Consider the following 127569-nt stretch of genomic DNA (forward strand, 5'->3'; position numbering starts at 1 on the left):
GGCTCCTTTTACTAGCACCCAAAAAATCACCTGGTTAAAATACAGTGTTTTATTTTCCTATATTCAAACACAGTGTTACTGTCAAACTGTGCGTAATGTTACAGTGGCCAAAAATATTAAATACTGTAGTTATTGTTTTAATGACTACTTAGGCTACTCTGTTTTAATTTAGGTCATTGTGGTGGTATTTGGAGAGCCAAGTGTTTTCTGAGGTGGTTCTTAAAAAGTTAAACGTTTGAGACCCACTGACCTAGATGTCTTTGATTTTAGATTGTCTAAAAATGCCGATTTTGAGGACAAACTTGTCAAAGGTGATGACGCTGCATCATTACCGCATCACTGCTTTGTGTCTGTATCAGTGTTAAGGCTGACAAAATAATAGCTTACTCATCCTGGGAAAACAGAATCCACTGAAGGATGCAGCACTAGTGTGAATGATTTTCTCAAAACATTCACGTAAATATTTAGCATGAATGATCAGAGAGCCTAAATATAGCCTGAAATCGAATCAAAAATTATTTGTCCACAAAAATGGTACCAATGTCCTTGCCTGATCATAGTAGTAAGCAGGTGAAATCACACCAGGCTGACCATCAAGGACGAGATAACAGCAAAGAGACAGCTCTGAAGACAGCTTTGTCAGTCACTTAAGTGAATCGCCTCCTCACAGACGACAGCCATTCTCTTATCACACTAATCTGGATAACTTCGGCACTAAGTCAGTGACGGAAGCATGGATAAATGAGTTTACTCCTACACTGATTGGATTATGAAGCAAGGGGGGGTTTGACCTGATGGCCCCCAACCACAACAACCCCTGGCTCGCTTTAATGAACACAGAGGGCTTCAATATAGAAAATAGCATATGATCTAGTGAATGGAAAAAGGCACACTAAAATAGTATTTGTAAGTTTACATTGACTTTGTACATCAAATGTGCAGTATATGATTATGTTGACTCCATACAAGTTTATATTATTAAAATCTAACCAGTGATCTATAAGAATTTTTACAAGGACAGTTTACTCACAATGATTCAACTCCCCTGCTACACTAGAGAAGAGCTGCATTTTATATGACAGCTGACTCAATAGTAATCTGGTCGAGGTTAAACGTGAGCCTCTGGAGTCCAGAAGCTGCGTTTGCATCCATAAGAAGATGGAGGCTGCATACACACTAAACATGCACCACTTAAAGGAATAAAAAACACCATATGCATAATGGTGACTCTTAAGTAGGCATCCCATTGCAGCTTTATAGACAGAAGTCTGGAGTTGTCATGCTGCAAACACAGACAGGCTTGCAGGCAATGAAATATATGCAAATGAAGACATACTTCAACTTTCACTGACAAAATCAGTGCCCCTTAAGAGTTCCATTCATGCCCTGCAACAGTGTTAGTATAAGGGAGGAGTCGGGATGGAACAAATCCGTATAGGCAGAAAAAGGGCTGGGCGACATGGACGAAACACTATATATATATCAATATATATATCAATATATTTTTTCTCAAACTCGATATATATATATATATATATATTTTTTTTTTTTTTTTTTTCCTGTGAAAATATAAATATAAAAGAGATTTATTTTTGAGCGAGATTCAGGGAAATTGAAGTGAGTGAAGTGTACTGTGAACAGTCAGTGGCACTTTTATTTACCCAGTTAGTCAAGATGGGTATTAACAGCACAGAAAAAAAAAACTGTTTAAGTAGCCCTGAATTACATAACATAAATAAAATGGAAAAATATTATTTCTATGTAAAATAAATAACATAGCGGTGCAAATAATACAAAATGTAACAAACTCAGATAAAAAAATACATTTGCAGGCATGCACTTTTTAATTCCCAGTCGACGATGTAATGGACTGTCACACATGTACAGTTTTGGTCAGCGACAAGTAAGTGACTTGAATCAATTGTGCGGCAATGATTTTCCTCACTTCGGCATACATTTTTGGCAGCATTTCTTGTGCGAAATATGGCAACTCAAGAACACTTTTGATTTGGGCTTACAGGCATAACAACTCAAATGAATGTTTTATCCAGACGCATAAATTTGTCCAAATGTGGCCAAGTAGACTCGTGGGTTTCCTGGATGTCGTCAACATCGCTAAAAGAAAAATCTAAAGAACAAAATCCCTCTGCCGAGTTCCATTAGTTTTTTTAATATATACGTAAATCGCCCGTTTAAAAATTCCTTCTTCACTTCTGCGACTCTCTCGTCGTCATTTGGGATGTCTGTTGTGATTTCCCTTCCTGGTTCCATGACCTATCTTGCTTCTGATTGGCCAGTCCCTAATATTTTGCCCTAATTTCAACCAATCGTGACTCATTTTAGTAAACAACCAACCTCTTATAAGTGCAAGCACTTCTTGGAAGGAGGAAGGGGAGGGGTTTTGTAGCAAGCGAGAAGCGAGGAACAAATAAGCAGTGTTTGGTCATTTTAACGTCCATCCATCCAGCCATCCATCTTCTACCGCTTATTCCCTTTGGGGTCGCAGGGGCGCTGGTGCCTATATCATTTACATTCGGGCGGAAGGCCGTGTACACCCTGGACAAGTCGTCACCTCATCGCAGGGCCAACACAGATGGACAGACAACAATCACACTCACGTTCACACACTAGGGCCAATTTTAGTGTTGCCAATCAACTTATCCCCAGATGCATGTCTTTGGAAGTGGGAGGAAGCTGGAGTACCCGGAGGGAACATGCAAACTCCACACAGAAAGATCCCGAGCCAGGGATTGAACCCAGGACTACACCGGACCTTCGTATTGTGAGACAGACACACTAACCCCTGTACCACTCTGCTGCCCGTCATTTTAACGTTAAAGAAGTTAAATCGATAATACGATATTTTCTTAAATCATATCTTGTTTGAAAATATATCGATATACCTTACGAACTCGATATGTCGCCCAGCCCTAGGCAGAAATGTAAGTGAAACAGATGCAAAGAGTAAGGCAGTGGTTCTCAAATGGGGGTACACGTACCCCTGGGGGTACTTGAAGGTATGCCAAGGGGTACATGAGATGCATAAATATATTTATTGAATAATACTTCAACAAAATATGAATGTAAGTTCATAAACTGTGGAAAAAAATACAACAATGCAATATTCAGTGTTGACAGCTAGATTTTTTGTGGACAATATTGATGTTAAAAAATTATTTTTTTGTGAAGAAATGTTTAGAATTAAGTTCATGAATCCAGATGGATGTCTATTACAATCCCCTAAGAGGGCACTTTAAGTTGATGATTACTTCTATGTGTAGAAATCTTAATTCATAATTGACTCACTTGTTTATTTTTCAACAAGTTTTTTGTTATTTTTATATCTTTTTTTCCAAATAGTTTAAGAAAGACCACTACAAATGAGCAATATTTTGCTCTGTTATAGAATCTAAAGGCCTACTGAAACCCACTACTACCCACCACGCAGTCTGATAGTTTATATATCAATGATGAAATATTAACATTGCAACACATGCCAATACGGCCTTTTTAGTTTACTAAATTACAATTTTAAATTTCCCGGGAATTTCGTCTTGAAAACGTTGTGTAATGATGACGTGTACGCAAGACGTCACGGGTTTTAAAGGAAATATGAGCGCTGCACACACACACAGCTAAAAGTTGTCTGCTTTAATGGCATAATTACACAGTATTTTGGAGATCTGTGTTGCTGAATCTTTTGCAATTTGTTCAATTAATAATGGAGAAGTCACAGTAGAAAGATGGAGTTGGGAAGCTTTAGCCTTCAGCCACACAAACACACGGTGATTCCTTATTTAAAATTCCTGGAGGTGAAACTTTACTATGGATCAGAGCGCGGTCAAGCAAACATGAATCACGACGGAATGTCAACCAGCAGGTTTTGGTGAGAAAATTGTGGTAAAAAGTCGCTTCTTACCGGAGAAAAGTGTGCCGTCGACTCCCCTGAGACATTGGCGTCAAGACACCGGTGGACGTACACCTCCGACTATCAGGTACTATTTAACTCACTAAAACACTACCAACACAATAGAAAGATAAGGGATTTCCCAGAATTATCCTAGTAAGTGTGTCTAAAAACATCGGAATCTGTCCCAATGCAATCGCGTTTTTTTTTTTACTTATTTTTTTTTTTATAATTTTTTTTTGTGGTCCGTCGCTATTAATAACCTCAAACACGATTCTTTCATCCTCCCTCAAATTAATGGGGAAATTGTCGTTTTCCCGGTCCGAATAGCACTTTTTGTTGGAGGCTCCCATTAAAAACAATGTGAATATGTGAGGAGCCATCAAACATGTGACGTCATCGTCTGTGACTTCCGGTAGAGGCAGGGCATTTCTCTTAACACCGAAAGTTGCGAACTTTATCGTGGATGTTCTCTACTAAATCCTTTCAGCAAAAATATGGCAATATCGCAAAATGATCAAGTATGACACATAGAATGGACCTGCTATCTCCGTTTACATGAGAAAATCTCATTTCAGTAGGCCTTTAATAAATCAGAAACTGACGACATAGTGCTGTATTTTACTTCTTATCGCTTTTTTTCAACCAAAAATGCTTTGCTCTGATTAGGGGGTACTTGAATTAAAAAAATGTTCACAGGGGGTACATCACTGAAAAAAGGTTGAGAACCACTGGAGAAAGGGACTGCATGGACTTCCTCATTCCAGGCTGCACTTCTGCTCCCTCACAGGGTCACTGCATGTTGTAAAAAATGAAAAAAAAAACCTCCTAGCAGGAACAGGATGAGCAACTACTGCATTGTAGCCTCACAAAAAAAGAAATCTGCACCAGCCTGCAGGTAAATACATGGATCTCCCTGATGAATGGGGAAACACCCGCAGGGAGGGGAGAGCCAGGAAGCAGGCTGGCTGACTTCACCTATATGTGGACTTCAACGTTTGGGTGAAGTATCATGGTAATTATGTTTAATACCTCAACCCAAGGCCCCACTACTACTGGGGGGGTCATGGTTTCCAAGCCGTGATGATAGTGTAGTTTCTGCTGCAGTACCATCCCACTCACGCACACGCTGCAGTTTCACAGAAGGAAAGAGATGGAGGTTGCCCCCTTCAGAACATCAGCCACATATATTAAAATACCTCATCCCGCTTTGAAACACATGTGTAGGCTGTGGAATAAGTTGAAGGGCAAATAAGGAAAAAAGAGGGGCTAGTTAGTAGTGAGCGGCGGGGCAGCACCAGTGGGGCTGATGATGGGCTCCAAACAACTGCATTGCCTGTACAAATCTGCGTGGAAACACACACACCGGGACGACATATCCTGACTCACAACGGACACTGACGTTGACGCAACCAAGACGAGAGCGGTGCAGGAAACCCTTGAAGCTAGTTAGCTCTACTTCCTTAGCCGCCGCCGAAAAAAACAACCGACGTTCCTCCAGGTCCCGACCAGCCCGCTCCTCTACCGCCCTCCTTCCGCGTAACGTCCTGGGACTCACCGGTCTGACGTGCTGCTGGTGCCGCTGGGAAGGGGCGACGAGTGCGGGGAGGCTGCCGGCCGACGCTCCGCCGCTCCGGGACAAGAGCAGGACTGATCTGCACACTTTCGCAGCCATCTCTGAAGTGAAAGCTCGCCGGGGAAGGAGGACTGGCTGCGGGCGGGCTCACTGAGACTCTCCGAAGGGGGAAGAGGGAGGAGGGTGGGCGGGTTTGCGGGGCTGGACTATACGCTCTCGTAGACATGCCCAGTGTGGTGTCTGTACCTTTCAAGCACAAAGTCTATTATTTTAAGATGGACAAGGATCTTATAAAGTTTATTTCGTCTCTACTGATACTATCCAACGTCTTGTAACAATAGTTAACAATAGTTGTGCCATTAAAATGACTCAATGCAAGTGTAAAGCAAATACAGTGGGGCAAAAAGTATTTAGTCAGCCACCGATTGTGCAAGTTCTCCCACTTAAAACAGGGGTCTCAAACTCAATTTACCTGGGGGCCACTGGATGCAGAAACTGGGTGAGGCTGGGTCGCAAGAAAAGATTTCTTTAAAAAATCCAACATGCACTTTTTAATGAATTCCCCTTCTTTAAATGGCTTTCCGGCTCTAGCAACATACTTGTCAACTCTCGCGATCTTTCCGGGAAACACCCGAATGTCAGCCGAGGTCAATTAATTTCCCGGTTTTCACTCGGAATACAATTTTAAGGGCGTGCCGTGATAGCACTGCCTTTAGCGTCCTCTACAAACTGCAGACTCGTCCGCTTTTCCACCATACAAACAGTGTGCCGGCCCAATCACCTATTGTATGATGCTTCTGCAAATCCACGGAAGTGACTGCAAGACATACTTGATCAACAGCCTACAATAGGGGGCCGGGGTGTGTATTGTAGCCCGGAAGAGTTAGGGCTGCATGGGATTCTGGGTATTTGTTCTGTTGTGTTTATGTTGTGTTACAGTGCGGATGTTCTCCCAAAATGTGTTTGTCATTCTTGTTTGGTGTGGGTTCACAGTGTGGCGTATACTTGTAACAGTGTTAAAGTTGTTCATACTGCCACCCTCAGTGTGACCTGTATGGCTGTTGATCAACTATGTCTTGCAGTCGCTTACTGCGTCTACAGAAGCCAAATACAACATTTGGCTGGGCTGGCACGCTGTTTGTACAGGTTGTAGAGGACATTAAAGGCAGTGCCTCCACGGTGCCCCCTTAATATTGTTGTTTGGGTGAAATTCAGGGGAATGATTACCCCTGGAGGGCCATTGAAATTTGGAAGTCTCCCGGAAAAATCGAGAGTATACAAGTATGACGCTGTAAAGGGCCATTCATGTAAAACTTGCGGGCTGCACCAACATTAAATTTTCACATCAAGGTGCGGGCCGCAAAATAACGTCTCGCGGGCCGCGTGTTTGAGACCCCTGCCTTAAAATGATGACAGAGGTCTGTAATTTTCATCATAGGTACACTTCAACTGTGAGAGACAGATTGTGAAAAAAAATCCAGGAATTCACATTGTAGGAATTTTAAAGAATTTATTTGTAAATTATGGTGGAAAATAAGTATTTGGTCAACCATTCAAAGCTCTCGTTGATGGAAGGAGGTTTTGGCTCAAAAACTCACAATACATGGCCCCATTCATTCTTTCCCCAACACAGATCAATCGTTCTGTTCCCTTAGCAGAAAAACAGCCCCAAAGCATGATGTTTCCACCCCCATGCTTCACAGTAGGTGTGGTGTTCTTGGGATGCAACTCAGTATTCTTCCTCCAAACACGACGAGTTGAGTTTATACCAAAATGGATACATGGATGATACAGCAGAGGATTGGGAGAATATCATGTGGTCAGATGAAACCAAAATAGAACTTTTTGGTATGAACTCCTTGCGGCTCTTTAGCGCCGCCCTAGTGGCTCCTTGGACCTCTTTCGTTGTGTTAAAATTGAAAACATAACACAAACCTTTCTAATTGTTACAAGTCCCACTGGTTATGTAATACATACTTCACTGATGAGAGCATTTGGCAAGCACTGTTTTGTCCTACTAATTTCAGCGATCCTTGAACACATCATAGTGTGTTTACATGTACGACTTTCTCCGAAGCTGCCACGGAAAGACGTGTTTTATGCCACTCCTTCTTTGTCTGATTTTGTCCACCAAACTTGCTATGCTGTGTTTGAATCCACAGAGGTGAGCTTTGTTGATGTTATTGATTTGCTGGAGTGCTTAACAGACATATTTAATCAAACCATAGCTGCAAGCTAATTGATGCTAACATGCTATTTAGGCTAACTGCATGTACATACTGCATCATTATTCCTCATTTATAGGTATATTTGAGATCATTTAATTTCCTTTACTTATGTCCTCTGTTTATTTAATTTATATTTGCATGACTCATGACACATTATCTGTATGTAATATTGGCTGAATTTCTCATCGTTGTTTGAGTGCCATGTTTTTCCCAGACCACAACAAACGTTACCGAGCTTGCAAATATTGTAATGAATCCATTAGAATAAGACAGCTTGCCGTTTCCTTAAACTTAGAGACACACATCAATACCTTTGGCCATTCAGAGCCAGTAATTTCCAGAAATTATCTCACCCTGTGAGGAGCCTCCATTTTACTAATGATTTAAAATGTTGCAAAAATGTGTAGAATAAAAATGTATATACAAAATTTATTTCGACGGCAATTTGCGTCAGCCTTTGATAGTAGGCTAATATAGCTAATATAGTCACTTACATCATGTGTTGTCTTCGTTATAACACTTATATAAGGCTTTTAATTTTTTGCGGCTCCAGACAGATTATTTTTTTGTATTTTTGGTCCAATATGGCTCTTTCAACATTTTGGTTTGCCGACTGCTGCTCTAGTCAAAGAAATTAAAGTTTGTAGATTCCATGTGCACAATTGATAGTTGCTGACAGCAATGGGTTTAAAAAGTTTAGTTTGGAGTATGTTGTTTCTTAATGGGGAAAGACAGTAATGTCTTGTATTTATATTAGTGTAACCTGTGTGGTTTAGACCCTGCTCATCTATTCGACCCAGGACTTGAACCTGGGTTTCTGGCATGAGAGACAACTGTGCTAACTATCGAGCTAAAAGCCCGGGTCATCAACCCAATAGCCAACACTACTCTTGAGGTTGTCAGGTAGTGAGATTTTCTTTTATTTTTATTTTATTTTTTTTGTCCTGTCTAGCTACTCAGGCAAATCTTATTTTTGATGTAGATGCCCATATCGCCTGTACGAATTTACTTTACAAAACAGAAGTGTGGGATACTTCTGTTATTGCCTTATTTGTATTTGACTTCATCAAAAGGATTTATATTATTATTTGTTGCAGCCGGAGGGGATAGAAAGAGAAAAAAAGGAAGACAGAGGGGGGGAAAATTGCGGGGATAAGGGAGGGATAAGACAACAACAAGAACAAACACAACAATAACAACAACAACAAAAGAACAGCATCAGTAAATCGGATACGTACAAATGCAATGGTAAAAGTGATAGCAAAGAAGCAGTTAGTGAAAAACAAAAAAATAACACAGAAATGATGATGAGCATTATAACACTACAACTGGAGCAATACAAATACCAACAGTTTTAGCACTATTGATAATGAATAATAACAATAATAACCTCTATTATCAAAAATAAAATAGTTTCAAATGCAACAATACATATATGTAATGGTAACTTGAAATACAAAATAAAACTCATAAAAGGAGTGGAAGAAAGAGAAGCAAACTGTATTAACCTTGTAGATTGTTATAGTAATTGTAGGTTAAGCTTTGTCAGTGTGCCATGTGTTACCCAGTTTCCCCTAGGGCAGGGGTCGGGAACCTTTTTTGCTGAGAGAGCCATACAGGCCAAATATTTTTTAAAGTATTTCCGTGAGAGCGATAACATGTATTTATTTTTTAACACTGAATACAACTATGTGCGTGCATTTTTAAGAAGGACCAAAATGTTGTATTTATTGTTTTTAATAAAATTGTTATTCTGAGGCTGACCAAAAATAAATAAAGTACTTCTTACCATTAATGTGACTTCTTGAACAGGTGCGGTAGAAACCGGATGGATGGATGAAAATGCATTAGAATGTTTTATATTTTGAACGTTATTTTTGACACTGTGATTACCAGCGGAATTATTCATTACTTATCGTGTTAAGCAATGTCAGCTAAGATTTATCTGAGAGCCAGGTGTAGTCATCAAAAGAGCCACATCTGGCTCTAGAGCCATAGGTTCTCTACCCCTGCCTTAGGGCAACAATTTAATATATGTTTGATGAAACTTGAGGTTTTCTAACGCAAACCTGACACAGACGTACAGGGTGACCTCCGTCACACTCACCAACCTAAACCTCACTCTTATTCCGATCACAGCACACCTATTACCTGTTTGGCTTAGTCCCTGCTCTTCTGTTCAGCCCAGGATTCGAACAAAGTTTGCCTGCATGAGAGACAAACAATTTAACCAATGTGCTAAAAACCCGGGCTATCAACCCAGTAGCGAGCACTGCTCTTAAGGTTATCAGGGAGTGAGGTGTGCTATTTTACACATGGCCCAGCCACATCGGCTGGCCTCCGTCACCTTTGCATTTAGGCTAGAGAGCTAGCGCCAGTACATCCGTGATTTTATCAAATAGTGGCCAATAATCACTGTTTTTCTATCATTTTAATTCAAAACGGTCATATTACCTGTTGAGTGTTGTACCGTGGTTTTACCGTGGTTAATGTTGTCGCAATGGGGCGGTATAGCTCGGTTGCAGGTTCGATCCCCGTTTCCGCCATCCGAGTCACTGCCTTTGTGTCCTTGGGCAAGACACTTTACCCACCTGCTCCCAGTGCCACCCACACTGGTTTAAGTGTAACTTAGATATTGGGTTTCACCATGTAAAGCGCTTTGAGTCACTTGAGGAAAAAGCGCTATATAAATATAATTCACTTCACTTCACATCCCTAGGTGTCCAGGGACATGGATGCTCCACTTTTCAGTTGTTGTCCTCTGAACTTTTTAACATCCAAAAATAATGTGATACTTTTGCACTGTGGAATTTTTGCAGGCAAAAGTTTTTGATTACGTCGCTAAGTCGCACGAGAGCAAGTAACAAACCAATACAAATTTAACCGTACAAAGAAAAAAAAAAAGCAGCCGACCATACCGAGATGAAAATCTGTGAAATCGATTCGAATGAGAACATCCACAGGACAAAATATTTAAATGACCTATTGCCATTGTCCGTGTGTATTTTTTTTCTGCTACGTCACCCATTTGAGTCCGATTAAATGGAGGTAAGTCAAACACCATCGCCGGGTGATTAAAGGCAGCTTAGGCCGAAGCTTGTCCCTTTGAACCGCCCACAAACATATTAATTGGCTTTCAGAGGCTGCTTTCTTGCCAGCGTGACAATGATTGACAGCACGTAGCAGTTGACTTATCAACAGTCAGATGCAAAACAAGAGTGAGTTGGCCTTCATATGAATCACGAACAACAAAGACAAATAAAAAATGGAAACAAGAGGAGTGTAATGCTCCATTAAAGTACCACTGACCATGACCCATCACTTTGTTCCACCCCCTTTGAGGTCAACTCACAACCTACCAATCTCAGGGCAGACACTCTAACCACAAGGCTACTGGGCTGTTTAAAACATGATTATGTTGTTGACAAAGTCTTGCACTAAAAGAATAAGAACAGAATTTACTGCTGAATTGCCTGATAGTGCTGTGGCTTAAAAAATAGTGAAGTGGCTTAAAGATCAGTCTTTTGATTTAGCAGATATAGTTCGATTCCCTGCCAGGACATACAAGTTAAATATCAGCTTCTTTCCGTTATCGTTATTTTGTACAGAAAGACATTTTCGAACAATTTGTTTTCCATTCCTTTTCATTTATTCCCATTCATACTCCAAAACATGTATCTAATTCCTTCTAACCACGCCCTCTGTACACAACTCAGTTGCTCCTTCCCCCACACTTCTGAAATCTAAAATGTTTTCCCTGTCTGTGTTCAGAGAAATGATAGTGTACATTACATGAACTAGATTGCTGTTTACTTTGCGGAACACGTGTCCGTTCATTAAATATCAAATGTTCCTGGAATATTTGGTACCTTGAAAGATCATAGCATTTCCAATATATAGTCTTATGGCCACAGTAGGACCATTCACAACATTCCTTATAGGGGAATCCAAAAATTCCACATCCTTTCTCACGGCCAGAACAGGACTCTGAACACAGATGCAGGATTTTAAGAAAATATATTTAAATCCAGGCTCGGGATCTTTCTGTGTGGAGTTTGCATGTTCTCCCCGTGAATGCGTGGGTTCCCTCCGGGTACTCCGGCTTCCTTCCACTTCTAAAGACATGCACCTGGGGATAGGTTGATTGGCAACACTAAATTGGCCCTAGTGTGTGAATGTGAGTGTGAATGTTGTCTGTTTATCTGTGTTGGCCCTGCGATGAGGTGGCGACTTGTCCAGGATGTACCCCGCCTTCCGCCCGATTGTAGCTGAGATAGGCGCCAGCGCCCCCCGCAACCCCAAAAGGGAATAAGTGGTAGAAAATGGATGGATGGATATTTATTTGGATAAGGGAAAGGGTCCAAAAGGGGAGAAACTAAACAGGCTATCAAAACAGAGCTTACCTAGCCTCTACACTAACAAAAATCTCAATAAACTCAAAACGCTCCAGCAGCGGAGGGAAAAAAGGTGCTAAGAATACCAAATGCAAAATACAACAAAAAGCGCTCCAACGGAGGCAATGCTAAGAAGCTAATCTTACCTGACAAAAAGGTTTATAAACAAATAAATAAAGTCCCGTGGATCAAAAGGGTACAAAAACGTGGCAATGACTGTGGACATGGAACGCTGGAGGTACGCACAAAAGATACAAATCACTCTGGCACAGGACATGAGGAGGGCGAGACATTTATACACATGAGGGAGGGTGACACAGGTGGGCACAATCAGGCAATCAGGAAGGACGTCAGACCAGTGAAACAGGAGGAAGAGCAAGTGATCTGAAACGAGAGGCAGAGTCAGCATTTCAAAATAAAACAGGAAATGAAAAAACATGAAACCAGACGAAACCCAGACAAGACTTCACCCAGGTGTGACATCCCTAATGATTGTATAATTTGTTAACCAGAGGTATATGCCTCAAAAGTAACTCAATGTCAGTGACTCTTGTAAGACTACATCTATTGTGAAAGATTCACTCCAATGGTGTGAATTGCTTTTTCTTTGGATTGTATGAATCGTCACGAAAGGGTACCAATGCTGACATAAGAATCAAAGTTGGATGAGGACCATAGCATCATAAATATAAGTTATTGCAAAGAAGCTATTACATAGCAACAAAAGAGGTACGTGAGTGCCCAGGCTGCTCAGTACAATATGGCTAACATCAACATCTGGCATGACCCTCCAAGACAGTTTTTGGACTGGTGTGGTTTTTTTCTGGATGTGATGTTATTTCTGTTCCAGGGCTCTTGTTTTCTTGTCTCCACCTCTTGTTTGTCTTTCATTTCATGTCACTTCTCCCATGGCGTGCTGCCTCTCCCGCCTTTCTCAGACTGTCTTTCAGGACACACATGTTCCTGGTTGCCAATCACGATGCTTTCTATGAATGGGGCTAACTCGTTGTTCTGAAAATGTGCACTTTGAGGCTGCACAAGCTCTCATAGTTTTTCTCTGTTTAGCTTGTTGCTTCCTAGACAGTTGTGAGCATCCTGTGCACTCACTAGCTGCACTGGCTTTTCATTAGATATACCTTTTACATGCATCTCTGTATCTTGGGGGTGTTGCTGCAAGCAACTCAGTTAACGCGCGACACAGTCTCTGCTTACGTTGAATTACTAAAGTAATCATACAATGAGCCATACAATATTTTAAATTAGATATACACTATATTGCTAAAATATTTGGCCACTTGCCTTGACTCACATATGAACTTGAAGTGCCATCCCATTCCTAACCCATAGGGTTCAATATGATGTCGGTCCACCTTTTGGAGCTATTACAGCTTGTGTTTATAGGAATTTTCGACCATTCTTCCAAAAGCGCATTGGTGAGGTCGCACACTGATGTTGTTCGAGAAGGCCTGACTCTCAGTCTCCGTTCTAATTAAGCTCAAAGGTGTTCCATCGGGTTCAGGTCAGGACTCTGTGCAGGCCAGTCAAGTTCATCCACACCAGACTCTGTCATCCATGTCTTTATGGTCCTTGCTGTGTGCACTGGTGCACAGTCATGTTGGAAGAGAAAGGGGCACGCTTTAAACTGTTCCCACAAGGTTGGGAGCAAGGAATTGTCCAAAATGTTTTGGTATCCTGGAGCATTCAAAGTTCCTTTCACTGGAACTAAGGGGCCAAGCCCAAGTCCTCAAAAACAACCCCACACCATAATTCCTCCTCCACCAACTTTCAAACTTGGTATAATGCAGTCCGAAATGTATCGTTCTCCTAGAACCTCCAAACCCAGACTCGTCCATCAGATTGCCAGATGGAAAAGCGTGATTCATCACTCCAGAGAAGGCGTCTCCAGTGCTCTAAAGTCCAGTGACGACGTGCTTTACACCACTGCATCCGACGCTTTGCATTGGACTTGGTGATGTATGGCTTAGACACAGCTGCATGGCCATGGAAACCCATTCCTTGAAGCTCTACGCGTACTGTACGTGGGCTAATTGGAAGGTCACATGAAGTTTGGAGCTCTGTAGCAACTGACTGTGCAGAAAGTCGGCGACCTCTTTGCACTCTGCGCTTCAGCATCCGCTGGCTCCTCTCTGTCAGTTTACGTGGAACTACTACGTTGTGGCTGAGTTGCTGTTGCACCAAAACTCTTCCATTTTCTAATAATAAAGCTGACAGTTGACTTTGGAATATTTAGGAGCGAGGAAATTTCACGACTGGATTTGTTGCACAGGTGGCATACTATGGCAGTTCCACGCTGGAAATCACTGAGCTCCTTTTTTTCATAAATGTTTGTAGAAAAAGTCTCCAGTGCTTGATTTTATATACCTGTGGCCAGGCAAAGTGATTAAGACACCTGATTCTGATAGTATGGATGGGTGGCGGGGTAGCACGGTGGAAGAGGGGTTAGTGCATCTGCCTCACAATACGAAGGTCCTTAGCAGTCCTGGGTTCAATCCCGGGCTCGGATCTTTCTGTGTGGAGTTTGCATGTTCTCCCCGTGACTGCGTGGGTTCCCTCCGGGTACTCCGGCTTCCTTCCACCTCATAGGACATGCACCTGGGGATATCAATCCATCAATCAATCAATGTTTATTTATATAGCCCTAAATCACAAATGTCTCAAAGAATTGTACAAACCACTACGACTACGACATCCTCGGAAGAACCCACATAAGGGCAAGTAAAACTCACACCCAGTGGGCAAGGAGAACTCACACCCAGTGGGACGCCAGTGACACTGATGACTATGAGAACCCCCCCGAAAAGCAATGGATGTCGAGCGGGTCTAACATGATACTGTGAAAGTTCAATCCATAGTGGCTCCAACACAGCCGCGAGAGTTCAGTTCAAAGCGTATCCAAGACAGCAGCGAGAGTCCCGTCCACAGGAAACCATCCCAAGTGGAGTCGGATCAGCAGCGTAGAAATGTCCCCAATCGATACACAGGCGAGCGGTGCATCCTGGGTCCCGACTCTGGACAGCCAGTACTTCATCCATGGCCATCGGACCGGACCCCCTCCACAAGGGAGGGGGGGACAGAGGAGAAAACGAAAAGAAGCGGCAGATCTACTGGTCTAAAAAGGAGGTCTATTTAAAGGCTAGAGTATACAAATGAGTTTTAAGGTGAGACTTAACTGTTTCTACTGAGGTAGCATCTCGAACTGTTACCGGGAGGGCATTCCAGAGTACTGGAGCCCGAACGGAAAACGTTCTATAGCCCGCAGACTTTTTTTGGACTTTGGGAATCACTAATAAGCCGGAGTCCTTTGAAGGCAGATTTCTTGCCGGGACATTTTGGCAAGATAGGATGGAGCTAGACCGTGTAGTATCTTATACGTAAGTAGTAAAACCTTAAAGTCACATCTTAAGTGCACAGGAAGCCAGTGCAGGTGAGCCAGTATAGGCGTAATATGATCAAACTTTCTTGTTCTTGTCTAAAGTCTAGCAGCCGCATTTTGTACCAACTGTAATCGTTTAATGCTAGACTTGGGGAGACCCGAAAATAATACGTTACAGTAGTCGAGACGAGACGTAACAAACGCATGGATAATGATCTCCGCGTCATTAGTGGACAGAATGGAGCGAATTTTAGCGATATTACGGAGATGAAAGAAGGCGGTTTTAGTACGCTTTTAATGTGTGACTCAAAGGAGAGAGTTGGGTCGAAGATAATACCCAGATTCTTTACAGAGTCGCCTTGTTTAATTATTTGGTTGTCAAATGTTACAGTTGTATTATTAAATAGAGGTCGGTGTCTAGCAGGACCGATAATCAGCATTTCCGTTTTTTTGGCGTTGAGTTGCAAAAAGTTAGCGGACATCCATTGTTTAATTTCATTAAGACACGCCTCTAGCTGACTACAGTTGATTAGCAACACTAAATTGGCCTTAGTGTGTGAATGTAAGTGTGAATGTTGTCTATCTGTGTTGGCCCTGCAATGAGGTGGCGACTTGTCCATGGTGTACGACCCCCTACATCCCAAATGCAGCTGATATAGGCGTCAGTGACCCCAGAAGGGACAAGCGGTAGAAAATGGATGGATGTGTAGCCAAATACTTTTGGCAATATAGTGTATCTGAAGCCGCATTATACATCCAGTGTGTATGTGCTGCTATATCTGAAGCCGCATTATCAATTTGTACATAAGCCTATTCCACTATGTTCTAAAAAAGTATCATGCCAATCTAATTTCTTGTCTAATTAACCCAAGCTATTGCAACTTAATAAACAATGTTGTTCTTCTAATTAAGCTGGTATTCGATCACTTTTAATAAAACAATGTCCTTGTGACGCTGCATGCACAAGGAAGCATTTTTAGAGCATCATTCTGAAGATGGCTGAACAAAAGAGAAACATGTCAACTTAGGTGTTTCCTGTCGCCAGGATCACTTAAGCCCTGTAAACACAAGTAATAGACCAGGTAATGGCCGCCTTTGGGTAATGAGTGTCTAGCAGACGCTCCTTGATGCAATGTAACCTGATCTGTTGCTCAATCTGTGACCAAGAGAGATTTCAGCGGCCCCACCTGTATCGGTCAAAGTCAGAAAGCAGATAACATACCTTACGTAAAGCGTTTATGTTATTGATATACACAAGAAATCCTATGATATACTATGTTAGTCCATCACTGCTTCTGCTTCTGCCGTGTATACTTTTTCAGTGAAGAGAATCACAATCAGGCTGTATGGGCGAAACAACAATTTAAATGGCCAATCTGTTTTTGTGGAAGAACACACTCCATCACATGAAGCTTTACTGTGCTGCTCTAAGTGGACAATGTTAGTATGCATTCGAACATGCTGTGTCAGCAGTCTGCACAAAGGAAAGCACAGTTACAAATCTAGACCGTGTCCAGTGATTGACGGTGTAAGATTTATGGGACATAAATGGTATTGAATTCTTGATGTACCATCAATATGTCATCTTTAAGCAGGAAATGGCACAAGAATAAGGCAAAAAAAAAAGCTTTTTTCATTATTTTTACAATTTTGACAACAGGTTTTCTGCTCAAAATGGTTCATGCATATGTCAAGTTCCAACTACTTCATTAGAATTTTCTATAAAAAAATATTGTGTTCCTCAATATTGTCCAATATTAATAAAATATGCATGTAAAATAAATGCTATTTTTTACAAGATACACTATATTGCCAAAAGAATGTGGCCACCCACCACCAATTCAGTGGTGTAAAGCATGTCGGCACTGGACTCTAGAGCAGTGGAGACGCCTTCTCTGGAGTGATGAATAACGCTTTTCCATCTGGCAATCTGATGGACGAGTCTGGGTTTGGAGGTTGCCAGGAGAACGATACATTTCGGACCGCATTGCGCCGAGTGTGAAAGTTGGTGGAAGAGGAAATATGGTGTGGGGTTTTTTTTTATGAATTGGGCTTGGCCTCTTAGTTCCAGTGAAAGGAACTTTGAATGCTGCGGAATAGCAACACATTTTGAACAATTCCATGCTCCCAACCTTGTGGGAACAGTTTGAAGCGGGCCCCTACCTCTTCCAACATGACTGTGCACCAGTGCACAAAGCAAGGTCCATAAAGACATGGATAACAGACTCTGGTGTGGTTGAACTTGACTGGCCTGCACAGAGTCCTGACCTGAACCCGACACAACACCTTTGGGATGAATTAGAACGTAGACTGAGAGCCAGGCCTTCTCGACCAACATCAGTGTTTGACTTCACCAATGCGCTTTTGGAAGAAAGGTCAAAAATCTGAGAAACACACTCTGCAACCTTGTGGACAGCCTTCCCAGAAGAGTTGAAGCTGTAATAGCTGCAAAAGGTGGACCGACATCATATTGAACCCTATGGGTTAGGAATGGGATGGCACTTCAAGTTCATATGTGAGTCAAGGCAGGTGGCCAAATATATTTGGCAATATAGTGTATCTTCTCAGAGTCTTTTGCAGCCCAAATACATATAAAACTTTATAAGAAACATCTCCAGCTTTATGTAAAATGCAGCCACTATTATTAATACTGTAATTATAGGCTTTGTTGTATGCATGAATGTATGTACAAAAGTATGTATGTATATTTTTTTCCTGTTAAATCAATTCAATGTATTCTAAAGGTATTATAATAGGCTACCACAATAGTTCACTGGAAGCGCATTGTAAGACATCTAGCCTTAATGCTGGAATTTAGAGAGCGTGGATCCATTGAGGAGCTTCACGGCGGAAGAGGGGTTAGTGCGTCTGCCTCACAATACAAAAGTCCTGCAGTCCTGGGTTCAATCCCAGGCTCGGGATCTTTCTGGTTGGAGTTTGCATGTTCTCCCCGTGAATGCGTGGGTTCCCTCCGCGTACTCCGGCTTCCTCCCACCTCCAAAGACATGCACCTGGGGATAGGTTGATTGGCAACACTAAATTAGCCCTAGTGTGTGAATGTGTGTGAATGTTGTCTGTCTATCTGCGATGAGGTGGCGACTTGTCCAGGGTGAACCCTGCCTTCTGCCCGATTGTAGCTGAGATTGGCGCCAGCACCCCCAGCGACCCCAAAAGGGAATAAGGGGTAGAAAACGGATGGACGGATGGATCCATTAAGTGCTCTTCAGCACTTCACCTGCTTTTTATATCAGCAGCAGAACTCTGCCGTTGTCCAATATATGTCATATATCACATACCATTATGGATGTAGTAGCGCCAATATTAATCACACTGAAAAAAGAAGTAGCTACCATTAAATTATTTTGGTGCCAAATAAATAAGCGGTAGAAAACGGATGGATGGATGGATCCATTAAGTGCTCTTCAGCACTTCTCCTGCTTTTTATATCAGCAGCAGAACTCTGCCGTTGTCCAATATATGTCATATATCACATACCACTATCGATGTAGTAGCACCAATATTAATCACACTGAAAAAAGAAGTAGCTACCATTACATTATTTTGGTGCCAAATAAATGCAGGCTCCACCACAAGTACTCTTACAAGTAAATTCTTGTAAGAGATGTATCTTCCAGAAGCACACTGTCATGACTTGTAACTCAGTTCATGTCATATTTTGAGTTTGTTGGTGTTTTCTCATGTTTGGTATTTTAGTTCCCGACGAGTGCTCTTATTTTGGTAGTACACACTGTGTTGTGTGTCATGATCTGGCAGCTCTGCTGCCGACAATAGTCTTTTTGCTGCAGTGCCTGGTTTCTGGGTCACGGTGCATAGCCACCCTCGTGCACACTTGATGCTCATCTCCTTTTGATTATTTAAAGGTCCATCCATCTTCTTCTTCCGCTTATTCGAGGACGGGTCGTGGGGGCAGCAGCCTATGCAGGGAAGCCACTTTGTCCAGCTCTTCCCGGGGATTCCGAGGCGTTCCCAGGCCAGCCGGGAGACATAGTCTTCCCAACGTGTCCTGGGTCTTCCTCGTGGCCTCTTACCGGTTGGACGTGCCCTAAACACCTCCCTAGGGAGGCGTTCGGGTGGCATCCTGACCAGATGCCTGAACCACCTCATCTGGTTCCTCTCGATGTAGAGGAGCAGCGGCTTTACTTTGAGCTCCTCCCGGATGACAGAGCTTCTCACCCTATCTTTAAGGGAGAGCCCTGCCACCCGGCGGAGGAAACTCATTTCGGCCGCTTGTACCCGTGATCTTGTCCTTTCGGTCATGACCCAAAGCTCACGACCATAGGTGAGGATGGGAACGTAGATCGACCAGTAAATTGAGAGCTTTGCTTTCCGGCTCAGCTCCTTCTTCACCTCAACGGATCGATACAACGGCCGCATTACTGAAGACGCCACACCAATCCGCCTGTCGATCTCACGATCCACTCTTCCCTCACTCGTGAACAAGACTCCCAGGTACTTGAACTCCTCCACTTGGGGCAGGGTCTCCTCCCCAACCCAGAGGTGGCACTCCACCCTTTTCCGGGCAAGAACCATGGACTTGGACTTGGAGGTGCTGATTCTCATTTCGGTCGCTTCACACTCGGCTGCAAACCGATCCAGTGAGAGCTGAAGATCCCGGCCAGATGAAGCCATCAGGACCACATCATCTGCAAAAAGCAGAGACCTGATCCCGCAGCCACCAAACCGGAACGCCTTGACTGCGCCTAGAAATTCTGTCCATTAAAGTTATAAACAGAATCAGTGACAGAGGGCAGCCTTGGCGGAGTCCAACCTTCACTGGAAACGTGTCCGACTTACTGCCGGCAATGTGGACCAAGCTCTGACACTGATCGTACAGGGAGTGAACTTATTCAAAGGTGCCATATGTAATAATTTCATATCAAGTTATCATTAAATGGCCCTGATATGTCAAAAGGCATTAATAAAACATGTTCTTTTCGAATACCTCTGTAACTGATAACGGTAGTTCAGCAGGGATATGCTCATTTCAAAATTGGATTTACAGCCCCAAAATCTTTTTATTTTTTTCATTTCGATGCCCCGCCCTGTGCCGTTTGACCAATTAGAAAGTCTGTGAATGTGTCACATTCAGATTGCGAGTTACGCACCGCCACCTTTATCTTCTAGTTACTGCCACTGGTAAAGTTACTAAACATGTCAGACCTTCGTAAATCTAAAAGGCGTTGTTACGATTCTCAACTTTTAATGACAAAGCCAGGAACAAAACGAGGATTTGTATCAGGGATGTCATTAAAAGATGGAGACGATTGAAGGCGGAGAAGACTTTTTCATCCGATGCCAAACTTGCTAATTTCCTCCTCGATAGGTAAGTAAGGCATTTTTCTTATTACTTGTATTAACTGGAAATGGACATTCCGTATGTAAATTATATTGTCTATTACAGTCAATGATGTTGTCAAAACAATCTGTCCTGACTCCCGACAAAAATATTGCTGCGTAACTTTACAAACACATTGGGCTAATCGACATCAGTAAAATGTGGCACAATTGCTTAGTAAACCCTCTTACAAGAAGCATAAACAAGAAAAACTTACAGCGTAGGACTCGTTGATTGACATTTGAAGTTCCTTGGACTAGGATTCCGAGTCGGCTGCGTATCTGCCAACCTCAGTCAGGGAGAGTGGGAGGGGACTACAAAATTTTGACCATGATTGCTGCACCATTTCGGGCTACATTATACCTAGTACCAACCTCGTCACTTCCGTTGTGTCCTGAGCAAGACAGTTCACCCTTGCTCCTGATGGGTGCTGGTTAGCGCCTTGCATGGCAGCTCCCTCCATCAGTGTGTGAATGTGTGTGTGAATCGGTGAATGTGGAAGTAGTGTCAAAGCGCTTTGAGTACCATGAAGGTAGAAAAGCATTATACAAGTACAACACATATGGCACTTTTAAACTCTCCATTTCCTTCCCTCTCCTCCAGTAGATTTCCTGATGATTCACCCTTCCAGTCGTGTACATTGCCTCTGCTTTGGCTCTGCTCATGCTCCGCATTCTCTGTTACTCAACGTTGCAGTGTAGACTAAACTGCTATCACTCACACTTTAAGTGTGCTATATCTTTACCTCACACCTTTAGTGGGCTTCCTTAGTTATTTTAAAATGCTCTTTTTGTTGTTATTTTTGTATATATATTTTTTCTCTGCATTGGGTTTACTTGCAGTGATCTTAAGCCTGCCTTAGAGCACTGGCTTCACGCACTTGTTTTCTATGAGCATTTATGTCGATTTGAGTTGAGCCCCTGCCGCTCAAGTTTGTCGGAACATTAATCCTTATGGACGCCTTTCCTGCTGCACGTATACATGCTTGCTGTCATCCATCATCCAGTCACGGTTACTTTGTAGCCAGTTTTTGATTAATTTTGTATATCTGCATAGCCTTCCTTCTGCTCCCGTGCTTTTCCATTTCCTCTGTTGCCTTCTGCATATTGGGATCACGACTACCAACGTTGTCATGCGATGCAGGCATCACACACACAACGTCTGACACTCTTTTTATACTTAATTATTTACCACCAATGACAGTTACAGTGAGTGAAGTGCATTCACAAACCACCATAACTATATACTGTATCTACATTACAACACAAATTAGTCATGTTCGGTCCCGTGCCCTACAAAGTTGGGCACATTCTCTCTTGGTGCCCAACCTTTTTGAAAATCTGCCAATGGGCCACGGGCTGAACATAGTGATTTTCAGTGTATGGCATCACCATGGGTGAGGAGTTTATTTAACCTCATTCGACAACTAGTTAGTCTTGTGGACATACCATCAATGATTGTGTGAGCTTGATAGAGGTCAGTATGAATATGTACTACATATCAGAAGCCACCCTTCGGCGGGCCAAAAGAAACAACTGATTGGGTCAAATTTGGCCCACGGGTCTCACTTTGGGCACCCCTTCTAGAGATGGTCCCTCTCCCCAGATGCTTTTGTCCACCTTGCTGCCACTCCCTGGCAGAGTTGTTTGGGCATTGTCCAAACACACTCACGCTTGCTTTGTCCCTCTCCTGCCGTGTGTATTTGCAAAGATAAAAACACAGGGTGTACTCATTGTCATTTTGTCCGTGAACAGAACAAAGTGAACCACTTTGCTATTAGGTTGAAAATACTCGCCTGACATTAGTCACAATAGACAAATAAACCAGTGTCACAAGGAAGGTGAGACTGACTGATTAATGATCAGAAGAAGGTGAGTCCCCAGATCACTAATCAAGAGCAGGTGTGGAGAATTGAGCTCGGAAACACTGGTGCAAACATAACAAAAACCAAAAGTGGAACAAAAATAGGTCTCTGCTTTTTGCAGATGATGTGGTCCTGATGGCTTCATCTGGCCAGGATCTTCAGTTATCACTAGATCGATTCGCAGCCGAGTGTGAAGTGACTGGGATGGGAATCAGCACCTCCAAGTCCGAGTCCATGGTTCTCGCCCGGAAAAAAGGTGAAGTGCCATCTCCGGGTTGGGGAGGAGATATTGCCCTAAGTGGAGGAGTTCAAGTACTTCGCAGTCCTGTTCCAAGGGAAACACTGGTGAAGTCCCTGCAAACCTAACAAAAACCAAAAGTGGAATGATAATACAGTAGGTCTCTGCTCTTTGCAGATGATGTGGTCCTGATGGCTTCATCTGGCCAGGATCTTCAGCTATCACTGGATCGATTTGCAGCCGAGTGTGAAGTGACTGGGATGGGAATCAGCACCCCCAAGTCCGAGTCCATGGTTCTCTCCCGGAAAAAGGGTGAAGTGCCTTCTCCGGGTTGGGGAGGAGACCCTGCCCCAAGTGGAGGAGTAAAAGTACCTCGCAGTCTTTTTCACGAGTGAGGGAAGAGTGGACCGTGAGATCGACAGGCGGATCGGTGCGGCATATTCAGTAATGCGGCCGCTGTATCGATCCGTTGTGGTGAAGAAGGAGCTGAGCCGGAAGGCAAAGCGCTCAATTTTTTCGGTTGATCTATGTCCCCATCCTGTTTATTGTGTATGTCATAGTTAGCTCACCATCATACATATAGTACAAAAGATACAAACCCAGTTTCCATATGAGTTGGGAAATTATGTTAGATGTAAATATAAACGGAATACAATTTTGCAAATCCTTTTAAACCCATATTCAACTGAATGCACTTCAAAGACAAGATATTTGATGTTCAAACTCATAAATTTTTTTTTTTTTTTGCAAGTAATAATTAACATAGAATTTCATGGCTGCAACACGTGCCAAAGTAGTTGGGAAAGGGCATGTTCACCACTGTGTTACATCACATTTTCTTTTAACAACACTCAAACGTTTGGGAACTGAGGAAACTAATTGTTGAAGCTTTGAAAGTGGAATTATTTACCATTATTGCTTAATTTACAGCTTAAGTTGTTCAACAGTCTTGTTGTCCTATTTTACGCTTCATAATGCGGGGCTCTCCCTTAGAGATAGGGTGAGAAGCTCTGCCACCCGGGAGGAGCTCAAAGTAAAGCCGCTGCTCCTCCACATTGAGAGGAGCCAGATGAGGTGGTTCAGGCATCTGGTCAGGATGCCACCCGAACGCTTCCCTAGGGGGGTGTTTAGTGCACGTCCGACCGGTAGGAGGCCGTGGGGAAAACCCAGGACACGTTGGGAAGACTACGTCTCCCGGCTGGCCTGGGAACGCCTCGGAATCCCCCGGGAGGAGCTGGAGGAAGTGGCTGGAGAGAGGGAAGTCTGGGCTTCCCTGCCTAGACTGCTGAATGTGTCACATTCAGATTGCGAGTTACACACCGCCACCTTTATCTTCTAGCTACTGCCACTGGTAAAGTTACTAAACATGTCAGACCTTCGTAAATCTAAAAGGCGTTGTTACGATTCTCAACTTTTTCATGACAAAGCCAGGAACAAAACGAGGATTTGTATCAGGGATGTCATTAAAAGATGAAGAGTTTTTTCATCCGACGCCGAACTTGCTAATTTCCTCCTCGATAGGTAAGTAAGGCATTTACGTTTTCATATTACTTTTATTAAATGGAAATGGACATTTCGTATGAAAATTATATTGTCCATTACAGTCTATGATATTGTCAAAACAATCTGTCCCGATTCCCGACAAAAATATTGCTGCGTAACTTTACAAACACATTCGGTTAATCGACATCAGTAAAATGTGGCACAATTGCTTAGTAAACCATCTTGCAAGAAGCATAAACAAGAAAAACTTACAGCGTAGGACGCTTCGATTGCCATTTGAAGTTCCTTGGAGTACGATTCCGAGTTGGCTGCGTATCTGCCAACCTCAGTCATGGAGAGTGGGAGGGAGCTACATAATTTTGACCATGAATGCAGTACTATTTGGGGCTACATTACCACATATGGCACCTTTAAGCTCGCCAGTTCCATCCCTCGCCACCAGTAGATTTCCTGATGATTCACCCTTCCAGTCGTGTACATTGCCTCTGCTTTGGCTCTGTTCACGCTCTGCATTCTCTGTTACTTAAGCCCCGCGACCCGACCCAGATAAGTGGAAGAAGATGGATGGAAGAAAACACAAATATAATTTTTAATCAAGTGTAAAATGATTGATATTGTAATACAATTATGAATCATTCGATGGATAAAAATCAGCTAAGAATGAAAGCGCTACATGGCACCTGATGCGACATATTAATCCCTAATAGTTTGTATGCTGCATGTTACTACTGTGTGTATTAAAACTAAACCAAAGTAGAAAGTCAATGAAACTGACTAATCGGTGTGAGAAATGTCAGTACATAATTTCTTCCTTGCAAGTTGTCGCCTACATTTTGCACATGTTATTATTTTTAAGAGCAAACTCCATACAAGGTGTGTTTGTTTTATTTTTACTAACACCACACAAGAGCATGCGCCATGAAAACTGAGCATACTTCTGAGTGTACTTCCATATAAACAAGCCATCGCTCAACAGTATACACAGACACAACACAAGTGTCACCTTTCATTGCCTTTATACCGTACATGGATTAAGTTGCACGGTTGGGCTGCATTCATGCATTGCTGTTGTTAAGTGAACACTCCCACATGGATCAAGTGTGCTGCTGATGTAGTTGTCAAGGTAGGAGGAAGACCTTGTTATGCCACCTAAAAGTCCCAACACTCTTAGTAGCCCCTGAATATTGACACTCTTATGATATTGCTGTCATCTTAAGTCTCATCTTTGCACTGCTACAGTTGACATACATTAGGCCTTGGCTTCTGGAGGGGTGTTTAGAATATATAACACAACATCAGGTGCAGCCACAGTATAGTATATAATCATAATAAAAAGCACTTTGCGAATGAGATGGATGACGATGCAGACCTTTGCCATTGTGAAGCACATCAAATGTCAGGTTTGGGAGCTGCTACTTTGTGATTGATTGCCAACCGTATTACGACAGCACCCGGGGAAATGCAGCCATGGGAAAAGAAAAAAAAAATCTTCAGCTCAAATAAGAGCTAAAGATATTGTATATCGAGAAGAATAAATTAGATATTTTCTGCAATAGGCAAGCAGAGATTCACTCAGAAAGTGGATACGTAATATAATTTAAAAAAAACTAGTGCTGTCAAATCATGAGCAATCACAGGTTATTACTTGCTTTAATTATTTAAAGTAATTTAACAAAAGCCCAAATGTCATGATCTCGCATGACAGTTTGGACCTAATTACTAGTTTCCTTAGTTATTTGTTAATTATTCATTTCCTGCCCAGTGCTTTAATTTTTGTTTTCCACTTCCTGTTTGGCTCCACCGCTTCTCTTTTCTGAGCGTTGGCTCCCCTTACTTGTCCCTGGTTGCTAATCAGGATGCTTTTTATGGCTGGTCCTTTTGCTTTGTTTATTTCCATGCTGCATAACTTTCCTTATGCTTCCTGCGCACTTCCCTGCTGCACTATTTATAGTTGTTACTACATTTCGCCTGGCTCTCGTCTGCCTTCTCTGCAACCTGGGGTCCAGACTATCAACCCACAAGCCATATTTGGACACAAATGCAATTTTTATTGTCAGAATGTCACACAGTTACATTTTTTTATTTGTCAAGTTATAATTTTTAATCATAATTATTTGCTTGCATAAATAAAATGTGCGGCTTCACGGTGGAAGAAGGGTTAGTGCGTCTGCCTCACAATACGAAGGTCCTGAGTAGTCCGGTGGCCAATCCCGGGCACGGGATCTTTCTGTGTGGAGTTTGCATGTCCTCCCTGTGAATGCGTGGGTTCCCTGCGGGTACTCCGGCTTCCTCTCACCTCCAAAGACATGCACCTGGGGATAGGTTGATTGGCAACACTAAAGTGGCCCTAGTGTGTGAATGTGAGTGTGAATGTTGTCTGTCTATCTGTGTTGGCCCTGCGATGAGGTGGCGACTTGTCCAGGGTGTACCCCGCCATCCGCCCGACTGTAGCTGAGATAGGCACCAGAACTCCCCGCGACCCCAAAGGGAATAAGCTGTAGGAAATGGATGGATGGAAATAAAATTTGCTTAAGAAAATTTGCCAATATTTAGATACAAATGCAATTTGGTGGTCGTGCCATACAGGAATGTTTTGAAATGTTTTACAGAACTGCAAGTCATTTATTTGCTCTAAGCCTGGCGACAGTAAGTATAGTAAGAAATAATTGCACATTGTAATAGATAATGTAATAAAGACACCCATTAACAACTTTACATAGTGCACCATTTACTCTTCTTTAGTTCAACCTATCCATCCATTTCCTACCGCTCATTCCCTTTGTGGTCGCTGGTGCCTATCTCAGCTACAATCCGGCGGAAGGCGGGGTACACCGTGGACAAGTCGCTACCTCATGGCAGGGCCAACACAGATAGACAGACAACATTCACACTCACTTTCACACACTAGGGACCATTTAGTGTTGCCAATCAACGTATCCCCGGGTGCATGTCTTTGGAGGTGGGAGGAAGCCGGAGTACCCGGAGGGAACCCACACAGTAACGGGGAGGACATGCAAACTCCACACAGAAAGATCCCGAGCCCGGGATTGTACCCAGGAGTACTCAGGACATTCGTATTGTGAGGCAGACACACTAACCCCTCTTCCACCGTGAAGCTTAGTTTAACCTAGTCCTTGTCAAATAGTGGGGCGGGTGCCCCTGGGGGGCGCACTGCGATGCCAGGGGACCTTGTTTGAGGAACATGCTTTTGTTTGCTTCACTGTTACCACAGAGGGAGATGAGTAAAGACCGGTGTGTTTCCTTTAATGTTAATACGCTTATAATGTTATGCAGAGGTATAGTTAAAACACTTTTTAAATTATACTATCTATAGTCATGGTGGGGTATGGGGCGCAACATTTTTTCTTCTTACTGGGGAGGACACAACAGAAAATATGTGAGAAACAGTGGTTAAACCAGATGTTTAAAGAAACAAGCGCGTATCAGGTGAACGGCATCTTGCAGCCCTGGGTCTTCACAGATGTTAAGTGGCCTACATTCAGTGGTTGTCCATTTAGAAAATGCTTGTTTCATTTATAGGTGGTAAAGTCTCACCTTAAAACTCATTTGTATACTCTAGCCTTTAAATAGACCTCCTTTTTAGACCAGTTGATCTGCCGCTTCTTCTTTTTTTCTCCTCTGTCCCCCCCTCGGTCCGATGACCATGGATGAAGTACTGGCTGTCCAGAGTCGGGACCCAGGATGGACCGCTCGTCGGGACCCAGGATCGACCGCTCGCCTGTGTATTGGTTGGGGACATCTCTACGATGCTGATCTGACTCCGCTTGGGATGGTTTCCTGTGGACGGGACTCTCGCTGCTGTCTTGGATCCGCTTTGAACTGAACTCTCGCGGCTGTGTTGGAGCCACTATGGTTTGAACTTTCACAGTATCATGTTAGACCCGCTCGACATCCATTGCATTCGGTCCCCTATAGGGGGGGGGGGGGGTTCTGATAGTCATAATTGTCACTGGCGTCCCACTGGCGTCCCACTGGGTGTGAGTTATGTGGGTTCTTCCGAGGATGTCGTAGTCGTAGTGGTTTGTACAGTCCTTTGAGACATTTGTGATTTAGGGCTATATAAATAAACATTGATTGATTGATTGATTGATTGATTGATTGAAACTCAGCCAGCATTGTTTGTTTATCTGTTTACGGAGACACCATCCTCACGATGGCCTAGCTCAGTTGGTGGAGCGTCTGTGCCGGCAATTTGAGGGTTCTGTGTTCGATCCCCGCTTCTGCCATCTGAGTCACAGGGATCCAAAAACGGGAGAAACAAAACAGGCTTCATCAAACAAATCTAACCTGACCACAAATTTTACAAAATTATCAACAAACTCAAAATGCTACAGCTACGGAAGGAAAAATGTTTTAAGAAATAAAACTACCAAATACAACAATATTCGTTTGTTTTATGATGTTTTAGTGTCTTGTTTTGTTTTTAATGTTTTGTATTGTGTTTCTTATATGTTTAATGGATCTTAAGGTCTGCAATAAAGATTGATGATGATGATGAAAAAGCACTCCAATGGAGGCGATACTATGAACTTCATAGTATGAAGCTAACCTTACCTGAAAAAAATATCAACCAAAACTCTCCCAAGGATTCAAAACTTAGCACAAAAATGTGACTATGGCTGTGGACAAGACTGTGGCAAAGATATGCTGGCGGTATGCACAAGAAGATATGAAACACTCAGGCACAGGACAGAAAGAGGACGAGACATTTTAAGAATGAAGGGAACAGGTGAAATTAATCAGGAAAAACGATGATACACTGGGAAGGGCAAAAACGGAGAGGTAGCTTTTCAAAATAAAACAGGAAGTGACAATACAACCTGAAACCGGACGAAACCCAGACAAGGCTTTACCCATTTGTGTTAACTTATTTTTTTTTGACAGACAGCTTTAAACAAATATAAAAAAAAACATAAAAACAAAACATTTCTTCTTTTTTTGTGGGTAAATCCAACCTCTCTCACTTCTTTGTAAAACAACAGACGCAAAAAATTGCTGACCCGCCCAGTGCAAAGGTCTATTTGTAACGGTATTAGTTGTATTGATTAAGTGCTATAGTGACAGAATTGCTCAAGCTGAGACACCTCTTGTAAGTGCAGTGGTGCAGTTAGAAATGCATATAATCCAATAAATCCACAAACTACAGAGGAGAGTAAATCCCTGTTCCATTTTTACAAATATACTGCATATCTTATCAACATACTTGCCTACCTTGAGACCTCCGATTTCGGGAAATGGGGGTAGGGAGTTTAGTGGGGGAGTTTGTTAAGAGGGGAGGACTATATTTACAGCCAACTCACCAACTCGAATATTTCATATATATATATATATATATATATATATATATATATATATATATATATATATATATATATATATATATATATATATACTGTTGTGATCAAATTATTCAACCCCCACACAATTTTGGTGTTTTAGCAAGTTGGACATTTATTCCGTATTTTGTTTATAGTCATATCAAATAAAGATGCATTAAATAGATAAATGCAACTTGAATTACATTATATTTTGTAACATACCAAACAGTGTCATTTCTCTTAATATCTCATTGACAAAATTATTCAACCCCTTGAAGATCATAACTCTTAAGAACAGAATTTGAGTAAGGTCTTTTCAATCAGGTGTTGAAAACACCTGTAGATGTGATTAGAACCATAACGAGCAACAATTAAACTGATTGAAAAAGACTGTGACGCTCAGCTTCTTGTAGATGGTCAATGGTGTATCTGCAACATGATGAAGTCCAGGGAGTGGTCAAAGAAGTCAAAAGAGGAGGTAATTTCTCTTCATAAGAAAGGATATGGATATAAGAAAATAGCAAAGACATTACACATTCCAAGAGACACAGTTAGGAGCATAATTCGCAAGTTTAAATCTAAAGGCACAGTGGAAACACTACCTGGGCGTGGTAGAAAGAGGATGCTGTGCACAACTGCTGTCCGGTATTTGAAGCGTACCATGGTGAAAAACCCCCGGGTAACAGCTGAGGAACTACAACAGGACATTGCAGAGGGGGGAAACGCAGGTTTCGTCCCAGACAATAAGGCGCGTACTACGAGATGAAGGCCTCCATGCCAGAACTCCCAGGCGCACCCCACTTCTGACTACCAGGCACAAGAAAAATTGGCTCCCATATGCCAAAAATCATCTGGACAAACCCCAAAGGTTTTGGGAGCCTATTCTAATGAGTGATGAGACAAAACTGGAACTCTTTGGGCCTATGAATCAACATTATGTCTGGAGGAGAAAAAATGAAGCTTACAAAGTGAAGAACACCTTTCCTACTGTTAAGCATGGTGGGGGTTCAATCATGCTCTGGGGCTGTTTCTCTGCCTCAGGTACCGGGAATCTCCAGCGCGTTCAAGGCATTATGAATTCTATTTCCTACCAGGATATATTAGCTGCAAATTTCATGAAGTCAGTGAAGAAGCTGAGGTTTGGGAGATGTTGGACCTTCCAACAGGACAAGGATCCCAAGCATACCTCCAAATCAACATCAGAGTGGTTGCAGAAGAAGGGCTGGAAGACTCTGGAGTGTCCTTCACAGTCGCCAGACCTAAATCCTATAGAAAACCTGTGGTGGGACTTGAAGAAGGCAGTTGCAGCACGCAAGCCCAAGAATATGAATGAACTGGAGGCCTTTGCCCAAGAGGAATGGGCTAAAATACCTGTAGATGGTTGCAAGAGGCTTGTGTCCGGTTATGTATCACGTTTGAAGGATGTAATTACTGCCAAAGGGTGTTCTACTAAGTACTAAAGATGCATGTAACTAGGGGATTGAATCATTTTGTCAATGAGATATTGAGAAAAATGTCCTTTTTTGGTATTTGGTATATATACATACATTTATATATATATATGTATATATATATATATATATATATATATATATATATATATATTTATTTGTATATATATATATATTTGTATGAAATATTTGACTTCCATTGAAATCTAGCTATATATATTTATTTTATTATATGTATAAATAAAAGAAATAGTTGAATTTCAGACGGCACCTTTCAAATACGCAGTAATAAAAACACAGTTGTCTTACTAACTGTACTATGCTTGTTGGTTACAAAAAAAAAAAAAACAACACTTACCTTTCACTATTTGAGTAACGTCTCTTCCGAGTTTCCAGAAGATGGCGCCAGTATGTGCTTTGGCCTGGCGTCTCTCGCTGTCAGCTCTGTTCGTTTGTGTGTTGTTTGCGTCTATTTTCGTCCCTGTCGTCCTCTCCCCCTCCACCAGCGGGCTGTGTGTCGGGCCCCACCTGGATTAGCTGCGCCCTTGGACGTGCTAGCCCCCGCCAGGTTCGGTCTTGTGAACACAAGATCTTTGACAAACAAAACGTTTCTACTGAAGGATTTCTTCACTTCCCGCGGACTTCCTCTGTGTTACGGAAACATGGCTGAGAGCCGGTGAGTCCGCCCCTCTTAATGAACTTCTACCTCCGGAGTGTTCCTACTTTAATTCTCCGCGGTCGTCCCGTCGAAAAGGAGGAGGATTAGCAGTCGTTTTTAAAAATGACTTTAAGTGCCGTCAGATCCGCCTGCAATCCTCCTTTTCAAGCTTCGAACAGTGCATGTTTGAGCTGGAGGGGGCGTGGCTTCCAGCTCGGGCTGAATTTCGGGAGGTTTTCAGGAGAGGCGCTGAATTTCGGGAGTCTCCCGGAAAATCCGGGAGGGTTGACAAGTATGCTTATCAATGAACCTAATGGCGGTATAGCTCGGTTGGTAGAGCGACCGTGTCAGCAACTTGAGGGTTGCAGGTTCGATCCCCGCTTCCGCCATCCTTGTCACTGCCGTTGTGTCCTTGGGCAAGACGTTTAGCCACCTGCTCCCAGTGCCACCCACACTGGTTTATATGTAAAAATTTGATATTGGGTTTTACTATGTAAAGCGCTTTGAGTCACTAGAGAAAAAGTCCTATATAAATATAGTTCACTTCACTTCGCTTCAAATGAACAAGGACACACTGTAGAAGCAACTGATTGTTGCTTCTATGATGGATGAAAGGACATACAAATGTTCTGTTCTAAGCAGCATGCTGTGAATATTGCAGTTGGTTAGACAACCAATCAGGCACGCTGCGAACAAGAAAAATGTGTCCAACATGTCACCTCCTGCCTTTTGGACTGCAAACACGTACAAGCTGGTCTAACATGTTGACTCAGTGGGTGGAATATATCTGTGTCCAGTAATGCTTCGACAAAGAACCAAGTTGAATTGACGGATCCTGTTGGTCATCCGTCACTGTGGTACTGTACTGCCAACTGTCTGTTCTATCCAAGACATTGATACGTGGTCATATTTCACAGAAATATGGCCTGCACGCTCAGTAAAGTCCCTTCACCCTAAGGTCATCTTTGACAGCAGCTCGCCAGTTCCTAGGGATCTTTACTTCATTATGCATTCTGCTCAGCAAGTACACGCTCAAGGCAACACGTCCTGCGAAATAGAGGGAAACTACTCCGGCTTCCTCCCACTTCCAAAGACATGCACCTGGGGATAGGTTGATTGGCAACACCAAATTGGCCCTAGTGTGTGAATGTGAGTGTGAATGTTGTCTGTCTATCTGTGTGGGCCCTGCGATGAGGTGGCGACTTGTCCAGGGTGTACCCTGCCTTCCGCCCGACTGTAGCTGAGATAGGCGCCAGCGCCCCCCGCGACCCCGAAAGGGAATAAGCCGTAGAAAATGGATGGATGGATACTCATTCAAGCTACTATAAATGTGTATGCTAAGTGTCTGCTTAATAACAGTAATAGTCCAGTAATAGTTTCAGATACTGCACATTAATCACCTTTTTGTACATAGGAACCTGAAACATTCAGTGCAAAACCAACAGGCAAAGTGAATAAGCAGATATGTGTAAAATCCCGATTGTCACACACACACTGGGTGTGGTGAAATTACCCTCTGCATTTGACCCATCCCTCTTGTTCCACCCCCTGGGAGGTGAGGGGAGCAGTGAGGGAAACATTTTGTGATTCAACCTCCAATTCCAACCCTTGATGCTGAGTGCCAAGCAGGGAGGAAATGGGTCCCATTTTTATAGTCTTTGGTATGACTAAGCTGGGGTTTGAACTCACCACCGTCCAGTCTCAGGACGGATACTCTAACCACAAGGCCACTGAGCAGGGTTACATTTATTTTGTAAAAGCTACCCCGTTAGATAACAGATTAGGTGCCTTCCAAAGGGGAATTTCAGCAGGCCTCGGGAAGAAAATTGGTATGCCTTTAACAATTTTTCAACAGTCATTTAGTTCAACCTCCATCCATCTTTTCTTTTTGTACAGCTTGTCCTTTTCGGGGTTGCGGGGGGTGCTGGAGCCTATGTCAGCTGCATTCGGGCGGAAGGCGGGGTACAAGTTTAAAGGTAAACGTTGCCACACCTAATAAGCAAAATTTACTTTTTAATGATGAACATTAAACAAGAGAAAGAAAATTAAGCCAAAATTGGTTATGATGAACTTTTGAAAGAAGAAGCTTTCAAAATGGTCGGTTTTGAAGTTCTGGGTTATGATGTCATAAACACAATTACTGATGGACATGATACAGCCTTTGACCTGATAGCTGGATGAATTGCCACGTGTATACGCCTACTACTTTACGAAGGACAACTTTGTAAAAAATGTAGGCTTCACTACACATCTTTAAAATTAAGCCCAGAGCTCTGCCAACTGTCCGTCAGTTTGTTACAGACTCTGGAGATGTAAGTTTGATCATTTTGTTTTTCAGCATTGAAGAACTTAGCATGATGTTGCTGTTGAAGGAGAACTGCACTTTCGAATCGTTCACTACACTACGAAAAACATGAAAGATGAGATTTTTAATGCATTATAAATATTAAATAGACGTAAATAAAAGTCCGCTTACAGCGCAGCCAATCGGAGCTCCTCTATTTCGCCCGTAAAATTCAATAAATAACCATTAAAAAAACGCCAATACTCAATTCACATTTTGTGACTTGAACATTGACCAAATATTAGAGATATTGTTATTACAAAGCACTAACAGAGACAAAATATTTATGGCAGCTCCATGATCAGATCCTTGCTCCTTGTAAGTTTGTTCGAGATCATAAAACATGCATCTCACCTGGAAAGAAGAAGTCTGAGTAGGTATTCTGACAAGTTGGCACACTTTGACAGCCATTTAGGGCCCGAAATAAGCCAGAACGACACAAAAAGACATTTGGTACCCCCTGTCCCCCTACCTCGTTTCTTCGTGAGGAATAATAATACTAATAATGAATTAGTGAATTAGTGAAGTGAATTATATTTATATAGCGCTTTTTCTCTAGTAACCTAAAGTGCTTTACATAGTGAAACCCAATATCTAAGTTACATTCAAACCAGTGTGGGTGGCACTGGAAGCAGGTGGGTAAAGGGTCTTGCCCAAGGACACAACGGCAGTGACTAGGATGGCGGAAGCGGGAATCAAACCTGCAGCCCTCAAGTTGCTGGCACGGCCACTCTACCAACCAAGCTAAACCGCTATATAGATTTATATAGCGCTTTTCTAGACACTCAAAGAACTTCACAGAGAAGTGGGAACCCATCATTCATTCACTCCACATTCACCAATGTGGTGGCAAGCTACATTTGTAGCCACAGCTGGCCTGGGGTAGACTGACAGAAGCGTGGCTGCCAGTTTGGGCCTAAGGCCTCTTCGACCATCACCCATCATTCATTCACTGAGCGGCACTGGGGGCAAGGGTGAAGTGTCCTGCCCAAGGACACAACGGCAGTGATTTGGATGGCCAGAGGCGGGGAGCGAACCTGCAAGCCTCAAGCTTCTGGAAATCCTGCTCTACCCACCACGCCATGCTGCCCCCAATACTAGGCATTCCTCACCAAAATGGAAAAATGTGAACAACCCAGCAGTTGGCATCCTAATGACAGCAGACCTTGCAAGGTAAGTGATGTTTTATTATGTTTGTTGTCTCTCATAAGATCAGCAGTGAGTAATAATCAGTAATGGAGAAGGGAAAAAAAGAAAACGTTGTAATGCGTTTTTGAAATTAATGTGCCGCTTATGCTTAAAATGATCAAAATATGAAAATGTTATTATAAATGTGTCAGTTAATATATTACATATATACTCACATCATGTATATAAAATCTCATACGGGGTCTTTGGATGTTTTTAAGGGGGTTGTAGGCGGAATTACGTGGCTGCCATAAGCTCCATTGTAAGCAGACTTTTGATCGCATGTATTTAATATTCAGAATGCAAACATTTTTTTAAAATAACATCTGTCATCATGTTCTTCATTTTGATTGTAAATAATTCCAAAGAAAGTGCAATTTCCCTTCAAAGGTGACCTATGATGATTTTAAGCTACATTTGAAACACTTTCTTGCAGTCTAGATAATATATTATTATATAATTTTGCACAGATGTTTAATATATTATATTAAGCATTTCCAAAATACTACATGTATTGGATATGCTTTTGTTTAAATTTTACATATATTTTGCTCCACGGTCACACTTATAACCTACTTTCTGAGTATGTCTGCGTTTCCAGATTGCAAATATAACCATGGCCCAATCTCTCCATATGTATTTTGAAAATGTACATTGTTTAAATATATATCTGAAAGGTGTCACCGCTTTTTTTTCCAGAAAATGTCAGAAATAAACTTCCATCCATTCATCCCATCCATTTCCTACCGCTTATTCCCTTTCGGGGTCGCGGGGGGCGCTGGCGCCTATCTCAGCTACAATCGGGCGGAAGGCGGGGTACACCCTGGACAAGTCGCCACCTCATCGCAGGGCCAACACAGATAGACAGACAACATTCACACTCACATTCACACACTAGGGCCAATTTAGTGTTGCCAATCAACCTATCCCCAGGTGCATGTCTTTGGAAGTGGGAGGAAGCCGGAGTACCCGGAGGGAACCCACGCATTCACGGGGAGAACATGCAAACTCCACACAGAAAGATCCAGAGCCTGGATTTGAACCCAGGACTGCAGGACCTTCGTATTGTGAGGCAGACGCACTAACCCCTCTGCCACCGTGAAGCCAGAAATAAACTTCATAAACATTAAATAGATTCACCAGGTCACAACATTAGGTACAGCTACACAATGAGAGTGCAAAAAAAAAGCTGCTTTTAATCTGTCTCTGCATTTGGCATGTCCTTGTTATTTATTCTTTTATCCTACCTTTTTTGTAGTGAATTGACGAAATGTGCCGAGGCTTCGAGGCATGTGTCGAGTGATGGAGGGAGCGTATCAAGGCTTAATTCATATAGGGGAGGAGCCAGAAATGATGACCTGTGAAGCCTCGCTGCCGGTCCCTACCACAAGACTGCTTTGGGACGTGGTGCGGGCTTTTTGGGAGCTGCAGTCACTTGGGAATCTATATAGAGAATAAAAAGTTTTTCAAAATGCCAATGGAATCAAAGAATAACAGCACATGATAAAAACACTTGACAGCAAAACTTAATCCAAGTCCTTTAACGCTTTGTCAACATTATATACTTCTGCCCAGCTCTAAACTTTACTCTGGTTACATAATGGTCCACACCAATATCATGTATGCCAAATAACATGGGTTCGATTCCCCGCAACGTCAGACATCATATTTGTTACCTTATTAAGGGCCTACTGAAACCCACTACTACCCACCACGGAGTCTGATAGTTTATATATCAATGATAAAATCTTAACATTGCAACACATGCGAATACGGCCGGTTTAGTTTACTAAATTGCAATTTTAAATTTCGCGTGGAAATATCATGCTAAAACGTCGCGGTATGATGACGCGTGCGCGTGACGTCACGCATTGTAGAGGACATTTTGGTCCAGCACCATTCACAGCTATGAGTAATCTCTTTTCATTGCATAATTCCACAGTATTCTGGACATCTGTGTTGCTGAATCTTTTGGAATTTGTTCAATTAATAATGGAGACGTCAAAGAAGAAAAATGTAGGTGGGAAGCGGTATATTGCGGCCGGCTTTAGCAACACAAACACAGCCGGTGTTTCCTTGTTTCCTTGTTTGCATTCCCAAAAGATGACGGTGAACCTTTACTATGGAACAGAGCGGTCAAGCGAACAAGGTTACCTACCACATGTCAACCGGCAGGTTTCGGTGAGAAAATGGTGGAAATAAGTCGGCTCTTACCATAGACATTAGCGGAGAGCTTGCGTCGTTCCTCCTGCACTTGTCGAAGAGGCAGCTGCGGACTCTCTTGACTCCTCCCACCGGCCGCCCCCGAACGTCGGATGCTTCCAACGTGAAAGAAGCATCGGCTGCCTTCGCCTCGTCGAGAAACGTGTCTTCCCTCGGAGACACTGGCGGTCACCACACCCGTGGCCACACCCCTCCGACCTTCAGGCTGTACAGGTACGACCATATAATCTAAGTAAACCACTAGTAACACAATAAGCAGATGAGGGATTTTTCAGAATTATCCTAGTAAATTTGTCTGATAACATCTGAATCGCTCTGCCGTCTATTTTCTTATTTCTTTTCTTTTCTTATTTTTTCTAGTCCTGCACTCTCATTTTCCTCATCCACGCATCCTTCATCCTTGCTCAAATTAATGGGGAAATCGTTGCTTTCTCGGTCCGATTTCGCTCTCGCTGCTGGTGGCCATGATTGTAAACAATGTTTAGATGTGAGGAGCTCCACAACTCGTGACGTCACTCGCACATCGTCTGCTACTTCCGGTACAGGCAAGGCTTTTTTATTAGCGACCAAAAGTTGCAAACTTTATCGTCGATGTTCTCTACTAAATCCTTTCAGCAAAAAAATGGCAATATCGCGAAATGATCAAGTATGAGACAAAGAATGGACCTGCTATCCCCGTTTGAATAGGAAAATCTCATTTCAGTAGGCCTTTAAACATTATGTTTAATAAGGTAACACATGCTCTTTCAAACACCCACCAAAAGTCAATAGCTGGATAATGAAGAGGTTTTGTCAAATAAAAAAGAATTGCTTTAAACTTGTCATGATCTGGCAGGTCTGCTGCCGCCTGTCTGCTCTTTTTTGCAGTGCCTGGTCTCTGGGTGACGAGGCGGAGCCACCTGCTCGCACATTTGATACTCATTTCCTACTATGTACTTAAACTCTCCAGGCCATTCACTTGGCGCAAGTAGATTCCTGATGGTTCACCCTTCCAGTCGTGTTCATCAACTCTGCTTTGGTTGCACTCACTTGTTGCCTTGTGTTTCTGCCGTTGTCGTGTAGTGTATAGTGTTTCCTCTCCGCACACCTTCTGTGTGCATCCTTGGTTATTTACCTCACTCCTTTGGGGTCCTACTCTGGCTAAGCCGATTGTGACAAAACTAAAAATGTAAGTTAACTAAATCTCCACTATTGTGTACTGTATTGTCCAAATCACATTAAATTGTCATGTTCCTCTTTAAGCTTGACGGCGTGCATGGCGCGGTGGCAGAGTGGCCGTGCGCAACCCGAGGGTCCCTGGTTCAATCACCACCTAGTACCAACCTCGTCACGTCCGTTGTGTCCTGAGCAAGACACTTCACCCTTGCTCCTGATGGGTGCTGGTTAGCGCCTTGCATGGCAGCTCCCTCCCTTCACTCAGTGTGTGAATGTGTGTGTGAAGGGGTAAATGTGGAAGTAGTGTCAAAGCGCTTTGAGTACCTTGAAGGTAGAAAAGAGCTATACAAGTACAAGCCATTTATCATTATATGCAATTTTCCCAAGATGACAGAAAAATATTATACACCCTGCCTAGGGATGTACGGTATACCGGTACTAATAGGGTCTTGCGGTACTAATGAATTAAAAACGGAGCTTTACTGCTTCTGAAAAACAGTGGTGCTATTTTTACTTTCTTTTATGGACATCATGACGCGCTGTCTTCACGACGTGCTGGAGCAGAGGCGAATGTTTGGCAATGCACAAGTACAGAGTATTTACGAAACCCATAATCAGTGAAGTTAGCACGTTGTGTAAATCGTAAGTAAAAACAGAATGATTTGCAAATCCTTTTCAACCTTAATTCAATGGAATAGACTGCAAAGACAAGATACTTAACATTTAAACTGGTAAACGTTGTTATTTTTTGCAAATATTAGCTTATTTGGAACTTGATGCTTGCAACATGTTTCAAAAAATCTGGCACAAGTGGCAAAAAAGACTGAAAGTTGAGGAATGCTCATCAAACACTTATTTAGAACATCCCAAAGTTGAACAGGCTAATTGGGAATAGGTGGGTGCCATGATTGGATATAGATGCAGCTTCCATGAAATGCTCAGTCATTCACAAACAAGGTTGAGAGGAGGGTCACCACTTTGTGAACAAATACGTGAGCAAATTGTCCAACAGTTTAAGAACAACATTTGTCAACAAGCTATTAGAAGGGATTTAGGGATTTCACCATCTATGACCCGACCGCAGATAAGCGGAAGAAGACGGATGGATGGATGGACGGTACGTATTATCATCAAAAGGTTCAGAGAATCTGGTGAAATCACTGCACGAAAACAGCAAGGCCTGTGACCTTCAATCCCTCAGACGGTACTGCATCAAAAACTGACATCAGTGTGTAAATAATATCACCACATGGGCTCAGGAACACTTCAGAAAATCGCTGTCAGTAACTACAGTTCGTCGCTACATCTGTAAGTGCACGTTAAAACTCTACTAGGTAAAGCCAAAGCCATTTTTCAACAACACCCAGAAACGCTGTCAGTTTCGCTGGGCCCGACTGATCTAATCTAAGATGGACTGGTGCAAAGGGGAAAAGTGTTCTGTGGTCTCACGAGTCCACATTTCAATTTTTTTTATGTAAACTGTGGACGTGGAAAAGAACAATCCGGACGGTTTAGGTGCAAAGTTAAAAAAACAGCATCTGTGATGGTATGGGGGTGTATTAGTGCCCAAGGCATGGGTAACTTACCCATCTGTGAAGGCACCATTAATACTGAAAGGTACATACAGGTTTTGGAGGAACATACGTTGCCATCCAAGCAACATCTTTTTCATGGACGCCCCTGCTTATTTCAGCAAGACAATGCCAAGTCACATTCTGAACGTGTTACAACAGTGTGGCTTCGTAGTAAAAGAGTACAGGTACTAGACTGGCCTGCCTGTAGTCCAGACCTGTCTCCCATTGAAAATGTGTGGCACATTAAGAAGCAAAAAATATGTCAACTGCGACCCTGGACTTTTGAACAACTTAAGCTGTACATCAAGCAAAAATGGGAAATAATTTCACCTGAAAAGTTTAAAAAAATTGCTCTCCTCAGTTCCCGTTTACTGAGTGTTGTTACAAGGAAAGGCCATGTAATACAGTGGTAAAAATGCCCCTGTGCCATCATTTTTGCATTGTGTTGCTGCCATTCAATTGTAAGTTAATGATCATTTGCAACAAAAAATAGGTTTCTTAGTTTGAACATTACATTTCGGAAGCAGATATTATTCAATAAAAACATAGCAACAATTGTAATGAAAAGGAGACTTTTTATTTGCTTCACAGATTGAAAGAACATCATGTTTTGGAGTGCATCTATGCTACAAAAAAGAAACAGATATTTATTTAAGAAGGTAGCTAAGAAAATGTAAAATGCAGGCTTAATTCAGACTCCTGAACAAAATACGAATGAGATGAAAGATAATGAAGCAGATATATTAAAGGCGAATAATAAAGCGTAGACACAAACCTCTTCACGCTGCATTTGTGCACTCCAAACAGATTGACTTTCCGCACAACTGGCAAGATAGTCTAGAACAGGGGCGCTCACACTTTTTTCTGCAGGCGAGCTACTTTTCAATTGACCAAGTCGAGGAGATCTACCTCATTCCTATTTATAATTTATATTTATTTATTTATGAAAGAGACATTTTTGTTAACAAGTTAATGGTGTTTAATGATAATACAAGCATGTTTAACACACATAGATTCCTTTCTTTCATGAAGACAAGAATATAAGTGGGTGTATTTGATTCTGATGACTTGCATTCATTGGAATTAGACAGTGGTGCTGATAACGTCCACATTTTCAAATGGAGGAAAAAAAAGTCCTCCTTTCTGTCCAATACCTCATGAAAGTGGTTGGATTTGGCATCTCATTTGTCCAACTTGCATACTCGTTTTTAAACACTTTGTTATGAGAGTAGCATATGTGTGTGGCCCTTTAATGTCTGGCAGCAGGTGAGTGACGTCAGTGACTGTGCGGGTGGGCAAGCAAGTGAGAAAGCGGTTGCTGAGGGCGGGGGAGAAATACATTGGCATCAAACTCCGTAGCTTGCTAGCTTGTGCACGCTAGCTTTCTGAGACTCTTATTTTGTTAGCACAGGCAGGATGAAACAGGTCTTTTATGGTGAAGACAGTAACTGTGCTGTCGGTCTTTAGAGTTTTGACAGTAGGTACGGAGTCTCTAGAAATAAAATGTGTTTCTCTGCGTCCGCCCTGTTAGTGATTTTTTTCTTAAATATGAGCTCGCAGCAGCCAGCGTCATCTCACAAGATCCTCGGGTGCCGAGAATGTCAAACAACTGAAGAAAGTGAAGTCTTGGTATGATTGATGATTGCTCATTTTTATGTCTATTTTTTAATGCCTGGCTTGAGATCGACTGACACACCCTCCGAGATCGACCAGTCGATCGGGATCGACGTAATGGACACCCCTGGTCTAGAACAATAGCAAACTTCATCTGGAACAGTATCGGTCGTGGCACAAACAGTCTTTTCCTTCAGATTTAAAAAGCATTTCAATTAATCCACATAGCCTTTTGAATAAAATCGGAGACATTCAAAAGTTTTATTTCCATGATTCTGTGTCCAAAAATTCCTTCCACTTCTCCTTCTTTGCCATGGACCTGCAGCCGCTCTGATATATTTTTGGTATATATCATGTTTGTAGCGCAATCCCAGATAATTTCTTGATGTTGTCTGCTGTTTAACATCAGAATAGCCATTACAGACGTAATATTTATCATCTGTGCCAATATTGCAGCGGACATCACTTAAAACAAGTTGTAAGGATCCGCAATGCCAAGTGTGATGACATAGGTCAACCGGAAAAGCAATAGTTTTTTTTCCCACGCTAAAATTAAATAAGGGTGCGGAATCAACTAATCTCCTTGCAAGGTGTCCAAGGGCTGCAGGGGGGAGAAGGAGGCGGACGCTGAACGCGAGAGGAAAAGGGCGAGAGGTAGACAACGACGCGGCGAAGTGAAAACGGAAGCTGAAAGGTTTTATTGAAAGAATAAAACAAAAAGTCAAACTGCTCAAGCCATGTCCTTTCTTGGTGGTCCTGGGAAGCCGCACAACTGTGAGAGTCGGTCACAGCGTCTTTCAGTGTACAGTAGGTGTATTACCATTAGTCGCATTAAAGAATGTGCATGGGCACTTGGATCTCACATGGGTGTGGAAATACAAAAAATAAACTCAATTGAGAAATCAGACTAATTTAGTGCATGGAAATGTAGTGAATGTTGTATTTGATAGATGGCGTCTATTACATTGGACAAGTACAAAGTTAAAGTGGATCATAGGTGGGCGACTAATTTTCAAGTATGGTACTAGATACAGTATTCAAAAGATGTTTACAATAGCACCTAAAATTACGCTCTTAATTTCTTCAATGGCCGAGCTCTTCGAGGGGAACTACACTTTTTGGGCAATTTTGCCCATTGTTTACAATCTTTATGAAAGCTGTGACGACGAATGTACAGTATTTTTATTTTTATTCAATGCATCCTAACTTATAAATAAACCTGAATAACAGTCCACTTACAATACAGCCAATGGTAGGTCCTCTATTCCGCCAATAAAACCCAATGAAAAACAGCACTAACAGTCCTCCATTTACATTTTGTGACTTGATAATTAACAAGGTATTAATGATATTGTTATTATAAACGCTAACGCAGACAAACTATTTATAGTGGCGCAGTGATCACGAGCTTGCGTGCCAATGCTGACATGATCGACTGAGCAGCTACTTCCACGCTTCCTTACTTGTCAGACTTTATTATAGACCACAAATCATGCCTCTTACCTGGATAGTAGAAGGATGAGGACATGTTCCGACAAATCGGTACACTTTGACAGCCAATTTAGACCTGGAAATGGTGAGAAAGACATAAAAAGCAATTGATTCCATTCCATCCTCCTTTTTCTTTGCGAGGATTGTGAGTCATTCTTTATCTAAATTGAAATATATGAACATCCTAGCAGTCGACATTCTAATGACAGCGGACCGTGTACAGTAAGTAATGTTTTATCATGTCTCTCATGAAGTCTGCAGTGAGTAATCATCAGTCCAGTTTTCAAAGAAAAAAGTGAACATTGTGATGCATTTTTTAAATCAATGTTCCGCGTATCTTAAAATGATAAAAATACATACAAATTAAGTAATGTATAAATGTGCCCATTACTACAATACAATTATACATGCATCATGTATACAAACCATAATGGAAGTTTTTGGATGTTTTATGAGCGCTTGGCAGAATAAAGGGGGCTCCCATAGGCCCCATTGTAAGGGGACTTTTGATCGCAATTATTTAATATTTAGAATGCATAAAAAAATACATCCGTCGTCATGTCTTTCATAATGATTGTGAACGATAGACAAAATTCTAAAGAAAGTGCAGTTCCAATTTAAAGGGGTCCTATTATGCAAAACCAACAACTTATTATCTGTTGGTACCTGTATTTGTCGATTTGGGATCACCATAAATCCCCCATATAAAAAAACAAACAATGAAAGCATGGTGGAGATATTTATAAAACAATCTTGCATTCTTTCAGAATTGCTCTAAACGAGCCGTTCGGAATTTGAGACATTAGTGACATATTTTGCCTTAGTTATGTCAGCGGATATCTCCATGAAGGTTTACTCGCAGAGCTTTCTGCGAGTCTAGCAGTTTCATCTAGTTGTAGTCCAAAGATTTTGTCAATAAGTTCCTTAATTTGTATCCACTTGTTGTGGGGCAGATTGGGTCGTACATGCACATGCATGCTAAAATCTTCTGCTGTTGCCATTTCTCATTACAAGCAGTGTATGATTCTAACTTACATCTGTCTAAACGCAATAAGAAAGCACTAAAAACTACAACATGGCTGACAGTGTGGAAACACTGCCCACAAAACAACACTTTTTGAAGATACATTTATATGGCAATTTGAATATGGTCTTTAATTTAGAGACTGTAAAACAACATCTATGCAAAATTTGGACCAAAGTGTCACCATAAACATTCTATGTGGACCACGGGTGTCAAACGTACGACCTGCGGGCCGGATCAGGCCCGCAAACAAGTTTTATCCAGCCCACGGGATGAGTTTGCTAAGTATAAAAATGAGACAAAATGTTTTAATGAAAGAAACTGCTATTCAAAGGCAATTATTCATATCTTTTTAGATTATGTTACACATGTATCAAAAAATAAACCACATGATGTTAGTGCACCAGTTGAGGAAAATGAGCAAACTGAAATACTAACATCCTGTAATTTGATTTTGGTATTATTGTTTTATCTCGATGGATTGAAAATTAACACCAATGAGTTGACTGATGAAAATTATCACATAATTTATTCAGAAAATATAAATAAGGACAAAAAAAGGTAGAATACTATTAACGGCAACATATAAGTGTAAGAAAACAACAACAACATTATGGTTTGTACACTTTCAAGAATGTTCTTGTTCAATTTTTAAACAAAGAAAACAATCTGAGGTTGTCTTTATTTTTAAGTTACCGTGCCGGGATTTTACCAGTCCGGCCCACTTGGGAGTAAATGGTAAATAATGGGTTATACTTATATAGCGCTTTTCTACCTTCTAAGGTACTCAAAGCACTTTGACACTATTTCCACATTCACCCATTCACACACATTCATACACTGATGGCAGGAGCAACCACACAAGGCCCTAACCCCAACCCATCAGGAGCAAGGGTGAAGTGTCGTGCTCAAGGACACAATGGACGTAACAAGGTTGGTAAAAGGTGGGGATCAAACCCAGAACCCTCAGGTTGCTGACATGGCCACTCTACCAACCGCGCCACGCCGTCCCCGAATGCAGCTGAGGTAGGCTCCAGCACCCCCCGTGACCCCAAAAGGAACAAGCGGTAGGAAATGGATGGATGGATGGTGGCCGCCGATCTAAAATCCACCTACTCAGTGGCCTAGAGGTTAGAGTGTCCGCCCTGAGATCGGTAGATTGTGAGTTTAAACCCCGGCCGAGTCATACCAAAGACTATTATAAAAAATGGGACCCATTGCCTCCCTGCTTGGCACTCAGCATCAAGGGTTGGAATTGGGGGTTAAATCACCATAAATGATTCCCGGGCGCGGCACCGCTGCTGCTCACTGCTCCTCTCACTTCCCAGGAAGTGATCAAGTAGATGGGTCAAATGCAGAGGACAAATTTCACCACACCAAGTGTGTGTGACAATCATTGGTACTTTATCTTAACTTTAACTTTAACTTTAACTTAAAATGAGTTTGGCACCCATTACGTAGAACAGTGGTTCTCAACCTTTTTTCAGTGATGTACACCCTGTGAAAATGTTTTTAATTGAAGTACCCCCTAATCAGAGCAAAGCATTTTTAGTTGAAAACAAGAGATAAAGAAGTAAAATACAGCACTATATCATCAGTTTCTGATTGATTATATTGTCTAACAGTGCAAAATATTGTTCATTTGTATTGTTCTTTCTTGAACTATTTGGAAAAAAAAGATATAAAAATAACTAAAAACTTGTTGAAAAATGAACACGTGATTCAATTATAAATAAGGAGTTCTACACATAGAAGTAATCATCAACTTAAAGTGCCCTCTTTGTGGTTTGCTATAGAAATCCATCTGGATTCATGAACTTAATTCTAAACATTTCTTCACAAAAAATAAATCTTTAACATCAATATTTATGGAACATGTCCACAAAAAATCTAGCTGTCAACACTGAATATTGCATTGTTGCATTGCTTTTCACAGTTTATGAACTTACATTCATATTTTGTTGAAGTGTTATTCAATAAATATATTTATAAAGGAATTTTGAATTGTTGCTATTTTTAGAATTAAAAAAAAAAAAATCTCACGTACCCCTTGGCATGCCTTCAAGTACCCCCAGGGGTACGCGTACCCCCATTTGAAAACCACTGACGTAGACCACAAGGAAATGTTTTGAATATAGAAAAAAATCAATATATGACCTCTATAACTTATATTTCCAATTAATGTCGCCCATTGAAATTAATCGAAATCCATTTAATTAATGTTGACACCCAAAACAGCACAATTTCAACATATGGCATGCATTTTTAAAAGAAAGAGAATAAATAAGAAATATTACATGAATACCGATACAATAATTGTATTATAAAAAAACAAAAAAATAATAATCATTTGACAGCCCTAAAAAAAAAAAAAAAATCATCCTTACTTGTCAATAAGTGCGTCCCAGGATACATACATGGGGCGTGGCTGGGAGAATGAAGCCCCGCCCCCTGGTTGGCAGGTCGCTGTCAACACGGAACTGAGCTGTGCACCGTTCCATCGCTGTTGCATACGTTCATGTGATATAGACTCACTCCGAGCACATTTTATTTCTTCCTGACTGGTGTTTGTGTTGTCCTTCACGTAAGTAACTTTGTATTTTCTGAACCAGATATGTTTTAGAATCGGGTACAGTGAAACGGCACCCATGGGCTACCTAACGTTAGCAGTTAGCACTCAGCTATCTAGCCTTAAGCTGAACATCGCATCAAATCTAAATAGGGTAATATTGGTAATATTATATTCGAGCCACACGTCTCAAGCCCTTTTTTGCAGTAAACCAAGCTAAATAAGATACTAATGTTAAAGAACATGCATCACTTCGCTCCCCTTTCGTCATGGAAATGGGAGGAAAGTATGAGGAGCTGAAAGACATTTTGGACATGAAGCCTGCTTGTTTTCAACTGTTTTCCTCAATGTCTGTTACTGTGGTTACTATGTTTCTTCATTACATCCATTCATATTTTTATAGTTAATCTTTTGTTAACAGGTCTCAACCATTGACTCACGCGTTTCCATGATACTTTTCAAAAATAGCCATTGCAAAGCACATGCATGCTTTGTGTATTTAGATGCATGCAATCTGTATTTACCATTTACTACACTTAAAGGCCTACTGAGATGAGATTGTCTTATTTAAACGGGGATAGCAGGTCCATTTTATGTGTCATACTTGATCATTTCGCGATATTGCCATATTTTTGCTGAAATGATTTAGTAGAGAACATCGACGATAAAGTCCGCAACTTTTGGTCGCTGATAAAAAAAAGCCTTGCCTGTACCGGAAGTAGCAGACGATGTGCGCGTGACGTCACCGGTAGTGGAGCTCCTCACATCCTCACATTGTTTACAATCATGGCCACCAGCAGCAAGAGCGATTCGGACCGAGAAATCGACGATTTCCCCATTAATTTGAGGGAGGATGAAAGATTTGTCGATGAGGATAGTGAGAGTGAACGACTACGGAAAAAAAAAAAGGCGAGGGCAGTGGGAGCGATTCAGATGTTATTAGACACATTTACTAGGATAATTCTGGAAAATCCCTTATCTGTTTATTGTGTTACTAGTGTTTTAGTGAGATTATATGGTACCTGAAAGTCAGAGGGGTGTGACCACGGGTGTGGTGACCGCCAGTGTCTCCGGTAGGAGGAGGTAATAGTCCGCAGCTGCAGGAGGACGCAAGCTCTGCTCATGTCTACAGTAAGAGCCGATTTATTAGCACAGTTTTCTCACCGAAACCTGCCGGTTGACATGTGGTGGGGAACAATGTTCGCTTGACCGCTTTGTTCCATAGTAAAGCTTCACCTTCGGGAATGTAACCAAGGAAACACCGGTGTTTTTGTGTTGCTAAAGGCAGCTGCAATACACCGCTTCCCACCTACATCTTCTCTTCTTTGACTTCTCTGTTATTAACTGAACAAATTGCAAAAGATCCAGCAACACAGATGTCCAGAATACTGTGTAATTATGCGATTAAAGCAGACTACGTATAGCTTGGATCGGGCTGAACTGATCAGGCGTCATCATTCCGCAATGTTTTCAACAGGATACTTCGAGGGAAATTTCAAATTGCAATTTAGTAAACTAAACCGGCCGTATTGGCATGTGTTGCAATGTTAAGATTTCATCATTGATATATAAACTATCAGACTGCGTGGTCGGTAGTAGTGGGTTTCAGTAGGCCTTTAACGACATGTCACAAACACCTTCACGGTCAGTGTCTGACTCGGCATCATTTTAAGTGCTGTAGCGAAGCCTGCTTTCTTTAGATAAAGCTATTCACTGTGAAGTGGTGGACGTATACACGGGGCTGGCTCATTTAGGCCCCGTTTACACTAAGCCGTATAAGGTTATCCAAAGTAAATCCCACCTAACCTTATCCGTGTCCACACACAACAATGCCACCGTTTAAGATTTGCTCCCCCCCTCCGTCTGCAGGCTCAACGCTACCTAATATGCATGCACGGAAAATGCTCATGTCGTAGTCACCTCCAGTTAGGGCTGGGCGATATTGGCTTCTGTTAATATTGCAATATTTTTATGCCATATTGCGATATACGATATATATTACGATATTTTGCTTTGGCCTTGAATGAACACTTGATGCATATAATCACAGCAGTATGATGATTCTGTGTGTCTACATTAAAACATTCTTCTTCATACTGCATTAATATATGCTACTTTTAAACTTTCATGCAGAGAGCGAAATCACAACTGAGTCAATTGACGAAAAGTGTATTTATTAAATACTCTTCATTCTCTCACGGGTGACTTTGTGAATGAAAGAACAAATTAATTGTGTTGCTACCTTTTTGTAGTAACACTTCTGCTGCATACTTTGCATATTGCTGTTGTCTGATGAATATCTTCCCACTTGAAGCCAAACCACCAGAATGGATCCCCTGCTCTTTATTTTGGGAATTTATTGTTCTTCCTCCATTTGTGATCCGTCTCGCACCGTCTCTTTCTTGTATTGTCACAAACTCCGCTCCGCTCGACCTGCCTCAGCTAACGTTAGCCATGCTGCTACCTCTCTGGCCGGCGGGAGCCTATGACGCTAGACGCGCAAGAGTATGTGACGTATGTAAGAAGGTGGGCTTGTTTTCTGTTTTGTGAGAAGGAGAAACAAGAAAGAGTGAGAAACGCCTGTTGTATAAAGCCCGCAGCTAAAAGCAACTGCGTCAGAACATATAATTGAATATTACGATATAGTCATTTTCTATATCGCACAGAGACAAACTTGCAATAAATCGTTATATCGATATATCGCCCAGCCCTACCTCCAGTGTTGCAAGTTCTTAAATTTAAGTTATCTGAACAATATCCAGTGTTGTGGTATTTCAATTCACCGGAATCCAGTGTGCTGTGGGGCCATATTGTAGGGAATCACACCTGAGCCATCATAAATTAATCAAATATTTAATAAACACGTGAATGTAAACAATGTGAAAAAGAACGAGGGATGGGCGATATGGCCTTTTTTTTAATCGCGATATTTTTTGGCCATATCGCGATACACAAAATATATCTCAATATTTTTCCTTAGCCTTGAATGAACACTTGATGCATATAATCACAGCAGTATGATGATTCTATGTGTCTACATTAAAACATTCTTGGTCATACTGCATTAAAGGCCTACTGAACCCCACTAATACCAACCACGCAGTCTGATAGTTTATATATCAACGATGAAATCTTAACATTGCAACACATGCCAATACGGCCGGTTTAGTTTACTAAATTACAATTTTAAATTTCCCACGGAGTTTCCTGTTGAAAACGTCGCGGAATGATGATGCGTATGATGACGCATGTTTGTGACGTTATTAGTTGGAGGGGACATATTAGCCCAGCGCCACTTACGGCTAAAAGTCGTCTCTTTTCATCGCGCAATTACACTGTATTTTGGACATCTGTGTTGCTGAATCTTTTGGAATTTTTTCAATTAATAATGGAGACGTAAATTAAGAATGCTGTTGGTGGAATGCTGTGGATTGAAGCTGCATTTAGCACTGAAACACAGCAGGCGTTTCTTTTTTTGTTTTGATTGATTGATGGATACTTTTATTAATAGATTGCACAGTTCAGTACATATTCCGTACAATTGACCACTAAATGGTAACACCCGAATAAGTTTTTCAACTTGTTTAAGTCGGGGTCCACGTTAATCAATTCATGGTAGAAGTTGTTGTGAAGCTTTCACACAGAGCGGTCAAGCAAACTCCTTTCTGTAGGTCGACCAGCAAGTTTTTGGATGGGAAAATTGTGATATTAAGTCGGCTCTTACCGGAGGCTTGAGTGGATTACGTGACCTCATCTTGCAGCTCATCCTAGTAAATGTGTCTAATTACATCTGAAACTCTCCCACTGCCGCCGCCTGCAGCTGTCGCCTTTTCTTTTTTTCTTTTTTCTTTTATTAGTGCTTCACTGTAACTTTCCTCATCCACAAATCTTTCATCCTCGCTCAAATTAATGGGGAAATCGTCGCTTGCTCAGTCCGAATTGCTCTCACTGCTGGTGGCTCACATTATAAACAGTGTTCAGATGTGAGGAACCCTCACACCGGTGACGTCACGCGCACATCGTCTGCTACTTCCGGTACAGGCAAGGATTTTTTATTAGCGACCAAAAGTTGCGAACTTTATCGTTGATGTTCTCTACTAAATCTTTTCATCAAAAATATGGCAATATTGCGAAATGATCAAGTACGACACATAGAATGGACCTGCTATCCCCGTTTAAATAAAAAAATCTCATTCAGTAAACCTGTAATATATGCTCAATTTAAACTTTCATGCAGAGAAGAAAATCACAACTGAAAAAATCAAACATTTTTTGATACGGTGTTGATCAGGAAAGGTTTGCCTCGACACTTTGATAATGTGGGCGTGTGGCACCGAACGGAGATGTTGACATGCGGAGTAAGCACTCTTCATTTTCTAGCAGTTGACTTTTCAAATGATGCTACATATTAGCAGTAATGCTACTTTTTGTAGCAACGCTTGTGCCCCACACTTGACAAATTAAAGTTCTCTTTTCGACGTATTCCCACTTGAAGCCAAACCACCGCCAGACGATGGACCCCCTGCTGTTTTTCTTGGGAATTAATTCTTCCTTCATTTCTTACCAGATTCGCACCTTCTTTCTCTCTTATTACCACTCGCACGACTGCGCTAGCATCACAGCTAACATTACCCGCGCTGCTACCTATATGCATGTGACGTATGACGTGATAGTATATGATGTATGTAAGAAGGTGCTCCTGCTCTCTGTGAGAAGGAAAGACAAGAAAGAGCAAGGAGAGCCTGTAGTGTAATGCCCGCAGATAAAAGCAACTGCGTGAGAACGTATACTCGTATATCACGATATAGCCATTTTCTATATCACACAGAGACAAACCTGCAATATATCGTTTATATCGATATATCACCCAGACCTGCAAAGAACATTATACAACAATCAATCATGGGATCTAGATATCTGGTCTGGACAATTCTCACTCTTTTGCCTTTTTGGTGGCTTAATGTACCCTGGACCTAGACGTTGAGTCCGCAACAAACATTGCGAAACAATAACTGATACAGTTGGCTTTGCCAGTCCAAAACCATTCATCGTTTTCTGTAGTTTTCCCTCGACGGCCAGGTAATACAAAGCACGCGGCACCTTTTTTTTATTACATCCACGGGAACTCGCATTCTCTTTGACTCTCCTTCGACAAATGGAAAAAGTTTTTCAGTAAGTAGAATCACAGCTGACCTGGACATTCGAAACTTCTCTTGTCGTCTGAGAAGTGCTGTATCCAAAATAGCTGCAAACGCTTTCTCTTAAGGTATTCATGTGTGAGTTCCACAAACGTCTGTACAGACGGAAGGAGAATCACGGCATGTCTGGATGACTCGCCTTCATATTTCCAGTGGTTAGCTCCAAGTTACGAAACCACTTTATCACAAAGCTGGCTGAGGCCCGTTCTTTCTGACGTCAATTCCTGTGTGGGTGCAGTCTTTCTGGCGTCACTTCCTCTCCAAACTCCGTTTGTAAATGATTAATGCGTCCATACAAAGCTAATAGCTGGAAATTCAAGAAATACACTGCGCACTTACCTGTGTAAAAAAAATATCCAAGGAGGGGGACCTTAAACGATAGTTTAGTGTGGGTGAAACGGGGCTTAGGCTAAATAATTATTCGTTTAAGGGGTTATCCGGCTTAGTGTAGACATAGCCTAAGTTAGAGGTGGTACCATTTTTATAACAAAGGACAAGACAACATTACTGTTATAACATCATTAAAAAGTCCTTTTTTTACCTTTAAGAAATTGAGGAGTAAAGGAACAGTAAATGGCAACATTTCACAAGACGAATGCCCCCAAATGATGTATTAACTGCATTATACATAAACCAAAAAGAAACATGATACATTGCAGTGATGTTGCTCGGTGCACGTCTTGTGTCCCTGACGCATTAAAATCTGAAAGGACGCACTCAATTTACTATTAATGCGTTCTGGGGACGCAACTCATTTTTGCCATGCAAAATGATACATTGTGAACATTAAACAACTCATGTTTAATCACAGTAAAGCAGACTGGACAAGTGCTGTATCAACCCTCTGCGCAACTACTGGGCACAGACATTATCCCTTGTACAACATGATAATTTAGCCGCTACAAACTAGCTCATCACGATCCATCCATCCATCCGTTTTCTACCGCTTGTCCCTTCTGGGGCCGCGGGGGTGCTGGAGCCTATCTCAGCTGCATTAAGGTGGTATTTGTTAAAAGCAGAACTTTTATTAAAATTGTATTTTGGTACTACAGACCCTAGAGCAGGGGTCGGGAACCTTTTTGGCTGAGTGAGCCATGAAAGCCAAATATTTTGAGATGTATTTTTGTGAGAGCCATATAATATTTTTTAACACTGAAGACAACTATATGCGTGCATTTTTATATAAGACCAACATTTTTTGAGTAGAATAAGTCTCCCTTTCTTTTTAATAGCATTGTTTTTCTGAAGCTAAACAATAATAAATAATATACTTTTTACCATCAATGCGACTTCTTGAACAGGCCCGGTAGAAACCGATGGATGGATTAAATGCATGAGAATGTTTTATATTTTTAAAGTTATTTTTCACACTGTGATTACCAGCGGATTTATTAATTACTTATCGGGTTAAGCAATGCCAGCTAAGATTTATCTGAGAGCCAGATGCAGTCATCAAAAGAGCCACATCTGGCTTGAGAGCTATAGGTCCCCTACCCCTGCCCTAGAGATGCCATTTTGTTATGATTTGAATTTTATAAATATAAATATTTATCAAATCAGAGAGCAAAAATGCTGTTTGATTTGATTGATTTGGGGAGAGAGTGTGGCGTGAATGGGAGAGTGGCCGTGCCAGCAACCTGAGGGTTCCTAATTCGATTCCCACCTCCTACCAACCTAGTCACGGCCGTTGTGTCCTTGAGCAAGATACTTCACCTTTGCTCCTGATGGTTAGGGCCTTGCATGGCAGCTCCCGCCATCAGTGTGTGAATGTGTGTGTGAATGGGTGAATTTGGAAAGAGTGTCAAAGCGCTTTGAGTACCTTCAGAAAAGCGTTATACAAGTATAACCCATGTATTTGTCATATGTCATGCCACTGTGTGATTTGGAATTGTATTTGTTTAATTTCAGATACATTTTGAACATAGATGAATTTATTTGTTTAGTATAACTATATCATACCACATCAAAAAAGTTTAATACTAAATAAAATTTAAGAAATAGAATAATATAAAAAAGAAGTACATGTTTTTAAATGGGGATTCAGGACCCATTGAGTTTCCCAGGGACCCTCTCAACTCACCACCTGTGGGTGCTGGGGATTCACTACATTTAAAACCTATGAACATCACTGCAGTGCAGTGACCTTTGCACTCAGAAGATATTAACCCAAATCATCTCCACTGTAGACCCTCTAAATTTTAAATTCATTAAAGTGGTTCTATTCCAAAATCTTCTGTAAGTCAATTAAAGTAGCAAAAACACTTTATAGTTTAAGCCCTCATTTTACATGATGTCATACAATCTGATTAACTATATTTTCATTTAATAGCTTAACTTGACAAGAATAATCTAAAGGGACAAGCGGTAGAAAATGGATGGATGGATACATGATTCGTGAAACAGACTTGTGTTCAAAGCAGGTTCCGTTCAGGGATTTGTCAGGCCTCCTGTGTCTCTGGAATTATTTTCTCAATTTGTAAACAACAACAAAAATATTTTTAAAACATACAAATATCGATCATATACTGATATTACCCTTGGTGTCAACACCACCATTTTATGAATCAATCTATCCCCGTACCTGTCTTGTACTGACTGACATTGCTGACACACAAAGAGTTGTTGTTAAATGATCCTCTCTCTCGACCAGGGGTTGTGGAAAATTCATGTATAAAGACTCTTGATGTTGTTTTAAGCTAATTTAATTGTTAGGATTCCTGCTCCTGGCTTGCTCTCGGTATGTAACATGTCCGGCAGTCATAATAATTTTTGATAATGGTACTAACAAATACAGTTTTTTTCCCACAATGGATGTTACTATTATTACCTTAGAGGAGCAGTGCCACACTGTGTACGGAGATTCAATATTAGCTGCTAGCTTGTCAGCCAAAAGACTAAAAATTAACACAGTGTTACCCAGAAGGAATATGTGTTTGTGATCATTATTAAAAGGTAACCAGCAATGGCCATAACATACATTTTCATGAAAATCGGCTGATACTGAACAGTGGCCAATCCATCGCAACATCCCTAGTTTAGAGTAAACGTTCGCAAGGCCTCCGCGCAAAATTTTCCCACTGCTTGGACTCTGCTCTGCACACTGTCACACAAAACACTGCTTGGCTTGTATTTTTTACATCAACCTTCATTAAATATGACGCCAAACTATATTTCACCACTACAGCATATCATAAAGTCAAAATCAGACCAATGTATGAATTAAATGTTTTCCACGTCCCACCTCACAGACAATTTCAGACACAGTCAATGTGCCAAAACACTTTGCTCCAAGCTGCCAGTAGCGAGTACTTTGACAGACAGCCGACCTCTTGTAGAATTTTAATGGCTGCACAAATGGTCATACATACAGTACACCGTCTTTTTATTTTACTGCTTTACAAAACCAGCAGGAAAAGCAGCCCTACTTACTTTTAAAACATTGAAACAACATATAAGGATTGTGGGTAATGTAGTGTTCCACAGAAACTACAAGGAAGCAGTGTGTGCGATTATGGAAGCTCTTACGTTGGACTTAGTGAGTACTTTAAAGTTGACCAGAGTGACAGGGGTGATGGACATTGGAGTAGACAAATTTGTGACAAACGGCAGAGATTAATGAGTATATTTTGAAATTAAGTTATTCTGTGCATACCAACTAGAGAAGATGCAATGTTGAGCAAGGTTTCAACCATTGATAGCTAGAGCAGACCAAACAGCTGCTAATCATTCTCATACAGAAGGCAACCACGGACTGAGGAGAAGGCAAAGTTGACTGCTATCACAAGATATGGCGCTATACATGTTAGGTGAAGGTGGTGTGTTTCATTCTTTTTGCATTGATAGGGTATCTTTTTACACTTAAGTGATTGTCTATTGTAATTGTATACCTCAGCAATGCAGGTCATGTTAGATACCTTTACTATAATAATATAAAATGAGGTGGATATTCAGAATCAGAATAGTTTTTATTGCCATTGTTTGAGAACGGGTTCACAAACTAGGAATTTTTCTTGGTGCAATCGTGCAATATAGAAGACATATAAGACAGAATAGGTAATATGATGAGCTGTAAGTGTGCATAAACAGAGCAATTGAGAGGAGATACAAACATGACACAGAACAAACCAAAAGTAGTGAAACAAAAAGGATTATCAACAACAGTATCAATATTAGTTATAATTTCAGCAAAGCAGTGATTAAAAATCCCTCATTGACAATATCATTAGACATTTATAAAAAAAAAGAAAAAGTACAATAGTGTCACAGTGGCTTACACTTGCATCGCATTTCATAAGCTTGACAACAGACTGTGTCCAATATTTTCACAAAGCTAAAATAAGTCATATTTTTGGTTCGTTTAATATATTTTTGGTTCGTTTAATAGTTAAAACAAATGTACATTATTGTTGATAAAACATTGTCCTTTACAATTATAAAAGCTTTAAAAAAAAATCTACTATTCTGCTAGCATGTCAGCAGACTAGGGTAGATCCTGCTGAAATCCTATGTATTGAATGAATACAGAATCGTTTTGAATCGGAAAAATTTAGTTTTTTATTTCGAAAATCGCGTTGAATCGAAAAAATCGATTTCTAATCGAATCGCGCTCCCTAGAATCGATATTGAATCGAATCGTGGGACACCTAAAGATTCGCAACCCTAATAGTTTACATACGTAATGTCCATTTCCATTTATTACATGTATCGGTAATAAGAAAACATAAATGCCTTACTTACCTATCAAGGAGGAAATTATCAAGTTTGGTGTCAGATGTGTCAGATTTTAAATTTCATTGGATTAGAAGCCAAAGATGTTGATCGAGACATTCCTAATACAAAGTATTACACAGTTTAATCTTCTCTCCTTTTAATTTCAAACAAATCAAGGGATCAAATCAAATTGGCTGCAAAGTGTCTTTACCTTTTAACGTTTTGCTTCCACGCAGAATGTTCCGCTTGCGGGCATTGTCCGCTCTATGGGTTGGCGTGGCACACTTCTCCAGGCGATACCACCAAAATGGAACAGTTAGAGGATCTGGCCAAAAGAGGATAATGGTGGCAGCTTTAGCCGGGGTAACTGGTGTTTCTGCAAGTGCTGGACTGCTCTGGAAAAGGTAGGTTTTTTTCAGAAAACTATAAATATGTTTGAGCGTTTTCTTTTTGCATCTTTTTGTTTCCAAACCACAAAATTAGGCTTACAGGGCAATACATTTTATATTTTATGTAAATATAGTAATGTAATAATGGCAATGAGGAGTTTATTAAAAAAGAGTGTGTTGTGATGCATGGTTTGTTGAATAATTTAATGACAGCAATGTTATTTCATTTTAACTTGTTATTCTGAGCCTTTGAAGTTCTAGAAAATCACCACAGAAATGTAATGTATTGTTATTATTTGTATTAAGTTGGTGTCAACAGCTGCCGCCTACAAGGTGTTGCACTGTTTTTGCGTTTTCCATTGCTCAGGAAGCCGGTTTGCTTAAGGCAAAGTGAAGTTGTGGAGCAGTTGTTGAACTGCTGACATGAGAGCTCAATAGCGATACAATGACCATGCTGCAAGAGCCAGCATGATGGATGATGCCACGGAGTGTTTTAGACTGTTTCCAGGCCTTTACCCCAGCCATTGTTTGTATCTCATTAAACCAACTTATTATTCACCGTACCCCAGACTGTCTTGGTTATGCATTAGCATTTCTATTTGTCAGTCATGACAGAAACATGGCATAGTCGGAGTTGGCTGTGTTATACTGCTTAGCGTAGCAAAGACACAACAATTTTAGCGCCTACTAAATCATCAGTACATTGTAATTTACATAAGATGGTCAAGCATACCTCACAAGTTCTGCTGTACTTACAGTGTAAAGAGACATTGCTATATTTAACCACCAGATAACATAATGAGTTCCCACAGTTTTTTCATCTGCTTTTAATGTTTCTTTTCTTGAAAACTAGAGCGTATGCTGATGCAGGGCCGTCAGTGCAACACTCCGAGATGCAAGATGGAGAGGCGGATTTTGTAAAAGATTCAGAGTCTGAGTCAGAGAAATCAGTCAAGGCCAGCAGTGGTGATGACGAGGCTAAGAATGAAAATGGCGAAGGGAAAAAAAAGAAGCCACGCATTGGATTCCGTGACCGCAAGGTAATCAATAACTAACACGGATTGCGCTATTCAGCCACTCTTTTCCGTTTAATTCATATGTAGTATGATTTATCCAAACCTCCTAAATTAATGTTCAATATGCCATATTAGGGATGTTTTAAGCAAATATTTTACAGAGTTTGTTTTTAGCTGTTATAAACAACCGTGTGGTTAATAAGGCATTGTAGGAGAAGAAGAATTTGTCTGCACTGTTTAGTTTACGGTTTGTTGATTGTCTGGAAATAAGTGTGAGCGGATTTATGGTAAGAATAAAAAATGGTGCAAAAAGATTCTGCTGAAATGTCTGGATCCAAGTGTTTTTAGGAGTAACCACATCATTGTATTCACCAGGATGCACTTGGGTTTAAAATCTCGCTCATGTTGTCTAATGAAGCATTTAGTCACTATTAAAGCTCAGTTTGATGTTTCCTTCAAAGTTTTGCTGCACATATACAACAACCTGTTGATTTGCCCTTTTAAACGTGTTGAAAAGTATTCAAAATACTTAATGTGGTTGTGATGGGATTTTGGGCCTAATCTGGATAATTTTTACTCTGTTACCTTACATTCACACGTGTGCAAGTGTGTGTGTTTGTGCCAGCTGCCCCGCAGAGCCAAAGACAGTGGTTGAATGACAAGACGCTTCACTCCATTTATTTCATTTTATTATACTGTAGATAGTTCAAAAAGTTATGGACAGGTTTTGATTGAACTTTTAGGAAATATCAGAAATGGATTAAGGAACAAGTGATTAGGTTTTGGGTTTGATCAGGATCACTATCTGGATTCAGGACTTTTTTCCTGTTGGGGTTAAGGCCTGGCGGATGTCTCGGCTCTCCGAGTGCCTATTTTCTTCTATTATAGTTCAGGTGTTCACTAAATGCAAACGCAGATTTCGGATATAGACATGAAAATATGTGAAAAAAATTATGGATGGCAGTAGTATTACATTGAATTTCGGCACATAAAACCTTTTAATGTAAAAACCTACCTCAGTTTTTGACTTGGCAGCACAAGTTTATCAATCCAAACCAACACATAGCTACTCAAGCTTTTCTCTCAGTTTCTGTCATATCTGTCCTATAACTCCTCATTCACAGTGATACTTCTATGGACCCTCTGCCAGAGATCTCCCCAAAGCGAAGCAATGCAAGCTTAACAAGCTAAAACAACACTGACCCATGTATTCATTGTTTTTTTTACTCAACATCTGTTCATGCCTCAAATCAAATCAGTGTGGCTAACAACCTGAGAAAGTCTAATCTTACATTGTGTTGTCCACAGAGTGTTTAAATAGTCCACTCAGTCAGTTAGTCACATAGAATACATGCCTTTGTCCAAAACAGCTGCTGCTTTGTCGAAAGTGTTCTGCCGTGTTACTGCAGTTGGAAGCAGGAAGGTGGCTGTCTCAGAACAAATATTGATGCAACTAATGGCTTTAACTGAGTAATGTATTGTATCCCATCATGTGTGGGGGTTGAATTGGATTTATAGTTTTTTTTTTTTTCTGTACAGATCGTTTGCCATGGTTGTACTTTGGAAACTGCTTATAAGGATACTTAAAATGAGCCAAACTGGTTGCCAACTGACAATACATAAGGCATTGAAAAATGCATAACCCTAATCAGGTGTGGTGGAGCGCTGTACAAAACGATAATCATTGTATTGTGTTCTGCAGGTGATGGAGTACGAAAACAGAATACGGGCTTACTCAACGCCAGACAAGATTTTTCGCTACTTTGCCACACTGAAGATCATCGGTGAGCACGGAGATACTGAGGTCTACATGACACCACAGGACTTCATACGCTCTATCACGCCAAATGAGAAGCAGCCAGAGAGTAAGTCACTATCCACCCCCATCACAACGGAATTTTTTCACTGAATTAGAATTACAACGTCTGTAATTGCCCAGATTGTATGTTTTCCTACTCCACTTTGGCCGTGTAAACAGACCAAGTTAACCAGGTTGTGCTTTGGAGGATTGGGTCAAAATGATAACGCCGCATCTGAGGATCTTTGGCCATCTTCTCTTCCTTCCACTATTTTAATGTCTCAAACATGAAATTATTGTCATGATTGTTTAGCTGCCGTTTCCTTGAACTTTTTAAGCATTTGGTTAAAACATTAGAACTCTCAGTCGGTTATAATTGTATTTAAGTGTGCTAGGGTTGCGCAATATAGACAGTATACAATATAAATGAGATAAATTAAGCAGATAATGCTTTTAATTGTATCATTAGATAGTGGTAATGCATGTTGATGGGACATTTACAATGAGTCCTGCAAATCTGACAGCGACAAGTGACCGAACGCTTCCTCAACTCAACTTACTATTCTCGTTTGCGGCTCACGTCCATCCACAGTGCAAATCCACATCCAAGTCAGCTGTCCTCACCTTCATGGTGGCGAATAAATTATGTTTTTTACAAGTATTATCACTTTCTACCTCTTTGCTCTACTACCAGTTAGTAATGACACAAGGTCACACTCTCCTGACATTGATGATAAAGACTCTAAAGCTGATGTGTAATTATCTTACAAGATTCATTCCTGGAAGACGAGGAATAGCAAAACATGCCACACTATACACCAAGGATGATATGCTAACCGCAAGCTAGAGCTCTTGAATGTAAACAATGGAGGGCAGATTAATACAAATAATGACAATAACAATACCCAGTAAATGATAATTATATGGTCCATAATACCGTGGCTTTTTTGTTTGTTTTTTTTAAATCCAATAATCCTTTGTCGTTTCTGTTATTGTTTACAAACTTAGGAAATAAGTCCCTGGAAACCAGAAAGAATTCAAGGGTAAAACCTAAACGATTCAATAGAGACTCAATAATGGGAAATTATTTAAATATTTATTTTAATATTGTTACACCACCATCTTTTGTTTTGTCTGATTATTATTGTGATAAAAAATGTAATCATTCAATGATCTTGAAAATTTTAAGTTTCAGTATCAGCGTTGTTATAACCAACGCTCCCTGTGACTTGCTATTTGATCGATACCCAAATTAGTGTATTGCCATAAACTAATGTAACGTATCCAAACAGTAAAATAAGTACTTATTATATTTTAACAGAAATATAGATATACCATGTTACAGCAGAAATTAACCAACTATTAACAGCTATTTAACAAGTATATTAATAGCAGTTGACACAATATGTTACTGCATTTATTAGCAGCTTAATTAGGAGCCTTTCGTAACTTCTTTTAATATGCTTCTAATATCATTTATATGCCTAATAATGTATTGTGATGTATATGGTTATTGCAGGAGCCTGCAATATACAGTATATCGTGATTTAGATTGGAATCCTTTATTATTTGATTAGATGATCAAATTAAGAAAGTGGTGATGAAGGAACTAAAATACTAATAGTTTGTTCTTGCCATCCCTGCCTCTAATTAAAACAGACAATACCGGTGTCATAGTACATGCATGCAATTAGTTTTATTGCCAGCTCTATTCTGGATTTTGCGGATTTTATTTTATTCCAAAAGTAGAGCCTCCCCTTTACACACACACACATTCTGCCCTGTGCTCATTCTGCTCCACAAATACTAGCACACACTTGGTCTTTATGAAAAATTATGGAAATAGGAGAAAATATGGCTGGACAGTTTTTGGAATTTTGATTTCCATTATCGATTATGACTTTGCGGGCTACACGGTGGAAGAGGGGTTAGTGCGTCTGCCACACAATACGAAGGTCCTGAGTGGTCCTGGGTTCAATCCTGGGCTCGGGATCTTTCTGTGTGGAGTTTGGTTTGCATGTCCTCCCCATGAATGCGTGGGTTCCCTCCGGGTACTACGGCTTCCTCCCACTTCCAAAGACATGCACCTGGGGCTAGGTTGATTGGCAACACAAAATTGGCCCTAGTGTGTGAATGTGAGTGTGAATGTTGTCTGTCTATCTGTGTTGGCCCTGCGATGAGATCGCGACTTGTCCATGGTGTACACCGCCTTCCGCCCGATTGTAGCTGAGATAGGCACCAGCGCCCCCCGCGACCCCAAAGGGAATAAGCGGTAGAAAATTGATGGATGGATGGTTGGATTATGGCTTTGCAGGATCATGAAAATATAATAATCGATAAACGATTAATGGACTGCGCAACGTGCAATAGACTCCCATAGTCTCCCTTGTAAGATAACTTTTTCCTGCATGTATTTACTAGTTAAGTGTCCTTTAAAAAAACATGTGTTTTCATCTTACAGAAAGGATTGTGACTGATAGGCAAAATTCCCCCCAAAAAAGTACAGTGAACGCTCTTGTTGTATAGTGTCATTTCACACGGCAAAGGAGTGTGGAATGTAAGTGTGAGAGTTCTGATGTTTAAATGAGACTAAGTGTATTTATTTATTTAAAAAGCAAAAAAAAACAAGTTCTTGTAGGGTCTGTATTCAGACACAACAGAGTGTAAAAGACTAACGACCATATGTGTTGGATCTGACTGCAGATGATTTTTTTCAAAGAATTTGTAACATGGAAATGGGTTGTTGATGACTATTATTATTCCCTTGCACATGTCGGTGATCTTCAGAGTTGGAGTAATAGCATTGCCATTTGCTGTGCGTCATGCTACAATACATCATGTTGTGTAACTAGTGCGCCTGTTTTCATATCTCAACGTATTTGCCCTTCTGCTTTTCAGATCTTGGCCTTGATCAGTTCATTGTGAAACGCTATGATGGAAAGGTAAGAATTGGATGTCTTTGTGATAAACAGGGAAATTAATCATAACTTTGAAATTATTTTTTGTGGTTTTATGTGGTCTACAGTACTACTCTACATTCCTTGTACATTTTAGTTGTCATTATAAAAATACAAACAATCATATTAAAGCTTGAAATATTCTCTAATCAAAAGGAACATTCTGTGGTTCCCATCCTGTAATATTTACCAAATTACCACACTAACCATAAACAATATACTTGTTATGCCTCTGTTGTTCCTTTTCCCAGGCTATGTGTTCCCTTTATTTGCTAGACACATTTATGTCCTTGTGGATTTGTCTGATACTGCATTTAGCTCTGAAATGTTACTGCCAGCAAAGACTGTGCCCACCCCCTGTGTTTTTGTTGCGTATTTTTTTGGCCTAGAATGAGATTCAGCATAGATGTTTCCTGAAGCGTAGTAGCTGCAGAGTGAAGGAAACTTTTGAGCTAGGATTTAGCTAAAGTTTGGTATAGAGGTACAGAAAAAGTTCATACAATACTCCGTATCAATTGGTAAAGGCTGAGTACAATACTTTAATTTCTTTTAGAATGGAAGTATGTGAAGGTAAGTCTGTATAGTATTTGCCCCTGGACATTTACTCCTGTCTGGTTATCGCTCATTTCTTCCAGGTTTAGACTATATGTAAAGCAAACACAACACACCCTGTGTGGCTATGAAAAACTAATCTGTATGCTGACTCACCTTATGTTTTATTTCCCTTTCCAAAGAACGGTGTTATTTTAAAAATATTAACGGGATTGCTTGGGTTTGCTTAACCAGTTTTGTCAATGTGTATGTCATTTACTCCACCCACTGTGTTCATGTGGGTGTCCTTGTTGCTGCCACAATCTAACATTGTGATCCAATGTTACCATTACCGTTCTATCATGCTGTTTTCGACCCTCTCTCATTCTCATAACAAGTAATCCCTCCATTTTCTCTCTTTTCCCCTCCTTGTGAATAACCATCATCCTCAAACCCAATTTCCACCTTGTCTGTCTTGACCCCCAATCTCCAATAATTCCATCTGCTGACCCCCATTACCCACCTACAAACTCCCTGCCCCTTTTCTTCCTTGCTTCTTTTGTCGCCCTCGCCCTTCGTGCTTCTGCCCCTCCCCCTCTTCAGGACTTCTGGCAGGTATGGGGTGTGTGCTGAGCGGCATGTGTGCACCTGAATGAAATGCTGCACTTTGTAGTCAATACCTACTCTTTTTACTTTTAGTCAACTTGTGTCTCTCCTTTTTGTTGAAACTATCTTTATTGCTCACTTTTTCCTTGTAATGTGGACGGCCTGTATACTCACTATTGTAAGTGCAGGGGAACAGTTAAGTAGTTTTTCTCAATTGTCCATATCTTTGCTTCAATAACTCTTATGATGGCCCACTGATGATTATAAATTATCATAATATTACAATTATGTAATTGGATGGATGAAGAACCGCTGCCTTATCAGTTCATCATCATTTAATAGGACACTATGCCCATTACCCAAACACATCTTTGTTCATTTAAGCAGTTAGATGCACAATTATTGTTCAGAAATTAATGTGAGGTTCATCCAAGTGCTTCTAAGAAATCCTAGATGGTATACTGTATTATTTATAATCTAATGAGATACATTAACATTACCTACATAATGCTTTGGTTTGATCCAGGTCAGTCAGATTATGGCGTCCTTACTTTATAATGAAGAGAATGTCCTTCATGGCCGGGTTATTTTGGCTGCAGTTATTGTCTAGTGTCTCTTCATTGTACAAATTGGTACTCTCAGGGTTGGTCATCGTGTTGAAGACCTCCCCAGTGCTCTTTGTGTAAACTCGGTGCCCACAGATGTCTGCCATTCAGTCCATGCTGAATTATTCAATCGTAATTTTCAACCTTGTTTTCTAAAGGACTAATGGATTTTGCAGATATATTGCAAAGCTGAGATGGAGAGAACTACGTGTCCCTCTAATACAGCTTTAAGATTAGTTTAAAGACAATCATTTTCTGCTGTTTGGAAAATTGCTGTTCCCCTGCACTCTTTTTAAGGAAGCATTTTTTTCCTTATCTTCTTATTTGATTGTGCACTAGCTTTCCATATGCTTTGGCACTCATGCCCATTCCCCCAGCATGCCCTGCTGTGTTACGGGTGTCTTCCACAAAAAGTAGCTGGTGTTGGCGCCCCCTTTCCGTGCATGGTGGCATAACAGGGGTTTTTGGACCCAGGAAATTGCTGTTTTAGCTAGCATTGAGGCTGTATTGATTTGCTTGGTAGCATTCACTAATTCATCTTTTAAATTGTTTAGATGTCAGTACTGCATGACGCCTGGAGAGCATGGTTTAAAGTCACAGTAGGCAGTATTTGTTTACGTCTTTAAAATCTGTCCACAATGTTTCCTACATGCTGTATCAAAAGCCACGGTGTGTAGCAACTGACTAGCAAGGACTGTCCGTGCACAACTCTTACTGATGGAAATTGTGTGTGTGTGTGTGTGTGTGTGTGTGTGTGTGTGTGTGTGTGTGTGTGTGTGTGTGTGTGTGTGTGTGTGTGTGTGTTTCTGTTGTTGCTGTGATTATGTTTCGCTATTTCTTATTTTACAGGATGTTTCAGAAGGTCACTGGTTGGACTTACTTCAAATGGCTTTATTTTTACATGTTTTTGCTCTTTATTCAAGTTCCTTTGCCTTTTCTGTTTATCTGATAATCGCTTAACCCACTCACATATACTCTTTTCATCCCTCTATGTTCTCCTAATCTAGAAGACGTTTTCACTCACCTTTTTGTCTGATGAGACGAATGCTTCATTGTGAGGCAGCTGTCATTCCTCTATAAGTTGATGGCTGAGCATTTTGTATTATGTTGAATTGTTTAGTCATGTTCCTAGAATAATCAAGAGTTATTAAAAGACGCACCTGTTCTGTGACAGGTGTGTCCAGACATCGACAGTTAATATGTTCTCTGTAACCCTGCCGTCACATGAAGACAGTGGTATTTTTGTACCAGATATCAGTGCATACAATTGGGGAGAATTTATTCTGGATATGTTTAAAGATCACAAAGAGATTTCATTCATGCACAGCCAAGTATCAGGTACATAATCTTGTTGTGAACATAATTTCTTGAGAGGTTGGATGGAGAGTTTTCCCCTCACGTGGTTTTCAAGAACATAAAGGTTTTGTGTGGTCACTAAAATTGTTTAGAATAATGCCTCAGTTATCGCTGTTAATTTGTTCAAGCCATGACTACGATAAATGAATTACCGCGAAGCAGGAATCATTATTATACACCAAATATTTTCAAAACCAGAGCATAAAAACTGTTTGCTACTTTGTAAATACATGTTTCAACATTTTAGGAGCCCCCCAGACATTGACTAACACTACTTAGTCCCCTTTCCACCCTTTTAGTACAATATAGTAATGCTGCCTGAGGCTAAGCTAGTCATTTACCACAATGCTGAACAGCCTGGTCTGATTGGTTTGGGCTAGTGTTGAAATTTTTGTTAATTTATTTAGCCATTTTTAGGCTTGAACATGTTTAATTTAGGTCACAAATGTTGTAGAATATGCTTAAAAAATAAATATAAATCAGCAATGTGGTAAAACAGCAATATTTGGAGCGCGATGTGGCGACTGTATACTGAAGGAATGTGAATCCCAGAATAACCATAAAATGTTATGTATAATATTTTGCTATTTTGAAGTTTGACGTGAAGTTAATACAAAACACAGTTAGCTTTAAATTATTATCAATATTAACTTAATGAAAAAATACATAATTTTGAAAATTACTGCAATGTATCTTATTTAAAACACCTAACCTTATGTTTCAAAAGACACACATAAATTAAAACAACAATAATAATAAACAAAACAGAAATTAACATAATGTAACACTTCAGGTTTCAACAAAGCTCATTAAATTACACTACAATTCAGCGACAGAGTTTCTGATTTTCACTCTGCAAGATAATACTTAGGGAACATTTCTTTCTCCTCGTGTAAAATGTGCAGAAAGACAACCACTGCATGCAAATCACTGGCTGTACACAGGGCTGTCGGGGAAAAGTGAGGACAATTCTATGGGCCCACACCTGGCCCCCAGTAGCCTCTATGACAAAATGATTTTGCATACACTGAACCATCCATCCATCTTCTTCCGCTTATCCAAAGTCAGGTCGCGGGGGCAGCAGCCTAAGCAGAGAAGCCCAGACTTCCCTCTCCCCAGCCACTTCATCTAGCTCTTCCGGGGGGATCCCAAGGCTTTCCCAGGCCAGCCGGGAGACATAGTCTTCCCAACGTGTCCTGGGTCTTCCCTGTGGCCTCCTACCGGTTGGACGTACCCTAAACATCTCCCTAGGGAGGTGTTCGGTGGCATCCTGACCAGATGCCCGAGCCACCTCATCCGGCTCCTCTCGATGTAGAGGAGCAGCGGCTTTACTTTGAGGTCCTCCCGGATGTTAGAGCTTCTCACCCTATCTCTAAGGGAGAGCCCCGCCACACGGCGGAGGAAACTCATTTCAGCCGCTTGTACCCGTGATCTTATCCTTTCGGTCATGACCCAAACCTCATGACCACAGGTGAGGATAGAAACGTAGAGAGACCGGTAAATTGAGAGCTTTGCCTTCCGGCTCAGCTCCTTCTTCACCACAACGGATCGGTTCAAAGTCCGCATTACTGAAGACGCCGCACCGATCCGCCTGTCGATCTCACGATCCACTCTTCCCCTACTCGTGAACAAGACTCCTAGGTACTGGAACTCCTCCACTTGGGGCAGGGTCTCCTCCCCAACCCGGAGATGGCACTCCACCCTTTTCCGCGCGAGAACCATGGACTCGGACTTGGAGGTGCTGATTCTCATTCCGGTCGCTTCACACTCGGCTGTGAACCGATCCAGTGAGAGCTGAAGATCCCGGCCAGATGAAGCCATCAGGACCACATCATCTGCAAAAAGCAGAGACCTTATCCTGTAGCCACCAAACCGGATCCCCTCAGGGCCTTGACTGCGCCTAGAAACTCTGTCCATAAAAGTTATGAACAGAATTGGTGACAAAGGACAGCCTTGGCGGAGTCCAACCCTCACTGGTAATGTGTCCGACTTACTGCCGGCAATGCGGACCAAGCTCTGACACTGATCGTACATGGAGCAGACCGCCACAATAGGACAGTCCGATACCCCATACTCTCTAAGCACTCCCTACAGGACTTCCCGAGGGACACGGTCGAATGCCTTCTCCAAGTCCGCAAAGCACATGTAGACTGGTTGGGCAAACTCCCATGCACCCTCAAGAACCCTGCCGAGAGTATAGAGCTGGTCCACAGTTCCACGACCAGGACAAAAACCACACTGTTCCTCCTGAATCCGAGGTTCGACTATCCGGCGTAGCTTCCTCTCCAGCACACCTGAATAGACCTTACCGGGAAGACTGAGGAGTGTGATCCCATGATAGTTGGAACACACCCTCCAGTCCCCCTTCTTAAAGAGAGGGACCACCACCACGGTCTGCCAATCCAGAGGTACAAACCCCGATGTCCACGCGATGCTGCAGATTCTTGTCAGCCAAGACAGCCCCACAGCATCCAGAGCCTTAAGGAACTCCGGGCGGGTCTCATCCACCCCTGGGGCCTTGCCACCAAGGAGCTTTTTTAACTACCTCAGCAACCTAAGCCCCAGAAATAGGAGAGCCCACCACAGATTCCCCAGGCACTGCTTCCTCATAGGAAGACGTATTGGTGGGATTGAGGAGGTCTTCGAAGTATTCCTTCCACCTATCCACAACATCCGCAGTTGAGGTCAGCAGAACACCATCCGCACCATACACGGTGTTGACAGTGTACTGCTTCCCCTTCCTGAGGCGGCGGATGGTGGTCCAGAATCGCTTCGAAGCCGTCCGGACTTCGTTTACGATGGCTTCCCCGAACTCTTCCCATGTCTGAGTTTTTGCCTCCGCGACCGCTGAAGCTGCACACCGCTTGGCCTGTCGGTACCTGTCCATTGCCTCCAGAGTCCTATGAGCCAAAAGAACCCGATAGGACTCCTTCTTCAGCTTGACGGCATCCCTCACCGCCGGTGTTCACCTACAGGTTCTAGGATTACCGGCACGACAGGCACCAACTACCTTGCAGCCACAGCTCCAATCAGCCGTCTCGACAATAGAGGTGCGGAACATGGTCCACTCAATGTCCAGCACGTCCCTCGTGACATGTTCAAAGTTCTTCCGGAGGTGGGAATTGACACTCTCCTACAGGAGACTCTGCCAGACGTTCCCAGCAAACCCTCACAATGCGTTTGGGCCTGCCAGGTCTGTCCAGCATCCTCCCCCACCATCGCAGCCAACTCACCACCAGGTGGTGAACGGTAGAAAGCTCCGCCCCTCTCTTCACTCGAGTTTCAAAAACATGAGGCCGCAAATCCGATGACACAACTACAAAGTCGATCATGGAACTGCGGCCTAGGGTGTCCTGGTGCCAAGTGTACATATGCACTTATGTTTGAACATGGTGTTTGTTATGGACAAACTGTGGCGAGTACAAAAGTTCAATAACAAAACACCACTCGGGTTCAGATCTGGACGGCCATTCTTCCCAACTTGAGCGTTGAAGTCCCCCAACAGAACAAGGTAATCCCGAGGGAGCACTTTCCAGTACTCCCTCGAGTGTACCCAAAAAGGGTGGGTACTGTTGTTTGGTGCGTAAGCACAAACAACAGTCAGGACCCGTCCTCCCACCCGAATGCGGAGAGAGGCTACCCTTTCCTCCACCGCGTTGAACTCCAACGTGCAGGCTTTGAGCCGGGGGGAACGAGAATTGCCACTCCAGCCCGTCGCCTCTCACTGCCGGCGTGGAAAAGAGTCCAGTTTCTCTCGAGAGAAGTGGTTCCAGAGCCCTTGCTGTGCGTCGAAGTGAGTCCGACTACATCCAGCTGGAATTTCTCTACTTAGCGCACTAGCTCAGGCTCCTTCCCCCCAGTGAGGTGACGTTCCACGCCCCAAGAGCTAGTTTATGTAGCCGAGGATGCGACCGCCAAGTGCCCTGCCTTTGGCTGCCGCCCAGCTCACATCGCACCCGACCTCTAAGGCCCCTGCTATGGGTGGTGAGCCCATTGGAGGGGGGACCCACGTTGCCTCTTCGGGCTGTGCCCGGCCGGGCCTCATTGGAACAGACCCGGCCACCAGGCGCTCGCCATCGTGCCCCACCTCCGGGCCTTGCTCCAGAGGGGGGCCCCGGTGACCCACGTCCGGGCGAGAGAAAACTGGGTTCTCGATATTTCTCCTTCATAAAAGGTCTTCAACTGAACTAATATATATTTATATGAAAGAATATGAATGAACACAAAGACACAAGTTATACAATATAATAATTTTAATCATTTCAATAAACCCAATGGCCCCTTTTGAAAAAATGGTTTGGTGCACACTACACTATTTTTCTCTCTCTCCCTAATTGCGGACTACTACACATAGCAAATTATTCTGTATCATTTTCAACAAGTGCTCACAACAGATTAAACAATGATGTCAGCCGAGACGTTTTAAGAAGGAGAAAAAGGTGCAGTGTATCAACAATCCGGCTGGACATGCCCGAAACACCTCACCAGCTGGCTCTTCTCGATGTGAAGGAGCAGCAGCGCGCTACGCTGAGTCTCTCCCGGATGACCGAGCTCCTCACCGTATCTCTGAGGGTGATCCCAGACATCCTGTGGAGGAATCTCATTTCTGCCGCTTGTATTTGCAAACTTGTCCTTTTGGTCATTAGCCAAAATTAATGACCATAGGTGAGTAGGGAACGTGAATCAACCTGTTCTCAAGAGTTTCACCTTATGGCTCAGCTCCTTCTTCACCACAACAGACCGGTGCAGTGACTGCATCACTGCAGACGCCGCACCAATCAGTCTGTCAATCTCACGTTCTATTCTTCCCTCACTCGTGAACAAGACCCAGATATACTTGAATTCCTCCACTTGAGGCAGAACTTCACTCCCGACCCAAGGGGGTGCAGTCCATCTTTCTCCGACTGAGAAACATGGCCTCAGTTTTGGAGTTACTGATCTTCATCCCAGCACCTTCACACTCGGCTGAAAACCGCCCCAGTGACCGTGGAAGGTCCCAGCCCGATGAAGCCAACAGGACCACATCATCTGCAAAAAGCAGGGATGCGATCATCTGGCCACCAAACTGGAAACCCTCCACACCCTGACTGTGACTAGAAATTCTGTCCATAAAGATAATGAACAGGACCGGTGACAAAGGGCAGCCCTGGCAAAGTCCAACGTCCACTGGGAACATGTCTGACCTATTACTACAGGCAATGCGATCCCGACTCCTGTTCCGCTTGTACAGGGACCGTATGGCCCGTAGCAAAGGACCCTTGACCCTAGATTACCACCCACTGGACACCGCGAGGGACACGATCGAAGGCCTTTTCCAAATCCACAAATCACATGTGGACTGGTTGAGCAAACTCCCATGCCCACTCCAGTACCCTAGTGAGGGTATAATTCTGGTCCTGTGTTCCACGACCGGGACGAAAACCAAATTGTTTCTCCTGAATCCGAGGCTTGACAAATGGCCAGACTCTCTTTTCCAGCACCTTGGAATAGACTTGCCCCAGGAGGCTGAGAAGTGTGATCCCTCTATAATTAGAACTGCGGTCTGCCAATCCAGTGGTACCGCCCCAGACTTCCACGCTATGTTAAAGAGATGTCCCACAACATCCAGAGCCTTGAAGTATTAGGGGCGAATCTCTTCCTCTCCTGGGGCCTTGCCACGGGGCAATTTTTTGATTACCTCAGCAACTTCGGCTCCAGTGATGGACTTGTCCGTGTTTGTGACCTCAGACTCTGCCTCCTCTATGAAGGTTGTGTCTGTAGCATTAAGGAAATCCTCAAAGTATTCTTTCCACCGTGCAACTATATCCCCGGTAGTGGTCAGCAGGTTTCTTCCCCCACTATACACAGTGTGAACAGGGCACTGCTTCCCCTCCTGAGGTGTCGGATGGTTTGCCAGGATCTCTTCGAGGCCGACCGAAAATCTTGCTCTATGGTGTAACCGAAATCCTCCCATGCGAGAGTTTTTGCTTCCCCCACTGCTTAGGCCGCGGTTTGCTTGACTTGTCGGTACCTGGCATGCTCAGTAGGACTCTTTCTTCAGCTTGATGGCCCCCTTTAACCCCGATGCCCACCATTGGGTTCGGGGTTTGCCGCCATGACAGGCACCAACTGCCCTGCGACCACAGCTCTGATTAGCAGCAGCAGCAATGGAGGTATGGAACACTGTCCATTCAAACTTAATGCCTCCCGCCGAATGCAGTTGAAGCTCTGGCGGAGGTGCGAGTTGAAGATCTGGCAGACGGGAGCCTCTACCAAACGTTCCCAGCTTACCCTCACTAAACAGTTTGGCCTAATGGGTCTGTCCGGCATCCTCCCCTGCCACCTGATCCAACTCACCACCAGGTGGTGATCAGTTGACAGCTCAGCTCCTGTCTTCACCTGAATCTCCAAGACATGCGGTCGCATATCTGATGAAACGACTAGAAAGTTGATCATCGGCCATCGACCTAGTGTATCCTGGTGCCACATGCACTTGTGGGCACACTTATGTTTGAACATGGTGTTTGTTATGGACAAACTGTGGCTTGCACAGAAGTCCAATAACAGAACACCACACTGGTTCAGATTGGGATGGTCGTGCCTCCCAATCATGCCCTTCCAGGTTATGCTGTCGCTGTGGACGTGGGCGTTGAAGTCACCCAGTAGAACAATAGAGTCCCTGGGAGGGACGCCCTTCAGCACTCTCTTAAGGGTCCCCAAGAAGGCCGGGTACTCCATACTGCCATTTGGCACATACGCGCAGACAACAGTCAGAGCCCGTTCCCCGACCCGAAGACGGGGAACAGAGATGACTCCAACACACAGGCGCCAAGCCGGGAAGCAAATAATAAGCCCACACCTGCTCGCCGCTTATTCCCTGCAGCAACTCCTGCATATAGTGAAGTCCAACCCCTCGCAAGGAGTTTGGTTCCAGAACCTATGCTGTGTGTTGAGGTAAACCCAACTATATCTCGACGGTATCTCTCGACCTTATGCACATCCTCAGGCTCCTTACCCACCGGAGAGGTGACATTCCATGTCCCGACAACTAGATTTGGCAACCGAAGACCAGGTCGCCGAGGCATTCGCCCTCGACTGCGACCTCAGTCCACATAGGATAATTCAATTGTATAATAGAAAAATATATGCTACATTTTTTTATAACTCAATGTAAATCTTAACTGAGATTAGATGAGCCTTGTTACGTTTCATTTCATATGCTCTTTGTTTTACCTGCAAATTTTAGGTAAATGCTAAATATTTACCTGTGTACTATCTTGAACCGGGCCACTTTTTTTTTTGTTTGTTTTTTTTTTATACATATCAGTGCTTGCTTGTTGAATACAATAAAATACCCACTACCTATTTGTTGTGTGGTTAAATGGACATGTATTGCAATCTGAGGTGTAAAAAAAAACTTGTAGCAAATTAGTGAAATGAGAATAACACAATAATACATAATGAATTGTTAAGTGGTTAATCGTAAAAAAGGAAACCAATTGGATATATTACACCAGGCACTAAGAACACTGAAAAACAAAAAGATTTGACGGTGGCAATTAATGGGGAAGAGGGGCCCACACGCATGCTCTTTAAGCAGCCTCAGAATACCTAGTAACAGCCCTGGCTGTGTAAGACCTCAAGGTGAATCAGATTTGATGGACTGTTGAGTTAAAATGTGTCCAGCGCAACTCTCAGGTTTAGCGTGAACTGAACAGAGATTAGCCCTGAAAAAACCCTTGACCTCATATGTGAGTTGTTTATATGTAACAGCTGTCCATGTTGACAACATCGCCCGCAGCTCTCGCACAACTGTATTTGTGCCGCTGCTCTCAGGCTCTTTCCATAATTCCCCTGCAGCCATAGTTTAGCCCAACAGTGAATACAGATATTGGTATGAACACGAGCAGGCTTACAAGAGAGATCTAATAAGGGCCCATGCTTAGATTCACTCTGGCAGCTGCAATGTTGACACCAATAGGTTGACATGCAATGTCAAATGATGCGCTGTTAATTAACTTGAGTACGACAGTAATGAGGCTTTCAGTCATTTGCAGATCGGTAATTTGAGATAACAACTACAATTAGTGCTAAATGCTGACTATTGTCATTTTAGTAACGTTTAATTTTTTCGAATTCAATTTAGGTATTTATATGGGATTCTTTTATTCATTGTCTCCCAGCAAATATGTCATTTTATATAATTCTATAGTGTCTGCTATGTTCAGCAGACTGACACCAAAGGTCTTAACCGCCTGTTGTTCAAATGTGGCCCAAAACCAACCTTTCCCCTTTTTCTTTCCTATTTTCACTTTCAACTCTATTTCTCTATTTCTCTCTTGCTTACCATGCCTTTTGGTTCTTGACCCACATAGGGAATTGCCTCACAGCTTCTAAGGCATTGTTTTTCCTCTTGTTCACCTTCTTGTTTTTTCTTCCTGACTCCCTTCTCCATTTATACTGTAACTGTAGATGGATCATTTATAATACTGTTATATTGGATACACAAGATTTGCACATTATTTAGGTATACCATGATGAAATTATTGCAGTGTAGTCAACAGCCCTGCAATCTGACTAAAGCATCCCTTTATCCTGTGTGTGATGTGTAATAAAAGGGATGCTGATCATGTAATTTCAATTTAAGGCTCTAACGTTAGGGAGGCAAAGAGAGAGAATTTATGTGATAAAGCTGCAGGCCTGCTGTTGTACCTAATAAACTGGCTACTGTATGAGGAGGGAGTCAGTAATGTGTGGATGCATTTGGTTGATTTATTCTCCAAAGAAGATGCCACAAAATGTTTCTATTCAGATATGTCCATCACAGAAAAATATATGTACTGTAATATTGTGATAATAAATGATTGAAAAAAAATCAGTTTTAAGATCCACTACTAAACAATAATCTAGAGGAATTTGGGGCAAATTACGGTCTTTGTGTGAGGGATTAAATTAAAGGCCTACTGAAACCCACTACTACCGACCACGCAGTCTGATAGTTTATATATCAATGATGAATTCTTAACATTGCAACACATGCCAATACGGCCGGTTTAGTTTACTAAATTGCAATTTTAAATTTTGCGCGGAAGTATCCTGCTAAAACCTTGCAGTATGGTGACGCGTGCGCGTGACGTCACGCATTGTAGAGGACATTTTGTTCCAGCACCGTTCACAGCTATAAGTCGTCTGTTTTTATCGCATAATTCTACAGTATTATGGACTTCTGTGTTTCTGAATCTTTTGCAATTTGTTCAATGAATAATTTAGACGTCAAAGAAGAAAGCTGTAGGTGAGAAGCGGTGTATTGCGGCCGCCTTTAGCAACACAAACACAGCCGGTGTTTCATTGTTTACATTCCCGAAAGATGACGGTGAAGCTTTACTATGGAACAGAGTGGTCAAGCGAACACGGTTCCCTACCACATGTCAACCGGCAGGTTTCGGTGAGAAAATGGTGGAAATAAGTCGGCTCTTACCGTAGACATGAGCGGAGAGCTTGCTTCGTTCCTCCTGCGCCTGTCAAAGAGGCAGCTGCAAACTCTCTTGCCCCTCCCACCAGCCGGCCCTGACCGTCGGATGCTTCCACCGTGGAGGAGGGGGAAAAAAATAAAAATCTCAGCCCGACCCCATCGGCCGCCTTCGCTTCGTCGAGAAACGTGGCTTCCCTCGGAGACGCTGGCAGTCACCACACTCGTAGCCACACCCCTCCGGCTTTTTTTTCCCCCTGCTGTGCCAAATTCTGTTGACAAAAGTGCCAGGTTTACGCCACTTTCTTGCCGCACATTATTGCTATTGGATTGGACCACACAAACAAAGCACAGTGTATTATGCAGCGATCATTTCGAAATATCGTGTTTCCAAGAGGGTCCCTTGCGAAGGGCAGAGATGGGCATCGCCACCACCGGTCGACTGGTGCTGAAGAACGGTGCGGGGCCGACCTTCAGGTATGACCATATAATCTCACTAAAACACTAGTAACACAATAAGCAGATAAGGGATTTTCCAGGATTATCCTAGTAGATTTGTCTAATAACATCTGAATCGCTCCCACTGCCGTCTACTCTTTTTTTTTTTTTTTTTTAATCTAGTCCTTGACTTTCACTGTCCTCATCCACGAATCTTTCGTCCTCGCTCAAATTGATGGGGAAATCGTCGCTTTCTCGGCCCGAATCGCTCTCGTTGCTGGTGGCCATGATGGTAAACAATGTTCAGATGTGAGGAGCTCCACAACCCGTGTTGTCACGCGCACATCGTCCGCTACTTCCGGTACAGGCAAGGCTTTTTTTATTAGCGACCAAAAGTTGCCAACTTTATCGTCGATGTTCTCTACTAAATCCTTTCAGCAAAAATATGGCAATATCGCGAAATGATCAAGTATGACACACAGAATGGCTATCCCCGTTTCAATAGGAAAATATCATTTCAGTAGGCCTTTAAAATCTCTATCAGGAGTGGCATCCCCATACAGGTGCTGGTCATATTATTAGAATATCATGAAAAAGTTGATGTATTTCATTAATTCCATTTAGAAAGTCAAACTTGTAGAATGTATACATTCATTCCAAACAGACTGATAAATTTTAAGTGTTTTTTGCCAAAAAGGAGATGATTATAGCTGACAACCAATGAAAACCCTGAATTCAACATCTCAGAAAATTAGAATATGGTGAAAAGGTCAGATATTGAAGACACCTGGTGCCACACTCTAATTAGCTAACTAACCCAAAACACCTGGAAAAGCCTTTAAATGGTCTTTTGTTTTGATTCTGTATGACTACGATCCAAAAAATGACCATTGATACTTTAAAGAAGGAGGCAAGAGACAAAAGGTCATTGCCAAAGAGGTTGGATGTTCCCAGAGCTCTGTGTCCAAGCACATTAATAGAGAGGCAAGGGAAGACAAAGATGTGGTAGAAAAAAGTGTACAAGCAAGAGCGATAACCGCGCCCTGGAGAGGATTGTCATACAAAACCGATTAAAAAATGTGGGGGAGATCCACAAAGAGTGGACTGCAGCTGGAGTCAGTGCTTCAAGAAACACCACGCACCGACGTATGCAAGATATGGGCTTCAGCTGTCGCATTCCTTGTGTAAAGCCACTCTTGAATAAGAGACGACGTCAAAAGCGTCTCGCCTGGGCTCAAGACAAAAAGGACTGGACTGCTGCTGAGTGGTCCAAAGTTATGTTTTCAGATGAAAGTACATTTTGTATCTCCTTTGGAAATCAAGGTCCCAGAGTCTGGAGGAAGACAGGAGAGGCACAGAATCCACGTTGCCTGAAGTCCAGTGTCAAATTTCCACAATCGGTAATGGTCTGGGGTGCCATGTAATCTGCTGGTGTTTGTCCACTGTGTTTCCTGAGGTCTAGGGTCAATGCAGCAGTCTATCAGGAAGTTTTAGAACACTTTATGCTGCCTGCCGCAGACCAATTTTATGAAGGTGAAGATTTCATTTTTCAACATGACTTGGCACCTGCACACAGTGCCAAATCTACCAGTACCTAGTTTAAGGACCATGGTATCCCTGTTCTTGATTGGCCTGCAAACTCACCTGACCTTAACCCCATAGAAAACCTATGGGGTATTGTGAAGCGGAAGATGCGAGACGCCAGACCCAACAATGCTGAAGAGCTGAAGGCCACTATTAAAGCAACCTGGGCTCTCATAACACCTGAGGAGTGCAACAGACTGGTTGACTCCATGCCACGCCGTATTGCTGCAGCAATTCAGGCAAAAGGAGCTGCAACTAAGTATTGATTGCCGTACATGCTGAAACTTTCCATGTTCATACTTTTCAGTTGGCCCACATTTCCCAAAAATATTTTTTGGTACTAGTCGTAACTAATATTCTAATTTTCTGAGATACTGAATTTGGGATTTTCAGTAATTGTCAGTTCTAATCATCAAAATTTAAAGAAATAAACATTTCAAATATATCACTATGTGTGTAATGAATTGATATAATATGTAAGTTTCACGTTCTGAATATAATTACTGAAATAAATCAACTTTTTCATGATATTCTAATATGAACAGCACCTGTATATTATTTTGCTTCGAAGCATCAGTATTGTTTGAATGATTATGTGTGTGACTATGTGTAAGAAAGCATAGTATAAATACTCATGCGTGTCTTTGTCGTTCAAGGCCCTGCTAAAGACAGCAGAGGCCACGCACTGTTCTCTAACAGTTGTTTCTCCTCCTTCCTCCTCCTGTGAAATGGACCTCCTACAGACGGAGGTAACACCAGCAGGATTTATTATATAAACCCTCCAACCCCAATACCACGAGCCCTCCCAAGGCATGCTTCCTTTACTCTGTCAACTCGTTGGGTGGAGCGTCACTGCTTGTGGGAAAGTGTCTATCTAACCTTTTCCTCACTGAGTGTGCATGTGATAAGGTCACACTCGTCATGCAAGACAGTAAATATACACATGCTAACAATATAAAACCGTTAACTGTGTATGTGTGCGCGAAAGCGTAAAAAAACTAAATCGGTGTTTGTAATAATGAATACATTTGGTTTGTGTTACAGATGTGAGTTATTAGTGTTTGTGTGCTGCAGTTGTGTGATGTTTCCTCTCTTGTAATGTCAGTTTCACACTGTGAGTACAGTCTCTGGTGTATATTGTGTTTGTACTTGGACTAATTATTTGTCATCGTCACCCTCACCTGCCTGTATAGCGTCATGTGTATGCAGCACTTGCATGACTGATATTGCACTACATTGTTACATATTCACTCCAATGCACACTGGTTTCTTTGGAAAAGTGTTTTTTCTTTGAAGGTAGGCTGTTTTGAGTGTAACTAGTGTAAACACTAAAGTATATTTGACATGATGCTTTCTTTTTGCTGCCCGTGGTGAGCAGAAGATAGCCCAGGAGAGGGAGAGGTTTGCAGATGAAGACAGTATTTTTTACTCCCTGGGAGAATGTGGCCTCATCTCTTTCTCCGACTACATCTTCCTCACCACTGTGTTGTCCAGTAAGTGTAGATTGGTTTCTTTTCACTTGCACCGTTTAGCCCCTCATGCTTTTTCAATAATACCAAACCCATCTCCATTCCCTAAAATTAGGAACGGTAATTTGCATCTTTAAATTTAATATTAATTGGTGATTTGTTCTTTTAGATTTGAGACCATTTGGAAGTAGCTCAACGTTTTACAGCCACACATACTTTTTAAATGTATACCAGTCTATGGTAATAAAGACTATAAAGCTGACTTTTTCAATTCCAATATCTACTAAAATGTTATCCCCAGCTTAGCTTGCCTATTTATTCTAATCGCTTAAAGTCTGTGCAGAAGTTTTCAAGGACATGTCCTTTTTAGGCAGACATAGCAGACAGCCAATTGGTTGGTTTCAATCCATTTAACAATGCCACTAGGATGGTACATTGAAGGACATGCTGTATTTAACATTATACAATGGGTTTCTTGTCACTACTTGAAATGGCATAAATGTGTCCTATTTCCATGCTCTGATACATCCCACACAATGCTTATGGACAAAAGTGCCTACATTCAAAACACAGTAAAACCTTTTTTCGTACAATTACAAGAAAGATTGCTTTGAATCCTAGTATCATTACCATTTACATATAAAAATAACAGTTTAGAGTGAAAAATTACCAACAAATCATTTGCATTTCATAAATAAACAGGAAATTGATGTATCACATGTTTGACTAATGTTGAATGTGTTAGTGAGTGCAATCAATATGACATTGTTCTTATTAGGAAGGAGAAGCCATATTAGCATTTTAGTGGTAATATATTAGTGTATTTTTGCTTCATTGGGCATGGATGATGATTGACTCAAGAGAGCGATAAATAAAGACTTATGTGCACTTGCGTCACTTGGCAGTTGCAGAACATTTGATGTGTATTTAATTACCAAGTCAGTATTGAACTTTTCAGCAGTCGTCTGTGTAGATCCAGTGTGACGTGTCTTTTCCTTATTATGTTACACTGACTTCAGACTTTGTTTCCTTTTGTCTGTGTCTGTCTTGTGGTGACCAGCTCCCCAGAGGAACTTTGAGATTGCGTTTAAGATGTTTGATCTCAACGGTGATGGCGAAGTGGACCTGGAGGAGTTTGAACAGGTTTGTCCCATAATCAGCAACACTGCTAATAAAGGTTTCTCACACAGTAAACACTCAGAGTGCAGACTTCTGCCAGGGCTTTAACAGTTATCACCTTTAAAAACAAAAAGGCTACTTAGTTTCGCTAAAGGAAGTAACCACGCAAGGGGCGGAGGTGAGCCAAAGGGATGCCCTGTGCTTCACCTGTCAAGTGCAAAGGAGTGCAAACGGCCGTAACAAAGGCACATCAACAATATCGTACGGTGGAATCGTCTCGAATATACTGTATACGGCTTTCTAAAATATACCAGTAAAAACTATAATATATTATATTGCTTTAATTATATTGCCCAGCCCCAAATGTAATTATAATAATATACAGCATTTACCTTGGAGAGTGGACTACTACAGTATTACCTTCCAGCTGCTTCTCCCTTAAACACACAGCAGCGTTTCCATATTTTCATGGATAAATGACGGCTGTTTCGATATAATTTTAACATTCTTGGCTGGCGTTAGACTCCTGCTTCAATATGGTGCAGACGAGCAGTGATGCACTCAAATTGCTTCGCCAAGTTGCCAATGCGCTGGGTCATATTTTTAATAATTCATTTAATTTAATTAATATCACCCAATTATTCTTCACTGTCCTTCACACTTACTTTCTTCTTTACCATGGTTGGAAAACAAAGTTGTTGATCCCTAGCTATTAATAATACTGTACTAGTGAGTAAGACCAGATGTTTTTTGCAGATCTTACGGGTTTGACTGTGGCATTTGGCAAATGGCAGGGTTGCTTTTAACTCAAATTTCACCTGTCAAGTGCAAAGGAGTGCAAACGGCCGTGACAAAGGCACATCAAAAATACCGTATGTTGAAATTGTCTCAAATATATAAGGCTTTCTAAAATATACCAGTAAAAACTATAGTATATATTGCTATAATTACGCACCGTTGCTGCCCACTGCTCCCCTCACTTCCCAGGGGGTGATCAAAGGGATGGGTCAAATGCAGAGGACAAATTTCACCACACCTAGTGTGTGTGTGACAAGCATCCATCCATCCATCCATTTCCTACCGCTTATTCCCTTTTGGGGCGGCGGGGGGCGCTGGCGCCTATCTCAGCTACAATCGGGCGGAAGGCAGCGTACACCCTCGACAAGTCGCCACCTCGTTGGTATGTTAATAAAAATATTGCCCAGCCCCAAATGTAATAATAATAATATACAGCATTTACCTTGGAGAGTGGACTACTACAGTATTACCTTCCAGCTACTTCTCCCTAAAACACACTATCAGCACTGTTTCCATATTTTCATGGATAAATGACGGCTGTTTCGATATAATTTTAACATTCTTGGCTGGCGTTAGACTCTTGCTTCAATATGGTGCAGATGAGCAGTGATGCACTCAAATTGCTTCGCCAAGTTGCCGACGCGCTTAGTCATCCACCCATCCATTTTCTACCGCTTAATCCCTTTTGAGGGTTGCGGGGGGGCGCTGGCGCCTAGCTCAGCTACAATCGGGCGGAAGGCGGGCTTAGTCATGTTTTTAATAATTTTTTTAATTTAATGAATATCACCCAATTCTTCTTCACTGTCCTTCACACTCACTTTCTTCTTTACCATGGTTGGAAAACAAAGTTGTTGATCCCTAGCTATAAATTAATACTTTACTAGTGAGTAAGACCAGATGTCTTGTGCAGATCTTACAGGTTTGACTGTGCCATTTGGCATGTGGCGGGGTTCCTTGTTACTCAAATTTCTGCTTGTATAACAATTAGCTGAGAGACAGCTCTCAGCTCAAAACACTCTTAAGTTGGAGCACTCTGAAGTTGAGGTACCATTGTATTCGTAATGTTAAGGTTCATGGTGATGAGGAAAAATTAGTATTTCAATATTGCAAGAGCACCTCTACTGTTTTGCTCACCTCCTCTTTACTTGCTTCTTGCTCACCCCTCTCCAACCTGTTAAGAGTCGGCATTGGTCATAGCCATCTATGAGGTCTTGAAGGTTGTGGTAATGTTTTTCCTTTTCAGATGTTTACATTATATTTGTATGTACAAACTTAGTTACGATGTCAACTAGTGTGTGACTGAAATAGACCCGTACTAAAGGGTCACTGTTTGAGGCCGGCAAATGTCGACTAACCCATTGTTATTTTGTGACTGTTAGTTTGTCTGCCAGGAACAGAGACAAACATTCCTGATAGTGGGATGCTTGCAAGCCAGTAAGCAGTGTCAATGTAACATTTATAGTGCTGTCATTATGAATTCACTGTCTCTATGTTCAGGTCCAGAGCATTATCCGCTCTCAGACGAGCATGGGCATGAGACACCGCGACCGCTCCACCACAGGAAACACTCTGAAGACAGCCGGCTGCAGCTCAGCACTCACCACATACTTCTTTGGAGAAGACCTGAAGGGAAAACTCACCATTGGAAGCTTCCTAGAGTTTCAGAGGAAGCTGCAGCATGATGTGCTTAAGCTCGAGGTAATGCGATTACACTGACGGTGTAAATCCACACAGAAACAATGCACAAAGTCTTTTAACCATGAAGCCAAAAGGCAACCTCTGTCTCTTTCCACTTCATACTTCCTAGTGTAGTCACAGCCTGTGTACATGGAGCACATCATGTTTCTATTAATTTATATGGTTTGTGTCTAGCTGATAAGATCAACATTAATGGATAGTGGCATCTAAGGCAGGTCAGATCATCAGCTATGTCCTAATGATACTTGGCATATGGATTAAACAATATGGATTAGATAAATTGATTTAATTTTGAATCCCAAAAATACACCCTTTTTTTAAACATAGCATTTTATTCTCCATAAAAGGTAGACGCTCCATTGTGGTGTGAAGGATCAACCCTAAATTATTCCCCCTGGCTTATTTTGTTTAGCGTAGTAACAAGCTGCTTCTCGGAAATGCTTCGAATTAGCATTTTGAGAGGTTGGCACATTCTGAGTGAAAGAAGGAAGGCCGCCGTGTGGCTGTCAAGCAGCTGCACATATAAATTGCCAGGATTGACCTGACAGAGCCAAGGACCACTACTGCTAAGACACGCTCGGCTGGAACGTTGTGAAAATGCACACAGAGAATTAATGTCACCATCCCATTCCCGTGCTTGATTCAGCTTGAAGCCTGACACCACAATTTACTGTTTCTCATCCTCCCGTGCCAACCTATTAATTTGTTTGTTCTTGTACATAGCACTCAGTCCTCACTTGTCTCTAACGTACGTTTCCCCCTCCAGTTTGAGAGGAATGATCCAGTTGATGGACGAATCTCTGAGAGACAATTTGGAGGTATGCTGCTGGCCTACAGCGGTGTTCAGTCTCGTAAACTCAAGCAGATGCAGAAGGGATTGAAGAAGATGTTTAAAGATGCACAGGTAGATCTGTGTGTATGTTCATTTTATGTTTACATGAATCTCTGACAGTAACTTGCTGGTGTTTCCACTAATTGGACTGCATGATGAGAAGTGTGACAGCCTGAATGTGCCTGCTGGGGACAGACATGTTTAAGTGTGTATCAAATAACACAGTGGGCATTGATACAGACCAAGGCAATCCACTTGCACAGTGTTCTTTTCTCTGTGTCTATAACAAGCAGAGCTTACCCTATTTCTTATGAAAAAAGCTGGAACATCAGGATGCAGAAAAAGTTGCTTTTCATCTGTTTTCCCCTGTTTTCCTCATGATTTCCCCATTTTTACTTCTGTTATTTCACTCCATATCAAAATAACTCAAGGTTTCTTACACAAGGGAATTTAAACTTCACTTCACCTAGCCATTTTTTCACCAAAGCTTAAAACGCATAAATTGACTGCTCAGAAGACATCAAAACATTTTTTTAAAAATCGAAGGCCATTTTACGACTTTCAAGTTCTCTCTCCATTACCAGCACAATCCATAGACTGTGGTTTCATACTGGTTCCGCTTCACTTTAATGAGCCCAGCCTTAAGCATGTTAATATCCCTATTGCTGCTGCAGTGAAATATGTCCCATCTCCCCCATTTTAAAAATAGCATACATCACATTAATAGCTTTCACAGATGGCAGGCTGAGCTGGGTAAGGCAAGTGTGAGGGTTAAAGCTGCAAATGAGCTGAGTAGACTTAAATTGAAATCAATAATTTCTCATCTGACCATCTCTCTCTCTTGCCTTGCTTACTTAACCAACATCCACAGTTGCCATTGTTTGTTTTTCTTTGCAAATGACCAGTTCAGCAGTGTGGCAGTCATGTTGTATTCTCCACCCTGTGCCTGTTTAGCTGACACTTGGTGGCACACTGTTCATCCATGCATGCCCAGTGCCTTTGCCCATTTGTGTCACTGCTGCGCCGTACCCTGCTCTTGGCAATATTTGGATGACCTTTTCATCATATTGCAGTGCCCTGGTCCTGACTGGTTCCATGTTGTACAGGTTTTCAATTATTTGTTTGTTTTTCAGCCATGTTTTTGTTTGTGCAGGGCATTACTTTTGAGGAAGTTGAGAATTTCTTTACGTTCCTGAAAAATGTCAACGATGTAGACACGGCGTTGAGCTTCTACCACATGGCCGGAGCATCCATAGATAAAGGTGCAGACACACTTTTCCTCTGCCCTTCCCTCCACTTTGATAGACTTTCATTACCTCCATGTTGTAGAGCTATAAATCCTCCTGCCAACCACTATCTCTTCTCAGTTCTTGCTCGGCTTTTCTATTTGTCCATCAATCAATTTATTAGCTACATCCTTAGCTATGCCTTATAAGAGAGCACAGGCCCTTGTTTGTTCAGTTAGGTCCAGAATAGTGATCAATAGTGTTTTACTTCTAAAATTGTCTCCAAATACGCATGTACTCAAAGAGGAAATTATAAATTGTGTCTAAAAACAAAGCCTTTTTCATAAAATGTTGTCACATGCAATTTAAACAAAATAGTTATTTAATACTTGAATAATATTCATACCATTATAACTCAATAAATTCCCAAAAATTAATTATAATTCACAACAAAATGTCATAATTACCACATCACAAGCAGCAATACAGGGAATGTGCAAAAAAAAAAAAAAAATCACAAGATTCTGTTTTTTAAGTGCATCGATTACGCACAATTCATATTTTTGTCCTGTTGAAAAAAACATTCTATTCAGATACACACCTATTTAAGTTGTTTATTTTTAAGTAAGCAAACAGAAACATTACAGCCTTCATCTGCTCAATGAGTCAGCTTATTCTTCATTTAATACAGTGTTTTTCTGTCTACACATTTAATGGCTGGGATTCTTTTTTGAAATGGTCACTGAATGCAGGATCCCCCTGAAGATGCTTGTTTCCAGCATACGGTCTCAGCTTGAGGTGGGAAAAATAATCGATCATCTGATGCATCACGATTAGAACGGGGACAATTCATGAATGGATGGACAAACGTCCAAACATCGATTATTTATGTATGTTACCTTCTCAATGGCCTAGTGGTTAGAGTGTCTGCCCTGAGATCGGTAGGTTGGAAGTTCAAACCAAAGACTATAAAAAAAAAATGGGACCCATTGTAGAATTCTGTTTGACACTCAGCATCAAGGGTTGGAATTTGGGGTTAAATCACCATAAATGATTCCCGGGCGTGGCACCGCTGCTGCCCACTGCTCTCCTCACTTCCCAGGGGGTGATCAAGGGGATGGGTCAAATGCAGAGGAAAAATTTCACCACACCTTGTGTGTGTGTGACAATCATTGGTACTTTAACTTAAAGTAAAACAGAGTTTTAAAATGTGGCATTGATTCTAATGTTCTCTAAATGTTTAGTTTAGAAACATTAGTTAACATTCTATTAGCGTTATGTGTAAGCTAGGTTAGTGTGAACACACAAAGTAACCAGATAAGAAGGGAAACTTGTCCTATTAATTAATAAGTCAGAGACAATAATATCCATATAAACACAGCTTTTAGCTGCAAGTATATGGCGACTGAGGCCAAAGTGTTTGAAAATGATGTGTTTTTTAAAGCAAAAAAATTAAACCAAGGATGCTTGCTTCCCAATTGGGGACTTTAATTTATTTGTTCAGTAGGCTACAACAGTTCTCACATACGTAGTCTTCAGTGCATCCAGAAAGCATTCACAGCGCTTCACCTTTTTCACATTTTGTTATGTTGCAACCTTATTCTAAAATGGAATACACTTAATTTTTCCTCAGAATTCTACAAACAATACCCCATAATGACAACGTGATTTATATTTTGCAAATGCATTTAAAATGAAAAAAATCATGAGGACATAAGTATTCAAAGCCTTTGCTCAATACTTTGTTAATGCGCCTTTGGCAGCAATTTTGTCCTCAAGTCTTTTTTAATATGATGTCACAAGCCTGGCTCACCTATCTTTGGGACGTTATGGCCATTCCTCTTTGCAGCACCTTTTTTTTATTGCAAAATAAAAAAATTTAAAAAACTTTTCATTTTGTCAACAGGGGATATTGTCTGTAAAATTCTGAGGACAATAATGGATTTATTCCATATTCAAATAAGGCTTTAACATAAAATGAGGAAAAAGTAAAGCGCTGTGAATACTTTCCAGATGCACAATTAAAAAAACGGAAATGACAAAGTACTGCATACGCCAGTAGCCAAATGAGGAGCCACATACTAATAAATACATGTAATACATTTATAATATATAATAATATACAATATAACAATTATGCACATTTTTATAGCTGTATAAATAATTGATGTATAATCGAATCATGAGGTGCCCAAAGATTCTCATCTCTAGTTTTTAGCATATGCTATACATACTCCACATGCAGTAAACTCGCCGTGTGATTGCAATTGGGTCGTCTCGTCTGCGGTTTTGTCTACAAATGATTTGAATCCTCCAGGTTGTCTGACTGCATTCCTACGCTTCATGCCGAAAGTGAGCACTCATTGTTTCCACTTTGGTCTTTTTCATATTTCGCTCTAATGATGAGAGGATTGTGATGATACTGAACTGTATGCACTTTGTGAGAAGTTTCCAAAATGGTGTGTGTTGAAGTGCAAACATTGTCTCTCTCAAAGGTAGAAAAAAGGCTAGTAATGGAGTCCTTAATAATATTATGGCAAATATTTCACCCGGACTCTTTCGTACTCCTCCCTTTCTTTGCCAGTTTTCATCAATATTCGTGGATGTGATTAAATAGATTTAATATTATTTCATATTGCCTGAGGCTTTTTTTACTCCAAGTTCCTGTCTTCATTTCTTCTCGGAACTCTCCGTCATCCTCTCAGTCAGTCATTCTCTTCTGAATCTGCTGATGCTGTCAGCCTCTCTCTTTCATTTGCATACCTATTAGTTTGTATTCACTGTTAATGGCAGCATTTCCCTGCTATTGAGCCAAAGATTCTCAGTGTCCTCCACAAAACACCATTGTGCTTCTCCTCTAACGACTTTCTCCGTCTCCTAGTTACCATGAAACAGGTGGCCCGCACTGTAGCCAAGGTGGAGTTGTCGGATCACGTGTGCGACGTGGTCTTTGCTCTGTTCGACTGCGACGGTAAGCAACTGGCCGTGCAAATATTAGGGATGTGCCTATCGATCTTCCTCTGATCCTTATGGGCCGATGTTAATGAAAAAGTATGCGATCGCCATTGCCGACTATTGTTTTTCAAAACCAATCACCAAAAATGATCTCCTCTGGTAGACACTATTTATTTTAGTCCCTCGGCTGACAGGCTAGCAGCTAATTATGTATCACCATACACAGTGTGCAGCCCTAAGTTTATAATAATCACCTCCATAACGACAAATAAGATACAAAAAAGTGTTTGAAGTGTCATTATCAAGTTTTCATTATCCACTATTATCACTGGAGGACGAGGCTAAACATGTTACACACTGAGCGCAAATGAGGAGCAGGCATGCTAATAGCTAAGCTAACCGCTAAGCTAGCTTTAAACGACACCAAAAAATAAGTCCTTGATAAAGTTTAAGAAGTGTCGATGGAACCACGCTACAGTAGAAAATTAGCAGCTATTAACATGTAGAATAATGAGTCTAGAGAGAAGTTCATATAACAACTATTGGTGATACCAAAGGTAGTATCAGTATATGATCGATACTCGAGTGAGTCAATTGCTATATTCATTTACTCAAAATCGTATTTGTTATTTGTTCATGTTTAGAAACTCTGTGAATTATTCCCAAAGCAGTTAAATGAGTACTACAAAGTTGTTGTTATTGTTTAGTTAATATACCATTGATTTTTTTTTTTTTAACCAAACAATTAAATGTAATAAAAGAGAATAAGGTTTAAACATTCTGTGGATATTCTTAATCTGCCAATAGCCTTCACGATAAATAAATTAATTGAAGTATGTTATTGCTTGGTTGCATATGACATTAAATCCGTTTTTCTTCTTTGCGGCTTAATTCACACAATGGACAAGCAGCTTGAGCATAGCATTAAAACAATGGAGCGTCAGTGTAACGTTTGAGCAGAAAATGCCGTATTGCTGTTCTGTTCTTGGTTCAAATAGAGGGATAGGAAAGCGCTTCCAGAGTCCCGAAAGAAGTGGTTCATAAAGGTAATAAAGTTAGGGAAGAAAACGAAAGTACGTCGAAGGAAATGGCTCTTAAAAATATCAATTTTATTATCTTGTGGAATACAATGAACATGCTTGTGTCTGCAGTGATTACTTCGTAAATTGTTTGTTTGAACATTTGATTTGTTTGAGAAACTTTCTGTGATGCAATAGATTTTATTCTGTACTACCTTAGTAGTGTTTGAGGGCAGAACTAAACCTTAAGAAAGGACAAGAGATTGCATTACTTTGTGTTATTTTGTGGTTACTATGTTTAAATATAACTGAAGACCTGGTTGTGCAAATAAACTAACGTCATGTTAAGGCCTAGCAATAAATATTGCTATTGTTGGTGCAATCCACCATATTTTCGTTGTCGATTTTCATAACCGAAACTGAAAGCTTAGTTGTTGTGCAGGAAAGCAAAGTGCTCTAACTAGATTACTAAATCTCTCGTAGGCTCAACAGCATATACTACTGAATCTTGATATCACTAGCAAACAATCGCTGAACAGGGACATCTATAGCTAAATAATGAGATAAGAATGAAGTTCACACCATATAAACAACTACAGACATGAATTGTATGCGAGACTAAGTATAGCTGAAAATCAACCTCAAACAAACTTATCCTTTTTCTTATTAGTGCCACAATCACAGCAGCACGGAACTCGTTATGTCAATCAAATACATTACTTAGTGATGTATGAATAAGTCCAACTTTGTCTTTCACGGATTAATGCTTAATTTGTGGACCCCTTCGGATGTAAATCCATTATGTGCCTATAATCTTTTCTTCTTTAAATCCTTGCAAGTATCAAAGGAAGTGAGGTTAAGGTGAGCTGTAACACCTTGGTGATGATGAGTGGTTTAAATCTTTCAAAAATAATTTTAAATATTTTTCCATGATTGCTTTTATATTTGCCTCCAAACCAGTCAAAATACGCCCAAATCTGCCCTGATTCCGGTAAATAAACAGTAGTCTAATGGGACTCTAGACCATCGCCTGAAATTCGGAAGTGCCGCTAAGTCATGTGATGGCAACCTAGCATCACATGTGATCGGTATTGGTATCGGCCAATCTCAATCGCGGATGGTCAGTATCGGAAGCAAAAAACACTGATCGGCACATCCCTGGTAAATCTGTCAAGTATTTGTCTGTAAGCACTCTTCTTGCTTTTAAATATCCACCCGCTCCCTCCACACTTGTCCCTCTCTTTAGGGAATGGCGAGCTCAGTAATAAGGAGTTCATTGCCATCATGAAGCAGCGGCTGATGCGTGGGCTGGAGAAACCCAAGGACATGGGCTTCACTCGCCTTGTGCGCGCCATGGTGAAGTGTGCTCAGGATACTGCCTGGGACTTTGCAATGCCAAAGACATAAAGGGGCAGCAAAAGGTGACGTGTGAGTGGGAGTAAGAGCACCATTAGAGACATTTTTCTCCGACTGTTCTTACAAACGTAAAGAACAAATACAATGGAAACTGCAGCGCTATAGGCGATGTTGGTGGTTTTCTAGGCCAACTGTAAACTTGAACAATGCATGAGTGCCCTTAATTGTGCATCATTAAGGTGTCACACAAATATGTATGAAAACAATATACAAGCATATATTTACTCTTTGCCAAAGTGCGACATTCAACAGCATGTGACCCTTTGTTAAATGCTAAGAGCAGCTAGAAACTTTGACTAATATTCAAAATGTTTCCCCTTTTGCATTTTTAGGTAGCCTTAACTTCTTCTACCCTTTGAAGGGGAACTGTTTTTTATTTTTTTTGACTCTCAATCTAAATCCTTGTGTAAGACAAAAACACACGTCTTTTTCTTTTCTTTGCATTCTAAATCGTAATAAACTGCTCGCTAAGGCGGATAACAATGCAAGTAATAAGGAGTCATCAATTCCACCAATATAGCGCTCTAAAAGACCTTCAATATACTGTAAGCATGTATGTAATGTATTAACAGCAACATTCATAACATGTAATAATTATAGTATTTTGCTCATTTTAAACATTACCGTAACTTCTTTTTTGGGCCTGAATATAATGAGGATATACTAGAACAGTGGTTATTAACCTGGGTTCGATCGAACCCAAGGGGTTTGGTGAGTCGGCCTCAGGGGTTCGGCGGAGGTCAACACACACCCGACTCATCGTGTAAATACAAACTTCTCCCTATTGGCGTATTACGGATACAGCAACAGCTGACTGGTTTGCAGGTGTGTAATTTGTTGAGTGTTGGTTTTGTTGTTTGAACAAGGTGATGTTCATGCACCAGTAAAAAAACATGGTAACACTTTAGTATTGGGAACATATTCACCATTAATTAGTTGCTTATTAACATGCAAATTAGTAACATATTGGCTCTTAACTAGTCTGTATTAAGTACTTATTAATGCCTTATTCGGCATGGCCTTATTAAAGTACCAATGATTGTCACACACACACTAGGTGTGGCGAAATTTGATTATAACCCAACCCTCTAACCCTGACCCTAACCAAATAACTCTAAATTAAGTCTTTGTTACCTAAAATATGTTCCCCATACTAACGTGTTACCAAAAACATATAGCTTTGTCTTGAATTTGGAAAAAAATATATATATATATTTTTCACTAAAGAAGGGTTCGGTGAATGCGCATATGAAACTGGTGGGGTTCGGTACCTCCAACAAGGCTAAGAACCACTGTATTAGAAGTTTAACAATTGAGTAATAAGGAGGTATTTTGCCACATTTACACAGATGTTGAGAGTATTTTACACAGTATATCCTGCCCTCTTTACGGCTTCTAAGACGTAATGACATAACTATGTACGTATCATATGCATGTAACACATGCACGCACCTTAGCTTTGGGTGTTGTTAGCTAATTATAGCGATTTGGATGGTCATGTATCTGTCGCCCGGCTAGCTCAGTCGGTAGAGCATGAGACTCTTAATCTCAGGGTCGTGGGTTCGAGCCCCACGTTGGGCGTATGTATTTTTACCATGAATTAACGTGGACCCCGACTTAAACAAGTTGAAAAACTTATTCGGGTGTTACAATTTGTGGGTTCTTCCGAGGATGTTGTAGTCGTAATGATTTGTGCAGTCCCTTGAGACTTTTGTGATTTGGGGCTATATAAATAAACATTGATTGATTGATTGAATTTAGTGGTCAATTGTACGGAATATGTACTGTACTGGGCAATCTACTAATCAAAGTCATTAAATGTATATTCTATCATAACATGACTGCAAATTGTGCGTTGCTTCTCTTGGACTTCTTTTGAATGTGTGGACGTGCTCTCAGTGCCTAAGTGTTGATGAGGCCGCTGTAAACACCAATCATTTATTTATTTATTTTTTTACCAGGCTGTTAAAAAAAAATATCTCAAACTTAGTAATTGTGAAGAATATTGACAATTCTAAAACAAATATGTTCTGTTTGACCACTAATTGTAACATATGAAATAGCCGGTGGTGTTCTTGCTATATTTTTTACTTTGAAAAATGTAACTGTGAGCAAGTTGCAAACATCCCATTTAGCAGTTTCAGCTTTATTAAAACATTAAGGCATCATATATCCGTATTGGTGAGTGTTAAACAGGAAAAAGAAAGCATCAACATAATAAAACAGTGACTTACAATGTTTACTCTCACTGGGATACAGAATAATGTGATTGTTGTATCTTTCAGAACCAGACATGTGCTTCCCATTTTGGAGATTAATTCAGCATTGTCCTCACTTCCCAGGTAAAAAAAAAAAAAGTGACCCAAACGAGAATCTTGCCGTGTCTTTCTAGCGATGTCTTGGAGTTGACCAACTCAGGGGTGGTTCAGCTGCTTCTGAGTAGCTGTGGTCAGGGCACTGTATTTCAAAAAGTAGTTCCTCAGCAATGGCTTACAGGTGAAACTCCAAAAAATAGAATATCATGCAAAGGTTTGTTTATTCCAGCAATTACATTTACAAAGTGAAACTAATTTGACATAGGCTTATAACATGCAACTGAAAATATTAAAGACTTTTTTTTATATAATTTGGTGATTCAGAAAATGTGGAGTTTTCAAAAACTGTAACCCATGATCATCAAAAATATAATGAAACATTTTACCTTATACGTAAGGAATTTTCATCCATCCATTTTCTACCGCTTATTCCCTTTGGGGTCGCGGTGCCTATTAGGACATGCAAACTCCACACAGAAAAATCCCGAGCCCGGGATTGAACCCAGGCCTACTCAGGATCTTCGTATTGTGAGGCAGACGCACTAACCCCTGTTACACCTTTCTGCCCTGTAAGGAGTTTATTTCACCTATTAGTTTTACATTTGAGGTTGTATTGCTTAAATGAACTGTACTTTCACACAATATTCTATTTTTTTAAGCTTCTGTATAATAACAATGTGGGCAGCATGGTTGAACAGTGGTTAGTGCATGTGCCTCAAAATACGAAGGTCGTGAGTATTCCTGAGTTCAATCCCGGGCTCGGTATCTTTGTGTGGAGTTTGCATGTTCTCCCCGTGACTGCGTGGGTTCCCTTCGGGTACTCCGCTTTCTCCCACCTCCAAAAACATGCACGTGGGGATAGGTTGATTGGCATCACTAAATGGGCCCTAGTGTGTGAATGTCAGTGTGAATGTTGTCTGTCTATCTGTGTTGGCCCTGCCATGAGGTGGCGGCTTGTCCAGGGTGTACCCCACCTTCCGCCCTAATGCAGCTGAGATAGGCTCCAGCACCCGCCGTGACCCCAAAAAATGGACAAGCGCTAGACAATGGATGGATGGATAATAACAATGTGGCTGTAGCTTGTTAATATGTGGGTCATGGAGCACTATTGGCGGTTTTGGAATGTTTTTTAAAAGCGCTTTACAGGCAGAGTAGATTATTTCCATTACCTGTATTGTTAGCCACTTATTATTTTAATATTTTGAATACACAAAAAGAAAGACCAAGTGTGTTTTTGTTTCACATTAGGATTGTGAATGATGGGCAAAACATTTTTAAAGTGTAGTTCCACTATAAAGATGTTCATATTTGTTCATATGGGATGACACAATGTTTTTTCATCTGATTACATTGCTCACTGAAACACTTTATACAAATAATGTTATTCAAATTAAAGGTTTGTGTTTAATAACAAATAGAATGAGTTGTGCTTTTCTTTTTATACCTGCATGAAACTTTTTGTTTTTTCTCAGTTTCTCATTTTTACTGCTGGGAAAAACGGAGATAACCTGTGTCAGTGTGAGGAAGTCATTTCTGCAGTAGGTCTTCTGATGTTCAAGAAGTAGCTGTACATATTGGCAGGGTGTTAAAGAGTTGGCAGTAGGGTTGTCGTTCCGATACCAATATTGTGGTACAGGTAACAGTTTTGGGTGATACCACAAATTTGACTATCAGTTCGATACCAAGTAGTAACAGGGGGAATACATTGGTCATATTTCAAGTCCTCACGTGTCAAGAGACGCATTTCCTGAGTTTATAAACATAATATACATTTTGGGAAAACAGGAAAAAATATTTTGCGACGATAAAAATGTCGATGTAATCATTGTAGTATCGCCTACATACGGATCTTGTACTTGGTATCATTACAGTGGAGGTCGAGTGCAGATCCATCTGTAGCAGGGGTCTCAAACTCAATTTATCTGGGGGCCACTGGATGCAGAAACTGGGTGAGGCCGAGCTGCAAGAAAAGTTTTCTTAAAATCAATCTAACATGCACTTTTTAATGAATTCACCTTCTTTGAAGAGCTTTCCCGCCCTAGCAACATACTTGCCAACTCTCTCAATCTTTCCGGGAAGCACCCGGATATCAGTGCCCCTCCTGACAATCTCCCAGGGCAATCATTCTACAGGTTTTCACCCGGATAACAATACAAAGGGCGTGTCACATTGTATGAGGCTTCTGCAGACCCATGAAAGTGACTGCAAGACATACTTGGTCAACAGCAATCCAAGTCACACTGAGGGTGGCCGTATAAACAACTTTAACACCGTTACAAATATGCGCCACACTGTGAACCCACACCAAACAAGATTGACAAACACATTTTGGGAGAACATCCGGCACCGTAACAAAACATAAACACAACAGAACAAATACGCATAATCCAATGCAGCACAAACTCTTCCAGGCTACAATAGGGGGTTAGAGCTGCATGGGATTCTGGGTATTTGTTCTGTTGTGATTATGTTGTGTTACGGTGCCGGATTTTCTCCCAAAATGTGTTGTCATACTAGTTTGGTGTGGGTTCACAGTGTGGCACATATTTGTAACAGTGATAAAGTTGTTTATACGGCCACTTTCAGTGTGACCTGTGTGGCTGTTGATCAAATATTTCTTGCAGTCACTTACTGCTTCTACAGAAACCAAATACAACATGTGACTGCTTGCACACTATTTGTACATGTTGTAGAGGATGTGAAAGGCAATGCCTCCACGGTGCCCCTAATATTGTTTTTTGGGTGAAATTCAGGAGGAGGAGGATTACCCCTGGAGGGGCACTGAAAATTGGGTGTCTCCCGGAAAAATCGAGGGTATACAAGAATGACGCTGTAAAGCGCCATTTATATAAAACTTGCGGGCCGCACCAACATTACATTTTCATATTAAGGTGCGGGCCGCATATTATAGCATTAGTTTACAATGAGGAACGCTAGCCTGTTAGCGATGAGCTATTGTATCCGCCTACAGTGTGTAGTGAAGCATGTTTAACTGATCCTCATCCTGCAGGAATGACACTTGTAAGAAACTTACTGTATTTGTCGTCGCCATGGATGCGAGGATTAGTTATTTAGAAGTAGCTAAAACTGCCGACTCCGGATGGAAATTAGCCGCTAGCTAGCCAGCGTGTTTTAAAGCACCTTTTGCTAAGCGGCGTTTCAGTGTTGTAGCTTCACCTTTATCGTTAGTCTTCAAGCCAAAATGCATCCATTCTTGTTTTTAATCATTCATTAGTACCGCACTACTGCCTGGTAGGCAAGGTGTGTTCTTTGTGACAATGATAATACATGGAATTGAGTTTAGCATGACTTACAGTACATGTTTTTATAGGCGGGGTAAAGCACGTTTTGATGTGGGAAATGTCTCCAACTCATCCATCAATATTTTTTCTACAATAGCTGTTTTTTTTGCCCTCTTTGTCTCATTTGGAGATGAGTTTAGGTTAACGCTGTAGCCTTAAAGTGGCTTTTTGCTCTGGAGGTCAATCCGGTTAGCCGGTATGAATGGCCTTCACTTCTCCTGCTGAACACTGACACCTAGTGGTAGCTACGGAGAAACACATGCTAAGCATGAGACGCTAAAATAAAACGGCTAGACTCTAATTCATCCATCCATCCATTTCTACCGCTTGTCTCAAACTTTTTCCACCAAGTACCACCTCAGAAAACACTTGGCTCTCCAAGTGGCACCATAACGACTAAAATAAAAATACAGTAGCGTAGTTGGCTTGGATTGATTGAAACTTTTATTAGTAGATTACACAGTACAGTACATATTCCGTACAATTGACCACTAAATGGTAACACCCGAATAAGTGTTTCAACTTGTTTAGTCGGGGTCCATGTAAATCAATTCATGGCCTAAATTTAATTAAACAAAGCAAAGGCTTAGTTTATTTCGAACATGCAAGCATACATTATACATCAAAGTTTTATTTAAACAGATATATTTAATATTTTTGGCGACTAGCATTACACAGTTTGAATAAGTTGAAATTAAAGTACCCATGCTTGTCAAACACACCCTTAATCTTTCCCTGGGAGGTGAGGGGAGCAGTGAGCGGCAGAGGGGGCCGCGCCCGGGAATCATTTTTGGTTCGCTTCCCCTTTGGTACGGATGACACGATGTCGAATATTTCCAAAAACAATTTGAAATGTGGACTCGTCAGACCACAGAACACTTTTCCACTTTGCATCAGTCCATCTTAGATCTCGGGTCCAGAGAAGCCGGCAGCATCTCAGGCACAGAGAAGCCAGCGGCATCTCTGGATGTTGTTGATAAATGGCTTTCACCTTTTTGGGGCAAAAAAGTATTGAGTCAGCCACCGATTGTGCAAGTTCTCGAACTTAAAATGATGACAGAGGTCTGTAATTTTCATCACAGGTACACTTCAACTGTGAAAAACAGAATGTGAAAAGAAAATCCAGGAATTATCCGCCTATGTAGGAAGTTTGAATAATTTATTTGTAAATTATGGTGGAAAATAAGTATTTGGTCACTTCAAACAAGGAAAATCTTTGGCTCTCAAAGACCTGTAACTTCTTCAAGAAGGTCTTCTGTTCTCCACTCCTTACCTGTATTAACGGAACCTGTTTGAACTCGTTATCTGTATAAAAGACACCTGTCCACAGCCTTAAACAGTCAGACTCCAAACTCCACTATGGCCAAGACCAAAGAGCTGTCGAAAGACACCAGGAAAAGAATTGCAGACCTGCACCAGACTGGGAAGAGTGAATCTACAATAGGCAAGCAAGTTGGTGTGAAAAAATCAACTGTGGGAGCAATTATCAGAAAATGGAAGACATACAAGGCCACTGATAATCTCCCTCGATCTGGGGCTCCACGCAAGATCTCATCCCGTGGGGTCAAAATGATCATAAGAATGGTGAGGAAAAATACCAGAACCACACAGGGGGACCTGGTGAATGACCTGAAGAGAGCTGGGACCAAAGTAACAAAGGTTACCATCAGTAATACACTACACCGACAGGGAATCAATCCTGCAGTGCCAGACCTGTCCCCCTGCTTAAGCCAGTGCATGTCCAGGCTCGTCTGAAGTTTGCCAGAGAGCACATGGATGATACAGCAGAGGATTGGGAGAATGTCATGTGGTCAGATGAAACCAAAATATAACTTTTTGGTATAAACTCAACTTGTCGTGTTTGGAGGAAGAAGAATACTGAGTTGCATCTCAAGAGCACTGCGATGAGGTGGCGACTTGTCCAGGGTGTACACCGCCTTCCGAGCGATTGTAGCTGAGATAGGCGCCGGCGCCCCCCCCCGCGACCCCAAAAGGGAATAAGCGCTAGCAATCGATGGATGGATCCCAAGAACACCATACCCATTGTGAAGCATGGTGGTGGAAACATCATGCTTTGGGGCTGTTTTTCTGCTAAGGGGACAGGACGATTGATCCGTGTTAAGGAAAGAATGAATGGGGCCATGTATCCTGAGATTTTGAGCCAAAACCTTTAGTGAGAGCTTTGAAGATGAAACATGGCTGGGTCTTCCAGCATGACAATGTTCCCAAACACACCGGCCGGGCAACGAATGAGTGGCTCCGTAAGAAGCATTTGAAAGTCCTGGAGTGGCCTAACCAGTCTCCAGACCTCAACCCCATAGAAAATCTGTGGAGGGAGTTGAAAGTCTGTGTTGCTCGGCGACAGCCCCAAAACTTCACTGCTCTCGAGAAGATCTGCATAGAGGAATGGGCCAAAATACCAGCTACTGTGTGTGCAAACCTGGTAAAGACCTATAGTAATCGTTTGACCTTTGTTATTGCCAACAAAGGTTATATTACAAAGTATTGAGTTGAATTTTTGTTATTGACCAAATACTTATTTTCCCACCATAATTTACAAATAAATTCTTTAAAATTCCTACAATGAGATGTCATGGATTTTTTTTTTCACATTCTGTCTCTCACAGTTGAAGTGTACCTATGATGAAAATTACAGACCTCTGTCATCATTTTAAGTGGGAGAACTTGCACAATCGGTGGCTGACTAAATACTTTTTTGCCCCACTGTATATACATACACACATATATTATATATACACATATATATATATATATATATACATACACACACACACACATATATACATGCACATATATACAGATACATATATATATATATATATATATATATATGGATATATATATATATATACATACACATATATATACATACATATACACACACATGCTCACATGTATATATACATACATATACACACATATACTCACATGTATATATACATACATATACACACATATACTCACATGTATATATACACATACATACACACACATACATGTATATATACACACACATATACTCATGTATATATACACACACACACACATATAGTCACATGTATATATACATACATATACACACACATATATATATATATACATACATATACACACATATACTCACATGTATGTATACATACATATACTCACATGTATATATACATACATATACACACACATATACTCACATGTATATATACATACATATACACACACATATACTCACATGTATATATACTTATACACACACATACATGTATATATACATACATATACACACACATATACTCACATGTATATACACACACATATACTCACATGTATATATATATATATATATATATACACACATGGTTTCTGTGGTTTATTCGTCATACAGTGCCCAATACTGGGGTAGAGCGGAATATACGGTATGTCAGGAAAAAAACAGAGGCTATTTCATCCCTACAAGCCGGTTTCGCAGGTTTCCCTGCTCTTCAGGGGATTTTATAATAAAATGTAAAAAAATATTTCAATAAAATCCTCTGAAGAGCAGAGAAACCTGCGAAACAGGCTTGGAGGGATGAAATAGCCTCTGTTTTTTTTCTTTACCTAACGTGTATATACATATTGTAGATGTGTACATATATCTAAAAAAACATAGTTGACGCAGAAGTAGATCTTGCTTTGGTTTTTGGCTGAGACCTGGGATCTTGGGCTCGATAAGGTCGGGGACCACCGATCTAGATTCATGTGGTATGGCGAAGAATCATTTAAAAGTTAGAATCTGTGTTTTTTTCCCCCAATATTCAAAAACAGTGTTACTGTTCAAACTGTGTTTAATGTTACAGCGGCCTAAATATTAAAAGATACTTGTTAAAACCTCTGCCTTTTTTTTAATGAGTACTTAGGCCTATTACGCTACTGATTTTTAATGTTGGTCATTATGGTGGTATGAAGAGCTGAGTTTTTTCTGGTGAAAAAAGTTTGAGCTCAGTTTCAAAGGCAATGTGGTCCATTAGAAAAAAGATTTTCTGGAACATAGTTCAGTTTTATGCTCACAACAAAATGTTTATTCACATTGTAGGCAACTAATTAATTTAACCTTAAAAGTTATCTAAACAGGTTTAAATATATATTTTTTTTCATTTTAATCGATCATCTCAGTCAATGATTATTTATATAGCCCTAAATCCCTAGTGTCTCAAAGGGCTGCACAAACCACAACGACATTCTCGGTAGGGCCCACATAAGGGCAAAGAAAACTCACACCCAAGTGGGACGTTGGTGACAATGATGACTATGAGAACCTTGGAGAGGACCGGATATGTGGGCAATCCCCCCACCCCCCTCCAGGGGACCGAAAGCAATGGATGTCGAGCGGGTCTAACATGATACTGTGAAAGCTCAATACATAGTGTATCCAACACAGCCGCGAGAGTCCAGTCCAAAGTGGATCCAACAGGAAACCATCCCAAGCGGAGGCGGATCAGCAGCGCAGAGATATCCCCAGCCGATACACAGGCAAGCGGTCCATCCTGGGTCTCGACTCTGGACAGCCAGTACTTCAACCATGGCCATCGGACCGGACCCCTCCACAAGGGAGGGGGGGACAGAGGAGAAAAAGAAAAGAAACGGCAGATCAACTGGTCTAAATAGGGAGTCTATTTAAAGGCTAGAGTATACAAATGAGTTTTAAGGTGAGACTTAAATGCTTCTACTGAGGTGGCATCTCGAACTGTTACCGGGAGGGCATTCCAGAGTACTGGAGCCCGAACGGAAAAGGGGGCGGTATAGCTCGGTTGGTAGAGTGGCCGTGCCAGCAACTTGAGGGTTGCAGGTTCGATTCCCGCTTCCGCCATCCTAGTCACTGCCGTTGTGTCCTTGGGCAAGGCACTTTACCCACCTGCTCCCAGTGCCACCCACACTGGTTTAAATGTAACTTAGATATTGGGTTTCACTATGTAAAGCGCTTTGAGTCACTAGAGAAAAGCGCTATATAAATATAATTCACTTCACTTCACAAAACGCTCTATAGCCTGCAGACTTTTTTTGGGCTTTAGGAATCACTAATAAGCTGGAGTTCTCTGAACGCAGATTTCTTGCCGGGACATATGGTACAATACAATCGGCAAGATAGGATCTCGCTAGACTGTGTAGTATTTTATACGTAAGTAGTAAAACCTTAAAGTCACATCTTAAGTGCACAGGAAGCCAGTGCAGGTGAGCCAGTACAGGCGTAATATGATCAAACTTTCTTGTTCTTGTCAAAAGTCTAGCAGCCACATTTTGTACCAACTGTAATCTTTTAATGCTAGACATGCATTTCTTCCTTTCCTGAGACCCACCTCATACTTTTAAATCCTTCAGCTGTAGATCATTCTGACTAATGTCTGTATAATTTGTTTTAAAACCTACAACCAAATCAAGTATTTTTCAATATTTTATTTAGTTCTGGTTAGAAAACAAGTACAGTAACAAGTTTAAACTGTTGATTACTACTAAATCACAGGAGGCAAACATAGAATTTCAACATACCATGAGGTCTTAAAACAGTTAATACGCCGCATAAAATGTACTAATGTCCTCCATGCGGAGTTAAAGTAAAAACAAGGACAACCCCTCGCCGATATTCACATTAAAGATAAGAGAAATTAGACACTTGAGAAAACATGATAAAAAAAAACAGAAAACAAAAGTTTGATGGCTGTCATTCATAATTGCAAAAAAAAAAAAAAAAATTCTTATCAGATTTGTATGTATGGCTGCCTTAAGCCACCTAGTGGCTATATACGGTCATCGTGCATTCTTCTAACACCATCAGTCCACTCAGTGTTGCCTGTGAGCCAGCCTGCAAGTGGATTATCAAGCAGGTCGTGTGCTGCTTTAATGTTAGGCCAGGAAAAAAGCATACCCGTACAGGCGACGGGCAGCCTGCGTCGTCGCACGGTTCAGGCGAAAGGAGAAAAGAAGGAGACATTGTTCAATCGCTGTCAAACTTGATAGAGTTGACTGTGGTGGAGATGGCGCCGCCTTGATAGCTTCCCCTCTTCTTCTTTGTCTTTTCGTGGCGAAATGATTTGCCTTTAGTGAAGCGGAGGACATTGTTTGCTTTCTCGCCCCAGTCGCCGTTGGACCTGTGCTGAATAATGTGTAGACGGACAATTTTTACATTACGTTCGTTATATATTATATAAACATATAATGCAATATGATAATGTATCAGTATATATTATATACTGTATATATATATATATATTTTATATTGCTACTATGGTAGGCGTGGCGCAGTGGGAGAGTGGCCGTGCGCAACCCGAGGGGCCCTGGTTCAAATCCCACCTAGTACCAACCTCGTCACATCCGTTGTGTCCTGAGCAAGACACTTCACCCTTGCTCCTGATGGGTGCTGGTTGGCGCCTTGCATGGCAGCTCCCTCCATCAGTGTGTGAATGTGTGTGTGAATGGGTAAATGTGGAAGTAGTGTCAAAGCGCTTTGAGTACCTTGAAGGTAGAAAAGCGCTATACAAGTACAACCCATTTATTTATTTATTTATGGTACATTTTTTGTCTACTTAATACCTGCATTATCCTTTTCATCCTTTGAAACTGAGCTACTGCGTGGAACAATTTCCCTTGTGGATCAATAAAGTTTGTCTAATTACAATCAGACAGACAATCAATTCATTATTTAGCGAGTAAGCCTTGTTTGACGTTTCAGTTGAATGCAGACATGTCAGCTAATCTTCTGCCAGTGCACTACCGCATTTCATTGACATTTCCCCAAAGACCACTCAAAGTTACACAGGGTGTTTTGTAAAAAGGCCTGTGAGAAAATTCAAGACAAATGGACTTTAGGGTGGTAATGTATAAGAAATCTATCACCACACACAGTGATAATGCATGTTGTGTCAAATGTTTGCACTTGTAGGAAATGAGTCATGTTAAAAAAAAAAAAAATCAGCTTACCTTTGCATCAAAAGAATTATCTGCAAGGCGGGGGTCTACCTCCACATCTTCGTCTCTTATTCTTCGGAATGGTGCGTTAGTCTGAAAACACGATTATGATCAAAATACAAGTGTAGTTTGACATCACGATGACACAAACTTCAAGCCTTCTTGGCAGCAGCTTTAAACACTTTTGGAAATTGTATGTTTTATTTATTCATTTTCTTAAACCAGTCTAACTCTGGACAGCAGGAATTTGAAAATAAATCTTCATTTCCTCCATATTTGTTATTCAATCCATCCAGGATTTCCCGATTGCACCAATCCACGCAAATTCAACCACTCCCAACTAAATTAACCGCAGCCTCGCAATTTCTGTCAGACATTTTCTCTAACTAAATTCGCCCCAGCTGCAACCAAACGCGATGCAAATGTCTAACCAATCAAATGTGTCCCTGCATCTCCCCATGTCTTCACTTCCTTGTTTACCTGGACTTTACTCATTCCAAACCAAAATCACTGTCTACAGTTCATGTTCTCACCGAAAGTGCGGGTAAGCCACAGGCCATGTGTTGAAACAAAAATGTTTACGATCGACTTTTACCCTTAAAACGAGAACATGTTTAACTTGTGGATGACAGAGCAGATACCAGACAATAGGACATAATTAGTGGTAACGAAAAGATGACAGTAGTAGTAGCAGTAGGACAATAATAGTATTAGTAATAAGAAATAGTGATACTAAAACAGCCTTTGGTGGTGGTTTTACAAACTATTTTTTATGTTTGTGAGTTCACAACAAACATGCCAGCAGATGGAGCACACTGTATGTAATAAATTATGCTTAAATCTACACTTTATGAAAAAATATTGAAATTAAGCATATCTTCATATACAGTACTTAATTAATGTGAGTACAACCTTTGACATATTTTACCACAGTACATCTTTTCGAGTTACAATTCCAGAAATTAACTTTGATATACTTTAGTCAGTGTACAACTGGTAACCAAAGTGTAATTTCTATAGTAATGTCCTGTAAGATGTTTTATATTGTTTACTCATCCTTACTACAAATGACTTTTCATTGTGAAGGTTTACATTTTGTTCATGTGAAGGCTAAAATATATTTTCCATACAGTAATACGGGCGGACTGAATAAAGCCTATTTTGCACATTTTTGTGTCCCATGTTGGTCAAATGCTTTCTTCAGTCCGTTTTTGTTCATAAATTACTTTTTCTTCAGCAAATTTCCACATTTTAATTAGTGAGAAAATCAAAATGTATTGCAAAACTTAAAAACCCTGCACTACCAATTGCAATACTAGAAAAAAATTTGGCACATTTTTAAAAAATCTGAAAAGAGGCCCACCAGATCCTAATTTGGAGTGACTAGTTTGTCAATAATCCAAAAAATCCTTGGGTTAAAGAAAAAAAACAATCACAAGAAAACGCTCCTGCAGGGACTTAGTATTACATTTGCAAATTTTTTTTTTTAAATGACTTTAGTAAAACATACTTTTTTATTTTCTTTAGGAAAGGTCTGCGGTGTTGTGGTTGCTCTCTTATTTTTTGGAGTCTTGTTTTTAACTTTTTCTTCAGTTTCGCTTTCTGATGACTGCTTTCCATTGGTGCCTGCATCAAATGGGAAAGAAGGAAGAGTTTGTTATTTTGACTTTGCGCTTGTCGTCGTCTTCACCTACCGTTGGTTTTAGGAGTGCTGGGCGCTGTGGCAGCTTTTTTAGGCGCCTCATCCTCTGAGCTGTCCGAGGAGGAACTGCTGTCTTGAGCAGCCGCTGTTGGCTTGCTCGATGCTGCAGGTGTAGAAGTTTTAACAGAACTCTTCACGACGGCTTCCTCTTCCTCATCTGAACTGCTCTCGCTGGATGAAGACTCCGCAGGCTTGGCCGATTCAGCTTTGAGAGCGATGCCATTGGCGACGGCAGCCTTGGCAGGTGTCTTCTTGGTTTGAGTATCAGAGTCTGAACTCTCATCACTGGACTCCTCTGCTGCAGCCTTGCTAGGTTTCTTGGTCACTTTAGGTGCAGCTGCCTTTGTCACCGCAGGTTTAGCTTTGGCTGCAGGAGTGGCTGCTTTAGTCGCAGGTGGCTTAGTTTTAGCAGGTTCCTCATCTTCCTCGGACGAGGAGTCGTCAGAGCTGCTTTCAGCGGCTGCTGCCTTTGCTGGAGGTTTTGCTTTCGGGGCTGCCTTTGAAGTGGGCACTGCCTTTGCTTTCGCTGGCTCGTCTTCAGAAGAGGAGTCAGAATCTGAGCTGTTTTCGGCAGCAGCTGCAGGTTTTGCTGGAGGAGCTGCTTTCTTAACGGCAGGCTCAGCAGCAGTCTGCTTACCCGTTGTGGGTTCTTCATCCTCAGATGAGGATTCAGACTCCGAGCTGCTTTTAGATGCTGTTGCCTTTACTGGGGTAGCGGTTTTCTTAGCAGCAGGTTTAGCTGGAGCCTTGGCTTTTGTGGGTTCTTCATCCTCAGATGAGGATTCTGATTCCGAGCTGCTTTTTGCTGCTGCCTTTGCTGGGGTAGCGGCTTTCTTAGCAGCAGGTTTAACTGGAGCCTTGGCTTTTGTGGGTTCTTCTTCCTCAGATGAGGATTCAGACTCCGAGCTGCTTTTAGATGCTGTTGCCTTTGCTGGGGTAGCGGTTTTCTTAGCAGCAGGTTTAGCTGGAGTCTTGGCTTTTGTGGGTTCTTCATCCTCAGATGAGGATTCTGATTCCGAGCTGCTTTTTGCTGCTGCCTTTGCTGGGGTAGCAGCTTTCTTAGCAGCAGGTTTAACTGGAGCCTTGGCTTTTGTGGGTTCTTCTTCCTCAGATGAGGATTCAGACTCCGAGCTGCTTTTAGATGCTGCTGCCTTTGCTGGGGTAGCGGCTTTCTTGGCAGCAGGTTTAACTGCAGCCTTGGCTTTTGTAGGTTCTTCATCCTCAGATGAGGATTCTGATTCCGAGCTGCTTTTTGCCGCTGCCTTTGCTGGGGTAGCGGCTTTCTTAGCAGCAGGTTTAACTGGAGCCTTGGCTTTTGTGGGTTCTTCATCCTCAGATGACGATTCTGATTCCGAGCTGCTTTTTGCTGCTGCCTTTGCTGGGGTAGCAGCTTTCTTAGCTGCAGGTTTAACTGGAGCCTTGGCTTTTGTGGGTTCTTCTTCCTCAGATGAGGATTCAGACTCCGAGCTGCTTTTAGATGCTGCTGCCTTTGCTGGGGTAGCGGCTTTCTTAGCAGTAGGTTTAACTGCAGCCTTGGCTTTTGTAGGTTCTTCATCCTCGGATGAGGATTCTGATTCCGAGCTGCTTTTTGCCGTTGCCTTTGCTGGAGTAGCCGCTTTGGCAAGAGTAGTTGCAGGTTTAGTGTTTGCCGGTTTGGCTTTGACTGGTTCTTCCTCGTCTTCAGAGGAGTCAGAGTCTGAGCTGCTCTCGGCAGCAGCTTTTGCAGCAGGTTTTGAGGCCTTTGCAGCAGGAACTGCGGCCTTTGCAGCAGGAACTGCGGCCTTTGCAGCAGGTTGAGTTGGGGTTGCTTTGGCCTTTGCAGGTTTTTCATCCTCAGATGAGTCAGAGTCTGAACTGCTTTCTGCTGCAGCAGCCTTTCCAGCAGGAGTGGCAGGTTTAGCCACAGGAACAGCCACTTTAGCAGCAGGCTTTGCTTGAGCTTCATCTTCTGAGCTACTGTCAGAATCTGTTAAAAACAAACCAAATTTTAATACATACGGAAATCCTATTCAGCAGTTTTACAAAGAAAGTAAGAAAACGTAAGTAGGGCTGCAACAATTCATTGATTACAAAAATGCATCCATTTGCAATTTGTTGCTTTGAAGATTCGTCTGAGTAATAATATATGCAGACTGCTTTAATAGAGTGCATATGAAGTGATGTATAATCACCCTGCGGGTGGTGTATCAGGAACGACGGAGTGCAGAGAGAAATAGCTCAAAGAAAAACCATGACAAGGTAGTAAGAGAGTAAAGGGCCTGAAGAAGACAAGAGAGGTTTTGTGATCATTTAATACTGAAAAAGACATGGTGTTAAAATTAGCTAACATTTCACAATAGTACTACATCAAAGATGCAGCACATTACCAGAAAGCCTCCTTCATATTCAAGTGCCGCAAACAAGCAGAAACAAGGTTACGTTTTTTTCGGTAGTCAACGTCATCCTATTTTCTTGACTTGCATAACATGTTTTCAAACATGTGAGGGTACTAATTTTGGTACCAATAACCGTGATAAAATGTTCTAGTTACATCCCTAACACTACCACTGGGCCATCACTCCAGCAGCACTTAGACCTGACCCAGCAAAATTCAGAGACTGAGAAAAACAAGACATAGCAATTTGTCAATGATGGCACAGTTAAGGAGTTCATTTTTATTCATCATTTGATTAGACTTAGACTTCCTTTTTATTGTCATTCAAATTTGAACTTTACAGTACAAATAAGAACGAAATTTTGTTGCATTAGCTCTTGGTAGTGCAAGATAAAAAAAAAAGCAATATGGTACAGATATAAATAAATAGATTACTGTACAGATAAATACATTGCACTTTTTCACATGCGTCCATGTTTGTGGATGTATGTTATATTGTCTTTTATTCCAGCGAGTTAATCCATTTTGGGGGGAGTTGAGGGGATATTTATGATGCGTTCAAGAGTCTTACGGCCTGAGGGAAGAAGCTGTTACAGAACCTGGAGGTTCTGCTACGGAGGCTGCGGAACCTCTTCCTAGAGTCCAGCAGTGAAAACAACATTAATTGACTTATTGACTATTAGCCCAGGCCTACAATTGTTAAACATGTTTTAACGCCCCTGGACATCGAAATTCAATGCTTTTTAATGCCACATAAGGTTTTAATTTGACAAAATCCATTTATTTACTTTTTATGTGCTTTAATGCCTTACGGAAACCCTATAAAAAAAGTTACCCATCCCGAGTTGCAACCCCATACCTAACGTGCTTAAAATCTGCAGTTTCTTGCCTGAGCTTGATGACTTGTCCTTTTTTGCTGGGGTTTGTTTGACTGGCGCCGCTTTAGCTGGTGTGATCTTGGCTGGAGGCTTTTTTACCTCTTCTTCCTCTGAGCTTGATTCTAAGAGGGCCACAAATTTTAAAACAATATAAAATCTTTAGCCATTTTAACTTGAATATTTACTACCTGAGCTGTCAGAACTGGATTCCTTTGCAGCAGGCTTCTTCACTGTAGATTTAGCAGGAACAGCGGGGGTAGGTTCAGCTGATGCAACTGGAGCCTTCTTGATTGTTGAAGTAGGAGGTGGAACTGCACTGTATTTTCCTGCACATATGAAAAGGTAGGGGATCAAAAAAAATGTTGACTCATAGTTAAAGAAATGGCAGAAGCAAGGAAAACATAGTGAGGCTTGTACATTTAAATATATTTAGGTCAACCTCTGATTTGTTCAATTCTTACTATCAATATTGCTCATACGAAAAAAAAAAAACATGGAGCGAGCTAATAAAAATAATCATTACACCAATGGCAACACTGTATAGAACAGGATACTGGATATGGAGTGTTTGCCAGCACTCATTTATACTAATGCTGTTAAATTATTTATTTTCAAAAATATTACACTTGAATTTGGATACATTGTGCGTTAATCTCAGGTTGTAACTTGCTTGCATAATTTAAATAAACCCCAAATATTTGGACAAATATGCAAATGCATTGTCAGAATGTCAGTCAGGGAAATTTTGTAAACATTTTACTTGAATGCACTACATTTGTTGAAAATGTCGCCACAGTTTTATTTAAAGTCCCACTGCTGTCTTCTCACTCATCTTTGCACTGACGTATGCATCAGCCTGATCACTGACTTTATAACAAGCTTCTTTTCATGTAACCATCCGCGGTAGAGGGGGAGGAGCATGTATGGTCAAAATAAATGGATTGAATCAAATCATTTAACTTATTTGTGACAGCCGTTATTGATACAAACCTGTAGTTGTGTTACAAATAACACAGGTATTGCATGTGCAGAGGTATACATGACAAAAGTCCACAAATACTTTTGCTACTTTAGAGGCAAACATTAATTTAAAACGTTATTTTGGGGGGGAATTTTCCCAACAACTTAGGTGACGTTAGTGCGGATTGGTAAATGTAATAATGAAAACATGACCTCATGTTCTGAGGTCATCCAAAATACTGTATTAGGAATACTGTTTTCCTAGGATCCTTGTTTGTATGGAGTAGGAGCATCATTAAATAGTACAATCTTTAAAAGAAAAAAAAAAGATTAACCTGATTTGGGTTTCTTTGCGGGTGGCGCCTCATCTTCAGATGACGAATCTTCACTGCTTGATTCAGGAGCTGCAGCAACAGTTTTTACTTGGACAGCTTTGACTGGAGCCTATCAAGGAAACAAATCTAACGTCAACTGAATTGAAGATTCAAAAGGCACAATTTTGTGACCAAAATATGAATTACACAGGTCATAAAGAGGAACTGCAATTTTTTTTAAATTTTGCTCACATTCATAATCATTATGTAAGACAAGAACACAGGTTTATTTTTTCAATTAATTTTGATTCGTGAAATACGGCAAGTACGAGGTGGCTAACAATGCAGCTAATGGCCGTACTCTATTGCACATATAAAGCCCTTTAAAACATCTGCAAATCACCAATAATACTCTATTTACATCTTGCGACCTGAATATTAAAGAAGTATTAGCATATATGTTATTATAGGCCAGTGGTTCTCAAATGGGGGTACTTGAAGGTATGCCAAGGGGTACGTGAGATTTTTTTTAAATATTCTAAAAATAGCAACAACTCAAAAATCTTTTATAAATATATTTATTGAATAATACTTCAACAAAATATGAATGTAAGTTAATAAACCGTGAAAAGTAATGCAACAATGCAATATTCCGTGTTGACAGCGAGATTTTTTGTGTGGACATGTTCCATAATTATTGTTAAAGATTTCTTTTTTTGTAAAGAAATGTTTAGAATTAAGTTCATGAATCCAGATGGATCTCTATTACAATCCCCAAAGAGGGCACTTTAAGTTGATGATTACTTTTTTGTGTGGAAATCTTTATTTATAATTAAATCACTTGTTTATTTTTCAACAAGTTTTTAATTATTTTTATATCATTTTTTCCAAATAGTTCAAGATAGACCACTACAAATGAGCAATATTTTGCACTGTTATACAATTTAATAAATCAGAAACTGATGACATAGTGCTGTATTTTACTTCTTTATCTTTTTTTTAACCAAAAATGTTTTGCTCTTATTAGGGGGTACTTGAATTAAAAAAATGTTCACAGTGGGTACATCACTGAAATAAGGTTGAGAACCACTGTTTTAGGCGATAACAGACACACTATTTTTAGCGGCACCGTGATCCCAGAGCGGTAACTAGCTCATGCAGAAAGATGTCACGTCCGGCTCATTAAATATGCCTTGTGGTCAAGCCATCGTCTATTCTCAATGGGTACTAGGCACCATTTCTTCTTTCTCAAAGAAAACTGCCCTTTGCTTGCGGCTGTACGAATAGTTCAGATCACAAAAAGGATAAAAGTTTCTTAAGAGTTCCTCGAGAGGAAATCAAGAATGATTTAATAAAACGACGTTGAAAAAAGTAGCACGTATTTTAAGTCCTAGGGAACAGAGTCGTAGAATGCACAAGTTTGCAGTGATTACTTTTTCAAAAGGTTTGATTGACATACATTCAACATTTCTCAAAACGCATTTTTGCTACAAGTGTTTTGAAAGGTACAAACTTGGTGAGTCAAAATAAAAATTAAAAAAACGTGAGCAAAACCTAAAAGAGTTAAGCTTTTACCAAAAGTGGCATTCATAAATCAAGCTTTCAGCACATACACAATCTTTAGAGTTATATTTCTATTTTTATAAAGTTTGGAATAACACGCTCACATTCACACACTAGGGCCAATTTAGTGTTGCCAATCAACCTATCCCCAGGTGCATGTCTTTGGAGGTGGGAGGAAGCCGGAGTACCCGGAGGGAACCCACGCATTCACGGGGAGAACATGCAAACTCCACACAGAAAGATTCCGAGCCTGGATTTGAACCCAGGACTGCAGGAACTTCGTATTGTGAGGCAGACGCACTAACCCCTCTGCCACCGTGAAAAATGGAATAACACGCGTATTCGTAAAAGGCGCTTTCCAACAGCAACAACAAAGATGGTGGTAGACGCGAAGTTAAATCATGAAATGCAACCTAACCCAAGAAAAATTTGGTATATTTCCTTGACTCAGCTGCAAACAAAGATGCTGTTTGCTTTTCTAAATTTTAATCTGTTTTGTTGTGTAGAATGATATCTGGAGCACGTTTGGAAACGCTACCGATATATACTCCTTTATATCACTCGACAAATCTATTTTTCATAAAGTAAAGGGATTTTTTCCATTGCTTAGTTGGAATTTATGCTCGCATCTGCTTTTTTCAGGAAGAACTAGGCCTCTTGCGTACTCGAATAGTTTGTGCGATGTTTTCTGCACAACAGCCATCTTGGCTTGGTCTACCTCCACTGGTTTTCATTTCCGGGAAGAGGGCACGTGACGAAATACAAGCAATTGACATGCTGAGCTAGCGAGCCGCGGCATCGCCTCAGTTGTTGACAGTTAATTCTAGCTTATAAATCATGCTTCTCACCTGGGCAGTAGAAGGTTGTGGCGATAAACTGAGAAAATAAGTAAACTTTGACATCCCACTAAGATCCCGAGATGGCAAGAAAGACAAAAACTATATATATTTTTTTTTTTTTTAAACATGCATGACAATTTTGAATAGTTCTTCATCTGAACAGAAAGATGTAAATTTCCAATTAGTCAGCATTACAGTGAGAGCAGACATTTATTATGTTCATAGCTTGTATTTCTTGTTTAGCACTTAGCAGTATTGCTACTAATGCTTAGTCTTTTACTAAATCTGGATATGTTTAGCACGTAATTTCTAAAACTTGTAGTTAATTCTCCTTATAATAATGCTCAAAAATAAATATAAAGTTCTAGATCATTTGTCGGCTTTCATGAAGTCTGCCATGAGTAATACTGTTATTTTTGTGGAAGGGAATAGCAAAAGCTGAGATGTGTGTGAAATTAATATGCCACTGTATGCTTAAAATGGGAAAAATACCAAAATATTACATATTATTAATGTGTGTTACTACATTAGAGATATACTTACAGGGTGTATAAAAGGTTAAAGGAGGTTTTGGGTTTTTAGAACTCTTAAAGGCCTACTGAAACCCACTACTACCGAACACGCAGTCTGATAGTTTATATATCAATGATGAAATATTAACATTGCAACACATGCCAATACGGCCTTTTTAGTTTACTAAATTGCAATTTAAAATTTCCCGCGAAATGTCCTGTTGAAAACCTCGCGGAAAGCTGACGTGTACGCGTGACGTCACGGACTGTTAGGAAATATTAGCGCTGCACACACACACAGCTAAAAGTTGTCTGCTTTAACCGCATAATTACACAGTATTTTGGACATCTGAGTTGCTGAATCTTTTGCAATTTGTTCAATTAATAATGGAGAAGTCAGAGTAGAAAGATGGAGTTGGGAAGCTTTAGCCTTTACCCACACAAACACACGGTGATTCCTTGTTTAAAATTCCCGGGGGTGAAACTTTACTATGGATCAGAGCGGTCAAGCGAACATGGTTTCCGACCAAATGTCAACCAGCAGTTTTTGGTGAGAAAATTGTTGTAAAGTCGCCACTTACTGGAGATCAGCTGAGCTTGTGCCGTCCGTACAGCTGCCGTCGACTTCCATCAGACACTGGCCTCAAGACACCCGTGGATACACCCTTCCGACTATCAGGTACTATTAAAGTCACTAAAACACTAGCAACACAATAGAAAGATAAGGGATTTCCTAAAATTATCCTAGTAAATGTGTCTAAAAACATCGGAAACCATCCCAATGCAATTGCGTTTCCCCCCACCCCCCTAGTCCGTCGCTATCAATATCCTCAAACACAAATCTTTCATCCTCGCTCAAATTAATGGGGAAATTGTAGTTTTCTCGGTCCGAATAGCTCTTTTTGTTGGAGGCTCCCATTAAAAACAATGTGAGGAGTCATCAACGGGTGACGTCATCGTCTGCGACTTCCAGTAAAAGGCAGGGCTTTTCTGTTAGCGACTATCAGGTACTATTTAACTCACTAAAACACTAGCAACACAATAGAAAGATAAGGGATTTCCCAGAATTAACCTGGTAAATATGTCTAAAAACATCGGAATCCGTCCCAATGCAATCATGTTTTTTTTTTTTTTTTAACTTCTTTTTTTTTTTTCCTAGACCGTCGCTATCAAAACACAAATCTTTCATCCTCGCTCAAATTAATAGGGAAATTGTCGTTTTCTCGGTCCGAATAGCACTTTTTGTTGGAGGCTCCCATTAAAAACAATGTGAATATGTGAGGAGCCATCAAACATGTGACGTCATCGTCTGCGACTTCTGGTAGAGGCAGGGCTTTTCTCTTAGCGACCAAAAGTTGCGAACTTTATCGTCAATGTTCTCTACTAAATCCTTTCAGCAAAAATATGGCAATATCGCAAAATGATCAAGTATGACACATAGAATGGACCTGCTATCCCCGTTTGAATAAGAAAATCTCATTTCAGCAGGCCTTTAATAGACGAAATAGAGACTTCCATTGGCTCCATTGTTAGCTGACTTTTGCTAGCGTTTAACGAGTCAGAGTGTGTTCTTGTCTCACATAAGCACTGTGAATGACGGGCAAAATTCCAAAGAAAACACAGTTCCCTTTAATTGAAATTAAATACAGGAACTAGGTGAGAAATTGTCCACTTAGACCTACAGAGTAAATGCTGCGTAGATGTTTACCTTCTTCACCTTGGCTGGTTCCTCATCCTCAGAACTTTCTTCACTGCTGCTTTCTTCTTTTACTTTAGCAGGAGTAGCACCCTTGGGCTTAGCAGCAGCCACTGCCTCTGTTAGTCAGAGTTCAATAAATGACGATGGGGTACATTCGTGAAGATGAAATTTGGCTTTGACACTCACTTGGAGGAGCTTTGGCGGCCTGTTCATCTTCAGAGTCGGATTCCTCACTGCTAGAACTGCTGTCTTTCTTTCTTGTGGTGCCTGCAGCTGCTAGTGGTGGTTTCACAGGAACCTACACGATAAAAAAGTATAAATGTATTCAAATACAAAATAAAAAGTCATAAATGGGACTGGGAATATCAGAAATGTTCCAATCGGGGTTTTATGCTGCTGATTTCAATCATCTATGAGTGAGATTGGCCGATACCATACCGATCACACAAATTACTTGTGCATGTCTAAATGTATTTATGTTTAGTGTTATTGACTGTTTAACAATATCAATATATCAATTACACCAACAATTTATGGATTGATACACCCTCCCCTTATGTGTCGTGTACCAAGTGTGACAATGTTGACACACCAACAGTTTTATTATGCTCTCTTTCAACTCTTATTAATCTACTAGTTAATTCCCTGTTAATAGCTTCTAACTTTCTGCTGTAACGTGATTACATCTACACTTCTTAAAAGCTTAGCAGTTAGCTTAGGTACGTATTAGTATGCCTGTGGCTTGCTCAGTGTGTGACATGCTTAGCCTTGTCCTCCAGTGATAAGGATAAGTTAGATACCATGAAAAAGTTTATTTGACATAACTGAGGTGATTATTATTAATTTAAGGGGGAACTTAAAGTCCTACTTCCGAGGATGTTGTAGTCGTAATGATTTGTGCAGTCCTTTGAGACATTTGTGATTTGGGGCTATATAAATAAACATTGATTGATTGATTGATTGATTGATACTGAAACCCACTACTACCGACCACGCAGTCTGATAGTTTATATATCAATGATGAAATCTTAACATTGCAACACATGCCAATACGGCCGGTTTAATTTACTAAATTGCAATTTTAAATTTCCCGCAAAGTTTCTCGTTGAAAACGTCGCGGAATAATGACCCTTATGTTGACGCGTGCTTGTGACGTTATTGGTTGGAGCGGACATTTTATCCCAGCAACACTCACGGCTAAAAGTCGTCTGCTTTAATCGCATAATTACACAGTATTTTGGACATCTGTGTTGCTGAATCTTTTGCAATTTGTTCAATTAATAATGGAGACTATGAAGGAGAATGCTGTTGGGGGAAAGCGTGGATTGCAGCTGCCTTTAGCAATCAAAACAGCCGGTGTTTCTTTGTTTATTGTGAAACTTTAATGTGGAACAGAGCGGTCAAGCGAACATTTTCTCTACCACATGTCAACCGGCAGGTTTCGGTGAGAAAATTGTGGTGATAAGTCGGCTCTTACCAGAGACATGAGCGAAGCTTGCGTCCTCCTGCAGCTGTCAGAGGCAGCTGCGACTTTCTTGGCTCCTCCATGGCTTCCATCAGAGACACTGGCGGTTACCACCCCCCCACCCCCAACTTTCAAGTATAATTTTATAATCTCACTAAAACACTAGTAACACAATAAGCAGATAAGGGATTTTCCAGAATTATCCTGGTAAATGTGTTTAACATCTGAATCGCTCCCACTGCCGTCGCCTTTTTTTCTTCTTCTAGTGCTTCACTCTAACTTTCCTCATCCACAGATCTTTCATCCTCGCTCAAACTAATGGGTAAATCGTCGCTTTCTCTGTCCGAAACGCTCTTGCTGCTGGTGGCTATGATTATAAACAATGTGGGGATGTGAGGAGCCCTGCAACCCGTGACATCACGCGCACATCATCTGCTACTTCCGGTACAGGCAAGGCTTTTTTATTAGCGACCAAAAGTTGCAAAATTTATCGTCGATGTTCTCTACTAAATCCTTTCAGCAAAAATATGGCAATATCGCGAAATGAACAAGTATGACACATAGAATAGACCTGCTATCCCCGTTTAAATAAGAAAATCTCATTTCAGTAGGCCTTTAACTGTGTGGAGACATTATCTGCTAGCCTCTTGTCAGCCAGAAGGTACCGGCGTCTGTGATCGAAATAAGACATTAAATAGCAATGACGATTGCATACTTTTTTTTTTTACAAAAATCAGCCAATACTGATTGGTGGCGGATCGATCGACACATCCCAAGTTGGTACATCAGGATGTGATGATACGTGATACATGACTTACAAAAACATACCTGAGTTTAGAGGTGAAACAAGTTACACACGGCAAAGTGTACAATATAAATGCTGAAGGGAATTCACATTTTTATAAAAGGCAGTTTTGGTCCCCCGCAGGTTTAATAATATTTACATATCGATTAATCGTCATACCTCTGAAAACAATGTTTGTCACACGCAATGATTGATTGCTACCTTAACAGGAGTCTTGACAGGAGCTTTGGCTGGAGCCTTCTCTTCTTCACTTGATTCTTCACTGCTGCTGGATTCCGCTTTAGTAGCTGCTGCCTTAACTGCCTTGGCTGTGTAAAAAAAAAAACATGGCTGATGAATTCAATCTTACGACATACAACTAGCAAATAATTTCTGCAGTAATATTACCAGTAGCGGTTGTAGCCTTTTTTTGTTTAGCCTTAGCTTCATCTTCCTCACTGCTGGACTCTTCACTGCTGGAGCTCTCTTTGCTGTTTTTTGCCTTCTTGCTTGATGGGCCAGCAGCTTCAGTCTTGTCAGCAAGTGCTTTTCGTTTTTTAGCTTGGGGAGATCTAAGCACACAAATGTATCATTAAGAGAACAAGATTTCATCCAATTCCTAAAAGGCCACTGTCAGAGAGAATGTCATAGACAAGTTGACTAAAAGCGCTTAATTAACTTTGAGACAAAATAACATTAGGTAAATGTTTATCCTCCTGCACATAAAAGTGTTGAAATAAATTATATTTATATGCATTATTGTATATAATTTATATAGTGTCAGGCCTTGAATCTTAACTTTTTAATGATCAAGGCAAGTGTTGCCTTAAAGGAAGGCTCCTGAACCATTTGGAAATATTTGATATACGTGGTTCAGGGATCGGTATCCTTTACCATTCAAAGGGCCATTTAGGACCCGTGTCACAAAGCGAAGAAGACAATAGGAGACGCAAACATTCTCTAGACTGACTGCCGGCAGTCACCCAGTTAATAAGAATTAGGGCATGCTATGGAACCATTGGCTTTGTCACCTTCTACAACATGTACGATCTGCTTGACAGTCCAGCAACATGTTGTGTGTGGCTTCCGCAGACACGCACAATATTGAAAGGCATACTGAGTGATACAGAGTACACTGATGGTTGTGATATAAACAATTTTAACACTCTTACTAATATGCGCCACACTGTGAAGCCACACCAAACAAGAATGACAAACACATTTCGGGAGAACATCCTCACAGTAACAACAAACGCAACACAACAAATACCCAGAATCCTTTGCACCCGTGACATTTCCTGAATATATTTTAACCTCCCCCGTGCGTCGGTAAGGTGGGCGGGGTCGGGGACGCGGGGGTGTAAAATATATTCAGGTAGTATCACGGATACAAAGGATTCTGGGTATTTGTTGTGTTGCGCTCATGTTGTGTTACTGTGAGGATGTTCTCCCGAAATGTGTTTGTTATTCTTGTTTGGTGTGGCTTCACAGTGTGGCGCATATTAGTAAGTGTTAAAATTGTTTATATCACAACCATCAGAGTACTCTGTATCACCCAGTATGCCCTTCAATCTTGTACGTATAACTGCGGAAGCTGCATACAACATGTTGCTGGACTAACAATCGGTTTGTACATGTTGAAGGTGTCAACTATCAAAGGCAATGGCTTCACAGCACGCCCTTATTCTTGTCATCAGGATGAACACCATTGGATATTCGTGAGAACGTTAGCGGCTCCCATTGTCTTCTTTACTCTGTGAAACGGGTTTAAATAGCTCTTTGAGTGGTAGAGGTGGCCGACCTCTGATGTATTTCAACGGGCGGGTGGCGGGCGGTTGCGGTTCTGATAAAATGTTGGTGTGGGTGAATGACGACTTTGGTGATGCGGTTGCGGATGATATAATTGCCTATCCGCGCATCTCTAATATACATACATACACACACTAAAATAATTGTGATAATCGCAGATATATATTTTTTCATCATCAATTACAGTACCCATGACAGATAATTTTCAGACTTTTAGTACCATGACTGGACAATTAGTTTTCTTTAATGAAATTGCTTTGGGTTGTTGTTTAAACATTATGCTTTTTAGTATTTACACAGCTAAACACTCAAAGTACATACACGCTTATTTTTGGTGCCTTGCCGGGTTTTGTAGAAATGGAGCATGTATATTCCTGCTGTAGGAGCATTTGCATTCAGGAGAGCTATGCAATGTAAGTCAATTAAAACCACAACATGCAGATTGTTAAGATTTGTCACTCAAATGCCGTTGACAGTGGACAAAAAATTTTAAAAAACTCAGCCTCTTGAAGTTATTTATCTCACCAATTAAACTCTCGATGTCGATTATTCTGCAGTACTATTATCAATGCACCTTAAGTATAGTCTAACTCCTCCTACCTTACTGAATGAAAGCGAAGCACCAGGTGGCAGCAACTCACAGCAACAATGTGTCTACTCGTCTGAAGAACAACCTGCCATGGCATTGGACCTGATATTTCCATAGTGCACCCTTTCCTTTGTTGAATTCTGCTCGCCATTTTCCTGCTTGTTGCTCATCAGTAAACACTGAATGCAGCCAAATTTTCCCACGCTGCGGAACCGAACCAATGGTTAACGCGAAATTGCGTTAACTTTGGAAGTTCTACTGAATTTTTCTTTTAGAAAAAAACTACTACATTGTGATTCATGTTATCGATGTACACAATTACCTATATAAGGATATACAGTCAAGAAAATAAGTATTTGAACACCCTGCTATTTTGCAAGTTCTCCCACTTAGAAATCATGGAGGGGTCTGAAATGTTTACGGTAGGTGCATGTCCACTGTATGAGAGATAACCTAAAAAGAAAAATCCAAATATCAAAATCGATGATGTTTTTAACAATTTATTTGTGTGATACAGCTGAAAATAAGTATTTGAACACCTGTCTATCAGCTAGAATTCTGACCCTCAAAGACCTGTTAGTCTGCCTTTAAAAGTCCTCCTCCACTCCACTGTATTATCCTGAATCAGATGCATCTGTGTGAGGTCGTTAGCTGCATAAAGACCCCTGTCCACCCCATACAATCAGTAAGACCCAAACATTCAGAATGGCTAAGAGCAAAGAGCTGTCCAAAGACACCAGAGACAAAATTGTACAACTCCATAAGGATGGAAAGGGCTCTGGAGAAATTGCCAAGCAGCTTGGTGAAAAAAGGTCCACTGTTGGAGTAATCATTTGAAAATGGAATAAGCTGAACATGACGGTCAATCTCAGAGTGGAGCCCTATGCAAGATATCACCTCGTGGGGTCTCAATGATGCTAAGAAAGGTGAGGAATCAGCCCAGGACTACATGGCAGGACTTGGTCAATGACCTGAAAAGAGCTGGGACCACGGTTTCCATGGTCACTGTTGGTAATACACTAAGATGTCATGGTTTGAAATCATGCATGGCACGGAAGGTTCCCCTGCTTAAACCAAAACATATTAAGGCCCGTCTTAAGTTTGCCAATGACCATTTGGATGATCCAGAGGAGTCATGGGAGAAAGTTTTGTGGACAGATGAGACCAAAATTGACCTTTTTGGTCATAATTCCACTATACGTGTTTGGAGGAAGAAGAATAATGCGTACCATCCCAAGAACACTATCCCTACTGTGAAGCATGGGGGTGGTAGCATCATGCTTTGGGGGTGTTTTTCTGCTCATGAGACAGGACGACTGTACTGTATTAAGGAGAGGATGACTGCAGCAATGTATCGTGAGATTTTGGCCAAAAACCTCCTTCCCTCAGTCAGATCATTGAAGATGAGTCGTGGCTGGATCTTCCAACATGACAATGACCCAAAGCACACAGCCAGGAAAACCAAGAAGTGGCTTCGTAAGAACCATATCAAGGTTCCGTCCGGAGTGGCCTAGCCAGTCTCCAGACCTAAATCCAATTGAAAATCTTTGGAGGGAGCTGAAAGTCTGCGTTACTCAGCAACAGGCCAGAAACCTGACTGATCTAGAGAAGATCTGTGTGGAGGAGTGGGCCAAAATCCCTCCTGCAGTCTGTGCAAACCTTGTGAAGAACTATAGGAACTGTTTGACCTCTGTAATCACAAAGGCTACTCTACCAAATATTAATGTTGGTGTTCAAATACTTATTTTCAGCTTTATCACACAAATAAATTGTTAAAAATATCATAGATTGTGATTTCAGGATTTTCCTTTTAGGTTATCCCTCATACAGTGGACATGCACCTACCGTGAAAATTTCAGACCCCCCCATGATTTCTAAGTGGGAGGACTTGCAAAATAGCAGGGTGTTCAAATACTTATTTTCTTCACTGTACATGTGTCTTATTGCACAACAGCAACAATATAGGGAGCTATTATCAGAGGTATGTTTTGGGACGGCGTGGCGCAGTGGAAGAGTGGCCGTGCGCAACCCGAGGGTCCCTGGTTCAATTCCCACCTAGAACCAACTTCGTCACGTTCGTTGTGTCCTGAGCAGGACACTTCACCCTTGCTCCTGATGGGTGCTGGTTAGCGCCTTGCATGGCAGCTCCCTCCATCAGTGTGTGAATGTGTGTGTGAATGGGTAAATGTGGTAGAAAGGCGCTATACAAGTACAACCCATTTATCATTTAATTTAATGTAATGCTCACCCCTGGTAAAGCTACATTAAACTGAACTTCTATTGCAAGACGCAATACTGCGACTTTGTGTACTACACAAAATATAGAACTGTCGAATATAACTTGGGTATCAACTTACTTCACCCAGAAGTCGTAGATTTTAAGAAGACTTTCCTCATTTGGATCTTGTGGGCTCTATACATAGAAATACAAAAGGAGCAACAATAAGATTAGTTACCCTTGAACAAAAATAAAATAAATGAATTCATCAGTCAATAATAAACGTAAACCACGTGTTTGATCTCTGCAATCCACGTGTGAAGTGGCCACACACGCACACGGGTTTCTTTGCATTTAAATCATGACACGTTCACGTCCACATTCCACAGAATACCTACCACTTTAATTTGTTTGACGAATTGCTGAGCCGCCTTTGAGAATTTGTTCTCGATCAGAAAGGAGTACACGCATTTATACAAATCGCTCGGCACCGACTTTTGCTCCGCCATCTTTATCACGATGGTAAAAAGGAGGAAGTGACCTCAAACTCTTAAGCCGGTTAGCGCAGGCGTAGTGCGTAGAATACACGATTGTTAATAGCTCACTCGCACATTTTTACACAACAACCGAATAATCTAATAGCTGACACACAGATACCTATTCTATGTCATCGCTAAGTCACTTACGGTGTATTGAATATTAATACTTAATTTAAAAATATTTTGTTAATCAGAATACCATAGCTCGTTTGTCCCAAAATATTTGGAAAAGTGAGATATCACCCTTTATATATTTTCTTTGTGGTTCACGGACCATATATTTAAAAAAAACAAAATACATTTCCTTTAATATATAATTTTAAATCAATTATTACCCAGTATTTTGTTTTTTCTGCGTGATTTTTGAACTTCTATATATATATTTTTTTTAAGAATATACAATTACACGGACGAGGAGCGCATGCTTTACACGTCATCACCAAAGACCTCTCCTCGAGTAGGTGTAATACATTTCTGTATTAGACAGAGAGATAATAATCAGGCCCTGCGATGAGATGGCGACTTGTCCAGGGTGTACCCCGCCTTCCGCCCGATTGTAGCTGAGATAGGCGCCAGCGCCCCCCGCGACCCCAAAAAAGGAATAAGCGGTAGAAAATGGATGGATAATAATCAGCCAACTGGCTGACTGACGACAAAACACGGCGTGGCGCAGTGGCAGAGTGGCCGTGCGCAACCCGAGGGTCACTGGTTCAAATCCCACCTAGAACCAACTTCGTCACGTCTGTTGTGTCCTGAGCAAGACACTTCACCCTTGCTCCTGATGGGTGCTGGTTGGCGCCTTGCATGGCAGCTCTCTCCATCAGTGTGTGAATGTGTGTGTGAATGGGTAAATGTGGAAGTAGTGTCAAAGCGCTTTGAGTACCTTGAAGGTAGAAAAAGCGCTATACAAGTACAACCCATTTATTTATTTATTTTTGAAAGACTATTCTCAAATTCCCCTAGTCTTGGATGTGATTCATGTTTTTTCCTTGGCTTCTGGTCTCCGTCTAAATGTGAATAAGTGTGAACTAATGGCTGTGAAGAGATGTGAAAATAGGTCTATATCTCAAATTCTAGTTAAGGATGGTATTAATTACCTACACTGTAAAAACTGAAATCTAAGTAAGATTAAATATCTTAAATAAGGGTGATATATGCTTATTTTTTGTCTGATAAGATATTTCTTCTCACTAAGCAGATTTTATGTTAGAGTGTTTTACTTGTTTTAAGTCAGGGGTGCCCACATTTTTTCTGCAGGCGAGTTACTTTTCAATTGACCAACTACCTCATTTATATATATCATTTATATATATTTATTTATTTATGAAAGAGACATTTTTGTAAACAAGTTAAATGTGTTTAATGATAATACAAGCATGTGTAACACATATAGATGTCTTTCTTTCACAAAGACAAGAATATAAGTTGGTGTATTACCTGATTCTGATGACTTGCATTGATTGGAATCAGACAGTAATGATGATAACGCCCACATTTTCAAATGGAGGAGAAAAAAAGTTGTCCTTTCTGTACAATACCACATGAAAGTGGTTGGTTTTTGGCATCTAATTCATCCAGCTTCCATACACTTTACAAGAAAAACATTGGCGGCAAATTCCGTAGCTTGCTTGATTGACATTCACGGCACCCGAGGGTCTTGTGAGATGACGCTGGCTGCTGCCAGTTCATTATTATGAAAAAATGACAGAAAGGAAGGCGAGAAACACTTTTTATTTCAACAGACTTTCGCGCCGTCCCTTCCGTCAAAACTCTAAAGGCCGATTGCACATTTCCTATCTTCACAATAAAAGCCCTGCTTCATGCTGCCTGTGCTAACAAAATAAGAGTCTCGGAAAGCTGGCGTGCACAAGTGATGTGCACGCCAGCTTTCTGAGGGATCGCTTGTGCACGCCAGTTTTCCGAGACTCTGTATTTAGTTAGCGCAGGCAGCATGAAGCAGGGCTTTTATTGTGAAGATAGGAAATGTGCAGTCGGCCTTTAGAGTTTTGACGGAAGGTACGGCGCGAGAGTCTGTTGAAATAAAAAGTGTTTCTCGCCTTCCTCTCGGTCATATTTTAATAATAATGATCTTGCAGCAGCCAGCGTCATCTCACAAGACCCTCCGGTACCGTGAATGTCATTTAAGTGACGTCTTGGTGAAGATTGATGATCACTAATTTTTAGGTCTATTTTTTTTAAAAGCCTGGCTCGAAATCGACTGACACACACCCCGCGGTCGACTGGTAGCTCGCGATCGACGTAATGGGCACCCCTGTTTTAAGTGTTTTGGTTCTAAATGATCTCAGTAAGATATTACAGCTTGTTGCTGAGATTTGATGACCTATATTGAGTAAAATATGCCTGAAACTAGAATATCAACTGTTGCAAAGCTGTGTCATCAACACAAGTATAAATCCACTTTTTTAAAGTAATAATTTCTTACTTCAAGCATGAAAAAAAAAAATTGTGATGCCAAGCGCATATCATTAAGTCAAGGTAATGGCAGTAGCATTTACTTCATTTAAGAATATTTTTCAACATAATGTTTTAGCATTCAATCTGACATTATTGCGAATTTTTGTATTAGTGTGCCTAAAAATAGATATACCGGCTCCCAGACACATATTTTTTTTCTCTGAATGTGGTCCCTGAGTCAAAATAATTGCCCAGGCCCTACCTATATTGAGTAAAACATGCTTGAAACTAGAATATCAACTGTTGCAAAGCTGTGTCATCAACACTCACAAGTATAAAACTGCTTTTTTAAAGTAATAATTTCTTACTTCAAACATGAAAAAAAATAATCGTGATGCCAAGCGCATATCGTTATGTCAAGGTAATTGCACTAGCATTTACTTCATTTAAGAATATGTTTCAACATATTGAGCAAAAAGCTCTCTTTTTTTTCTACCTAGAAAAGTACACTTGTTATTAGTGAGAATATACTTATTTTAAGGTATTTTTGGGTTCATTGAGGTTAGCTGATTTTGCTTGTTTTGGAAAGTCTTGACAAGCTGAAATTTTTTGTTCTTTTGACAGATAATTTTGCTTAGTTCAAGTAAAATACCCCTCATTTTTGTATTTTTTTTCTTGTTTTTAACACTGACTTTTTGCAGTGTAGGAATACTTATCACTAAAAATCAGAGTTCTAGATCGGTCTTGAACTTCAATCCAATTATAGAAAAGAATAAGAAAATATCTAACCAATGGCTACAGAGAGATTTATCCTTAAAAGGCAGAACCTTACTTTCCAAAGCAGAAGGTATCTCCAGGCTTACGTATGCAGCTATTTCTTTAGATGTTAACCAAAAAATATGTAAAACTATTTGCAAAATACTGGTTGACTTTATTTGGAAAAACAAAATTCATTATATTAAGAAATCTGTTATAATGAACCATTACAATCAGGGTGGTCTAAACTTTCTTGATTTCACTACACTAAACAACACCTTTAAAATTAATTGGATAAGACACTACTTGAAAGACCCTACCTCAATTTGGAACTTTATTTCTCATCATGTATTCTCGGGCTTCACGGTGGCAGAGGGGTTAGTGCGTCTGCCTCACAATACGAAGGTTCTGCAGTCCTGGGTTCAAATCCAGGCTCGGGATCTTTCTGTGTGGAGTTTGCATGTTCTCCCCGTGAATGCGTGGGTTCCCTCCGGGTACTCCGGCTTCCTCCCACTTCCAAAGACATGCACCTGGGGATAGGTTGATTGGCAACACTAAATTGGCCCTAGTGTGTGAATGTGAGTGTGAATGTTGTCTGTCTATCTGTGTTGGCCCTGCGATGAGGTGGCGACTTGTCCAGGGTGTACCCTGCCTTCCGCCCGATTGTAGCTGAGATAGGCGCCAGCGCCCCCCGCGACCCCGAAAGGGAATAAGCGGTAGAAAATGGATGGATGGATGGATGTATTCTCTAACCTTGGAGGCCTAAAATGTTTGCTATTGTGTAATTATAACATCGATAGGATTCCTGTTGCACTCTCAAACTTCTACAAACAAGCCCTTCTGGCATGGTCTCTTATATACAAGCAAACTTTTTCACCTACCCAATATTTCATCTGGAACAATAAACACATATGTTACAAAAGGAAATCTCTTTACTTCAACAATTGGTTTAACAATAACATTATTTTAGTGAGTCAGCTTTTCAATAAGGAAGGTCAACTTTTTAATTACCAAGAATTTCTCAACCATTTTAAGATCCCTGTGACTCCCAAACAATTTGCCATTGTATTTGATGCCATTCCAACAGGTGTTATTATGTTGTACAGGGCTTACTCACCTCCTCTTTCTGCTGTAAAAATTGTGAATGATCCACTTGACACTCCCGTGGGGAAACTTTGCTTTGATCAAAAAAATAACAGAAAAATCAGCAGATTATTCCAAAATGATTGTGTATCCGTCTCCTATGTAATTTCCCTCTGGAATACTGTTGTAAATGACATCTGTTGGGTCAAAATGTTGTCCCTTCCTAACAGGTATTTACTTAACAACAAAGTCAAAGAGATATCATTTAAAATCATTCATTGTTATTACCCTGTAAAGACTGTAATGGTTAAATACAAGAAGGACATTGATGTTACCTGCACCTTTTGCAACATGCACCCAGAGACTGTTAACCACTTGTTTTGGACTTGTGAAAACACTCGATCATTATGGCAGGGCATCTGTCGCTTCATCCTGGACAATATTTATGACAAATTTGTGCTTTGCTTTAAAAATGTGATTTTTGGTTTTACACTGTATGAACAAAAATTTGAAAAGGAATTCTAACTTTGCAACCTCATTATTTTATTGGCTAAGTTTTATATTCATAAATGTAAGTTTCTTAATACTCGACCTATCTTTTGTGCCTTTAAAAAAGATTTTGAACTTTATATTAAAACACTCTCTACCTCTAACAACAAAAAAGCTGTGAAAACGATGATGCTGTGTTCCAAATTTAAGTTGTTTAATGAATCTGAATGAGCCTTTGGCTTTGCACTTTGTTTATTATATATACATATATTTTTTGTATTCTATTTTTGTTATTTTGAATTTACAACCCCCTGGCGCTGTTTTGTACTGTTTTCATAATGTTTTATAATATTTTATATTGTTGTTTGACTTACTGTTTGTAATTGTTGAAATCTATAAATAAACATAAAAAAAAAAAAGAGTAGGTGTAATAAGAGGAGGGGGTAGAAATAGGAAGGAAGAAGAAATTATTACTAGAATGAGATTAGGACACATATCTAAATAGTTCATTGAAATTGATAGGGAAACATACTACAGGGCCGTGTGATTTTTGCCATCAGATAGAAAATGTTGACCGTGTTTTAATACAATGTAGGAAATACAATAGAGAAAGAGAAATACTGGAAAGTAAGTTAACAAAGGAAAATATTAGGTTAACGGTGGGAGATTTATTAGAATTGCATTCAGAAAACATAGGATATAAAGCAATATACATATATTTAAAAAACACTGGGTTAAAGGCCTACTGAAACCCACTACTACCCACCACGCAGTCTGATAGTTTATATATCAATGATGAAATATTAACATTGCAACACATGCCAATACGGCCTTTTTAGTTTACTAAATTACAATTTTAAATTTCCCGGGAGTTTCGTCTTCAAAACGTCGTGTAATGATGACGTGTACGCAAGACGTCACGGGTATTTAGGAAATATGAGCGCTGCGCACACACACAGCTAAAAGTTGTCTGCTTTAACAGCATAATTACACAGTATTTTGGACATCTGTGTTGCTGAATCTTTTGCAATTTGTTCAATTAATATTGGAGAAGTCACAGTAGAAAGATGGAGTTGGGAAGCTTTAGCCTTTAGCCACACAAACACACGGTGATTCCTTGTTTAAAATTCCAACATGGATCCCGACCAAATGTCAACAAGCAGATTCCGGTGAGAAAATTGTGGTTAAAAAGTCAGTTCTTAACGGAGAAAAGCTGAACTTGTGCCGTCCGTAGCTGCCGTCGACTCCCCTGAGACACTGCGCGTCAAGACACCGGTGGAGACACCCTTCCGACTATCAGGTACTATTTAACCAGAGGTGGGTAGTAACGCGCTACATTTACTCCGTTACATCTACTTGAGTAACTTTTGGGATAAATTGTACTTCTAAGAGTAGTTTTTATGCAACATACTTTTACTTGAGTATATTTATAAAGAAGAAACGCTACTTTTACTCCGCTCCATTTATCTGCAATCAGGTCGCTACTCGCTACTTTTTTTAATCGATCTGTTAATGCACACTTTGTTTGTTTTGATTTTGTCAGACACGCATTCAAAGTAGGATCTACGCATGCCTGCGTTTTACCAATCACATGCAGTCACTTGTGACGTTGGACCAATCAAACAGAGCCAGGTGGTCACGTGACTATCACACGTAGAACCCGCCATGTTGAAAAACGTATAGGGGTGTTACCATTTAGTGGTCAACTGTACGGAATATCTACTGTACTGTGCAATCTACTAATAAAAGTTT

The 127569-nt window shown here is 41.0% G+C and overlaps 3 protein-coding genes and 1 non-coding gene across 7 annotated transcripts in view; 2 read left to right on the forward strand and 2 right to left on the reverse strand.

The window, feature by feature from the left end:
- The window catches only part of mcu (mitochondrial calcium uniporter), a 159510-nt gene extending 153859 nt beyond the window's left edge, over positions 1-5651 (reverse strand). For both annotated transcript variants that reach the window (XM_061910494.1, XM_061910493.1), the window contains exon 1: positions 5466-5651. In XM_061910494.1, coding sequence (XP_061766478.1) covers positions 5466-5582 — 117 coding nt within the window. In that variant the 5' untranslated portion in view covers positions 5583-5651. The remainder of the gene's footprint in view (positions 1-5465) is intronic.
- Positions 5652-46955: 41304 nt separating this feature from the next.
- On the forward strand, positions 46956-93993 carry micu1 (mitochondrial calcium uptake 1). Of its 2 annotated transcripts, XM_061910495.1 has the most exons (13): positions 46956-47105; positions 57235-57402; positions 58241-58427; positions 60106-60268; positions 63100-63143; positions 78383-78475; positions 79105-79219; positions 80256-80338; positions 82610-82810; positions 83577-83714; positions 84796-84904; positions 87750-87839; positions 90089-93993. In XM_061910495.1, the coding sequence occupies exons 2-13, from the start codon at positions 57236-57238 to the stop codon at positions 90247-90249; spliced, it is 1551 nt and encodes a 516-aa protein (XP_061766479.1). In that variant the 5' UTR covers positions 46956-47105; position 57235; the 3' UTR covers positions 90250-93993. The 2 variants fall into 2 exon arrangements, with proteins under 2 accessions (XP_061766479.1, XP_061766480.1); XM_061910496.1 differs by lacking the exon at positions 78383-78475.
- trnak-cuu (transfer RNA lysine (anticodon CUU)) lies at positions 91767-91839 on the forward strand. The gene has a single exon. It is a non-coding gene; the product is annotated as a tRNA-Lys (tRNA).
- Positions 93994-101305: 7312 nt separating the features above from the next.
- On the reverse strand, positions 101306-121077 carry nolc1 (nucleolar and coiled-body phosphoprotein 1). 2 transcript variants are annotated; one of them, XM_061910499.1, is made up of 13 exons: positions 120934-121077; positions 120675-120730; positions 116328-116491; positions 116142-116248; positions 113857-113968; positions 113680-113786; positions 109079-109187; positions 107972-108109; positions 107795-107905; positions 104524-106497; positions 104340-104455; positions 102842-102922; positions 101306-102012 (listed from the first exon to the last, which is right to left on the reverse strand). In XM_061910499.1, exons 1-13 carry the CDS (start codon positions 121042-121044, stop codon positions 101962-101964), a joined length of 3237 nt encoding a protein of 1078 aa, XP_061766483.1. In that variant the 5' UTR covers positions 121045-121077; the 3' UTR covers positions 101306-101961. The 2 variants fall into 2 exon arrangements, with proteins under 2 accessions (XP_061766483.1, XP_061766482.1); XM_061910498.1 differs by having other exon boundaries at positions 101306-102017.
- Positions 121078-127569: the final 6492 nt, after the last annotated feature.

The sequence above is a fragment of the Nerophis ophidion genome, linkage group LG09 (assembly GCF_033978795.1).
Source record: "Nerophis ophidion isolate RoL-2023_Sa linkage group LG09, RoL_Noph_v1.0, whole genome shotgun sequence".
Classification (NCBI taxonomy): Eukaryota; Metazoa; Chordata; class Actinopteri; order Syngnathiformes; family Syngnathidae; genus Nerophis; species Nerophis ophidion.

Coding starts and splice junctions, on each gene's coding strand:
- nolc1 (XM_061910498.1), bottom strand. CDS start 121,044: ATGGCGGAGCAAAAGTCGGTGCCGAGCGATTTGTATAAATGCGTGTAC. Junction 116,249..116,327: donor AAAGGCTACAACCGCTACTG/GTAATATTACTG, acceptor TTTTTTACACAG/CCAAGGCAGTTAAGGCAGCA. Junction 106,498..107,794: donor GGACAAGTCATCAAGCTCAG/GCAAGAAACTGC, acceptor TGTTTTTAACAG/ATTCTGACAGTAGCTCAGAA.
- micu1 (XM_061910495.1), top strand. CDS start 57,236: ATGTTCCGCTTGCGGGCATTGTCCGCTCTATGGGTTGGCGTGGCACAC. Junction 58,428..60,105: donor TTGGATTCCGTGACCGCAAG/GTAATCAATAAC, acceptor TGTGTTCTGCAG/GTGATGGAGTACGAAAACAG. Junction 63,144..78,382: donor TGAAACGCTATGATGGAAAG/GTAAGAATTGGA, acceptor TTGTCGTTCAAG/GCCCTGCTAAAGACAGCAGA.